The following is a 144,179-nucleotide window of genomic DNA, read 5'->3' on the forward strand; positions in this document are numbered from 1 at the left end:
CTCAAGAATAATGTCAATCAAGATTGATCACTTCCTTAGTTTATTTTAATGTATATTACCTCCAACTGATGAAAAACAAAGTCTCCATTCACTCAACAAATATTCATTGAGTTCTTCCTCTGTGCCAGGTACTGTTCTAGATGCTAGGGATACAGCAGTGAACAAAACAGACAAAAACTCTGTCTACGTAGAACTTGTATTCTAGTGGGAGAAAATAGGCAATAATACAATACATAAATATAATATATATTAGTTGGTCCTAAGCAAAATCGTTTCTAAATTAGTTGAAAAGGGCAGGGGGCGTTTAGGCAACAGTTGATATTCAACAATCATAAAGACCCAACTGAGTAGAAACCTAAAAGAGGGCATGATCTTAAGATAACAGATAGTCCAGGCAATAGAATAGGCATCACAGGTAAATAATAGCTCCCCCAAAGATGACACACCCTACACTCTGGAATCTATGAGTATGGTGAAGGTTCTGGAGCCTCCTAGCATTAAGCAATCAAGTACAACTGCAATATCTGTGAATAAGGGCTTCTCAAAACGCAAATTAGTTGAATAAATAAATCAAAAATAAAAAATAAGATTCAGCCTCCATTTATTTCACTATTATATTTAGAATAATCCAATTAGTACTGTGATCTATCAGAACTTCGCAATAAGGAAAAATCTTCTTGGATTAAGTTTAATGAAGGTTTACAAGGGACAACTAAAAAAACCCAAAAAATTAAGTTATTAAAAATAGAATAACTATATGCTTGGTTCCTCATTAAAGAGAATAAATTGAGCAGGAAGTTAAAAAATTCTAGCTTTAGGAAGTCACATTAACTTGACACAGACCTGAGATTAACTATGCATTTCACATGAGGCAGATAGGGGCCAAATAAACCCTTTCTCATGCTATCTGAGGAATGACCCTGTCGTTGATCATTTAAGCATGTTGATGTCTGAAATAACTACACACTCCATGACTCTCCTAAGACAACCAAAACACACATACACACACACACACACACACACACACACACACACACTTCAGAAATTCTTTCCAATTTTCAAACATTTATTGAAATATGTTATTTGGTATTGCCAAAGAGGAACTCCCTCATTAAGGTTTTCACAGTGGAAAAGAAACTGCTTTGATGAAAGTCTAGCATTGTCAAATAGAATTTTCTTCAGGGACACAAATGTTTTATAACTGTCACTGTCCAATATGGTAGCAGCCATCTACACCTCACTATTGAAAACTTGAAATATGGCTAGTGAAACTAATAGAACTAGTTTTTACTTTAAAAATTCTTTAAAATTCAATTTTAATGGCCATATGTGGCTAGGGGCTACTGTACTGGATGAATCACACTAGGGGGCATGATTCTAAGCAATCCTTGTGTCTGTTGCCCTTTCTATTATAGTAGGAGTATTGAGAAGGGGATTATCAAGGTGTTTTCAATCTCCTATATTCTCTAACCTTTCAATTTGAACTATTTAAATATTTTGACTACTGCGATCAGAATATTTTGTGTTTGTGTCTTCTCAGAATTCGTATGTTGAAACCTAACCTCCATTGTGGTAGTATTAACATGTGAGGGCCTTGAGGTGATCAGGAAAAGGAGGCAGAGTCTTCATGAATGAGATTAATGTTCTCATAAAAGATATCCAAGAAAACCCCTTCTACCATGTGAGGACACAGCAAGAAGGCACCATCTGTGAAGAATAGGCCTTTACCAGAAATCAAATCAGTTGACATCTTGATCTTAGATTTCCCAGTCTCTAGAATGATGAGCAATAAATTCTGTCATTTATAAATTACCCAGTCTAAGATGCTTTGTTATAACCACTTGAACAGACTAAGATAATCCCCTTTATTCTAACCATGTGAGATGAAGTGATTTTTACCAATGGCCCAGAAAAAAAGTTCTTATGATCCATTTATTTTCTTCACTATTAATATTTTGACATTCAATTTTCTGAAAAGAAGACCCCCAACAGAGATCAAAAGCACAAAATCAGGGGGAAAATTGTCTGAATTCTCCCACAACTAACTCATTTGTGTCCCTGGTAAGCAGAGCTGCCAGTACATGTATTTGAGAGCTAATGGGCATAAAGCCCTACAGTAGGCATTACAATTATAAAATGTCAAAGATAGAGTTCCTACCCTCTAGGAAGGCACAATCAGAGTGATATTTACATAGAATCCTATTATATGGTTCCACAGAACACAAAAGCATATTAAATTCTCTATACCCTGCATCTGAGTAACTTTGTGTCCCTCAAAACCATCCTTGCTAAATGATGACATTGCAATCCTATAAAGATCAGCTTATCTGGTTCTGCCTTCCTCTCACCTGTACTTCCCACAGGTGTAAACAGTACAGTTGGCACTCTGTCCATGGCTTCCACATCTGCTTCAACCACACATATAGAAAATATTCAGGGGAAAAAATTGTGACTACTGAAACATGTATAGGTTTTTTTCTTTTCATTATTCCCAAAACAAAGTATAACAACTATTTGAATAGCATTTATATTGTATAGAGTTTTGTAAGTAATCTATAGATGTTTTAAAGTATGTGGGAGGATTGTATAGATTAGATGCAAATACTATGTCACTTTATATAAGGGGCTTGCACATCCATGGATTTTGGTATACACATGGAATTCTAAAACCCATTCCCTATGGATATAGACATATGTATTATTTTAGAAGAATTGAAAGCTTGCCCTTAGCTCAAACTAGACATCTGACCTAGAACTTCATTATTTCAAGACTTTTCTGATATTCTTTTGAGTTAAATAAAAAGTTCTGAGATCTTCATACTCATAATTAGTATCTTATTTACAATTATATGTAAACCAAGGAAACTAAATAACAAAATACTTGCTCAAACCTCAAAATAGAGGCAATTCTAACAACAAAAATCAATTTGACTATTTTTTATTTTTAGCTAAAATCATCACTTTTGGATATTAATGCTTAGAATTTAATGCATAGCTTAAGTGATTTGCTAGAAATATTTTCTTAAAACTTTAATACAGATCCAAATAGGCAACATGAAAACCATTAGATTTAAGAGAAATCATAAAGTTTTTAATAGCAAAATACGCCTGTCACTTTCTTCACAGTGTTTTTATAATAAAACATTATAATAAAGGCTATAACAAAACATTAGTACTTCTTATACTAAGCATCATATAAATGCTTAATGTTAAACTCCAATTTCAAAAGAATATTATATTCTTCACAGCCCATATCCCACCTACATAGAACACCAGATTAGAGACATCTGGAAAATGATTGAGATTCCAACACAGTTCTTCAAAAAGCTCTGGCTTCTCTGCACACAAAGTGCTACATATGCATTAATAAGCCTGACAAAATGTAAATGAGAGGCTTGCCAGGAATGAAATTTCTCTTTCAGAATTTCTTCAGTCCAATAAAATTCTTCTTAATCTAAAAATGCAAACCTTCCAAGTCAAATGCTTTGTTAGAATTTCAATTAGTTTTTTTTAAATGGATCTAACATTTAAATTTTCATTTCAATGTTGGCGTGAATAACAGATGAACACAGCAATTCTAGGCAAGAATTATTATAGCTCTATATACCTCCAGGAAACTTGTCACCTTTCACAGACTGTAGCCACTTCAAAACAAGAATTCAGCAAACATTTTAAAAAAGATGTGCACAGCAATTGAAGATGATCAGCCTTCTGATAAAAATAATCATAGCTTCTTTCAGCTCCTGCCACTGCACATAGAACATGCTCAATAAATGCTGAATTGAATAGCATTTAGCATGTTAGCATGTCAAGTGTGACATGGGAAAAGATAGCTGTTTAAGTCCAAATGTAAAAGTTATCTGGGATAGATGCAATTTGTTGGGGAGTGGGTACTGGGGATTGAACTCAGGGGCACTCTACCACTGAGCCACAACCCCAGCCCTATTTTGTATTTTATGTTGAGACAGGGCCTCACTGAGTTGCTTAGCACCTTGCTTTTGCTGAGGCTGGATTTGAACTCGCAATCCTCCTGTCTCAGCCTCCTGAGCTGCTGGGATTACAGGTGTGCAATGCTATTTTATGAAGGAGAAATAAATGGAATAATCACAGTCTGCTTGTTTTAAAAACGCCTTGTGTCATCTTCTCATTGAAGAGTTTAAAAAATTCTTGTAGCCTATGAATTCGTTAGGTTTCACTATAAGAATTTAAGAAAGTTGGGATTTGTTTTCATGCTGTAATAGAAACATGATCAGAAAGGTTAAGTGATTTGCTTGAGTGCAGAGGATCTATAATTTGTCCCCCAACCCCCATTTCCTGACTCTGAGCCTAGCATTGCTGCCACGCATCACACTGGGCCCAGCTGGCTGAGAGTTCAGAGACCTATCAAGGGTTAGCAACCCTACAGCATTTTATCTGATGTATCTTGCAACCTAGACTTCCTATCTTAGTCCATTTAGACTGCTTTAACAAAATACCTTAGAATATATAAAATAAATGTATTACTCACAGTTCAAGAGGCTGGGAAGTCCAAGCTCAAACTATTGGCAGACTTTATATCTGAAGAGGGCCTTCTTCCCCATAAATGGTGCCTACTAGCTGTGTCCTCATATGGTAGAAGGGGCAATCAAGCAAGCTCCCTTGAATCTCCACTAATGCAACTCATGAGGGCTTCACACTCATGATATTAGCTAATTGCTTCCCAAAAGACCCTCTTCACACCATCACCTTGGAGTGAGAATTTCAACATATAAATTTTGGATAAACATTCAGACCAAAGCATCTCCCAAGCCAGATCAGACTAGTAGAGGCACACTCCAGTACTAAAGGGCCACAGAATGACCATAATCTATGCCCGTGACATTCTAAATGTTTTCATTGGCAAATGACAATAAACTTAGGAATATGAATGCCATCCTTCACAGACATACTTCAGATTTAAAAAAAAAACACAACACACATCACACAATAGTCACTATAACTCAACTGACTGGCAGCTGTTCACATTCACACCAACAGGGAAACACGGATCATTTCTCATCCCAAGAAGAGATACAATTTTGAGTACAAGCCTTAGTTTGAAGCTAAACCCAAGTAGAGAAAAACAAGTATGGTTTTCACCATTTCTAACCCACATGATTATGATGAATTTCCTCTGCCTACTTACTAGTTTCACAACCTTCTGGATCCCATTCTTAGTCCCCCTAGGGAGGCTGGTTTTACCTCCCTCCACACACCATGGATTTGAGAGACCTTGAGTAAGGCTCCCCATGAAAGAAGCTCCTTCACAAGTTGCCAGCAGATCTGCAGCTCCTCCACCAGTACAGAGTACTCTCAAGGTTTTCAGGAGCTCCTTGGCAGGATGCTGGCCCTGGGAAGCTGCCTCAGGGTTACCAACACCTTATAAGGGAAAGGCCTTTAACCTTATCCACCCAAGTATAACATCAAGCCATCTCTAACATCCCTCATCTGTGTCAAGCCCTCTCCAAGGCCCTCCTGCCCTCATATTAATGTTTCCAGAAATAATGTGAATGACCATGACATAAACGATCTTAGCATTTTTAGCACTTTTTACATGTCACAGACTGCACAAATCACTTTATTTACATTATTTGATTTAATTCTCAATATTTACAGAAGAGGAAAATAAGGATCATAGAGCCACAGCCGAAGGGGCTCCAGCAAACTTTCAGACTGCTAGCTGATGATTGGCTCACAGCAGCCCCAGCAACATCTAGCAACATCTAGCTGATTGGCTCCTCTGCGGTGATGCTCATTGGGCTGTTTCCCTGCCCTTTCAGACCACGGAGCTGCTCATTGGGGGACTTTTTTGGCTCCACCCATGCGACCCAGCCAATCGGCCTCAAGAGCAGGAGGATTGTGGGAAGAAGAGGTTGTTGGGTGTGTGGCTTGTGGGAAGCCGGTGGTGGCAGTTGGGCTCTGAGGGTTTTTTCCTGAGGAGCTGTTTTGTTTATCTTGTGTGGTTCTAAAAATAAAGTTAGTTTCTTTTGACAAGTGGCTCCTGAATTGTGCCCAGCCAGACTGCGGCATTTGGTGGCTCGCACGGGGAGCGACTGAGGGTAAGTAAACCGCTCGCCCCTGAGGGCAGGGTGAGAGGATGGGGAGCCATTTTAAGATTCCTCTTTTATTTTGCTTCATTTTTGTTTTAAGTTGCCTGTCCCTGGAGATGAGTGAGACGGAAGAAAAACCGCTCACTTCTGAGGAAAAACTATTTACGTCTGAGGAACAGATAGGGAGAAAGGACGGATGCACATGTAAGGAGGATAAAAAGGCTATAATGAATTTTTGTTGTTCCATTTTTATTTCATTCTGTCTCGGTTTTGTTTGGCGTCATCTTGTTGGGTTGTATTATAGTAGAAATACGGGATCAGAAACTAGTAAAAAACAAACTGAAAGAGTGTTAAGTAAATTGTTAGAGGAAGAAGGCATCTCAGTAAAATCAAGAGCAGTCAGGGCATACGTTGATACAATGCAAAAATGTAGCCCATGGCTTTTTAAGGAGGAGTTGTTAAGTATATCACAATGGAACCATCATGGTGAAGATTTAAAAAGAATAGAAAAGAACAGCCCAGGAACTCTGCCAGCTGGCACATTGGCATTGTGGGCATTGGTATCTGGTTTTCTTAGTCCAAAGCCTTCAATTCAGACAAAGGTAGAGGAAGGAGAAGACATATTGATTCAAGTAAATGAGGAGGTCTCTCAAGTTAGTCAGAAAGAGGAAAAGATTCAAGTAAAAGAGAAGGTCTTTCGAGCTAATCAGACAGAGAAAGAAAGTTTAGAGCAGAAAAAGCCATCAGGGGGAAAGTTACAAAAGGAGACTGCTACTAAAACCTTTCTATCACCAGAGGGCTTAAGTGTCCAACCAACAGCACCACCTCTACAGGAGACTGCTACTAAAACCTTTCTATCACCAGAGGGCGTAAATGTCCAACTGACAAGGCCACGTCCATATGCTGAGAGGCCCCCAACCCCCACAGTGGATAGTTCAGATCCTGAGACAGGATCTCAAGTATTAACATGCCCTGTATTTGAGGTAGGAGGGCAGCGAATTTACCATACTTTAAATTTCAAAACAGTGAAGCAGCTAAAAGAGGCTGTAACAACCTATGGTCCTCAAGCACCCTTCACTGTAAGCTTGGTCGAATCCATTACCAACTTGAACATGACGCCAGCAGATTGGGCTAATATGTGTAAAGCTGTGCTAAATGGAGGACAATACCTGTTATGGAAGGTTGCCAATGAGGAATTTTGCAAGGAGACGGCTAGGCGAAATGCAGCAGCTGGTTATCCTCAGAGAAATCTAGATATGTTGTTAGGAAAGGGACCTTATGAGGATCAGCAGCAACAAATTGCATATGATCCTGGTGTATATTTACAAATTGCTGTAGATGCAGTTAAGGCATGGAAGACTTTACAAGGACATGGAGGTTTACAAGGTCAATTATCTAAGATAATACAAGGAACTAATGAATCTTATGCTGAATTTGTAGATAGGCTTATTCAAACAGCTACCAGAGTTTTTGGGAATACAGAACAAGCAATGCCATTAATAAAACAACTGGCTTATGACCAAGCGAATCGTTGGTGCAGAGATATCATTAGACCATGGAAACATGAAGATTTAAACACATATATTAAATTATGTAGAGACATTAATGAACAAGAGCAAGTCATGGCAGCTGCAGTAAAACAGGCTTTAGATGCCAGAGACATTAATGAACAAGGGAAAATTGTGGCAGCTGCAGTAAAACAGGCTTTAGATGCCAGAGACATTAATGAACAAGGGCAAATTGTGGCAGCTGCAGTAAAACAGGCTTTAGATTCCAGGCCAAGAACATGCTACAATTGTGAACAAACAGGACATTTTAAAAGGAATTGCCCCATAGGAGGAGGGTTTAACAAAACTAGGTATCAAAGGAGTAGAATACCGGGTATTTGCCCACGATGCCGTAGAGGGAGACATTGGGCTAATGAATGCCGTTCTCAAACCACCATAGAGGGTACTCCATTATCAAAAAACGAACAAGGACCAAGTGTTTATCCACGATATCGTGGAGAAAGGTACTGGGCTCCATTGCCAAAAAATGGACAGGGGGGCCCAATGCTCCGGGGCCCAAAACCACAAATATACGGAGCACTGGAGGAACCCAGCAACCCCATCAGGGTAGTGCCCAGGACACATTGTCCATCAGATCCCTCATCAGACAAACCAGAGGGAGCGCAGGGTTGGACATCTGCGCCTCCGCCAGATCAGTACTAACTCCAGAGATGGGAGTTCAAATCATTCCCACAGGGGTGAAAGGACCTCTTCCCAAAGGAACAGTAGGCTTATTATTGGGACGCAGCTCTTCTACTCTAAAAGGGCTTATGATAAGTCCTGGGGTAATTGATCCCGATTATGAAGGTGAAATAAAAATTATAGCCAGTTCTCCAAATGGTATATCAGTAATTTCACCAGGAGATAGAATAGCACAGTTACTAATAATACCAAGCCTACATGATAAATTTTCCAGTCGTGCTACAGAAAGAGGTTCCAAGGGATTAGGCTCCACAGGTGTAGATTGGGCTATGCTGTCTTTAAATTTAGATTCTCGCCCCATGCTAAAACTAAATATTCAAGGACATGAATTTAATGGGCTACTGGATACAGGTGCAGACCTTAGCATCATCTCTCGTCAAGAATGGCCAAAACATTGGCCTTTACAACAAGCCACTCAAACGCTTCGAGGCCTAGGAGTGGCGACTAATCCCCATAGAAGTGCAATGGTATTAGATTGGAAGGATCCTGAAGGATGTGAAGGAACTATACAGCCATATGTATTGGATTATCTTCCTATAAATTTATGGGGACGAGATGTCCTAGATCAATTAGGTTTGACATTAACAAATAACATCAACCAAAATGCACCCACTATTATGACTAGACAAGGTTTTAGGAAAGGAAAAAGATTAGGAAAACAAGAACAAGGTATAGCAGCACCAATACAAATAGATCAAGGAACAGACAGACATGGGTTGGATTTTCAGAAAGGGCCACTGAGACAATAAAAATTACTTGGAAATCAGAAAGACCAGTATGGGTTCCTCAGTGGCCCCTGACTAAAGAAAAGATACTAGCAGCCCATGATCTGGTCAAACAACAATTAGCAGAAGGACATATACAACCTTCTGTATCTCCCCATAATACTCCCATTTTTGTCATCAAAAAGAAATCTGGTAAATGGAGATTATTGCAAGATTTAAGAGCCATTAATAATGAGATGGTTATTATGGGACCTGCTCAATCGGGGATTCCTCAATTGTCTGCTTTGCCAAAAACTTGGTATGTTTTAGTTATAGATATTAAAGATTGTTTTTTTTCAATTCCAATTCATCCTGAGGATAGTCCACGTTTTGCATTTACTATCCCTGCACTGAATCATGAAGGTCCTGATCAGAGATATGAATGGAAAGTACTCCCTCAAGGGATGGCTAACAGCCCAACTATGTGTCAAATTTATGTTGACAAAGCAATCCAGCCACTTAGAAATCAAAATCCTGAACTACAAATATTTCACTATATGGATGATGTATTATTAGCACACAAAGTTAAAAACACATTGCTAGACTGTTATACCACACTTACAAACTTATTAAAAAATTATAATCTAGAGATAGCAATAGATAAAGTACAATTAAATTTTCCAATTAATTATTTAGGAGTTCTATTATCCTCAACCATGGTCCGTCCACCAAAAATTCAAATACGAGTAGATCAACTCAAATCACTTAATGACTTTCAAAAGTTATTAGGAGACATAAATTGGATAAGGCCTTATCTAGGTATACCAACAGGAGAGTTGGGACCTTTATTTGATATCCTAAAAGGTCCATCAGATCCAAATTCACCCCGAATGTTAACGCCTGAAGCAAGAAAGGCATTAAAAATCATTGAAACATATATGGAAAATATGCATTTGGATAGAATTGATATAAGTTTGCCTTTATTATTTATTGTACTACCAACAAAAAATATTCCTACAGGAGTATTTTGGCAAGAAGGCCCATTATTATGGATACATTTATCTTATTCTCCTAACACTATTCTTACTAGGTATCCTGAGGCTGTAGGACAATTAATACTCAAAGGAATAAAAGCAGCAAAGGGAGTGTTTGGAATTTCTCCCAATAAAATTATTACTCCATATACTATGAATCAAATTGATGAGTTAGCTAATGAGTTAAATACTTGGGCAATAATCATGTGCAAATCTAATGTTTCATTTGATAACCACTTACCATCTAATCCTTTATTGTCTTTTTGGTCATCGCATCCTGTAATTTTTCCAAAAATGACAAGAAAAACACCTATCGGGAATGCTCCAAATATATTCACTGATGGATCAAATAATGGTACAGCAGCAATAGTTACACCTGATCAAACTTTTACATTTTTAGTACCCAAACAATCAGCTCAAAAGGTAGAGCTTAAGGCAGTATTACAGGCTTTTGTGATGTTTAAAAATTCTGTATTTAATTTATTTTCCGATAGTCAGTATATAGTTAATGCTATAGTATCCCTTGAAGATGCTGGTAGGATTTCCCCTTCCTCTACTATTTTCTTTTTGCTTTCCACTATACAAAGTCTAATCTGGGACAGAAAAGATCCATTCTTTATAGGACATATCAGGGCACATACAGGATTGCCTGGAGCCCTTAGTTTGGGCAACGATTTAGCAGATAAAACTACACATGACATACATATTTTCTCTACACTAGAAGAAGCTATAAATTTTCATAAAAAGTTCCATGTCAATGCTAATACTTTACAAAAGCGTTTTAAAATAACTAAGGAACAAGCTAGACAAATAATAAAACAATGTCAAAATTGTGTGACCTTTTTACCACAAGTTAATCTTGGAGTCAATCCTAAAGGATTGATACCTAACCATATTTGGCAGATGGACGTCACACACTTGCCAGAATTTGGAAGATTAAAATATTTGCATGTTACAGTTGATACTTCTTCTGGATTTTTGATGGGCTCCCTTCATGCCGGAGAAAAAACTAAAGATGTTATAGCTCATTGCTTACAAAATTTTGCCACTGTGGGCGTTCCAAAACAGTTAAAAACAGATAATGCCCCTGGTTATACTTCTACCTCTTTTAAACAATTTTGCTCATCATTTGGCATTACTCATATAACAGGAATCCCATACAATCCACAGGGACAAGGCATAGTTGAAAGAGCTCATCAAACTATTAAAATGTACTTATTAAAGCAAAAAGAAGGAATTGGGAAGGGGTATATATTCCCCAAAGATAAACTTAAAATAACCCTTTTTACTCTAAACTTTTTAAATTTGGATTCATCAGGGCTTAGTGCTGCGGAAAGGCATATGTGTCCAAAAAATGTATATAAGCCCAAGGTACTTTGGAAGGATATTCTAACAGGACAATGGAAAGGTCCTGACCCAGTAATTGTCTGGAGTCGGGGGTCTGTTTGTGTGTTTCCACAGGGAGAACAGCAGCCGATTTGGATTCCAGAGAGATTAACTAAGGTCCTGACCCAGTGATTGCCTGGAATCGGGGGTCTGTTTATGTGTTTCCACAGGGAGAACAGCAGCTGATTTGGATTCCAGACAGATTAACTAAAGCGATTTCTACAGACCAAAAAGAAGATGTGATATCCAGAACTCCAGTTTGGCTATTCTTACATCTGCGACAGAACCAGAATGCTTTTTTCAATATCTATTTTATTATTGCCCTTTCCCATATTTTTTTTTTTTGAGCTCATACAGACCTAGGTTAATGTTTTGCTGATCAGTTCTATTTTTTGACTATAGAGTTTTTAAACATTGCAATGGAGATTTCACCTGTAAAAAGTTATAAAGCCTTTACTATTATGTTATGTGTCGTATGTATTATGTGTGCACACTTGTGTTTTGTGTTTGAATGCACGTATGTCCATATGTCATATATGATGAGCGCTCATGAAAAAATGGATCCAAATAATTTTTTTTTATTCACGTGATTTAAATGGTTTAATTTAAATTGGGTAAACAGCTGTTGAAGATTGTTTTAAAATGTGAACAAAAAAGGAGGTTAACAGATCTGTTTGTTTACTTTCACCTTTCCTTTTCATTATATTTAATAATTCTCTTAAAGATAATGTAAATTGTTAAGAAAATTGTTTTCTTTTAATGCCTTCTGGGACGTTACATAATTTTTTCTTTAGCCATTATTGCCAGAATTCCTATCTTCAGTGAAGACAATGTAAATTGTTAAGAAAATTGTTTTCTTTTAGTGCCTTCTGGAATGTTATATAATGTTATATAATTTTTCTTTAGCCATTATTGTCAGAATTCCTATCTTCATCCCAGTGCATGAAGACAAAGATAAAACCAATCTACAGCTTCTGCTATAGCCATCACTGAACTGCTTGCAGAACTTGCCTGGACTATGTATCACTTATATGCATTGTGAACTCACTTGTATGCATTGTGAACTATCTGTTAGTGCAGCAGCTTCTGGTAGTGTTGGGGTATTTATGCTGATGGTGTCATCAGTGGTACAATTTTTCCAAAAGGAGCCGTCAGCTGGCTTGGTGTATCTTCCTCCCTTCTGTTTGTCATGATAGTTCAGCTAAAATTTGGGGGCCAACAGAGGTGAGGCAAAGAACCTCACCCCACCCCCCGCTGGTACGAAGACCTCTACACAGGTGTGGCTGTATACTGGACTGGTAGTCAATGACGGGTAAGATCCAATTACTATGGTACCAACCTAAGACAGGAGGCTGACGCCTTGAGGTCAGCTCATCCAATAACGGGTAAGGACCATATGTACTATTGGACAACCTAAGGCAGACACGGTCCCTAAGCCACATGCTTCTTGTTTAAACAGAGAGGGGGAGATGTTGAGAGCCACAGCCGAAGGGGCTCCAGCAAACTTTCAGACTGCCAGCTGATGATTGGCTCACAGCGGCCCCAGCAACACCTAGCTGATTGGCTCCTCTGTGGAGATGCTCATTGAGCTGTTTCCCTGCCCTTTCAGACTACCAGCTGATGATTGGCTCACAGCAGCCCCAGCAACATCTAGCAACATCTAGCTGATTGGCTCCTCTGCGGTGATGCTCATTGGGCTGTTTCCCTGCCCTTTCAGACCACGAAGCTGCTCATTGGGGGACTTTTTTGGCTCCGCCCATGCGACCCAGCCAATCGGCCTCAAGAGCAGGAGGATTGTGGGAGGAAGAGGTTGTTGGGGTGTGTGGCTTGTGGGAAGCCGGTGGTGGCAGTTGGGCTCTGAGGGTTTTTTCCTGAGGAGCTGTTTTGTTTATCTTGTGTGGTTCTAAAAATAAAGTTAGTTTCTTTTGACAAGTGGCTCCTGAATTGTGCCCAGCCAGACTGCGGCAATAGAGCTTGAGCAGGAGAATTTCTTAACTGACCTTTACTTCACCATCTCAGCAAATTAACAGACTCTATTTTGAAAAACTACACTGTGATAAATGACCTCTACCCAGTTAAGGCTGGTGCAATGGGCAATCTGTATATAAGTTTTCCCCTCTGCAAAGATGTGCTTACCAAAAAGCTAGTCAAGTTTGTTCCCAAGCCTGTTTTGCCAATTATATTTGTTATTGCAGTGATGAAATTTAATAAAAATACCCTGCAAACCAATGGAATGCAATTATAAAAAGAAAATTCTGTTTCAATGATTCGGTAGGATGCTTTGAATGATAAGGCAAATTACAAAAGCAATTAAATATGGGAAAGAAAACAAAAAGGTTTGGGACTGAAAATCCTAGAAGTCTAGAGAGGTCCTATATTTAACTCTTTTGTTTCTATAAGTTCTGATTTTTAAAGAGAATCAAAAAGTAAATATCCTTAAAGAAAAGGTCATAAATGGAGATTTTGCAAGAAAGGCAGTATGGTCCTACAACTGGATGCATCAAACACTAAAACAAACAAAAGAACTAAACCTGCCAAATGTGTATTACTGACTTAAATAAAATGTTCACGGCATTCAAGTTGTCCCTTCTTGGAGGGCAGGGTATTTTTTTTTTTCTGTTGTATGGAGGAATAACTGCCATAAAATATACAATTTCATGTTTCAACAGATGTTTGTATTTATAAAACCATCACCAAAATCAAGACAATGGACACATCAAGCAACCACAAAGGCTTCCTCACTAAAAATTTCCTCTGTATTCATTCTCTTTCCCCTCCCCATTAATATCCTTCCACCCTTCTCCAGGCAAGCACTCATCAGTCACTATAGATTCACTTGCATTTTCTAGAACTTTACATAAATGCAATCATATAATGTGTAATTTGTCCCCTCTGACTCCTTTCACTCCAGTCTGAGATTCATCTATGTTGTGGTTGGCTATGTGTCAAGCATTAGTTCCTTTTTATTGCTTAGTATTTTATCATATGGATATTACACTATTTTTCACCCATTTTTCTGATGTTGGGCATTTGGGTCATGTCTATTTGGGGTTATTACAAACAAAGCTACTATAAACATTCAAGAACAAGTTTTTATAGATGTTTTCTCTTCCGTAAATACTCATCAGTGGAATGGCTAGAATGTAGGATAGGAACACATTTAATATTTTAAGAAACTTAATCAATTTTTGTGTGTGTGTTTGTGTGTGCAGTGCTGGGGATTGAACCCAGGGACTTGTGTATGTGACTCAAGCACTCTACCAACTGAGCTATATTCCCAACCCCAACATTTTAAGAAACTAAAACTGTTTCCCACCAACATAAGAGTTCCGGTTACTTCATGTCATCATCAGTGCTTGGTATTCTCAGTCTTTTTAATTTTAGTCATACTGGGGTGGTATCTCATTGTAGTTTTAATTTGTATTTCCCTGATGACTAGTTGAGAACCTTGTGTTTGTCATTTTTTTTAACAAAGTATCTTTGAATATATTGCTTACCCACCCCCTTTTATGTGAGTCATTTTGTCTTATTACTAATACATTTTGGGAGTTCTTTTCATTTTCTGGACCGAGTTCTTTTCTCTAGTATGTGGCTTACCTTTTATTCTCTTAGCAATGTTTTTTGGACAAGACTTCTCTTTTGAGGAGAATTTATCAATTTTTAGATTGTACATTTATATCTATCGCCCATCTTATTATTATAGTATGAGTATGGATCCAGATTTCATTGGTTATTACATTTTTGCATATGAACATCTGCTTGTTCCAGATTCATTTGTTATATTATCCTTTATTTATGAAATTTGTTTTGTACTTTTATCAAAAATCAATTGATTATATATGTATGTGTGGCTCTATATCTGGACTTCCACTGATCAACTAGACTATCCTTTTGTAAGCTGTAGGTTCTTTTTTTTTTTTTAACTAATTTAAAAAATACTAGCTAACTCACAACTGGATTTGTCAGTGAATTTGTGTGTGCCATGGTTAAAGAACACGCAGCAGCAGGGAAGGCAGGAGAAAGGACAAAGTGGGGAAGGAAGAGATGGTAGGCAGGGAAAAAATAAGGCAAAAGGCATCACAACAACAAAAAAGTAAACAGACTAGAAAAAGTAGAGGATATATACTTTTAAATGGCGTTTTCTCAATTCCGCCATCACCAAAGACCACTCAATCTAATGTGACCACAAATTATTAGGTAATAAAATTGTGTTCTCATATCTATCAAAGGTGCACACACTGCCACTGTTTCTGAACATCTAAGACAACTAAGGTTGCTATAACTCTTGCCAAAAACATAGCCAGGCACCATGGCGCACACCTGTAATCCCAGTGGCGAAGGAGCCTGAGGCTCAGTGGTTAGGTGCTCCCTGGTTAAATCCTCAGTATCAAAAAAGAAAAAAGAAAAAGTGATATACTGTACAATCATGTGGTGAATAACTTTTGATCTCTACTAAGCTTTTCAAAACATTCATAATAGCCCCCAGGACTCTCATCATCCTACTCCCTGACCAAATCACTTTTTAAACCATGGGATTCTGAAACCTCAGAGAAACACCAGCCCCTGGGCTTCACCTACTTTACTTTCCGCCTCAATCAATCACCTGTTGTGTCATCAAAGCATCAGAAAAATGTAATGAAAAGCAAAATTATCAATTGCCAAACCATGGATTTGCATAACTTGACTATCACTAATTAGGTAAAGGGATAGCCCCTACACTATGAAAAATTTTAATTCTTCAAGACAAACATGTAATCAGCACTTTTTCCCCTTAGGACTGTGTGGAATTAAAAATGATCAAATACAGCAACCCCTGAAGTCTGGATACTCGTGTTTCAGACAAGATCATGAAAAACTGAAAATGGGATACTGTTTGAAAAATTAAAAACTCTGCCCAACTGTATAGATCAATGCTATCAAATCTGACAGCTTGACATATTTGAATCCAAAAATATCTCAGAGTTAGAACCCAAAGTGAATAGAATAATGGAATTTTTGTGTGTGTGTGTGAAGACTATTAAAATATTACCTTACACTCAGATAGTTCTCCTCAAGCAATATCATATCTTAACAAATGGGAATAGATGTCAACAAATTAATGCAAGAAAATGAGGCAAAAGTCACAATTACTGATTCCAAATACTTTCTCCCCTTTAGAAAGTATTCATTTTTTTTCTAAAAGTAGGGGATGTTTTCAAATATTATGCTATGGCCTGAATGCATGTCCCCAAAGTCACTTGTTGGAAACTTTATCCCCAGTACAAGAGTGTTGGGAAGTGGACCCTACTTGGAGGACCTAAAGGATTAAAAAAGGGCTTGCGAGAGTGAGTTCTTTCTCATAGTCTTTTGCCATGTGAGAATGCAGCACTGGAAGGCCCTCAACAGAGGTTAACACCTTCATCTTGGATTTCCCAGCCTCCAACACTGCAAGAAATTCCTCATGCCCACCATCACCTAATCTGTTATTTGGTTATAACAAAAAAAAAAAAAAAAAACAGACCAAGATACTGCTTGTTACTCCTAGCTAGGCCTCTTAGATTTTCACCAATTTTTATATTTAGCAAATATTCTGCTAAAGAAAGGCTATTATACCTTTTAAATCTACTTCCTTGTCAAAACCCAAATTACTTCTAAACTGAAAATAAAATGCTCATCCACAGACACATATAAGAAATATAATTACCAATATTAGTAGGTTCTGCCTATAGTCCTGGCTACCCAGAAAGCTGAGGCAGTAAGATCACAAGTTAAGGCCAGTCTCAGCAACTCAGCAAGAATATCTCAAAACATAATAAACTGGGGCTAGGGATGTAGTTTAGTGGCAAAGCACTTGTCTAGTGTTTGTGGGGCCCTGGGTTTGAACTCTAATATCACAAAAACAATAAAAAATAAAGAAAGAAAAGGGGCTGGGGATGTGGCTCAAGCGGTAGCGCGCTCGCCTGGCATGCGTGCAGCCCGGGTTCGATCCTCAGCACCACATACAAAGATGTTGTGTCCGCCAAATACTAAAAAAAATAAAAATAAAAAAAATTTTTTAAAAAAGAAAGAAAACAACTCTCAAAATGGATCCATCATAACCTACATGTAAAAGCTAAGAGCAAAAAAATTCAAGAAGAAACCAGAGGATATGAATTTTGCAACATTGGATTAGGTAAGACATCAATTGCACAACACACAAAGGACAAACTGATGGGTTATTCCAGGTACAGCAATTATCCAGTATGCACAAGGCCCTGGGTTCTGTCCCCAGCCTAGGGTATGGGTATGGTGGTGGTAAATAAAAGCGGGCAAAAGATTTAAACAAAGACATGCAGATGGCAAACACATGGAAAGGTGCTTAGCTCCATTATCATTAGGAAAATATAAATTATAAACCCAATACTATACCACCACAGATTAAAAACTGGTTAAAATGACTGGGCTGGTATTATGGCTCAGTGGTAGAGCACTCCCCTGGACCAGGTGAGGCACTGGGTTCAATCCCCAGCACCACATTAAAATAAATAAGTAAAAATAAAGGTATCACACCTAAAACTAAAAAAATATTTTTTAAAAAATGACTGACCATGGCAAATGTTGGCAAATATGTGGAGAAGCCGAAACACTCAGTTGTTAGGAATGTCCAATAGTGTGACCAACATGGTGGTGCACGCCCATAATCTCAACTACTTTGGGAGGCTTAGGCAGGAGAATCATGAGTTTAAAAAAATGATGCAACCACTCTATAAAACAGTTTGGCAGTTTATTAAAAATCTGCCACACCCCTGCTAGGTTGTCTACCTATTGCACTCCTAGATTTTTACCCAGGAGAAAAGAAAACATATGTCCAAATGCTTGTGCACAAATTTGCATAGCAACTTTATTCATAATAGCTCAAATTGCAAACAACCCAAATGTCCATCAGCAGGTAAACAAATAGGACCTATTCAAGCAACACAGCATAGATAAATCTAAACTATGCTGAGTTAAGGAAGTCAGACAAATAAGGATACATACTCATTATATGATTCTATGTACATAAACCTTGTGGAAGGCAAACTAATCTTAGGGACAGAGAAAGCAGCAGTTGCTTACAGATGGGAAAGCAAGGAAGAAAGTGAGAGGGAGTGATAGGTATGTTTACTATTGTGACTGTGGGGGGCTATATATCTCCACCTATATCAATTGTATACTTTTAATATGTATATTTTATTGTATAGCAATTTTTTCTCAATAAAGTTGTTTCTAAAAGTACACATGCACCCCCCATGCGCATACACACAGATTCCATGCCCACGAGGCTCCCCTCAATTACTTCTAGGGACTCACCATTCCACAGAAGGTCCAGACACTTCTCCTATGTTTTTATATTAAGCCATAGTTAATATTAAATCCCTCAAGCCCGTGTTTTATACAAGTTGAATAGATATCTTCCTACTTACATATCTGGCTAAGTGTATGTCCATATAATTGAATTTCTTCTCTTTATAGCAAATGTATCTGCCATTCATCTAGATTTCCCAGATATGTTGCTCTTAGCATCAGAAAATGAAAAAGAAATCAGTAAACACAACCAAAAGCCAAACCAAAAACCAAAATTAATTTCACTATATAAAGTTGATGTTAAAAACAAAAACAGGTTCTCCAGTAATGAGGGAAGTTTAAAAAGCTTTTTCAGGTACCAAACATCTAAACCTAATAATTAACATGCTAAAAGTAGCCTATATGGTAATAGTAATAGAAAAGAGAAAGCAAAACTGAAGAAAGTTCATGGATACTCCAGCTCTAAGCCATGGTGAGCTAACTGAGGGAATCCAGATTTAATTTCTGGTTAGCCATTAACTACTTAAACTTATTGAGATTTGAGTTTTCTGGGCCTCAGCGAATCTCTTAAATGTGTACAAGAGTCAATGTAACTTAACAAACCCTTACTCTGTGACTACAATGAAAAGCATAGCCCTTACTCTAAATTCTATTACTGTTAGGTCTATGGCATTTCCACTTTCTAGAGTTACTGGGGTTTTTAGGAATGCAATTAGGTAGTCCTAAACTTATTTTAAGATACTACCAAAATTTTTAATCAAGTGTCTCAGACCACTTGACATGAAGACCATCACCAAGAAACAGTGGCCAGTCCATTTGAACACTGAGATATGTAACCAGTATTGTTCTACTGGACTCCATGAGACAAAGTACTTTATCTTTCTGTCCCTGAAACTTAGCAATGCCAGATCAAGCTTACATAATTATCACAATGCTAAAGATTTCCACTAGGAAAAAAATTCTACTTTAAAAATAGCATTATTATTAGGGCTGGGGATATGATTTAGGGGTAGGACGTTTGCCTGCCATGTGTGGGGAGCTAGGTTCAATCCCAAACACTGTAAAACAACAATAGCAACAAAACATTATTATTTCAAATATTATACCTGTACTGCATTTTACTATCTTCAAAGACATTCACATTTATTAGACCCCTAGTATGGAAAGCCAAGAAAATAGGAAAAGAATGAAAGCTCAAGACAAGCTTTTTTTTTCCTTTCAAAATTTAACTCTTAACTAAATAGCCCACATAATTAGCAATATGCTGCTCAGTTTTTTCAAATTTCAGTTAAAATAATGCAAGCAAGATTTAAAGTGCAAACCATTAAGAACAAGTAAGAGTTTTCTTCCACTAAACTTAAGTCTTAGCAATCACTGTATAACTTTGGTCTTCCCTTCCCCTCTCTAGTAAGAACTGTAGTTTCCTGAAAATGGCAATGAAACTTTGTTGACATGTTACATTAGTAAAAGTCACAAAATCTCAAGTCTACTTAAGCCTTTAAACAAAATAAAATTTATGCTTCTGATGCCTATAATAAGAAGCAACACAGGCTTTGAATCCTGTTAGATTAGAGACTCTTTTCTCCTACACATCTAGTCCTATGTTCAAACATTTTTTTGGATTTTATCCACTGGCTGAGAATGATGATGAAATTAAGGGACCAGCAATCTAGAGAATAAATTATATTTGATAATACTACATAAAAACACAAATTTAACAATGACTCAGTTTTACTTTGCTTAGAATGAAGAAGCATACAATCTAGTCTTTTCATTATGAAAGTTTGTAAAGGCCTAGGAACCCAAGAAAATATTTGTAGAATAAGATTATCTACTATCAAAATTAAAATCAAATCAAATTTTTAAATTAAGTTTATCCTGCATTCAAAAGAACAGTTGGTAAAGAGACCTTGAACAGAAAGTGGCAGGAAAGTGATTCACAACAATTACAGCATTTAAAAGAAATTATTTTTATAAATTGAGGATAGACAGCATGTCTTTGTTTATTTTTATGTGGTGCTGAGGATTGAACCCAGTGCCTCACACGTGCAAGGCAAGCACTCTGCCACTGAGTTATATCCCCAGCCCAGTTACAGAATTCTTTATAAAGCATAAGGAATGTTTTACCCTCTTTTGCTTTTGGCTGATATATATTAATATTCTTTTCAAGGCAGAGAAGTTTAAGCTTATCTATATCATATTCACAAGGACATAAAGCTTATATTTTGGTTAATTTATGATTATAGATCATATTGGGGGTAAATTAGGATGACCTAAGTTTTCAGGATGTGGCTAACCATGGTTGGCCTTGGAGTTTATCAAAATTGTGGCCTTGGGGCTTGGGGCTGGGGCTGGGGCTGAGTGGTACAGTACCTGCCCTGTAGGTGTGAGGCCCTGGGTTTGATCCTCAGCACCACATAAAAATAAAGATACTGTGTCCATCTACAACTAAAAGGGTATTTTTTAAAAATGTGGCCTCCATTTTAAATTTCATTGACACTTTCTATTCAAAAGAATTCTCTATAACAAGAACAATAATTTTGGACTAGTCACATGGCCGGGGGAGGGGGGTTGCTATATAGAATGCTTACTTTGTTGAAAGTAAGTTTACTCGTGATACACAATTTGCAAACAACACAGTCTATAATTTTGATTAGTTGTAATAGTGACACTAAAATGGTTTTCTGAAGTATTTAAAACCTCAGAATCTCTCTACTTATCTACTATCTTTTCTGATTAGGTCATCTCATTTCTCAAAAATTCCAACAAAAAATACTAACACACTAAAGACAATGTTAATTTCTGAAATTTTATTTTAATACATACACATTTCACAAACAGAAACCCTCTAACACCACACACAATTCCATAACCAAATGTTTCAATTTTATTAACATTCTTCAACTATTTACACTGTCTTCCCTCAACAAAAGTGCAATCCAAAATATCTTGACAAGAGATCTTTACCAACAATATGTTTTGATGGTGCCCACCTGTTTTATTTTCTTCCAATTATCTGGAATAATAATAAAGTAAACAGGACATGGAGATGAAATGGCTTAGGCAGCATCTTATAGGAACCAAAACACTAAACAAGGGCACTTTCTCCTCACGTCTATCCCCAACCTCCAACTAAAACTGCTCAACAGGTGTTACCATGAAACTAAATAGAAAAAGCAAACTAGGGTTATCAACCTGGGCTGGGCTTAGAACCACTGAATATTGGTCTTGCAGGACTAAATGAAAATTTTCAGCAAGTTAATTCTTGTAGTCTAATAAGCTATGCATGGATCTGTTAGTTTTAGTGTTTAAACACCTAACAATATTTTTTCTTGATGAATTAATTTTCCCCAGATATAAAAATTCATTTTATTCAGAAAATTAACTTCTTTTACAAAAACCAGATATTAAAAGGTGCATGAGGATGTTCCTGTGTAATTAGAATGGGAAAACATACCCATATCTCAGTTTCATAGCACAACGGTGGTTATCTTTTATTAGGTAAAAGCCCAGTATAATTAACTGCTTCAGATGTAACCAGAAGAAAGTACAGAGCTAAGATGGTTTGAAGAGAAAATGATCAATGAGAAATTGTCTTCTCTCTAAACTAAAGCAGATAATTTGTTCAAGGTATGGAACTCTTAAAAATAAGTGACAAAAAATGTCAGATAAAAGATCACTTTGAAATTATTAGTCATTCTTAAGACTGCCTTTATGTTATTGAATACTACTCATCAGAAAGACAGAAACTGGATCTCCTTGTGACTGATATCCTTTAATGTCCTACCTACAACAAAAATAATCTTTCTTGACATATCCCAATTCCCATCAAGGTACTCAGGGAAAGCTTGGAGAAAACATTAAGGTCAGTAGATCCCAAAATGATATTTATCATTATGGTGTTGCACACTCAACTGTATTTTCTCCTCAAATTGGCCCAATTTTCCCTCTTAGACAAAAATGTAATGTTGAAAAGGCAAAAGATATTCAGTTTCTCTTTGTATATGACTGAATATATCCATAGAATCCTCACTTAACCACCAAAATAACATCCAAAAAATTTTTTTACTTAATTAATGTGAAACCTCATCATACTTACTTTTCAGAATATAGAAAATAATCTAAGGAGAAAACAGTGAATGTAGCATTCACTACACCCACAATGGTTTGAAATTGAAGAGTTTGCTGATGCAGTGTATAGGTCAAATTTTACAATAACGATATAATAAACAGGTTTCACTAGAAAAATGTAGGTGAGTTAAAGAATAGCATTACAAATATTTTAACATTTATTCTAAATTCAGATATCAAATCCAAATGGTTCTCTGAAGACAAGAGAAACTTACCAATTTTTATACTTGGTGCATAAGAGAACCAATAGGGAAATAGTTAATTCACAATTACAGCTTTGTGTATCAAAGAGAAACTTTCAAGGCTATGTCCTATAGACCTCTTGAAGCTGCATCAAACACTGTCTGACCAATATTGATTTTCTGCTTCTCGTAAGCATTTTGAGCATTTCCTTGCACTGTGAAAGAGTTTTCAGATCATCAGACACCAAATCAGAAGCGGAAAACCAAATAACAATCATCACAATTGAAAGCTGAAGAATATTAAGTGAATGCATTGGTTCTTCAATGCTGTATTGAATCAAACAAAACATCAAATGCTTCATGTAGTAGAACTGAAATTCACTTGCAATGCCTAAATACTTCTAAAAAGAAAAAACACACTGAGAAAAAAAATGGTATCAACCAAATGAGTAATATAAAATATTCACACCAACCCCAAATGTGGCTATTCATAAGATTATTATTTTTAGTATTCTTTTAGCATATGTATGTATATACATACACATATATATATATAACTTAAAATTATCAAATTCACTTATGAGAAATCATTTTTCAATTCCAATTCTACCAGGGCATGGCATATCAGTGTATTAAATCACCAAGATATAATGAACAAAAGGTTGTATTTTGGAATGCCCGAAGTTCTGTATGTTATTTTGGGGGGGGGGGCAGAAATAAAGTATCCTAGAGATCTTGAGATATATCATTATGTACTATAGTGATTCTCCAAAATGAAACCCACCTTAACAAGAAGTATCAAAATTATTATCTTCATCATTCTCTCAATTTTTTTCTTTCCCTCCTTAGATCAACTCTTCAATTTTGGAAACTCAGTTTTAAATGTGCTAAGTGTGGCTATGAGGTATTATGAGGAAGTAAGTTTATCATAACTGGTTCTGAAGCTTACCCATTAGGTTCTGTGACTGAGAGATTTCCTGCAAAAAGAATGTACCAAACAGCACTTTCAACAGTGCAACCTATATAAACTATTACTTTCCAAGTCACGTTATGTAAGGATTATCCTTAAGAGCTAGTTTGTCATTTGAATCTTGACTTACAAGTTGATCAAAGTTTTGCCTTTCTGCCCTCTTGATTCAGTGTACATCATTTCCAAATTCATTTCACAAGTCTCTGTTACAGGTCAGCTTACCTAAAAATATTTGCAACACCAACAGCTGTGATATCTTATAATTTGGGTATTATTTTCAGTAAGAAAACTGACTGTTAAATTACAACAGTGAAAGAAACAGCACTCATGTCCACTTTCAAATCATCTGTCAGAGTAAATTGCATGTCAATATGTGCTGCAGAATACTAAGCTGCAAAAGCCTAATACACTATTTGCTCTCCAGGCTCAGACTTACATTCACTTGTCACATGTTTCCCCAAGGTCCACTGAAGATCTAAAAGTGGGTCTTTATAGTTAACATTTTAGTAAGAGCTCCCTCCAAACTCCTATCAGGCTTTTAGTTTACAGCCACATAATCCCCTTCCTAAATCCATGCCATCCTCCCCACAACCTTAAAGCTGCATCAGACTCCTGGTGAGAGTAAACCCCTACCCAAACTCACTCGATCATCTATCTGGTCCTGACCAAAGACTAACATTTGGGAATCAAGACAGGGAAAGGGGCAGCCCCCATTTTAGTGGCACACATACAAAGTAACTCTGCTTTAAATTAGAAAAGAAATTAATGTCACCCTATAAAAGATATGTAATAAAGTAATAATATCAATAAAATAGCTATTACTAAAGCAAAGCTTTCATCAATAAGCTTCGAGAACTTTGAAGGAGGAGAATGGCTTCACGAAATGGTAGTCCAGGTTCCCACAGTGTGGACACTGCTGGACGTTGCTGTACTCAGAGAAGTACTGCATGCCAATCCGCACGTCGATCACTGGCTTCCCACAGTGCTTGCAGTTCAGGCGGGCCTGGGAGAAATAAATACTGTAAGCCACAACTTCTTCAGTTTTGCAACTCTTATCAAAGTCATCCAAACCAACATACTGGGAAACAGATCAAGAGTTCAGTAAAGCATCTCCTCTATTAGCAAAAACAGGGTATATGAAGCCTAAGATATGTATTCAAAAATATATCATCATCAATCTGAAAGATTTATAACTCACAATCTCTCTCTAGATGAGGCATTGCTAGTCCTTTCAAAAATTCTAAACTAGTACTGCCTAAACCACTTGATTAAAGTTTCCTTGACAATTGGGGCCACCTGTACCCTGAATTGTAAGAGAGGAGCTGCTGGGTGGTAAAGTGCTTGCCTTGCATGTGTGATTACCTGGGTTTGACTCCCCAGCACCACAAATACAAACAAAAACAAAAGAAGAATGGCTAAAGTGGACTTCCCCATTCAAACCTGCATAAAATTTCTTAGAAGATTCTGGGTTTATTTCAAAAATTCATAAACATTTTTCATTCTACTCCATAATACATTGTGTTTTCTTTGAAGGAAAAAAAATCCCCAAAATATTTAGGCAAAATTGGCAATACAGGCAGAAGAGTGTTTATCCTAAGGCTTCAGGAATCCACCAGCACAGTGTCTCTTCATTCATGCCTGGGCCTAAAGACTTTCAGCAATAGATCCAGGACTGAAGGAAACAAACAGAAATTATAAATAAACAGACCTAACTTCAGCTTCCTCCTAAAAATGTACTAACAATCTCAATTTGTCCTTAAAATACTACTGTGAGATAGGTATTATTATCTGAATTTAAGCTCATAAAACTGGGGCATTCAGTGATAAAGCATCATGCTCAAGACCACATAGTTAGAAAACAGAAAAGCAACAATTTAGACAAGTGTAGCTTGCCCCAGAGCCCACACTCTTTGCCAGCACATGAACTCCCTTTCTGCAACCTGAGATAATCTCCCTTTTAAATATTTCATCCTTCCCAACAACATTAAAAGTGAGATTCTGAGCAAACCTCTCTCCTTAACCTTGATTATCCTTTCTGATAAGCAACAGTTGCTTATTTTTGGATGCGATGTATTGGAAAGCTCCTGTGGATTCCTTAATAGTGTCTAGCACCTTTATCTTCACAGTGAAAATTTTAATTGATTAAAAATAATAAAAACAGCAAACATGGTGGTATGGTTTGGTTGTGAGGTGTTCCCCAAAAGCTCAAATGTGAGACAATGCAAGAAGATTCAGAGGAGAAATTATTGGGTTGTAAGAGTCTTAACCCAATGAGTGATTTAATCCCTGATAGGGATTAACTGAGTGGTAAATGTAGTGTTAGGGTGTGGCTGGAGGAGGTGGGAATTGAGGGTAGTTTGAGGTATATATATATATTTTTAACTAGCGAGTAGAGTCTCTCTCTGCCTCCAGATCACCATGTGAGCTGCTTCCCTCTGCCACAATCTTCTGCCATGATGTTCTGTCTCACCTCAAGCCCAGAGGAATGGAGCCTACTATGGACTAAGACCACGGAAACCATAAGCACTCAAATAAACTTTTCCTCCATTTAATATTATTATGGTCAGATCTTTAGTCACAGCAGTGAAATGACTGACTAAAACATATGTTTTCCATTTCAATAGAAGGCCAGAAAACATAGGTCTGGGTTTAAATCTTTTTGTGGGGACTGAACCCAGGAGTGTTTTACCACTGAAATACATTACTAGTTTTTTTTATTTTTTATTTTGAGACACAGTCTGGCTCAATTGCCCAGGCTGGCCTCAAACTTACAACCCCTGCCTCAGTCTCCAGAGTCAATGGGATTACAAGTGCATGCTACAACACCTGACTGCACTTAAATCATTTTAAAGAAGAAACACATAGTGTATGTGGCAGAAATATATATAGTGTGTGGAATGATGCCCTTTATTTTTTTTTCTCCTCAATAAAGATACAGTAATAATCCCATAGTCCTTCAATGCTGTAATAGAAAGAACACCAAAATGGGAATTACAGGTTTTAGTCATTGCTGTGACAAAATTTATGTTAACCTGGGTAAAACATTTAAATTTTTGAGGCATCCATTACAAGTGGAAAATCAGGAGGCTGGACAAGCTCTCCCAAGTTCCTTCCAATGCCAATATTCCATGAGTTAACAGTCCCAAACATTCTTTTACTTCCTTATTTTATTTAATGTAAAAGATAACCCTTGTGGTAGGTGTGCAGAGAAAGGAGCTACTTCCTTTGGTTTCTTTGATCTCAAGAACTGACACAACAACAATCACAAAATGCTATAGTGAATAACTAAAAAAATTTGACAACTCATTTCCAAGGCTAAGTTTTAAAATGGAAATATGGTCAATGTATTAGAATGGCATAGAATTTAGTCAATCCTATTTGGAACTACAAGACCAGCTATAGATTTTAGGACTCTCATAAGCATATTTCTCCTCTGACAAATACTAAAATACAAAGTAGATCTGAAATACCACCTCTGTCAACTTTTCAATTCAATAGACAAAGGTTATTTTCTGAGAAAACAAATAATAGTAAGGACATTCTCTTTATAAAAATCAAACTACAACACTAATAATAAAAACCCCTATAGTAACTAAGTATGTGTGTCATCAGTTATTTCTATTAAAAGCCAGGCTTGCAGACTGAAAAGTAAAGAAAACTTTCTCCTCTACCCATAAATAGCAGGGAATTATATAACAAGTTCTTTAATCCCCAAGTGCTTGGAAATACACCAAGATATTTCCAAAGATTTTTACCTCCTGTGTTTCTCTGATCTTTTTTAGTAATATGTTTGCATGTTAATACTACTCTTTTCCTTATGACAGCTAAATTTCAGATGCTACTTTAGCCTCATAAAGCACCTCTTCCTACCAGTGATTTAAGGATTGCAAATCTTTCATGTCAAACTCACACAACCTTATGAGGTAGGCAATTCCTAAGTAACTAGAGCTAAGTCACAGAAAGGAAACAAGAAAATTCTGTGAAAGACAGTGAAACTTTCATCTTCCTTTCAAATCATAACCTATTATTGTAAATTCAGTGTAAGCTAATTATAAAAAATTAGAGAAAACATAAGCATGCAAAAAGAAAACCACTACCCAGTTCATCTGAATCAACTAGCAGATCCCTTTTCCTGTTCATTCACAAAATGGAAGCACAGTATAGTACCATTTTGTTACCTGTTTTTTTTTTCCTTTAACAGATGGGAAATACTCTACATATAAAAATATAGCTATTCTACAATGTATCTTTTAATGACTTTGTAATATTCTATCACAATGTAATGTCTAAATCATCCATGCCAGACTCTGGGGGAGTTTCTGAATTTCTTCTTTATTTGCAGGAGCATCTTTTCCAAGGCCTACCACCTCCCTCAAAGTAACCAAAATGCAGGCAGCCTCTAACTCTATTATATTCACTGGTGGACAGAAGCTGAGCATCACCTACTACTCTCTGGGTGGAGTCCATACCAACCTGACAGCAGGGAGAAGCAGCCAGGATGTCGTAGGTGTACATGGTGCCCAGCTGGTGCCAGCTGCCATCCCACCGTGACTTACACTTGATGCAGATGATCTTGTGAACCCCTTCCAGGCAGTCCACACATACTGCGTACAGATGCATGAGTCTCCCTGTGCACAAAAGACACAAAGCTGAGAGTGGCCATCGTGAAAATCACATCTTATCGCCAAAGGGGATTTTAAAAAATGCCTTATCTACCAATTCCAAGTAAACATTTTATCATATAAATAAATATAAAAAGCACAAAAGTTATTTATCACACATCCCCAAGCTGCCCTTTAAAATTAATGATGAATTACTATTATCAATAGGACAGCTACTTTAAATTCAAGCTTATTAAAAATAAATACTTGCTTCAAATTACTTTTCCAAAAAGTTCTGCCAGGTTACATAATTGATCCTCCCAAATTCATAAAAGCAAAGCCATATATGCTCCAAACCAGCCTGTATTCACAGAACTCTGCTCAGAATCTTACGTGTGGCACATGGAGAATGAACTAACTCTGGTCTTGTAACGAGCTCTCGCCACTATGAATCTCGCCATAAAAAAAGTTAAGTCTGTCTTGGTACTGACAGCCCAGGATTATGCCACAGTCTATATTACTATGTTAATTATCCTTCTCTCCAAATTGCTCAACCATCATCACATCTAATTTAGGAATCAGAATTATATCCTACTTATAAGTAGTTTGTTAAAAGTTCAACATCTTATTATTTACTGGGCTCTTAAAAAAAATCACAACCTCATTCCTTTATTACTTATCAACATCTTAATGTTTATAAAGAAACAATGTCATCCTAATTTATATGAAAGGGTTAGGATTCAAACAAGTGGGGAAGATTCAGAATGTCTAAAGATCTGCCGAGACAATATGTATCAGTAGCACTGCTATCTATTTAGGAACACGGAGCTTCACTGTGCCCAAAACCCCTTCACCAGAACACATACCCAAAGTGGTCTCTTAAACAGAATGTGATCACTGCCCCATGTTAGACTACAGGTTTTCATCATTGGTAGGGACCAAGCCACTTCTCATACACTGGAAAGGCATGTAATGAACAGTCAGTCCTTAGAGGGAACCCTTTTGTTATTGTTGCTTACATGACTCTCTATTCTTGAGGCCAGGAACTGGGTCTTATTCATTCACATAGACTTGGTGTCTAGCACAATGTCTGGAGCATAGAAAACACTCCTCAAGTGTGGGGGTATATAGATGGGCATGCTATAATAGCCAAAGACATTATAACCTTGGGGCCCTCTGTGCCAAAAACAGGAAGGAGACCAAGAACTGCTTGCAATACATCTCTGCTCTGGTACACTGAAATTAAGAAGGTCTCATTTGCCATGGCAACTCTGATGCCTAAAGGCAATGTTAAGGAGCCAGTTCTAGTATCCAGAGACCACTAGAAACACCTCATTTCCAGTCTCCCTCCCAGACCTACTCACTGCAATTCTCAAATATCCAATCCTACACGGGCCGTTGCTAGGGAAGGTGGGAGGAGAGGGGCACAGAAGTTAGGTGTTGATCAATAGTCATGATGATAAAGACAAATACTGTGAGCTCTACATGAATCATTTCATTGAACGCTTATAGCAACACTATCAAGTAGGTCCAACTGTTACTCCCACTTCAGATAGGAGAAACTGAAGCTTAGGGACCCTGAGCAGCTTGTTCAGGTTCACAAAAAAAATAAGTGACAATATCTAGACTCAAATTCATGTCTGTCTCTTAACCTACAGGCAAACTCTTGGGAAAGCCTGGCCCAGACCGAGTTTCTGGATTTGATTTTAGTTTTATTACACACTGTCTAAAGTACAGAGAATTCTACATTTCTAAGGACGAGGTTGTTTGTGAGTTCAAGTAAAAAGCAGATTCAAAAATGACATGTGGTGCAAAGTGGTAAAGAAGGTCAAGAAGACCTTCCTAATTAGACCCATCTTAATAAATTATTAAAAACAAACAAAACATTTTCTCAGATGAAGAATCAGAGTATGAGGGCACAGGTGGAGGTGGCAGTGGGGGAAGATCAGGGGTAGGGCAAGGGAATAACAATCTACAGGGTCCACCACTGAAAACAGCAAATTTTTCAGCAGCACATAATCAACTGTATACTGTGGAATCCCATAACCTGGAATGTTGACTTCTTATTGCCGTTGAAAATACTTTAAGGAATATATGGTTGGGAACCCTGGTGGAAAAAATGAACTACACAAACCTGTTATAAGTAAGATCACCCATACATCTCTGAGATATACCACAAAAACACTGGCACATGTCCAAGGTCTCATTTGTGACTTCTCTGGTAATAATTAGACACTCTGACCTTCAGATTATAAAATTAACAGTGAATTCTCAATACTTTTATAGTATATATCTAAAACATTCATTATCTATTTGTGTATGATTACATATTTATGGGAATACAAATGACAGGGGCCTACCTAATTTTCACCTCTTTCTCCAACCACTCACTAATACTTAATCTCAAGACTTGGTCTTGGGTTCTCTCATATCCTCTTTCTTTTCTTTCTCTTTTCTCCTTGTACTCAAGATTTAACCACCACTGTTATAAAATAAGCTCCTGGTGTTAATCCCAATGCTAATGTATTTTGAACAGTGCTTGCTAGATATCTCCATGCAAAAGTCCCAACATACATTCAAATACAAATGCTTTCATCTTCTTTGCCTCCCAAATCAGGTCCTATTCCCAACTTCCTCTGCTCCTGTCTGGGTCAGCACCATTTATCTGATCTAGAACCAAAGTGGCCAACAAAAACTCTTCATCCTCTATAGTCAAGGAGTCCCAAAATTCGCCATTTTCCTTTAAAATAATCTCTTGAAGATATTTCCTCCTTTTGATTCCCACTGTCACCATGCAGTAGGCTTTCATCATTCTGCATTTAGGCTACAAAAATAAAGTTAAAACTTTAAATTAAAATTTAAGTCTCTAGGGCCCAACCCTTTCAAATAACTTTGGGGGCATATCATTGTGCTTTTTAAAAATTGTTCAAAATCGGGGCTGGAGTTGTGGCTCAGTGGTACAGTGTTTGCCTAGCACGTGTGAAGCACTGGGTTTGATCCTCAGCACCACATAAAAATAAATAAAATAAAGGTATTTTAAAAAGTTGTTCAAAATCTTTCAAATCATAAGGAATGTGGCGTTCTATCTATGCACTCTCATTCATCTTCATAAAGAATGGTTCAAATATATATGTATTTAGATGGACACATAGTTTTATTTTGTTTATTTAGTTTCTTTATGTTGTACTGGGGATCAAACCCAGTGCTTCACGCGTGCTAGGCAAGCGCTCTACCACTGAGCCACAACCCCAGCCCAAGAATGGTTCAAATTTTAAAATGGAGAAACAAATGTGTTTCTACAACACTTCCTTCTAAAATTCCAGCAAACAGGATTTTAAAAAAGGAATAAAACACAAACTCCATCTTCCATGAAACAATGAAGTACCTACAATCTTAAACCAAAATATATGAGGTTGCAAAGTGGATAAAGGAGTAGGAAATAATTTAGTTCTGATACTGGAAAATAAACAATGAGAACAGGGGATAAGCTGCTGAAATGGGAAATGGCAAGGTGGGGAGTGCTGCAAATTACAAGCAACCAGAAAATTGCCTCTTTCCTCAAGAGGCAGAATATTCTAATATCCTCAGAACCTGGGCTGGACTCAGGACTTAGGCTGATGAACAGCATATGGGAGGAGTTTTGGAACTCAGCCTTACGCTCAAGCCTCTGAAGAGTCCCTGAAGCTTCTACTTTCACCCTCTGGAAAGCTGTTCTCATAATGCCATGTGAATAAGTCTAAGCCTGAGTGGATGTAAATTAGTATAGCCACTACAGAAAACAGCACAGAGGTCTTTCAAAAAATTAAAATTTGTCACTGATTACATGGTGACAATATAATATTTGATATTCTGTGTAAAAAAAACAATTAAAACTACAACTACCCATGTGATTCAACAATAGTAGTGGTACAGGTATATATTCAAAGGAAATGAAATTGGTACGTTAAAGAGTTACTACGCTCCCATGTTCACTGCAGCATCATTCACAATAGCCAAGATATAGAACCAACCAAGTGTCTATCAATGGATGATTCAATAAAGAAAATATCGTACATATACACAATGGAACGTTATTCAACCATATAAAGATGAAATCCTATAACTTGTGGCAACATGGATGAACTTGTCATGCTAAGTGAAATAAATCAGGCACAGAAAGGCAAATATCACGATTTTAGAGTAGAATCTTTAAAAAAAAGTTGAACTCATAGAAATACAGGGAGAATAGTGGCTACTCAAGACTGGGAAGGGGAGAAAAGTGGGAGAAAGAGATTGGCTAGTTGGTACAAAGTTAATTAGGAAGGAGTAAATTCTGGTATTCTATTGCACAGTAAGGTAACTAAAGTTAACAAGGATTTTGAATGTTCTCATCAACAAAGAAAGGTAAATGTACAAGGTGACAGATATCCTAAACACCCTGATGTGATGATTATACAATGTATACATATATCAAAACATCACATTGTACCTCACAAATATGTATGAGTATGGTGTTATTATGTGTCAATTAAAAACAAAATAAAACTAGCCTAAGGGAAGATGAAGACTACATAGACCCTAAATGAGCCGTTCTAGATGAGCCTCCTGAAGCATCTAGTCTGACAGCTGCTAGATGTGTATGAAAGATTGTTCCAACCAACCCACCCATAGAATTGGGAAAAGTTCTTAAATCATAACTGCTTTTAAGCCATGAAGTTTTGGAGTGTTCTGCTTTAAAACAAAGGCTAAAAAATAATTAAGTAAAATTCTCAAAATGAATGAGACTACTCCTTTTGAATTCAGCTCCCTTTTCTTGCTCAGAAATATAACATAAGAAATCGTTAAGAAAAAGAAATTGTATCCATGAATTAAGAACAGAAAGCTATTAAAAAGAGCTCTTAGGAATTAAAATTATGAGAACAGAAAGTCAAGGAAATCTCCTTGAAAAAAGAATAAAGAGATAAATAAAAGGGCCATGAAGAATTCTCAACCAAAAAGTAGGATGAATATAAGAGATCCAACATCTAATTAACAGGAGTTCTATAGTAGTTTTTTTTTTTTTTTTAAGAGAAAATGAGGAGAAAATTTATCTGAATGGAGTGGGTAGGGGAAGAGCAAATATCATGGTGAAATTAGAACACCAGGGATATAAGAAACCTGCAGGATGGGGTGAAGATAGAAGAAGAGACAAGAAAAAGAAATCAGACTTCCTAATACCAACACTGTAATATAGAAATACCTTCAAGAAGAAAATAAAAAAAAATACTTTCAAAACTTTCAGGGGAAAATATTTTATAATTTAGATGACTATACCCAGTTAAATAGTAGTCAAGTGTGAAAACAGAATTGAAACAGACTTTTAAAGTCTCAAATCACGTATTCCCATGCTCTCTTACTTCAGAAACTTAGTCCTAATGTCTCCTAACAAACTGAAGGAATATACCAAGAAAAAAGAAAATATGGGATCTAGGAAGCAAAATTTACACAGGAAAAGAAATGAAGGCTTTCCAAGGATAGCTGAAGTACAGCAGGTCCTAAGGGTACCAGGATAAATAGGAATGGGGGGATAAAAGGCTCTGTGAGGAACATTTTCTGAAGGAAAAAAAACACAAAAATGTCTGTCAGGTACGTGGAAATGCTTTTGAAAGGTTTGTAAAGCTGCTGGAGAGAGAGAGCAACTAGCTAACTATATATATATATATATATATATATATATATATATATATATATATATATATACCTAAGCAAATAAAACTATGAATTAACTCTAATGAAAACAAAAGGCATAATAGGAAATATAGCCATATGCTTTGGCTCAACACTAAATATTTACAACTCACAGCAGCAAAAACATTAAAGATTTAACCAAGAATTGTGATATTTTCTCCTAAAAAGGGGGGATGTATACTCATCCACCATAAAAACTAACAGATAATACCTAAAACTGGAGAATGAAGATAACAGTATTTAAATTATGATGTTAAAAGCTTTTCAAAATCAGTTAAGATTTGAAATGCTTGTCTCTGGGGACTGAGACAGCAGGAGCTGGTGGGAAAAAGGCAGAGATATATTATTTTCACTACAGGCTATTTTTAGCACACTTTTAAAGGTATGAACATGGTATATGTCATGCATCTCATCTTTATGGAGATTCAATCATTTTATAAAAATTAAAGAGATTTCACACTTGTACTATCCACCCCATGTCATTCAATTTATGCTTCAAATTTGCCCAAGTTCTTGGATATCATCCACATAAACTTTCCCACTGTTCCCACCATCACCAAAATAATGTCTGAGGTTTCTGCACTTTCCTTTTGATGCTACCAAGACAGTCTCATCTTTCACAATTTCAAAATTAATTCAACTGGTCTGAAAACATATTGGCCCATCCTTATTCCGCGTCCGCCCCCCCCCCCCGCCCCTCATTATGATCCAAGAAAATGTACAGCTTTCTGGACACATTAACACAAGATTCAAAAGAAACTATTTCATAGCCAGTGAGAATTATACAATTCCTTTCCTAAATTCCCTCCCAATTATGAAAAACTATACACCAGTAATCCTCTCTTCAAATTAAAGCAGAAAAAGAACATAAAATTACCCACCAGGCCAACTATACTTGGTACAGTGACATCAGAGTACAAAAATCACCATCACCTCACTGGGCGAAGCTGAAACATTCACATGTTACCTAGCACCCGACTAGAACAAAAATACAACATCAATTAAAATTAAGTCAAAAAAATTAAGTCAAAACAGAGCAATTCCACCTTGTTAGCTTTTTTGAGTTTTAACAAACAGTAAGCAGGCAAGGTGAATCAACACCTATACCTTGAAGGTGGCAAGGAACATCATATTCGATCTCATCATGTCTTGAGGGGCTTAAGAACAGAGTTCCATCCACCAGAGGGAACTGTTCGAAGACAGGGAGTGCCCGGTGGCACAGAGCACAGTTTACAACATTTCTGTGGCTGGCACTGAGGGCTGCAAGAATGAACTTCCGTAGATCCTCGCCCTGGCCCACTTGAGCATCATCTTCCATCCTTACATGAAAAGTGTTCAGCTTATGCCTGGGGATGTGAGTGAGGAGCTCAGAGAGGTCCAGCCGCCGTAGGAACTGTACAGGGGTATCAAAGTGTCCCCCCCTGTGAACAGATAACCCAGTTGGAGCATAATCGAAGTGGGCATTTCTGAACACATGGCCCCCAGCCATGGCCTTTTTGTGAGGCTCAAGATGGATGGCATTCTTTAAGAATTCCCCAAGGTATCTGGAGGAGCGGGGACCACTGAAGTGGGCAGGGGAAAGGATAGAGTAGCCAGTAGGTGGGGACTGGCCAGGGGAGCCACAAGGGGAACGGGCACCATAGGCTGTGGCACTGACGACCTTTTCCTGGGAGTTCTGCCGGTCCATGGAATGTCGTCGGGGGAAATCATGGTTCAGGCCTTTCTGAGACTTGTTTGGGGGCCTGCATTTTTTTGCCTCCTCCCCAGCCTCCCCTGGGGGCCGCCCTGTGTTCTTCTCTGACCCAGACTTCTTCTTTTTCTCGTCCTGCATCCGCTTCACCTGGTACCAGTCTGTGTCCTTCTTTAAGTGGCCCTGACCACAGCGACAGGAGCAGAATCGGAAGGCCAGGTCATAGCCCTTCTTGGTCCACATGTTCTGACGGCACTGCTTCTCATTCCAGCTGCGAGCCCGGCCAATGCAGTTGAATTGTGCCAGGATGCTGCTCTCCCACTCATAGAAGCACTGCAGGTGCATCCAGGTGCTGTAAGGGCAGTGCTCATTGTTGCACACCACCTTCTGATAGTCATCCTTCTCCAGGTCCACTGGTCTCCCGAAGCTGCAGAGTAAGGGCGTGGCACATGGGGCTTCTGGAAGAGGAACCAAAAGAGAGACTCAGTGCACAGGACACCAGCAGACACCAATCCAGACAGCAAACCTATCATCCACTTCAGCCCATTCATGCCAGAGATATGCCACTACTGGAATAAATACTAGACAAAATTAAAAAACATTTACCATTTTCTTCTGGTATGAAGTTGTACCAAGGAAATTTATATTCTGATATTTGTTATCTGTTAAAAAACAAACCAGTGAGCTTCAAAAAGTCTGAATTCTTCACAGTGCAATTTTGTGTCAATACTTGCAACAGTACAGTATGAGGTTTTCCTAAGATGTGGGTTGGGTGTAAAGACAGGCAGTTACAAGGTTCCTTTAAAAATGAATAATCACTCCAGAGAACTAAGAAATAATATGAAGCAGTTCTGTTGGCACTTCCAAAGCCCTTTATCATGGGCTTTAAGTTGTCCTGAATATCCGAAGAGAGAAAACAGACAAGCCTCAGCTCCAATTCTCTTCTAGAGTGAGCTGACCTAATGGCAGTTATGTGTGGTCAAACTAACTTACTGGTCTACAAAGAATTCCACTGCCAGGCTATAAAGGAAAAAAATCAGAGTTCTCCCAGTTCTTTCAGACAGAAAGCAAAAACAAGGAGATGTCTCTACCCGGTCTTAAGCAAAGGTCTCACACACATTACAAACAGCCAAGCAAGTTCCCAGAACAGAAGGAAAACATGATGGCACAAAGCAGAACTCATTTCACCTCCAGAGCTGGGGCTAAAACACCCAGGACCTCACACATAGGCTAGGCAAGCACTATACCACCAAGCTATATTCCCAGCTCCCAGAACGTATTTCTTTTTTTTTTTTTATGGACCTTTTAATATATTTTTTAAAATTTTCTATGGACCTTTATTTATTTTTTATTTATATACAGTGCTGAAAATCGAATCCAGTGCCTCACACATGTGAGGCAAGCACTCTGTCACTGAGCCACAATCCCAGTCCAGAACCTATTTCTTAAATAGCAAGTGTGGTATAGAGATTAGAATTCCAATGGATTCCTGTAACTTCTCAATGATAACTCAATGAACTTAGAACTCATTTTTTTATTTGTTCTTTTTAGTTATATATGACAGCGGAATGTGTTTTGATGTATAAAACATACAGAATTTTTTTTAAATGTCAAAAAATTTGATAGAAACGCTAAAAAATTAATATTGTTTCCAGAAGAAGGGATGGACGAACAGAGCACAGATGATTTTTAGGACAGTGAAACTATTCCATATGACACTATAATGGTGGATATATTTGTCAAAATTCACAGAGTATGCAGCATCAACAATTAACCCTAAGGTAAACTATGAAATTGAATGATAATGATGTCAGTGTGGTTTAATCCACTGTAACAAATGTACCGCTCCGTGGAGAATGTTGATAGTGGGATGTTATGCATGTGTGAGGGTAGGGAGTGTGCAGGAACTCTCTGAACTCACAATTTGCTGTGAACTTAAAACTGTTCTAAAAAATGAAATATATTTTTTAAATGAAAGGAAAAAGAACTGGAAGCCCAGTTCCATGGAATATTAGCTTATAAAAGTGGACTGGTTACTTCACCTATTTAATTCTCAACTTCCTCAACTATAAATGGGCATAATTAGTTACTTCCTTATAGAGATTTTAGTGAGGATTAAGTAGAAAATGCTTAGAGCTTTTAGCATAGTACTTTGCATATAGGATTTACTAATGTTATTGTCACTCTTGTTCTTATCATTAGCTGAATCTTTATGATACAACTAGGACATTTTAATTTGTGAAATAAGCTCTGTAATGAGGTGGTGGAGACACTAAACTAGATATGGCAAAATTGGTCAAAAGTAGGGCCAAACTTGGAGACTGAGAGCCTGGTGGTGTAGAAACAGAAAGGATTCCAGGCATGCCAAGGAAAAGAGGCCAGAAGCCACAGGCCCAAAGTAGGAGCTGCCAGTTATAGGGAGCAGGGGCTGAGTTTAATTACAAGCCCAGAGATGAGAAGAGCACCATACAGAGCAACATGACCAGTAGGCTTCCCCACCTGGTCTCTGCATTTCTGCAATTTTCAATACAATTCATCACTCCCCTTAAACTCTTCTCCTCATTTATGTGCTATTTTATTACCATCTAGTTCCTCCTTTGCCTCCCATTCCTCAAAAGAAGTACTTCCCAGGCTTAGTGCTCAGCACTTCTTTCTCCACTATTTTAGAAAGAAGCTAAAAATTAAATTTGTCTTTTATCAGTGAGGGCTCTACTGGTGCCTGAACAATTCTTTGTGGAATAGGGCTGTCCGGTACATTATAAGAACACTTAGTATCTGTAGCTTCCACCCACCTTACCTTCCCATAACTCTGCTGTCCATAACATTTCAAAGGCCCCTTTGGGGGGCAGTATTAATCCCAAATGGAAACCCCTGGACTTGATGGCAAAGTTTCCATGTGCTATGTGCAGGAATGTAGACAAATCCCCTGTACTTGAGACACTAAAGGACGACTCTCAGTCTCGTGATTCTGTTTTAGAATGTGCTCCTTAGTGGCAGTGTGGGGCATGGGACTGAAAGCAGGTAGTCCAAAGACAAGGGCTCTAGTTATCTGGTGGAACGATGAGTTCCTGATCTCCTGTAGCAGTGTCAGATGACAGCACATGAGAACTCACAAGATGCTGAACAGGGACAGGTATGGACAGAAGACTTTGGGCTCCCCTAATTTGAACCTGCTGAGTTAGCTGCAAGTACCCATGCAATACAATATCAAGTTAGAAAAAGACATGAATGTAATTAGAACTCAAAAGAGTCTGAGCTGAGAGTACAGATGTGGAATGAGTTACCCAGAGACAGAGGTCCTGAGACCCATGGGATGCTCAAGAGGAATTGGAGGAATGGGCATAAACAAGAAACTGACGAAAGAATCCTGGGAAATAAGGGTTAGTACCAAGACTAGAGAAGAAAAGTCCTCAACAGAGATTGGTAAAAAAAAAAAAAAAAGGAGAATCACTGGAAAACAAGTCAGAAATTCCATCAAATCAGTTAGGGAAAAGTATTACGAATAGAGGACTGTGCAATGTCCCAGAGTACCTGGTAAGATTAGTTTCTCAGCCTTTGCACTACTGACACTTTGGGCTGGGTAATTCCTTGTGTGGAAGCCATCCTGAGAACTGTTAATATGTTCTAAGTAACATTCCTACTCATAGCTGCCAGTAACACTCCATTTGCCTGATTGTGACACCCAAAACATCTCCAGACACTTCCAGATATCCCCTAGGAAGCAACATCATCCTTGGTTGAGAACTATTGGATAAGATAAGCCTGAAATGTCCTTGCAGAAATAAGCAGTGAGTTGGGCACTGCCACCTTAGTGAGGACAATCCAGTGGCATGATGGTGGTGAGGCCAGAGGCAGACAGTGAGCCACTGATGGCGAGGTGAAAAGGTAGAAATATATGCAGATGTCTCTCCAAGAAACTCTTTCAGAAGTATAACTGTAGAGGGAAGAAAAGAGAATGGGCAGAGGACAGAGAAGAGCAAATGCTGAAACCTAAGCATGGTCAGGCACTGGGGGAATAAATGTCAACAATTCAGGGCAGCTTGACAAGACAGAAGCAGGAACAAACACTATGATTCCCCTACTCAAAAACCTTCACAACCTCACCACTGCCCACTTAATGTATCTGATTACTGTAGCTTCCCCACCTAGGTTCTAGGTGTGCACAATTCTTAATCTTCATCTGTTCAAATACTGTTTTGTCTAGGACAGCAATTCACATTATTAACCAGTACCATTTATGAGCCATGAGCCCTTGGACAAGTATTTAACTTTTACGTCAGTTTCCTCTGTATAAAATGCAAATAACAGAACATACCATAAACTGTACAAGGATGAACAAAAACTAATACACACAGTGCTTAGAACAGGGCCTGGATAACTATTAAACCTCCACTCTTCCTCCCACTCCAGGGATCAATGCAGACACCAGGACTTTCCTCCCTGTGCCACTAGACTCCTCTCAGCATGGTATGGTCTTAATCTTACTGGAGTCTATCACTGTGGTCCTGCCAGATGACAACTCAGGAGAGAACACTCATCTTTGAGTTCCTGAGACCACTGGGCCCAGGCCTTTTACAAAGTCAAGGCTGAATAAAGTTGCATTAAAGACACTATACATAAGACTCACACCTGCCAAGAGGAGCAGATCTATAATCTATAATAAGAAGGGAGAGATCTATAATCCCAGAAGAGACCTGAATATACTAAAGCACAGTGAAAAAAAGTAGAAGAGTGGTTTGAAACGCTGAGAAAATTAACTGCAGTCACCTGGGCTGTGACCTTTAGTGTCCTTTAAAATGTTAATTAGTCAATTAAATAAAGTTCAGTCACTTTTATCTTCAATCCTCCGGAGGAACAGACTTGCAGGGAATGTCTCCAAAATGAAATAGCAATAACCAAAATATATTAACCCAGGCTAATAAACTCAAATGAAAAGATGGCCTAACTATACCCTTACATTCACAATATTCAAATTGCATAATTCTGAGATTTACTTGACATTTCTTTAAAAAATATAGACTAAGGTAGACTAAGAACGAAAAATCTTATTTATATTTCAAATCAGCAGAAAATGTATCATTTAAGCAATACTAAGCACCTCCTACACACCATGCCTTTGGAGCTGGAAAGATATGGCAAATTGTGCTAGTAGCTCTAATGAAAGTACATGCAGGCAACACAGAGAAGGTACCACAGTCCTGCCCACATCTGTCTAACAACACTGTCTATAATCATCACCACCATTCTCATGTGCTTTCTACCTTCCAAAACTCTACAGAGGGCCCTATTATGGTTTGGACATGGTTGAGTGCCCAAAGACTCATATGTTGGAGGCCTGGTCCCCACTGTGGCAGTGACAGATGGTATGGAACTTTTAAGAAGTGGGCCTGATGGGAGGTCCCTGGATCACTGCCTTTAGAAGGCAGAATACTAGTCTCCTGGAGTGAAGAGTTTAAAAAGCCTGAGCTCCAACCCAAGTGGCTCTCTCTTTTGCTTTATCTTCAATCATTCAAGATATAGCCTCGAAGAGAATGTTTCTGAAATGTAATGGCAATAACCTGGCTGATGATGCGATGACTTGCTCCTGCACATGGCCCTAACATTGCCATTGTCCATACAATGTGACCCAACCAAGAGGGTCTTCCCCAAAACCAAGCCAATGTAGATTCCTTGCCTGTAAACCTTTAAGACTGTAAGCTAAATAAACACCTTTTCTTCATAAGTGGACTATCTCAGGTATTTCCGTATAGCAATGAAAAGCTTACTAATACAAGCCCCCACTCCAACTTGCCAGGCCTGTTTGTTCATGTCAGCCACTTTGATGTGGCCTTGTGGCTAGGCCTCAAAAACAAATGCAAAGCCAAGATCTTGTTTAATGTTGAGTAATGCATGCTAACAGACACCTTCCTCCATGACACACACACAGCTCAAGGGTGAGTCTGCAAGGGAGGCAGGCAATTCAGGAACAGGGTGACTAGGAATAACAGGAGGGTGAGCCATCAAACAGTCAGGGACTTCTGACAGTTCTCTCACCTCTCACACAGCCTCCCACCCCATCCACACTGGAAAGGCAGCAGGGAACAATAAGACAGATGGGTTTGCGTGTCAGTCCTGCTGCTGACTAGTTGACACTGAGCAGTTTACACATCTGTAAACTGAGGATAAAAAATGCATGCCTCACTCTGCTCAAATATATGTGAAAACACTTTATAAACTATAAGGTTCCATAAAAATGCCTACATTTCTATGCTATGTCTACCATATTTTTATGCCTTTGTAAATGGCTCTTCAACTAAATGTAAACTGTTCCAATGTATTTCCGACTTTTTCGAATGTTTTCAATGTACCATACAATAGGCACTTAGAAATTAATAGACAAATAACGTCACACCTCTTTTCCAATTTCTTGTGTCTTACAACTAACCAAAACATATAGGAAAAGATTTTGTAATTCTAACAAACAGTATCAGCAACTTTGAAAATCAGACTTATAACAAATTAGCTTTATTACAGAAGCATTTAATTGCTTCCTGAAAGGAAGAAATTTATAAGATCCTTGGCTCTTAAGAACAGCAGTCCCACAAAGGTATAAATGGAAAACAGATTGATCTGATAACTAGGCCTTTAATGGGAGGAAAAAAACAGCACCTCACATTCAGGGAGGGCAAGTATCATAAGTGTCCTTTGGGACATTAGTCTAAACTGTGATTAGAACTAAACTAACAAGAAATATGGTAAATTTTCTCTTATGCAGAGTCATAAAAATGTATATAAACCCTCCGAGGTCTGTTTTTACAGTTTCATCAGCAAGCATTCAGTGTCTATAATCTATTTTTCCTTGCATGAGTTAAAATAAACAAGTTTCATGTCACTCTGGGCAAAAATCTGAAGGAGTTTCAAGTCTAGATAACAAGGGAATTAGGCTGAGGTCACCTGGCAGTCTGCCTTGTCTCCCCAACCTACTCATCCTGTATTTCTGCCCCTACTTCAAGACTCCATACTCTATGCCAGGCAGTGGTGCACACCTGTAATCCCAGAGGCTCAGGAGGCTGAGGCAGGAGGATTGCAAGTTCAAAGATAGCCTCAGCAATTTAACAAGGCCCTAAGCAACTTCCTGTCTCAAAAGAAAAACTGAAAAAAGGCTAGGGATGTGGCTCAGTAGTTAAGTGCCCCTTGTACAATCCCTGGTACAAAAAAAAAACAAAAAAAAAAAAAAACAGAGACTATATATTCCTTTTAGTTAAATTAAAAGTAAAGGGTCTGACAAGAGTCATTTGTCATTTACACTGACCACTGGACAAATCCAAATCGCCTGACAATCCTGACAATCATTCACACAAAATGAAGGACCCATAAATCAGGAATTGCAATCTTCAGGGTTTTGACTGTGAAATGAAATATTTTCAACCATCTTAAAACAGATGCAAGCATCTCAAGCTGTTGGGAGCTGGGTGCAGTGGAGGAATCCAAAGAGTCTTGTGAAATCATGAAAGGCTTTCTAGGCAAAGTCTAAGGTAGGGACCTGGTCTTATGCATTCTTATAAACTCATAACTGTTAAAATTGTAAAAGGTATTTAATAAATGCTTTGTTGGAGGAAAGAATGACCCAACCAGATATAGTACACTGGGGTGACTAAAATACTAGAGACAGGAATCAGGGATGAATCTCTAGGGATATTTAGCCCTTCTGGGGGGACAGGCAGTCGGGGAGTACAAACTAAGTCTTTCAGAGTCAGGCCAGGCCTTCTCAGTCACCCTCACTTCCTCAAATTCATTGGCTATGGGTACCAGTTTCTAAACAACTATTGAAAATATTTTCCATACAGCAATTCCTTGTATATGAAAACACACACCCCTGATTGCACAGTCCCCCATGGGGCATGAAGTTCCTGACAAGTGTCCTCAATCTCTACCTTCAGAGTGCATGGCATAAGACTACATACAGACTCTGGAGTCAGCCTGCCTAGATTTGACTCTCAACTCTGAAATGTATTAGTTTTCAAGTCTTGGGCAAATAATTTAACATCCCTGTGCCTCTATTTTCTTACCTGTAAAATAGTGAAAATAACACCACCTACTTCAAAGGGCTGTTAAGAGGAACAAAGGAGTTATTAAGGTAGTTTGAACATAGCCTGGCACTAAAGCATTCAACTATAAGCAACTATTATCAAAAGCTATCTCACTTTACATCACTAAACATAATAATCAGGGACTTTGAATGAACTTAGAGCAAAGTTACACAGAGGAGATGACTACCCTCCTTTCTCCACATGAGCAGTTCACCTGGACTCACCAGGAGTTTAGCACTTTTGACAGGGCACATCAACCCCTTCTCAACTCCACATACCACACCACACAGGGGGACCCACTCTCCTCTCACCTTGTGCCTCTCCTTAGCCCCCCAAACCCAAATCTCTCCCACATATCCCATGCCCAGAGAAGTACCTCCCTCTCAGCTGAGAAAGCTAGCTCACTATCTCCGGGTCCTGCGCACTCAATACTCCATACTCTGAGGCCAAAGGCTGCCAGTGTCTTGCCTGTTCTTCCAACTTAACTCTTTGTCAATCCTGACTTCTCATATGTGTTGTAAGCTTATAAAGGACAAGCAATGTATTTCTTCCCCACAACAAACAAAGCAGTCTGGCATGTATCCAATATTCACTGACTAGTTGTAAAGAGAAGGAAAAGTGACCTTCAAAATGTTTCTTCTAACCCTTTAAAGATGTTTTCCTCAGTCCCAGGCAAATAAGTCCCTTGTTGGATGTCTCTTCCAACCTAAACCATTTTTACCAAGCCTGGGTAGCAGGGAATCATAAAACACAACTGCATTTTATTCATGAGACAATTTAAGACTGATTACCCCAATCTAGGGTAGACGTTGGGGAAAGCATGCTCGGAACACATATATCCTCAGTCACTATGTTGTACTTCTGCTTCTTAATTATGTCAGCTTTATCAGTACTATTTCTGTTTGATCTCATAAATTAACTGTGTGGCTTATCATAGAGTCTTTCATCATATCTAATTGCTATTCCAAGTTACTGATTTCTGGATGTTTTTCAGCACTTCTTTTTTTAAAATTTTTTTTAAGTTGTAGATGGACATACTACCTTTATTTTATTTTTGTATTTTTATGTGGTGTCCGAGATCGAACCCAGTGCCTCACATATGCTAGGCAAGCACCCTACCACTGAGCCACAACCCTGGCTCTTTCGGTACTCTTAAGTCGTTCGAATAATATTTTGAAAGCTATAACGAGGATTTAAAATTATAACAGTAACTGTCAAAATAACAACACAAATGCCATTAAAGTTCTCAAATATGTTCTGTCAACAAGAGTTCAAACACACCATCAAAGTTAGCTGGTATTTTTGTCTATAAGAAAAGGTGGGCCACTAGGTAACAAAGCATTTTTATAATGCAGCTGACCTGCCAGCTTTGAAAATATGAGCTGGCTTAATGCATAATTTGGGGGAATGTGTTCACTGAAATTTTGTATACAATATGAAGCTTTTATTAATATTATTTGTCATTTTTTGAAATTCAAATAGTTCAGTTTGCATATAATGGGATCATTGTCCTAGAAAATAAATTAGCAAGGCTACCTTTTCTCTTGCTTGGAGATTTAGAGTTTAGGGGAACCAGATCACTGAAAACTGCATAAGCACCCTAGCATCTACACATACTGTAGGAACACAAGGAGGTCTGGGTATTCTGGGAGCCAAATCACAATATGGTAAAATGGGAATGGGTCTCCAGATTAAGTATATATACAAATATATGTAAGTATGTATATCTACAAAGAACAGTTCAGATAGTTGTTAAATTATTCCATTTTAAAAGACCCTATAGAAAGACTTCTTGTCATTCTTTAGTATCATATTCCAATTTTAAGGCATTTTCCTTCTATGGAATATAAATCTTGGTTTTGGTGATCCTTATCAATATTCTCCTTTGTCAGCAAAACTCCTTGATCATAGTCTATAAATGTGATCCCCATTGACCATTTAAGTTGTAACACAGCATCCCCAAAATGTTGTACCTGCCTCTTCTCTCTTGATGAGCCCTAAAGTAGAGGCCAAAGCCAAAGCAGAATTGGCCCACTCACTTTACCACTGGAATCCTAATACTACAGCTAAAAAGACCATGGCTTTTCCTCTTCCCTAGGATATTCCCCAAGTAAAAATATAACTGCGTGATTAACTGCCAAACTGGGTCATCAGCAGACCTGTCAGGGAATACAACCCATAACTCACTGCTTTCATCATCTTCCAAAAGCTCAACTGGGAAATAATTTTTTATGAAATGTTTCATAGGTGACATGATGTCTACACTCTGCTCCAGATCAGAACTCCAGTAGAGCAGTTTAGTTTCAGTGTTATCTTAAAGGAGTCCAGGGATTTTGTTAAGGAATGTGAAAAGAATGTCTTCTAGGTGCAGCATGCACTCTCCAGGTAGCCAGGCCTCTACCTCAGCCCCTAATACTTATTCACATACTAGGCCCCAGAGTCATTTGGGCGTGGGACTTCTGTGCAAGATAAAATCGATCACTCAATTAAGCCAGATGGCCAAGAGCTGGTTACCTCAACCACATTGTTTCTTTCCCTTGACAGACTGCTTTTAATGATGACAGCAGGTTTCATACATTTGTTTTATTTATGAATGGACATTGCAAATGGTTAAGCGACTGCTTTTTGTTTTCTAATCTGATGGGTTATTATAAAGCACACCACTGCTGTTGTTTGCTTCATCTGTACTGGAAATCTGAAAACTAAATTTGTGACCTACCTTTTAGAGCAGCTCAGAACATGCATTTTTTTCCCTAACAATATTATCTTTACTATTAATATCTTCACTTATTATTCATCTTACAGTATTATATGTACTTTTGAAAGCCTGTTTAAATTAATTTTAGAATAAAGATCCAAATAATAAAAAAAACATCTATTTGTCAACTCCTAATTTTCAAATATGCATTTGACAAATGTGCATTAAAGCCGGTACTTGATGGGTGCCAAAATTACTGGTGCTTATATTCCAAAGCCAGTCAGAGAAATAGGTGCCCACTTGACCTCAATGCAAATACAGTGAGCATCCTCCTCTTTGCTGTAACACAGGATTTTGAACCTTGCCAGTCTAGTAGTTTTACTTTATCCTTTTTGTGTCAGACACTGAAACAAAAGAATATGAAACAAAATGTACCCAAACGAGAATTTGGAAATTGAAAATACTGATAATATTCTGTGCACAAATGTGATAACAGCATTTTAGTTTCCCTTCTTCTACTCCTGGGAGGAATCAAGGAACATCAATACAATATTTGACACCCCTAAATTTCTTCCATCATCACAACTGACCATAAATGTGGTAAAAGTTAGCTGCAAATATTACAGAGTTGATGCTAGATTTTTGTTTTAAATCAGCATGTGCTAACCAATTTACTAGTTATGAAACATTAAAAAAACCTCTGATAAATTATAATAAAGAATTCAGGGGATGGGGATATAGTTCAGTGTATACTCAGAATATGTACTGCCCTGGGCTCAATCCCTAGCACCAAAAATCAAGACAAAATAAAATGGTCAAATAGAGGATATTTTGGGTACTTGATTAAAAGTCATCAGAGATGGGAAATATGCAAAAAAGTATATTATGTATATTCCAGGATGCCTTAAAGTTCAAACTGTAAACTTCACGTAGGAAACATTTCAAAGTATCCTGAAGAAATCAGTTCTCTTAGTGGGTTTTTATGAACAATTGCCTAGAAAGAGTCTTCAAACTTTCTAGGACACTAATACACTTTATATGGGCAATTTTTTTTAATAGCTATTCTTTAAGAAGGACCCTGTTCTAAGAGATAAAAGTAAACTACCAGACTCATCTTAGGGTTAAATATTTGTTTCATAACATAGTTTGGATCTGGAATAAACCCCAAGGCTATATCCTCAACTTGGTGCTACTGGGAAGTGGCAGAAACTGTAAGAGGTAGGACCTAGTGGGGAGATCTTAGGTCACTGGGGGCACAGGTCCTTAGGGAACTGAGACCCTGGGTTCTTCCTCTCTTTTTCACTTTGCAGCCATTAGAGCAGTTTCACTCCACCACATGTTACTGCTAGCAAGTGGCCCCACAGGGCTTTTCACCATTAAGTAAGCTCTAGCCTAGGAATAGGGCTTTTTACCAGTAAGTGAATAAACAGGGCTTTTCACCAGTAAGAGATCTCTGTGAGTTAGGTCAACCGGACTTGCCTTACAAACATGGAGGTAGGGAGAGGGGGTAGAAACAAGTCAAGTTAAAACACAACAGTGCTCACCATTCTTGCTATGATTCAGCCATTTCTTGTGAACAAACACTCTTAGAGTTACTGTAAAACTTTAATTAACTTCCAGATTTTTGAAAAGTGGTTTTTATAATTTTTGCCAGTGTTCTTGTTGCTTTTATGGACAAGTAGATTTCTTGAGGTCCTCACTCTTCCATTCTAGAAGTTTTTCTTCAGTTTACACATACATAAAGGACAAAGTTTACAATAAACCAGAAACAGTATCCTTTGCATCTATTTAATAAACTTTTGGAAACAAGATGGTAACTATTTAAAATATACAAGAGTGGAAATAAATTTTAAAAGTTTGATTACCACCAGATCAGTATTCTGAAGACTAGACTATGATCATGTTATATACACATTCAGAAACCTCAGAAACAGAGTAAAGTCCCACATCTCTAGGTTTTGTACAAGGAGTTCCAAAACTAGGCCCAGGCTGGTGTTTCCACCTGATCACCCACCAGGCCATATGCAAAGTCTCTACTTTAACCTTGACCCCTCTATGTCACATCAATGGAGAAATCAGATGAGAATGGGAAGAACTGGGCATAGAAGCTAACTGTGCCCCACACCACACCTCAAATTCATAGGGTATTTAAGAATCATTTCTTGACTAACTGGTAAGAACATTTTTGGCAAAAACTAAAAAGGACTTTTGTGTTTGTGTGATACTCAGGATTGGACCCAGGGCCTCACACATGCTACACAAATGCTCTACCACTGAGCTACCTCCCCAGCCCCTAAAAAGAATTTACTAGGTTTTCTCAGATATTTTTGAGACATTTTCTTTACTGATAATAAAAAGCAGAGGCACCATGGCATGTACCTATAATCCCAGCTATTAAGGCAACTAAAGCAGGATATTACAAGTTTGGGGCTGGACTGAACAACTCCATCTCAAAATAAAAATATTTTTAAAGGGCTCATGATAGAGTGCCCCTGGGTTCAATCCCCAGTATCCAAAAGTAAATAAATAAATAAAACTAAGTTCTATACATAAAGTTAGTACTTATAAAAATGTTTTTTTCAGCTTGTTTTAATTAGTATAGGAGCTACAATAAGATCACTTAAGCATATCTGCCTTAGTCTCTGATTCACTTTAACCTCCCTTATATTATTTTAGTGTGAGAAACTACTATAAAGTGGGCAGCAAATTGAACACACTGTGATTATGTCCAGTTAAACATGTTTTTACGCTTAAAGTAGGGTTTAAACACATGGTTTTTACTCGGGCAAACTACTCTATCCAAATAAATATGGAAGCTTCACATTTAAAAAACAAAAGGCCACAAAACCCCAACCAAATTTAACAACTTGAACTTTTAATGTTCTCTCAATAGATTCAGTCTATTCTCCTAGATCCACTCTTTTTTTTTTAACTTTCAATTAAAACCCACAAACCTATCCAGTCACAAATTCAAACTAAATAGAACACTTCTATTTTACCTATTTTTTATTTCTACTCTGGATTCAACACTTTGACAATAAGAAATCCACTTCAATAATGTCCATAAAGCAGAAAATTCATATTTTCTAGTCTAACAGAAGCTATATCAAGACCCAAAAGGACAGGGACCCAAGGTATGCCTGCTTTAGGCTGAGTGTCAGTATAAAGACAATAGTTTCATAGTTTTTCCTGAATGTTTCTTTAAAATACCAAAGTTCCATAAATAGAATACAGCAACCCCTAAACTCAGATTCTACAAACACTTTCTGAGCACACACTCCTTTAGTTATATGCCCAAGGTCATTCAGCTGTAAGTGGCTTCCATCCACATAGCACATAAATGGGATAAATAGCATTGAATAGAACTAGAGATCTAGCTCAGTGGTAGAGTACTTGCCTGGCAGACTCAAGACCCTGGGTTCCATCCCCAGCACCACAAAAAAAATAAATTAAAAAAAGAATCAGAGACAAAGACCAATAACTTGTGTAAACACATCACTGTACAAAGTTCTATAATTGAGAACAGGGCCTTACTCAAAATGTTCAATGCTCATGTTAATACTCAAACTTACTTAAAAACTAGGTATAAGATAAATTAATTTAATTAAAGAAGTATTTAAGCCCAATTAAAGCATAAAGGTTTCCTGATCCTAAACTTTGCACTACATAAAAATAGACAATGAGGCAAACCTACTCTAAAAAACTGCTAAACTCAAAAAGAGCAGGGGAAAGTTATGAGCAAAGGCTCACTATCATTCAATGAGAAAATAAAGCAACTTTTTATCAAGAAACACCATTCTCTTGGAATTGAGAATTTGAAATTAGCAGAGACCGAGTATCAGAAGGTGAGCCTGCTTTGCCTGCACCGGGTCAATGGATTAGGTTAACACACCAACTCCCAATATGATTTTAAGACTACTATATTTAAATCAACATAGCCTCAGCACATGTAGCTAAATTCATTTCCATACCCTACCTATCCCTAAAAGAAACTACATCTTTATACCCACTTGTTTTCCACATGCATATTCTGCCCTGCTGAACTCTCTGAAATGATACACTTTTTGCTCCCTTGCTTCGCCTCGAAAATAATCTAGTAAAAGCTTTTTAGTGATCACCCTAACATCATTTTGCTGGGATCTAGGGAAAAAAAGACAAGCCTTTGCCTGGGGCCACTCTTCACAGACTATTTCTGAAATGCTACTTCAGCAACCAACAAGCAAGTTAAAGAATCTGTTGCAACAAGGAAAGACTTGTCAAAGAAGAAGGCATGTCTACGTCTCATTACACACTTCAATAAAAATGAAAACGACCCAAGATTCAGTCATGATTATGTCTTAGCCTAGCAGTTCACCACATATACACTCTCAAAGCAGCTTGCTATAATACAACTTGTTTTTAAGAAAAGAGTTCACAAAATTTTCTAAGGAAACTCCAAATTCTAGACTCCTTTGATATTTTAAGCTAGTGATATTATTATAAGTAGATATTCATTCCTTATCCAATTACCAGCTCATGTGGAACCCAGATGTAATTTTGTACTATAGATGTTGGATTTTCTTTTTGCTTTCTTTTTTTTGGGGGGGCAGTATTAGAGATTGAACCCAGCTCCTCACACATGCTAGATGTGTTTGCCAATGTTTTTGTTGCTTTTATGGACAAGTAGATTTCTGGAAGTCCTTACTCTTCCATTCTAGAAGTCCTTCTTCAGTTTACACATACATAAATGTGAGACAACCACCCTGGCACTGAGCTACATTCCCAGCCCACTATGGCCATTGTCAAAGACTCAAAACCATTCATTTCAAACTAGAGGAAAAAATAATCTCCCATTTGCAAAAGAGTTACCAAAAAATCTAGAAATTTCTTTTTGGCATAAGAGAATTTGTCATATTATATATTAAAAGTTTATACAATTATATTCTAAATGAATTCTAACTAGTATTTCCAAATTCAAGAGAATAAAACATTTCAAATTAATTCTTTTAAAATGTTTCCAAATCATCTTCAGATCACATATCTCATAGAAGAGTAAAAAATGTTAGGAGAAAAAGTGATTTGCTCCCAAGTCAAAAATTTCAAATCTGAATCTCAAGCATGAAGCATAGAAAATTTTTTGTCAACCCAATCCTAAGAAATAAAGTGATTCCACATATATATATGAATACATATATGTATCAAGTATCTCATGCCCATAGAAACTGATTTGATAAAATCCACAATATAGTTTGGTAAATGCACAATTCTATAACCTAATTTAAAATGCAACATTATTAAATGGGATGTAAGGAAACAAAATGAAAGTCCTGTGACCATTTCAAAATGTTTTATATCAACACTTAAACTCCCATTGCATATGACCCCAGAGGCAGGTAAAGAGCAGAAAGCAAAAAGGCCTGAAGTGAATCAAGATATAAACTATGCAATGCATAACTACAAATCCAGTCGCAATGGTAAATCATGCAGTACAACAGGCAATAGTTACAATCAAAGTGAACTATGCTGTTAAAATGAAACCAAGGAAAGCCTGGGGATGGGATGATTCACAGGCCACAAGGAAACAATTCCCAAATCAGCTATACTCACCTATATCTCTATTCATAAGTGAACGAACTCTCCTTACAGCCCAGTGCCACAGTTCTTCCCTACTGTGGGGTTGGGAAGGTCCCTTGAAGTAACTCTGGAAGGGCTCATTTAAGGAACTGGGCTTTGACTGAAAATAGCAGTCAAACGAACACTGAAGATTTTCCAATAAAAACCACACAGCAAGGGCTCCCAGATCCAGCCTTGCCAAGGGGGAAAAAAAAAAAAAAAAAAAAGGCTTCCCACAAGAAGCAGAATATGATTTTGGAAGATCAACATTTACTGTAAACCAAGGGAGTAAGCCAAGGTCTACCTGGTTCTTCCAATTAAAAAGAATCCCTAATTGGGAAGCAGCCACACTACATCACAAACTGAGATCCCCAAAACCTGTATAAAAAACCCCAAATCACTGCACAAGTATTTGCTTTTTCAAACTGCACTATGATTTGCAGACTTTGTCACAAACAATACCATGTTATCCTCACTTTCTCCAGATAAACTTGGACTGGGAAAGGTTCAGTGGACTTGCAAGATGGCATAGCCAGTTCTACAGCTCTGGCCTATGCCTTCCAAATCTCACACTCTTTTGAACAAGCAGTAAGCGTGGGAAACTTTTCCAAATCACAGATATTTGAGAAGGTACAAGGGCTGCCTGGATCAGCGTGATGCACGGTATGTGAATAAACTCTTACTTCGATTGAGTGCTATGTTCTCATTTTATTAGCATACACACGTAATTTCAGTTCAAGTGCCAAAATGAGAAAAATGAGAACTTTCTTCTGACTTGGCATTTAAGTTTGTTATCACAAGCAAGATAGGGGCAATTTAGCCTTAAGAGATCTCAGTTTGCAGTTTGGTTCTTAAGAACTGGCGATAACAAGTACATAATGGGCCTTTATCTACAAGTTTCAAAGTCCTACTGAGCTGGTATAAAAACTACAGGGATTTTAGAAATGTGAAAGAGACAGGTGTTGAACACTGGAGCTCAGCTGTCTACTAGACAGTAGTGGCCGGAGAGGTCAGGGAGAGCAGCAAGAATTGCAACCAATTGCAAACAGAACCTCCCAAACTGGAAAAAAGAAAAATAGAACTTTACAAATGTAACAGCATTACTGTGACTGATATTCAAATGAAATATACACTAACCCTATGCCATGCTCAAAACATTCTGCCCACAAGTAACTTCACAAATTTTTCCACTCTCCCCTACCTTAACTAAAGTTCTAGTTCTGTGTAGATGTTATATAATAATAAAAACATTTCTAGTCAGCAAGGACCACCTTAAATAAAGCTGAAAGACAATAATCTAGGGAAAACATATGCCAAAGATTATCCTGATGTACAAACACTTCATGCAAATCAAAAAGAAAACAAATATCTTACTAGTAAAATGTACAAAGATCACAAATAATAAAATGTACAAATATACAAAAATATACAAATAATCAGTATACACAGAAAAAGATATTTACACACTGAGAATTCTAAAACTCAAATAAAATTATCAAAGCGAGATCATTTTTTTCTATCTGGCCAAGATAAAAATGGCAATGAAAATTTACATCAGGGAATGTGAATAAATGAGCACTCCATAAGCTCGGAGTGTGGCTCAGTGGCAGGATGCTTAACTAACATGTGCAAGGCCCTGGGTTAGGTCTCCAGTACTAAGGAAGGAAAAGATCACTCCTTACATTGCCAGTGTTAGTATAAACAGGCAAACCCTTTCTGAAGACAGGTTTGGCAATACATATCTAACCAGTGATCCCACTTTTAGGAATTTACATTCAAGAAGAGACTCATGTCCTACTGATGAACTCTAGTCCATTAAGAACAGAAGTGCCAGCTCAAACATTCACAATCTCCAAATTTTCAAGACCAGGAATTCCTTCTATAGTACAGAGAAGGAATAAGATAAATGGGTACAATGCATGAGTAAAGTACTTCCTTAGACAAAGTACTTACTGCCTTATAAATTTAATTTCGGTCTAACTATCAGAATAAGCATGAATTCTTTTAAAAGCAATATAAACATACCTACTGCTTCCTTAAATGTTTTTATACTGAACTTAAGTCCTTTACCTGAAAAGCCTGCATATAGTTTTGCATTATTTATGCATTATAAAGGTGGTCAAGATGAACCCAATTTTGGCATTAGGATCAGATACGTTTCTCTTCACTCAAATATACCTTTTCTGTAAGAAGGAAAGAAGGCCAACCCCTGATACTTGGCATCCTCAAATGCAGGAGCTGGGCATGGTGGCACATACCTAAAATTATACCTGTAATCCCAGTAACTTGTGAAGCTGAGCCAGGAGGTCCATAAGTTTGAGGCCAGCAATTTAGAGAGGTCCTAAGCAACTTAGCAAGACCTGTCTCAAAAACTAAAAAAGATTGGGGAGCGAGGTGTGCTGCTGGGGATGTATCTCAGTGGTAAAGAGACACTGGGTTCAATCCCCACAAAAACAAACAAGCAAACATAGATTGTAGGGTACTGCACCTGGCTTCTAGTAAGCACTCAGAAAACAGAGTTGTGGTACCTTCATTGTTCCTGACACTGTAAATGACTGCTTCTCCTTTATGCAGCTTCCCTGAGTTCTACAGTCCTAATATACTTATCATTAAGAATCTTACATAGATTGAGGTTGTGGCTCAGTGGTAGAACACTTGCCTAGCATGTGTGAGGCTCTAGGTTTGATCCTCAGCACTTCATAAAAAGATAAATAAATTTAAAAAGGTATTGTGTCCATCTACAATTAAATATATAAAATCTTACCTAATTTGCTCCTGTACTGCAACACACCATCTTTACTCTAAAACTAACAGCCTAATATAATGGAATCTTATCATTATAGAGCTAAAGTTACTTTAGTATGTAAGCCCTGCAAGATAAGAACCGATAGGAGGAATTGGAAACTGAAAGAAGTCACTAAGTTACCCTGTGTTGGATATTCACATTTCTGCCTCTACCACTGAAGGGCACTTCTATTTCTCAATGCCAGGCTCTCTCCATGATTTCTGGCATCACTTCTTGGTGCTGTCTATATCTGTTCATTAACACCCATCACAAACTATCCCACACTCAAGCTTCTCTGATTACAGGCCATATCTGCTACCAATCAAAAATAGCCAGAACTTGATTCTGTACATTCCCTGGGTTCCATTTCTGCCCAGACACTGAGTTGTGTTAGGCATAGCAAGTTGTATTACGATAGAGTTCTATTAAATATCCTATCATCATATTCAGGAGTGCTCATTTAGAAACATAAAACAAAGTTTGTGATTCAATTTCTACATTAGTATAGAAAGACTCTCCTGAAATGTTTCTATAACTTAAAGGGACAAGATCTAAAGCATAATCAAACTTATGCTTACCCCTAAGGAAAAATACATCTCTTTAACTTACAAGAGAAATCCAATATACAGCTAACTTTTGCCTAAATGTGTGCTCTTGATCAGTTTTGTTATAGGCATATGCCTCAAGGCATTCTATTTCTAATGAATTTCCAATAAAATGAAATAACAGAATTATAACATACGGGCCACCTTTTGCTATCTGACTCTGTAATTGCTCTTTTGGGGGTGTGGCAATATTTATTGAAGGGACTCACAGTATGCCATTATGGTACAGAAATTATTTTGAGCTGAAGACTTTGAGTTGCTGAAATTTCTTGTCTAAAAGCGGAACCTTCCCAAAGAATTCAATTATCATAAATCCCCTCCCTGAGAGCAGCCAGGAAGGACTGATATTCATTCTCTCTCTCTCTCTCTCTCTCTCTTCATATATATATACATATATATATATATATATACACACACACACACACACACACACACACAACAGCGAAATGCATTACAATTCTTATTACATATATAGAGCTCAATTTTTCATATCTCTGGTTGTATACATAGTATACTCACACCAATTTGTGTCTTCATACATGTACTTTGGATAATAATGATTATCACATTCAACATCATTAATTACCCCATGCCCCCTCCCTTCTCCTCCCACCTCTCTGTCCTATTCCTCCCATGCTCCCTTCTCCCTATCCTACTCTCAATTAGCTTCCTTATATCAAAGAAAACATTCACTATTTGTTTTTTTGGAATTGGCTAACTACACTTAGCATTATCTTCTCTTACTCCATCCATTTACCTGCAAATGCCATGATTTTATTCTCTTTTATTGATGAGGAATATTCCATTGTATATATATGACACATTTTATTTATCCATTCTTCTATTGAAGGGCATCTAGGTTGGTTCCACAATTTAGCTATTGTGAATTGTGCCTGTGTCCCTGTAGCATGCTGTTTTTAAGTCCTTTGGGTATAGACCAAGGAGAGGGATAGCTGGGTCAAATGGTGGTTCCATTCCCAATTTTCTAAGAAATCACCATACTGCTTTCCATATTGGCTGCACCAATTTGCAGTCCCATCAGCAGTGTATGAGTGTACCTTTTTCCCCACATCCTCACCAACATTTATTGTTGTTTGTATGCATAACAGCTGCCATTCTGAATGAATCAATAAATAGGATGGACTCAAACTAAAAAAGTTTCTTCTCAGAAAAAAAAAAATCTGTGAGGTGAATAGAGAGCCTACATACTTGGGAGCAAATCTTTACCCTTCACACATCAGATACAGCACTATTCACTAGGGTATATAAAGAACTCAAAAAGCTAGACCCCCCCCCCAAAAAAAAAAAAAACCAAATAACCCAATCAATAAATGGGCCAAGGACCTGAAGAGACACTTCTCAGAAGATGATGTACAATCAATCAACAAACATGAAAAAATGTTCACCATCACTAGCAATTAGAGAAATTTAAGATTTCTCTAAGATTTCATCTCACTCCAGAACTGACTCTTATTACCAGAAATGAGTAGTCTCCACATCAAACAGACATTATCACAAAACTATTATATATCCACCTATTCTCCTAAAAGCTCATTCAAAAAAAAAAATCATTTGTTTTCCTGTAAATACTTGTTCCCCCATTTTTCCCATTAAACTGGTATAGAAGCCCCAAATTCTAAGCACCTATGAGCCAAGTTTTTTCTCTGATGAAATGTCCTTTCTCTTGCTAATCTATTTTTTACCAATTTGCAGGCCCTCAAATACAGAGCCTAAGAGGGCAGAGCAAAAGTTTTTCCTTTCCAGCAATATAAATCTATGAAATGCACTGTATTATGCCCCTACATCAGAATCATGTTTTCTTATTAAATGCAGCTTAATCAATTATATGATTAACATTTAACACTTCCTCTTTTAAGTCTTTGTTTTTCTCACTTTTCTTTAAATAACTTTTCTCCTTGTTTCTAACTCAGACTATTTGCAAGTATTATCCTAAGTACTTTCCCTTTCTACTCCTGACAGACAACATATAAATTTTAAGTGTTAGAAACACTAGTCTTTGCCAGTTTAAAAACGTTCAAGGACAATCAAGCTAAACTATCTTGTCGATTAAATAGACCAAAATGCTATTTTGCCAACCACAGAAAAATTCAAAACTTTTGAAATAAACAGAACTAAAATACACAGTCACTTTGTGCAAAATAATGGCACTGCCTGTCACAATAGTTTGCTTTAAAATTAAAAGATGATAAAAATAAAAAAAAAATTAGTCCAACCAGGTACAGAGATATATGCTTGCTACCAAGATGAAAAAAATAAACCTTAGGGACAATTCCCTCCCTCTAGAGTAAACCCATCTGCTTAGATGGTCCCAACTCCCCCTCCTGGCATTTAGTTTTTTGAAGTTAACCTCAATTAGCTAACCTCCCATGGCTCAGAAAGCACAGCACTGCTAGTTCCCACAATTAAGACTGGGTGCTATGACACTGTCATCCTCCTGGGCAGAAAAACAGTGTGTGTGCCATGTGTCCACTGCTTCCACTGGAAAAATCACAATCAAGGGCCTATGGCAAGTTCAACCTCCAATTTCTGACTAGCTATATCAAAATATAACCATCCTGTTAAAATGTACAACAGTGTAAACAAGCTTATCAACTTCCTATGAGTATCCCATTTTGCAGATTCAGCTGATCATGTCCCCAACAAAGTTTGGTGGATAGTGTCTGGTTCTTCACTGACTACAAAACAACTTGTTTGAATGTCCAGCCCCACCCCTGTTGGAGTAGCTACCAATGCACCTTAGAACAGCCATATCAAACTCCTGACAGCAACTAGAGCAAGGAAGGCCCTTTCCCACTCCTGCCTGAAATATTCTTCTTCAGCCTTCAGAATTTACCACCTCTCTTTCTGCAGTACTCAACTCTTTTCCTCTAGAAAATCGTTTTTCTGCTAAGCACCCATAGCACATTTTCATGGCCCCTGGTATTTACAGGTCTCTCTGCTAGCTTCACTATGAGCGTTGAAGGGTGTGGATTCTGATGCCTCGAAGTATAATTCTATATTATATACTTTCAGTCATGGTAGACAATAAGCACATAATAAATGTTCAGTAAATGAATGAGTGCAGAGAAAACAAAACAATGAGCAAAGGAATGAGGAAATAATGAATGAATTCTCCACTTGTTGCCTGGAGAGGAAAAAGGGGTTTTTCAGGTAATTCTCAAGCCCTGGCTGATCTGATCCTAAAGGATACCCTGGGCTCTTCGCTTCCTTTCAATTATTCATCAACTCCACATACTCAACTTTACTCCTCCATCTTCAAATTCAATCTCTAAATTTAATCCAACATTCTACTATCTCACATGTTCCTGCTTCTTACTTCACAGCTGCGCATGTGTAGTACACGTAATAACCTACTTGTATTTATTTTGATAGAAGGAAAATATAACCATTTTTGCATGTTGTTTTTCCCCTTTTTCTTTTTCATTCAACATTTGATTTTTTCCAGCTAAACCATGATCAGAGAGAGATGAAAGGGGAAGAAAAGCAGATTACTTACCTTCAAAGCACTTCCTGAATAAAAATCTGTATGATGCCAGAGTAGTCTTTACATTTATACTAAGGAAATCCTCAAGCACCTTCTTAATGCCTCAGTATCTGTTCTTAGAGCATGACAACTTGGAAGTTTTATACTTGGATAAGGCTGAACAAACCACAAACTTATAAAGCTATTGTTGATAGTGCCACTATGTTCCAGGCCCTTGCCAAGATCTTTCACATAGACTGTTTTCCTTCAAAAACACCCACAAAGGTTTGCACTTAGAAAATGGAGGTTAAGAAAGGTTTTTGCCCAAAGTCACTTTTTACTAAAACTGTGGCACTTAGCTTTATACCCAGCTCTGTTTAAAAATCCATGTTTACTACAACTTTAAAAAACTCTAGGCCTTACTTCATAAGATTAAAATGATATAAGACAAAATTTCAAAGGCCTATGCCTGTGCTATGGCAAATTCAAGCATAGTAAGTAATACTAATTCTTCACTAACTCTTTTACTAGTTACCAAAATATCATTCATCATTATTAGATAATTTGTTGAATCCCTGTAGACTACCAAATCCCTGAATACCATATAAGTCCCCAGCTGAAATAAAACTATGACAGCATCTGCTGCAGAATCTAGATCCAAACAGGACCCTCCTGTTGCTGAACTTTTTGGGGGTGCCAACAATCCTCCAGCATGCCTTTAAAATAACAAGAACCAGAGCCCAGTGAGGCCATGGGGAAAAGTCACTCTACAGAGTACTTTTAAACCAGTACAACCTTTCTAGTGCAATATGTCAATATGTATTAAAAGGCATAAAAAATGTGTATCTTTTGCACAAATCCTGATAAGAATTTGCTCTAAGGAAGGCCTATGGTCCAAAAGTTTGTGCCCATCCAAAACTCATGTTGAACTTAATACCCAATGCATATTAAAGGGATGGCCTTCAAGAGGTTATTTATTAGACTGTATGGGCTCTGCCCTCATCAATGGGATTAATGCCCTTATTTTTAAAAAAGACATTAATGAGGAAGAAAATACGCCCCTTCTACCTATTCTTCCCTGTGAGGATACTATGAGAAAATGTCATCCATAAAACAGGCCTTTATCAGGCACTGAATACAAAAAATTTTAGAAGGCTACAAGAATACATATCAAGGGGCTGGGGATGTGGCTCAAGCGGTAGCGCGCTCGCCTGGCATGCGTGTGGCCTGGGTTCGATCCTCAGCACCACATACAAACAAAGATGTTGTGTCTGCCGAAAACTGAAAAATAAATATTAAAATTCTCTTTTAAAAAAAAAGAATACATATCAAAATGTTAATAATGGGGATCTCAAAGTGATGAGATTGTATGTTTAACTAGAAATTTTTTTAAAAAACTTGGCTTTTTTTAAGAGTTTCTGCAAATGCTCATTTTATCCTTGGAAAAATAATAAAAAACACAATATTTTCAATTATATAAGTCTCTTATGAATGCCAAAGATTTGGTGATCAGAATCAGTTAGGACAGATCTTTTTCCCCTTAAAATGTTCCTTCTGGGCTAGGGATATAGCTCAGGGATACAGCACTTGCCTATTATGTGCAAGGCCCAGAGTTCAATTCTCAGCACTGCCAAAAAAGAAAAAACAAATCTCCTTCTGTTACCTTCAGGTTCCTTAATTATATTGTCCATAGCTAAAATCTGAAGTAAATTCAGGAGGGTTAAATGGCAAGAGATTTCTCAGTTTTATCTACTGTTTTCAACTTTCTGAAGAATAATATATATTCTCAGACTTACAGGAAAGTTTACATTTTAAGGTTTAGTTACTACTAGAACTGAAGCACAGGTCCTATAACAAGTAAAGAAATAAAGAACAGACTGTGCATAAAGCACCATTAGTGAAACACTGAGCAATTCTTCACTATAACATACATAAGTCCACAGGAAGAATCTATGATGGATGAGGCAGTATTTTCTAAGGCCTTACCTTTTTTTTTTTTTTTTTTTTTTGCCTGCACAGTCCCTTTGCAGCTCCACTGCAAAGGTGAATTTCAAAAGACAATGTCCAAAAGCAGAACATATTTTTAAAGTCCTAGCAACACCAATTTCTAGATGAAGCAAGAAAATGCTTGCAAGATAATAATACTGCCCTACATCTTTCTTAGATCCTCGATAGATATTCTTTAATATAAAAATAAACAGTAAGCAAACACTCCTTTTTTTCCTTCTAATGGATACTGCTAATTTATACATGTAGTAAGAACTAATGTAAACACCTAAAATGAGACTCTTTATGTATTTTATGTATGGAGTTATAAAAAGTATACTTAGTGGTCTCAATACCCAACAAAATTGAAATCGTCATAGGGAACAGGTGGTATTCCAAAAGAAATCTACTTGCAAACAGAATGTATGGGATTCAGTACACAGTTTCCCAAGGAAACAATGATATAATGGTGGTTAACTCCTAGTCCGGCCCACAACGCCTATTCAGATGTTAGTGAGAAATATTTATACCACATCTGCATTTTACATGAGTGGTAACTGGCAGTCTAAGTAAAGAAACCAGTAATACTAGGGGAGTTAAGAGTCCCTCTGCACAAAGGATCTCCAATTGAAAAAAATGCCACCCCCAAGGTCACATCCCCCCCTTCTAGAGGGCAGCCCAAGGCCAAATAACCAGTCAATGTCTTGAGGTGATATACTCTGATGGGCTATCCAAGACCAGAGCTTTCCCTCCTCTACCAATGTATCACAGTTCAACTCTTCTCTCTGCTGAAATCTACTTCTTCCCCTCTCCTACTAGTCAGGAGCACTCTCTGACAAACTTCCTGCACATACTTATCTGTCTCAGAAATTATTTCTAGGATCTGAAACAAACAGCTAATACTTTATAAGCTCATATTTTAAGTATTACATTGTCCTAGTGTATCTATTACATATAATAGATACAGATAGGTTGCTATGTATGGGTATGTACTATCTCACATGCAGAAAAGTACAGCTCTGAGAAGTTACATTATTTGACCAAAGTCACTTTTAGGTCTACCAAATGCAAGTCCAATCACTAATTCCATTTACTAGAAAGAGTTGTTGAATAACTTGAGGCAGAACCAGCCATGGATTCCAGTGGCAGTCAGGAATGAGTGCCATAGTGAACCATGCTCAGCTACAAAACAGGAATTCATAAAAATACTTGGGATCCAGGCCCAATGAAAACTAGATACACAATGATCAAGGTTTCATACAGTTTTGGGCCTAAAGCAGAAAAGAAAGGCCTAAAGGAACTAGAATTTCAGAATGAAAGTACACCATTATAATCTATTGCATGATTACTAGATCCTAAAAATAATAGTTGGCAAACCTTGTCCACCTACAATAGAAATGCTACAATATGGGCAGACACATGTTTACTATGTAGGAGGAGGTTTCCTTAATTTGTATTCCCCCCTGAAAAGGTTTCATAAACTAGTATCTCAAACTTATATCCAACAAATTTGTTATTAGAGGTATGATATCTTTACATTTAATATTCTATTACTTGTTCAAATGCACAACAGCAACCAGTTCAACTTGAATTCCAACCATGCCAGAGCCTCTGCAAGCTTTCCCTGGTTAGCAACTTCTTTTGTAAAGAAGGAACAACTAAAGGCTAATGTTACAATGTTCTGATAGCCACACTGTTCAAAAGCTACAAGACATTAAACCATCCTATAAATTCTAAACAACTACAAATAAAAACTATTATCTTTAAGTGAAGTCATTAAATTTGCACGTTTGCAGATGTAGATAAAACTAGTCATCAATGAGAATAAACCATTTAGAAGTTTTAACAATATAAATTTACTACTTCCTTGAAATAAACTGATTCATAATTTTCATAATCACAAAATCTAGTGTTATAGTTACATTAGTTGTTATTTAGAAATACTAAAAATAGCTCAATTCAAGTAATTTTAAATTTCAAAAACTAATTGGACCTTGGTTGATTCTGAGAGTTTACAAATCTGATGCCCCCTTCTGTAAAAATTCAACCAATGCCTCCTTTCCATAACCCTACATCATACACATTTTTAAAAAGCATTTACAATTTCCTTATTCATTGATTTTGTACATAGGAGGCCTCAGCATCCATGGTCAGATAACACTGAATGCAGAAAATATTGTCAGGTTCTTCAAACTAAGGTGAATCATTCACTGACATGTCACATATATACCAACCAACAACTGGGCATCATAAAATTCAGCTTACTGCTACAAGTTTGTATCTTCTATGATCCTGATAATGGCAATATTTGGCCTATTTCTTCTTTTCCCCATTTATTTAATAAAACAAGTTTCTACACAAAATGATAGCTTCACACATATATAATACTGCTAAATTTGACTTTACTACTTCAAAGAAGAGTAATATCGGGCAAAATAACCAATTTAATGTTATTGAACTAGGAGTAACAACTACTTAAGAAGAAAACTTCCTCAAACCACTTTAAAGAGATCACATCTTTTGTAACAAGAAAAGAGGAAGAGCCAACCTGAAGCTTTCGCAGGAATGGGTGGGGGTAGGGGGTAAACTAGAACAGGACCAAGATACCCAGTGTTGATCGCCACTGTATCCCCTACATTTTTAACACAGTACTCTAACACTGTAAGTGATTAACATTTTTTGAATGAATAAATAATAGCTATTATTCACAGTATTTGTGAGGGACTTTACTAAATTCATTACACATAACAAGCCTTTAAAATAACAAGAACTGAGGACTTAATAGAGGAACACTGAGCCTCACAATAACCCTATGAGGGGTCAATTAAATTTTTTTCAATGTTATGGATGAAGAAATTGAGTCTCAGAAAAACTGATCTTCCCAAAATGACAAAGCTCCAAAAGCCTGGGCCAAGAGTCTGTCTTACTCAGCCAGTCTAAGCACCTTCCTTTCTGCCACATTAATATCAAAATGAAGTTTAGAGTTAGAAAAACAACAGAACATGGAGAATACAGACTGGCCAAAAGTTGTATTATCAAACATTCACAAACGAGCTAAGTTGTCTCCAAAAATAAAGAAATAAACCTTCCTATTTCAAAATTGCACAGACACAGCGCAGGGGGCCTACATACAGTTCTCCTCATAACAGGTTACATTAAACCTCCTGTGTTCTCAGCGCTGTGGGCCTCTTTTAAGTGCAGGTGCCCTTTTTAAAAAGTGATCTACATAAAGTATGGCTTCTAAAGCTGAAAGCAGTGTGCTCAAAGGTAGATAAAAGGATCCTAACCTGCATTCACCAAAACATACATACCTACATGCTCTTCTCTGAAACACTGCCTGACCAGAGGAATTACAAGAACTGTCCAAGTAAGTGTTTGCCCAGAACCCTATAACGAAAACCATGTGTTTGATGTGACAACAGAAATCCTGTCACATCTTGGCTATTCCCTGCTTGTACTCTCAAACGGGAGCATGCAAGCACACACGTAAGATTATCAGGCTTCTTTCTAAAAATGTGAAGCTGAACTATAGAGGATGATTTTTTTTTTCTTAACTCCAGGCTGGGAACGGAAGTCAAGTTCAGATTCTCTTCCTTCCTCAAGCGAGCCAGAGAATTAAAGAGAGAGAACGCGCGCGCGCGCGCGCGCGCACACACACACACACACACACACACACACATACACACGCACACACACACACGCACACACACCCTAATGTAAAAAAATGTCTCAGTGCCTCTTCACCTGCAGCAGTCGACGCAGCAAGCCTGGGTTTGCTGGCAACTAAGGGTCCCCTGCACTGGGCGGAAAGACGGGGTGCGGGGAGCGCAGGACTGAATGAACTGGTGCCTAACTTTTCAATTCGATCATTCTTCTCAACTTGGGCAGCTCTTTCCTTCCTCCGGCCCGGGACCCACAGGGCTTCGCCAGAGCGGGCACTACGGGCAAGATTGGAAGGGAGCCTGCGACAGCCCGACACCCGGGCACCCTCGCAGTCGGGAGCACAGGCAGTCTCTAGCACGACAACGAGCAGGGCCCGCAGGTCGGTCCCCGCCACTAGGCGTGGGGAACGCGAAGGGCAGCCGCCGCGGGGCGGAGGGGCGGGGTGAGCACTTCCTGACTCGCATTGTCCACGCACCGCCCGCGCCACCCAAGGCCCCGCCACCGCGCCGTCCCCGTCGAGGAGGAAGTTGGAGATTGCCCCGTCTTACCGTTCTTGGCGTCTCCCGCGGCCGCAGTCCCAGTGGCGGCCGCGGCGTTCGCGGCTCCGGTCCCCGCACCTCCGTTGCCCGCCGCGCCCCCGGTGCCCGCCGTGCCCGCCGCCGCCGCCCCGCAGCCAGCCACCGCCGCCAGGGCCCCCCCGGCCGCCGCGCCCGCCGCTCCCGCCGCAGCCAGGGCCCCGGCTCCATTTTCCTGCTCGTCCCCGCTGCTGTTGGCACGCTTGTTTTTGCGGCCGCCTTTGCTGTTTTTGGGGTTGGGCATCTCGCTCACGAAGGTCCAGGTGTCCGGCGTCAGCGAATGAGGCGCCCCGCGGCGCGGTCGCTGCCGGCCCCGCGCAGAGTCGGCAGAGCTGAGGGCGCGGGCCAGCGGCTCCTCTGGCGCCGTCTAGCCGCGCGGCCCGCGCCGCGCCATCCCGGCCGCCGCGCCCTCTCCGGCTTCCTGGAGCCGGCGCGCGGCCACCCGAGGCTTGCAGCCGCGCGGGCGCCGCGGGCCCGGGGCGCGAGCGAAACGCTCCCGAGCCGGAGGGAAAAGGCGGGTCTCAGGCTTGTTTTGATTTGGCTGCGCTGACACGCTCTGGGCCCGCCCCCTCCCGTGACGACACTGGGGATTCGGCTTAGCCGCGCCCGCCAGGTGACCTCACGGCTGGCCGGCCCGCCCGCGTGACGTCACGTCCCGCGCGGACCCCGCCGCCTCCGAGTGACGTCATCAGGGATCCTGCGTTGTGGACCCGCAGAGCTTTGGGTCTGCGGACCGCCATTTCTGAGGCGGCCCAGACTACGTTACAATGACTCAGAAGTTGTTTGGTGGCTTTCTGACCTTTAAGTAATCGAGGCTTAAAATAATACTGTCTGGAAAAATAAGCAGGTGACTAGAAGAGGAAAGGAAAAGAAAGGATTTCATGTTAACAAACCATGGGGTGGCTTGGCCATTCAGTAACAGTAAAGAAATAGGATTGAGTTCTGGATAATTGGGATGAGGAGCAGGGTCCCTGATATGAACCCATCACAGTCTGTGGTAGAAACAGTTCCCTCAAACAGAACCCATCATTTGGGTACCTGACTGAATGCTATCTGTGACTATGCAGCAGGCCCAGTTTGGGAGAACCCAATTCTGTAGGTAGCACTGAGTTGTCTTGAAAGATGTGTGTCCACCTTGTGAGGAAGAGGAAGTTAGAAAGTGACACCTGAGAAGACATGAGGACAGGGGATCACCAGGAAGAAGCTCATGTGATCTCCTTTCTGCAGCTGTGTTCTGCCTTTTCACAGGCCAGGTCCTTCCCATCCCTGAGATCTCAGCCCAAATACATATATCACTTCCTTCAAAGTGATCCCAAAGACATCTTCCCAGAAAAGCAGCCAGAAGTATTGTCCTTTATTTATCTACCTCTAATTACGTTGGCATTCAACATGTTTACTTATTTCTTGTCTGTCTTTCTCTTGCTCCAATAAAATATCCATAGATACATTTCATCTTTCTTGGGGACTTCAAGGAAAAGCTAGCATAACATCGTTAAATTTATAAATTAGGTCCCTTTCCTATGAACTACAGAAGAAAGACTATTTCAGCTGACAGTTTTACAGTGTATCTGTCCTGTAGTGTAATCTTTAATTAATCCAGCTGTTCAGTCAAGGTTTTGTAGCTGTGTTGTGAAGCCTAGAGACAAGGAAGTGCTGGAAAGTGTGCCCTCCTCTGTGTACTGGCTAGGTTGGATTCTGGAGAGCAGAGCCTGGAGAAGCAGGGAGAACCCTGGATACTCCAGAACAATTGATGGTTGGATTTGTTAATAGGAAAATCGATACACATTTTAATTCTCCAATACAGTATACTTTAAAGGAAATGGACCCTTTGGAGAAGGGTTATACCAGGTAGATAGGAAGAAAGAAGGTATTTTGTGCCTATATTTTTGTGTCTGTCTTCCCCCACCAACCCCAACATCCTCTATTTACCAGGAAAGCTGGGATTGCCCCTTTTTAACTCTGCAGTCCAACATAAAATCTTAACCACAGTCGGTGTTCAATAAAAATTTGTTCAATGGAGCATGACTAAAGCATTCATTTGGCTACACTTTTCTAAACCTTAATGTCTCGGCTAAAGCATCAGTTCTCTAGGAGTCCTCTCTGACAACCCAAAGCTAGATTTGTCCCCATGGGATCCCTGTACCTTTCTCAACACAACAGCTTAAACACAAGGTAAAGATATTGCCTATTTAATTGTTTCTTGTCTGGGACCTACTATGATAGCAGAAATTCTGTCATTCATCATTATATTCTCAGTGCCTAACACAGAATGTGGAATATAGTAGGTATTTATTAAATGCATGACAAATGGGTAGATGTTGCAGGAGTTGATGGCCACTTGGACATGAGGGATGAAGAATTGAAGTCGAGAAATCCTGAAAACTAGAGAAAATGATGATGGCAGTTAATTAAATAGAGATTTCAGGGAAGGACAGTGGAATTGTGGAGGAAGATAATAAATCCAAGTGTCTCATTCAGACTTAGCTTAATTTCATTAGTGATACACCTTACTAGAGGTGGTTGAGAGAACTAAAAATATTTTGATGACATTAGATTTGCCCTTTCTTTTTTCTTCTTTTGTTTTTTTTTCAATGTGGTAAAGATGATGAAGTTTTAGACTAAATTACAAAAAAAATTTTTTGAGATAATTATTTTCTTGAATATGCACATTGCTGTCATGCCATATTGATCAGTTAGTATGCACATACCCTGCAGACAGACATTCACACCAGCTGTCTCCCACCTCTAAATAACTGAGACTTAAGAATTGGACACTTTCCCACAAAAATATCGTAATTGGCTCAAAACACACAGACATCCAGCCAGTTGCTGTTCTGGATAATTGTGTGAGCCACCTTCTTATTCAAACTGAAACAAAATGCAAAGGAGGAAGGAGAAGCTGGGCTACTTCTTCCATGCTCAACTTCACTTATCTATTTTTAGACTTAGTCAAATTTCAAAGAGGCTATAGTTCTGGTTTTGTTGCTGCAAAGACAATATACTAAAATCAAGATGTTAGAAACAAAACTTATATGAAGTTAAGGGATATAATCTCTCACATTCGATATAATGTGTGAAATTTCATGGTAATCCTCTCCTAGCCCTTTTTTCCACTATTTCCTTTTTCCCACCATTGTGAAGGTGAGAGAGAGTAACACCAAAAAAGCAAAAGATGGCAAATGATGAGGCAGATCCCTCTCCCCTTGGATGCTTCCAGAAGGAAACAAAAGGGGTCTAGAAAACTGTGGAGGCACTGTGCTCGGTACATGTGCACTTGCCTTCTCATTACTTAATTTTCCTTGATCAGCTCATGGGCTCTGAAATATGCTTCAGAAATCCCTCTATCCAGGTTTCTTTCCTTTAAATTTCACCCACCCTTCCCCCCAAAATAAGCACAGCAACAAATCAAGTCCTTCAAAAGTAAACCATTTACACCCTTGAGAAAAGGGATGAGTTAATCTTCTGGGTGGGATTGGAATAAGGGGCCATTGTTTGAATGCTCTAGTATTGTTGCTTTGACATTTTGTGCCTTGCCTGAGTTTGAGCTAAGGTTAGAGTATATAATTATGTGTTAATATACTTACAAACAGAACAAGAGGTGAGAAACTGAGAATCAAAATACATCTTGATCTAAAAATCCTATAGGGACACAGAAGGAATTCTGGCAATAACACACTAATGCATACGAAAGCTGTTCCCACCTAAAACATAAGCTAAAAGGTGCCAAAGCCTGATCAACTGAATAGCTCTATCAAGTAAATATACCTTGAACAATGTATATTCTATGTATCATTATATTCTTCTGGAAATAATCTATCTTATGCCCACAGGTTTTCTTTGAGGAATACTGACTATTATACTTATTAAGACTTTTAAAAAAGGGGTTATAATACAGATAATAATATCAATTATTAAATGCCATAAGGTCTGCTTTACCATTAGACTGTTCCTAATTATCAATGTTAACGTTTTCTCAAATATTTGCCCTCAAAATCTCTTTTCAGTCCTTTCATAAAATGTTTTATTTGTTCTTTTTAGGTATTCATGACAGTAGCATGTATTTTGACATATTACACATACATAGAGTATAACTTATTTTAATTAGGATCCCATTCTTTTAGTTGTACATGATGTGGAATTTCACTGGTGGTGTAGTCATAAATGAGCATAGGAAATTTACGTTCGATTCATTCTGTCCTTCCTATTCACATCCCCCCTCCCTTCCCTTCATCCCCTTTGTCTAACCCAGTGAACTTCTATTCTTGCCCCCCCCCCACACACACACACACTTGTTGTATGTTAGTATCCCATATCAGAGAGAACATATGGGCTTTGGTTTTGGGGGGATTGGCTTATTTCATTTGGTGTGATAGTCTCCACTTCCATCCATTTACTGGAAAATGCCATAATTTCATTCTTCTTTCTTTTCAGTCCTTGAATTATGATTTTTTTACACTATATCCATGATTTTATTTTAAAAAGTGTCAGAGTTATGTCCTCAGAGACCCCTAAACTTGCTGCTTACTCTAATTTCTATGCCTTCTTTGCTCATACTGTTGTCCCAACTCAGCATCAACACTGTTATAGATCCCATTATTTCCAACAGGATACTCCCTTCAAAAGATAGATCAGTATGATCTTTTCCAAGACAGATTCTACCACTTCACATTCTCGTTCACTGCCCATTTGCCCAGAGCTCACCACCTGGCTACATCAATATTTTCCAAACTTTGGGCCATGCACTGTTAACAGGATGTGCAGTCACTTCAGAAGGGTTCTATGAGCATTTTTTGAAAACTGCAACAGAACCGAAAATATTAGAATGCATTGCAAACAGAAGTTTAGTATTGTGTTGTGATATATAAGTATTATTTTGTAAAATGTAGGTTATATATTCACATGTATATATATATATATATATATATATATATATATATATATATATGTGTGTGAATTTGTACACTGGATCATGATTTAAGATCCTTTTCTCATTGGGAGTACAAGTCAAAAGAGATTCTAAATGACATTTTTTATAGCATGGCATCAAGTATTTGATTTATGGGCTGTCTTTCCATTATATTTTCACTTCAGAGAGAACATTTATCTCCCCAAGTATTTTTTAAGTTCTCCAAAGACTGGAATCCTATCTTTCAGATTTTATATTTCTTCCCATCAACCTATCATCAAGAATGTGTTGTTTGCAAATTCCATAAATATGCAAAAACAAATAAGCCAAACTCAAAGACATTAAATTCTAATGGGAGATGGGGTGACAACAAGCACATACAAAACAAAGAAAAATTAATCAACTATTAACTTGAAAATAAAGAAAACAAAAAAATATATGGCTGTCCCTTGGTCAAGCCAGTCCAAGCAGAACTGTTACAGGATTTTCTAGTGGATAGATACCAAAAACCAAGCCTGCTCAAATCCTTTATAAAAAATGGTTTAGTATTTGCATATAACCTACACACAATCTTTCATATACTTTAAATCATCTCTAGATTACTTATAATACTTAATACAATGTAAATGCTATATTAATAGTTATTATACTGTAGTGTTTAAGGAATACAAGCTAATTGTATTCTGTTTCCTTTTGTTTTGGCTCCCTCAGATTCCGAGAAGATAGAAGGAACAGTGGAGGATAGAATTGTCAAAAAGAAGGAAAAAAAGACCTTTTAGAAAGGAAAACACGAAAGCAAAAATCAATATGGAGCATAGAGAGGAAAGAGGAAGCCACGAGACCCTGATGTTGTTTGGTCAGTGTTGGAAAATGGGCTGATCATGGAGGGTCATTGCTCTTGTGGACACACAGCTGGTTTTAGCCCAGACCTGGACTAGGAAGCTAGAACTTACTGCACCCTCTCTATTCTCTTTTTCTACTTTCCCATAGTCCTTCATTCCTCTATTTTTAAAGTTTTTTATTACTGTGAAATGTATTTAGTTTTTATGCTTCTTTACTTTGCTAATGTCCGTCCTTCCCCAGGTAGAATTTGACTTTTAAGAGGGTGACTCTTCAGTGCCTAAAAAAGTACTTGACATACACTAAGTGTTTGATCCATATTTGTGGAATAAAAGAGCATATGAAGGGGGCTCAGGCTGGGACTTGGTGGCAGAGCATCTGCCTAGCATGTGTGAGGCACTGGCTTAAATCCTTAGCATCAAACAAAAAAATAAACAAATAAAATAGAGGCATGCTGTCCATCCGCAACTACAAAACAAATTTTTTTTAAAGCATATGAAGGAGCACTTAAATGGAATAATACAAACCAGACCTCAAGAAAAAGGAAAAAGTAGCCTTCTAAATCAATGTTCCTATGTTTTTGGTATTTATAACACCCTACCCTCATAGCTGGCATGATACTTAAACCAACAGAGGATGACTTTATTTTCAGGGCTAAGTTTGTATCACAAGAAACCATATGACAGCAATATCTTGTTCAACAATTGCACTGGCCATGGAATTACCAATTTCTACACTAGGTATTTCTGATACAACTTTGGAAGTGTCACCAAAAATGCAATCATTTTTATCACCTATATTTATCTTCAATATCCCCTATATTTCTTCCCAATTAAGTTAATATTTTCTATGCTGCCATTCCAAACCATCTTCACTTTTAAGTCTGTCTTTTGGTTGCCTTCAAGGTTCAACTTAGCTAATATAGCATCGTCCCTCTCTAAGTGTTTCTTGAATAGTGCACTAGTTGTCTTTTGCTTTCTAACAAATGATCCTGCAATTAAGTGGCTTATAACAGCAAACATGCTATCTCACTATTTCTTGGAGTCAATAATCTAGGCATGGCTTAGCTGAGTCCTCTTGCTCAGAGTCTCTCCAAAGGCTGCAGTCATGTGAACCAAGGAAAGAGCTACTTCCAAACTCACCTCTACGCTTAATGGGCAAGATTAAACTCATCATAGGTGGTTGGACCTAGACCTCCCCAAGTTTCTTGCTACATGTGCCTCTGCATAGAAGAGCTCACTTCAAGTGGGCAAGTGAGAGAGCAGGGTGGGGGGTATACAAGGCAGAAGTCAGTCTTTTTGTAACTTAATCTTGGAAGAAAAATCCATCTTTTTTGTCTTACTGTATTCCTTAGAAGCAAGTTACTAGGTTTGGTCCAAGCTCAGGGAGAGAAGATTTTACAAGGGTTTGAATACCACGGGATAGGTATGATGGAAACCCATCTTGGAAGCTGCCTATCATAAATATGTTAATATACTGCTTGCAACCTAAATTATAATTCCTAGGACTTTAAGTTTAGCTTACAAGAGCAGATGGGCAGAAAATGGTAATAACTCATTCTGGTTCTTCCTTTCTAAATTACCATTTCAACCAATCAATTTGATGATTTTGGATGATTAAATTTCATGAATTTGCAAAAACTTTGCAGAGGATCTTTGCTTAAAGTGTTTCAAACCTTTGTATTTAAAATACTGTTGATTTGTAGAACAAGCACAATTAGTGTAGTATATTGTTGGGTCTGCTTCAAGGATATCTGCTAAGAGCCATAGCTAAGTAGTAATGATGCATGGCATTTTTGGTTGAAAGGTGACTGCCAGCAAGCCATTGAGATGATATGATTATGTTAAGATCTGCATTCAAATGGATATTAGACCCCTGCTGTCCACCTCGGCCTGCTACGGGACTCCTGGAGAGTTCCCATTGGTTGGGAAAGTGCGGTAGGAGGGAATTCCAGAGGAGGGATTTCCTGTGTGTGTGTGCGTGTCTGGGAGAACGCCATGTGTGTGGGTCGGCATATTTCCCGGGAGCATACAGGGCATTGGCGGGAGTTTCAAAAATAAAGTTTGTTCCTGTTTGAGTGGCTCGTGATTTTGTGCCCAGACAGATTGCGGCAATTGGTGGCCCATGCAGGGAACACCTGAAGCTTGGAGGTAAGCAAAATTGCTCGCCCCTGAGGGAAGGCGAGAGAATGGGTGACTATTTCAAAAAACAATGTGTTCTTGTTTTGATTTATTTTGTTTTTGTTTCAAGCTGCCTATCCCTAGAACTTTCTCAGGCAAACTGGGAAAAATGGTTGGCTCAAGGTTTGAAGTTGTTCGGCCCTGAGAAAGAGAAAATTGATGCAACGATTTTTTGTTCCTTTTTTGTTTCTTTCTGTTTCAGTTTTGTTTTATGTTATCTTATTGGGTTGCGTTACCTTTATAGTAGATTAGAAATTAGTAAAAAAACCAAAAGACTGTTAAGTAAGTTGTTAGAGGTCCAGACTATGGTAGAAAACATGTTAGGTCAAGCAAAAGAGAAGGTCTCTTGACCTAGTCAGATAGAGGAAGAAAATTTAAAGGAAGAAAGCTTAAAGGACAAACAGCTATCAGGCGGGAAACTACAACAGGAGGCTGCTACTAACTCCGTTCTATCACCAGAGGGCATAATTCAACCAACAGCTCCATCTATAGAGACAGCTGAGTGGCCCTCAACCCGCGTAGTTGATAGACGGAATCCTGAGGCAGGACCTCAAAGATTAGCATGCCCTGTACTTGAGCAGGCAGGAGGGCAATGAATTCACCGTGCTTTAGATTTCAAAACAGTGAAGCAGTTAAAGGAGGCTGTAACAATCTATGGTCCACAAGCACCCTTCACTGTAAGCATGGTCGAATCCATTACCAACTTGGACATGATGCCAGCAGATTGGGCTAATATGTGTCGATCTGTGCTAAATGGAGGACAATATTTGTTATGGAAGGTTGCCAATGAGAAATTTTGCAAGGAGACAGCTAGGTGAAATGCAGCAGCCGGTTACCCTCAAAGAAATCTAGATATGTTGTTAGGAAAGGGACCTTATGAGGGTCAATGGCAACAAATTGAATATGATCCTGGTGTATATGCACAAATTGCTGTAGATGTGGTTAGGGCATGGAAAACTTTACAGGGGCATGGAGATTTACAAGGACAATTATCTAAAGTAATACAAGGAACTAATGAACCTTATGCTGAATTTTTAGATAGGCTTATTCAAACATCTGCCAGAATTTTGGGGGCTACAGAACAAGCAATGCCATTAATAAACAACTGGCTTATGACCAAGCAAATCATTACTGCAGAGAGGTCATTAGACCATGGAGACATGAAGATTTAAACCCATATATTAAATTATGTAGAGACATTAATGAACAAGGGCAAGTCTTGGCAGCTGCACTACAACAGGCTTTAGATGCCAGGCCAAAAACATGCTACAATTGTGAACAAACAGGACATTTTTAAAAGGAGTTGCCCCATAGGAGGAGGGTTTAACAAAGCTAGGTATCAAAGGAATAGAATACCGGGTATTTGCCCACGATGCCGTAGAGGGAGACATTGGGCTAATGAATGCCGTTCTCAAACCACCATAGAGGATATTCCATTATCAAAAAACGGACAAGGACCAAGTGTTTACCCACGATATCGTGGAGAAAGGCATCAGGCTCCATTGCCAAAAAACGGACTGGGGGGCCCAATGCTCAGGGGCCCACAACCACAAATATACGGGGCAATGGAGGAACCCAGCAACACCATCAGGGTAGTGCTCAGGACACATTATCCATTAAATCCCTCATCAGACAAACCAGAGGGAGCGCAGGGTTGGAAATCTGTGCCTCCGCCAGAGCAGTACTAACTCCAGAGATGGGAGTTCAAATCATTCCCACAGGAGTAAAAGGACCTCTTCCCCAAGGAACAGTAGGCTTATTATTGGGATGCAGTTCTTCTACACTAAAAGGACTTATGATAAGTCCTGGGGTAATTGATCCCAATTATGAAGGTGAAATAAAAATTATAGCTAGTTCTCCAAGAGGTATATCAGTAATTTCACCAGGAGATAGAATAGCACAGTTATTAATAATACCCAGCCTGCATGATAAATTTTCCAGTCGTACTGTAGAAAGAGGTTCCAGGGGATTAGGCTCCACAGGTGTGGTTGGGCTATGCTGTCTTTAAATTTAGATTCTCGCCCAATGCTAAAACTAAATATTCAAGGACATGAATTTAATGGGCTACTGGACACAGGAGCTGACCTTAGCATCATATCTCGTCAAGAATGGCCAAAACATTGGCTATTACAACAAGCCACTCAAACGCTTCGAGGCCTAGGAGTGGCAACTAATCCCCATGGAAGTGCAATGGTAGATTGGAAGGATCCTGAAGGATGTGAAGGAACCATGCAGCCATATGTATTGGATCATCTTCCTATAAATTTATGGGGACTAGATGTCCTAGATCAATTAGGTTTGACATTAACAAATAACATCAATCCTAACGTGCCCACTACTAGGGCTAGACAAGGCTTTAAGAAAGAAAAAAGATTAAGAGAACAAGAACAAGGTATAACAGCACCAATTCAAATAGATCAAGAAATAAATAGACATGGATTGGGTTTTCAGAAAGGGCCACTGAGACAATCAAATTACTTGGAAATCAGAAGGACCAGTATGGGTTCCTCAGTGGCCCCTGACTAAAGAAAAGATACAAGTAGCCCATGACCTGGTCAAACAACAATTAGCGGAGGGACATATACAACCTTCCATATCTCTCCATAATACTCCCATTTTTGTCATTAAAAAGAAATCTGGTAAATGGAGATTACTGCAAGATTTAAGAGCCATTAATAATGAGATGGTTATTATGGAACCTGCTCAATCAGGGATTCCCCAATTGTCTGCTTTGCCAAAAACCTGGTATGTTTTAGCTATAGATATTAAAGATTGTTTTTTTTTTTTCAATTCCAATTCATCCTGAGGATAGTCCACATTTTGCATTTACTATCCCTGCACTAAATCATGAAGGTCCTGATCAGAGATATGAATGGAAAGTACTCCCTCAAGGGATGGCTAATAGTCCAACTATGTGTCAAATTTATGTTAACAAAGCAATCCAGCCACTTAGAAATCAAAATCCTGTACTACAAATATTTCACTATATGGATGATGTATTATTGACACATAAAGATAAAAACACATTGCTAGAATGTTATGCCACACTTACAAATTTATTAAAAGATTATAATCTAGAGATAGCAATAGATAAAGTACAATTAAATCTTCCAATTAATTATTTAGGAGTTCTATTATCCTCAACCATGTTTCATCCACCAAAAATTCAAATACAAGTAGATCAACTCAAATCACTTAACGACTTTCAAAAGTTATTGGGAGACATAAATTGGATAAGGCCTTATCTAGGCATACCAACAGGAGAGTTGGGACCTTTATTTGATATCCTAAAGGGTCCACCAGATCCAAATTCACCCCACATGTTAACGCCTAAAGCAAGAAAGGCATTAAAAATCATTGAAACATATATGGAAAATATGCATTTGGATAGAATTGATATATTGCCTTTATTATTTATTGTACTACCAACAAAAAATATTCCTACAGGGGTATTTTGGCAAGAAGGTCCATTATTGTGGATACATTTATCTTATTCTCCTAATACTATTCTTACTAGATATCCTGAGGCTGTAGGACAATTAATATTCAAAGGAATAAGAGCAGCAAAGGGAGTGTTTGAGATTTCTCCCAATAAAATTATTACTCCATATACTATGATCAAATTGATGAGTTAGTTAATGAGTTAAATACTTGGGCAATAATCATGTGTAAATCTAATGGTTCATTTGATAATCACTTACCATCTAATCCTTTGTTGTCTTTTTGGTCTTCACATCCTGTAGTTTTTCCAAAAATGACACAAAAAAAACAACCCTATCATGAATGCTCCAAATATATTCACTGATGGGTCAAATAATGGTACAGCAGCAGTAGTTACCCCTGATCAAACTTTTACATTTTTAGTACCCAAACAATCAGCTCAAAAGGTAGAGCTTAATGCAGAATTACAAGCTTTTGTGATGTTTAAAGATTCTGTATTTAATTTATTTTCTGATAGTCCGTATGTAGCTAATGCTATAGTATCCCTTGAAGATGCTGGTAGGAGTTCCTCTTCCTCTACTGTTTTCTCTTTGTTTTCCACTATACAAAGTCTAATCTGGGACAGAAAAGATCCATTCTTCTTTTTTTAATATTTATTTTTTAGTTTTCGGCAGACACAACATCTTTGTTTGTATGTGGTGCTGAGGATCGAACCCAGGCCGCACGCATGCCAGGCAAGCGCGTTACCGCTTGAGCCACATCCCCAGCCAAAAGATCCATTCTTTATAGGACATATCAGGGCACATACAGGATTGCCTGGAGCCCTTAGTTTGGGCAATGAAATAGCAGATAAATCTACACATGACATACATATTTTCTCCACAATAGAAGAAGCTATAAATTTTCATAAAAGGTTCCATGTCAATGCTAATACTTTACAAAAGCTTTTAAAATAACTAAGGAACAAGCCAGACATATAATAAAACAATGTCAAAATTGTGTGACATTTTTACCACAAGTTAATCTTGGAGTCAATCCTAGAGGATTGAGACCTAACCATATTTGGCAGATGGACGTCACACACTTGCCAGAATTTGGAAAATTAAAATATTTGCATGTTACAGTTGATACTTCTTCCGGATTTTTGATGGGCTCCCTTCATGCCGGAGAAAAAACTAAAGATATTATAGCTCATTGCTTACAAAATTTTGCCACTGTGGGTGTTCCAAAACAGTTAAAAACAGATAATGGTCCTGGTTATACCTCTAACTCTTTTAAACAATTTTGCTCATCATTTGGCATTACTCACATAACAGGAATTCCATACAATCCACAGGGACAAGGCATAGTTGAAAGAGCTCATCAAACTATTAAAATGTACTTATTAAAGCAAAAAGAGGGAATTGGAAAGGGGTATATATCCCCCAAAGATAAACTTAAAATAACCCTTTTTACTCTAAACTTTTTAAATTTGGATTCATCAGGACTCAGTGCTGTGGAAAGACATATGTATCCAAAAAATGTCTATAAGCCCAAGGTACTTTGGAAAGATATTCTAACAGGACAATGGATTGTCTGGAGTCGGGGTTCTGTTTGTGTGTTTCCACAGGGAGAACAGCAGCTGATTTGGATTCCAGAGAGACAAACTAAAGTGATTTCTACAGACCAAAAAGAAGATGATTTGACTCAAATCCATAACAGCTGATATCCAGAGCTCCAGCTTGGCTATTCTTACATCTGCGACAGCGATTAACCAGGATACTTTTTTCAATATCTATTTTATATTGCCTTTTCCCACATCATAAAGTTCTATTTTATTTTTTGAGCTCATACAGACCTAGGTTAATGTTTTTCTGATCAGTTCTATTTTTTGACTGTGGAGTTTTTAAACATTGCAATGGAGATTTCACCTATGTAAAGCTACAAGGCCTTTACTATTGTTTTATATGTTGTATGTTTGTGTGCACACTTCTGTTTTGTGTTGTATGTCTGTATGTGCGTATGTCCATATATCATATATGATGAGCGCTCATGAATAAATGGACCCAAATTTTTTTATTATTCATGTGATTTTAATGGTTTAATTTAAATTGGGTAAACAGCTGTTGAGGATTGTTTTAATATGTGAACAAATAAGGAAGTTAACAGTTCTGTTTGTTTACTTTCACCTTTCCTTTTCATTGTATTTAATAATTGTGTTCAGGATAATGTAAATTGTTCAGAAAATTGTTTTCTTAGTACCTGTTGGAATGTTACATAATTTTTTTTTTTTAGCATCATTGTCAGAATTCCTATCTTCATCCCAGTGCCAATGAAGACAAAGATGAAACCAAACTACAGCTTCTTCGATAGTTATCACAACAAACTGTATAAACTGATGCATCAATGAATAATAACTCAACAAGTAATGCTCAATCAAGGAGTCAATTTACTTTGGGAGGAAATGAACATATTGATAGATTCCTCCGCTTTGAACTACTTGCAGAACTTGCCTGGACTATGTATCACTTGTATGCATTGTGAACTATCTGTTGGTGCAGCAAATTGTGGTAGTGCTGGCGTATCTTTGCTGATGGTGTCACCGGTGATAAAATTTTTCCAAAGGAGCCGTCAATTGGCTTGGTGTCGTGGCATTTCTGAATCCTCCTCCCTTCAGCTAGTGATGGTCTAAAATTCGGGGGCCAACAGAGGTGAGGCAAAGAACCTTACCCCCCCACACTGGCACCAAGGATTTGGGGGCCAACAGAGGTGAGGCAAAGAACCTCACCCCCCCACTGGTGCATAGGCCTATCCACAAGTATGGCTGTATGCTGGACCGGTAGTCAGTGACAAGTATGATCCAATTGCAGTGGTACCAACCTAAGATAGGAGGCTGATGCCTAGAGGTCAGGTCATCCAATGACGGGTAAGGACCATATGTTGAATTGGACAACCTAACAGGCACGGTCCCTAAGCCACATTGTTTGTGGCTAAATTAAACAGAAGCGGGGAGATGCTAAGAGCCATATCCAAGTAGTAATGATGCATGGCATTTTTGGTTGAAAGGTGATGCCAGCAAGCCATTGAGATGATATGATTATGTTAAGATCTGCATTCAAATGGATATTAGACCCCTGCTGTCCACCTCGGCCTGCTACGGGACTCCTGGAGAGTTCCCATTGGTTGGGGAAGTGTGGTAGGAGGGAATTCCAGAGGAGGGATTTCCTGTGTGTGTGTGTGTCCGGGAGAAGGCCGCGTGTGTGGGTTGGCATATTTCCCGGGAGCATACAGGGCATTGGTGGGAGTTTCAAAAATAAAGTTTGTTCCTGTTTGAGTGGCTCGTGATTTTGTGCCCAGCCAGACTGGGGCAGATATCCATTTTTTTAAGTGCTAAGACTACTACTATGCCTGTTTCTGGAATTAATTTTCATTGATTATGAGTAGAATTATCTCTTGATTCATCTTTCTTATTTCCACTTGGAACAATTTCTACTAAGAGTATCCCAAGTAACATGAGTAAAATAATGTGTGTCTCTGTTTCCATAGTTAAATAAGTCTAGAAAGCATTGTATATGTGCCACAATATACAGTTGCAGAGTAAAGACCCAAGACCCCAAGAAGTCCAGCAGGAAAGAAACCTGGTTATTATCAGCCTACAACTCCCCAAACTTATACACCCTTTAAATTCCTTTATATTAACATCTGGTGGAACTAAGGTTCTGATCAATATTTTTTTTGGAAAATAATGCCTTACTTACCTTCTTCTAATACTAGCACACAATGGTAAAAACTCAAGCAAAAAGATATGCATCTTGTAAATAACCAGTTCTTTTGGAAAATATCTTTCCAATTCTATAAACTCCAATTGTTACAGAATATGAATGCACTAAGTGTTAATTCTGAATGATATTACAGTAAGTGTTCATAATATTGCTTCTATTTTCAGAAACTTCAATTTTGCTATCATTGCTATTGAAGAAAAATTCAGCATTACATAAATAACCAGTTTCACCTTTAGTCCAGTAATAAGGATTTTTATGTGTGTTTCTGGAGTTCATTATGATTGATTATGAATAGAATTCCCTCTCCGGATTTTCTTTCCTCCTGCAGAATGGCTTTTTTGGGACCTTGAGTGTAAATAGGACACCCCATTTTTAAAAGGTGAACACAAATTTTCACTTCTGTCTTTCACAGGTGGAGAATATTTCCACTCTTTTTGAATCTGACCTTATGACTTGCTTTAACCAATTAGAAAGGCAGCAAAAATGCTTTTGCTTCAATTCAGGCTCCAGTTTTTGTCATTGCCCATTTAAAAAACAGCAACCAGGCTATAAGGAAGCTTAAGCCAGTCTCAGGGCTGATGAGCGGCACATAGAGGTGGCAAAGACTCTCTTCTTGGCAAACTTCAGTCAAGCTCCTGAGTCCTCTTTTTGACTAGGCTCAGACCTTGGACTCTGTTCCTGGCCGGTTTAGCAGGGTTTTTTTTGTTGTTGTTTGTTTGTTTGTTTTTTTAAAGAGAGAGAGAGAGAATTTTTAATATTTATTTTTTAGTTTTCGGCGGACCCAACATCTTTGTTTGTATGTGGTGCTGAGGATTGAACCCGGGCCACACGCACGCCAGGCAAGCGCGCTACTGCTTGAGCCACATCCCCAGCCCATTTAGCAGGTTTTTATAAGAATTCTGCTGAGTCAATTCTACAAAACTTCACCTTTGGTATCTGATTACCCTGGACTACCAGCAAGAATTCCATCTGAGTTTAACCAGAATACCACTAGCCTTGATGCTTCCACTTAGTAATTTTCTATCCACTCACCCCTACCCTGCTCCTTGATGATAAAGTCCCACTTTTCCTTGTTGAATTTGAAGTTGAGCCCAATTTCTCTTCCCTATTATATAAAACCCAGTTCAATACCCAGTTTCTGAAAAAAAAGAAAAGTCTACTTTACCATCTTTAATAAATGTCATGAATAAAATTTTTCTTTAACATAGGATCCTAAACACCTGAAAGATAAAAAATCTATCTTTGATGTTCTATCCTAGGCCAAGCTCCTAAGTCAGTGGTTCTTAACCCAGGCAATTTTATCCCTAGTAGACATTTAGCAATGTCTGGAGGCAGTTTAGGGCATCACTATAGAAGCCGAAGCCATGGATGATGCTAAATATTTTGTTAGAGTCTGTAAACAAGTCTGGATGGCGCCTGGCAAAATGCCAGAGGGAGTGGTTTGTGAAGTAATAAAAGCGAGCCATTAAGTGTGGAGATTCCGTATTGGTTGACTGCTGTATCTAGTTTATGTTAATTAGATAAGCTGTGTGGAATGTATAAATACCGCTCCTGTCCTGCAATAAACGGCTCCTACTCCTGCTGTATCAACGTACACAAGTTGCTCGTCACCCCCCCCCCCCCCCCCCCCCCCGGTTATTTTGCTGCAGCCAGCCTGACTGTGGCAATTCTATAAGGCAGAGGATAGCCTCCACAATAAAGAATTATCCAGTTTCAAATCTAGTACCAAGATTGAGAAGTTCTAGCCTAGCTTATACAACTGTATGAGTCACGATAAGGAGCAGATTGCCCAGATGAACCCATTCAACTAACAGAATTGTGAGAAACAATAAATAGTTGCTTTTCTAAACAACTATCGGGGTAGTTTTCGTGGTGCTATTGCTAAACCAGCTGGGGAGAAAGGAAGTAGGGGACCCGGATTTGTAATATTTCTAGTTGTCCATGGTATAAATATTCTTATCATCACCAGTGTTAGCCTACTGTCAGAAGCCATTGAACTCCAGGTTGGAAAGAGGTGTGCACAGTCCTTTCCTGTGAGCCTGCAGGAGTCACTTACACTAAACCAGACAACAGAAGCAACAACCCATGTACAATGTCTTTTTACATCTGAAATTCTATGTGTGCGCTTTTCTTACACTCTGTTGACTACCTGTTCAGAGTTCTCTACTTACATATCATGGTAACATTTTCATCAGACATGTCTCCTTCACATGCTGAGATGTTGTTTCTGCAGTTTTTCTGGTCTTTTTTTTTTTTTCTTTTGGTCATTTTCTACACCATTAAAATCATCAAGTTGGGTATGGTTAAGAGGCTCCCACAAAGGATCGCAGCATGGACTCAACTCCAAAGTAATTCTACTGTGCTCTTAAATTTCCAGTATTGAGGAGAATGACCTGATTTGACACAAAACATTACCCTCGCTAACCTGTGAGTTTTCTCTGAAATGGAATAGTCAAACAATAACAAGAAACTGTTCAAAAGTAAAGCAAAGGTTGAATAAGGGTGTTGCCTTTGCCATATTTGGACCCAAGTTATAGCATGCTTTTGTTCAAAAAAGAATATATTTTTCCTTAAAGATAAAGAGAATACTTTCTAGCGCATAAGCCCAGATCATTCTTTGTTATTTCTTAGAATAGCCACTTCAGCGTTTTAGGATAGTCACTGGCTTTCATTTTCATCCAGAATGATTAGTTTTGTCTCTCTCTGTTTCCTGGCTTCCATGAACTCTCAAGTTTCCTCGGCCATGCCTTTTGACAATGCTGTTCTGCCTCCTTGGGCCCAGAACAATGGAGCCAGACGACCATAAACTGTATGCTGAAACCAATGCAAGATATCAGAACCTAACCCAAAGCCATTTTTTTTTGTGGAAAACCAGGAAATCCATCCTTTATAGCCGAAACAAGGGATCTGGTCTCCAAAGATTATGTTAAGGCACTTGAATGGACACCAGGCATTCTCCAAATGTCAAAACAAGAGTAAATCAGCCTGAAAGGCTATAGGTTATAAGTAATTTTTCAGAAACACTAGAATTATTCAGAGATGACCTCTGCTTTTAGAAAAGATCTTTGCAATACATTATTGTGATCCAGTTTAAGTCAGTATTTTTAATTGTGTTTAATATTTAATTTCATTTTTATCAATATAAATCAATAGTTCTTTCTGGAGTAAAGTGGTTCTATTCTACTATCTTTTGCGGTTTTTTCACCTTATGACAGACACCCACAAAGGTAAGGTTATTTAAACAAATATATACACCAAAATGTGCACAAAGTTAGTCTGAAATTGAAGTACTAAAATAGATTTTCAAGAGATTTTGAACTTCGGTCTGGCCTCAATCTGTTTTTTAACCTATTACAAACAGAAAAAAAGAAGAATTATTCATTTTGTGCTTAAGAGACTTTGATGCATGCAGCTAGACTTCCTGGGTTTCAGTCTTGGCTTACTAGCTGTGTGAGTTTGGGCAAGATATTTGTGAAATGAGAATAACAATGGTATCTACTTTAGAATTCAGATAGATAGTGTTTGTATAGGGTCTAGCACATGGTAAACTTTCGATAAATAGTAGCTATTATTATCCCAGGAGCATTTAAAGTTTATATTCACTGTCCATTGCTATTTACTTCTCTTTCTTTTAGCTGAAAATGCTATTTAACTTTCTCCTTTTCAAAAACCCTGAAAACAGAAGGTTTTGTTTTTCTCACACTCTTTATTTTCTTTCTTTTTTTTTCCCTCCCTCTTTTCTAAAAGCAGTGCCATTTCTAGGTCAAAGATAAATTGTTTTCATCACACAATTTGAGTCTCATCCCAAAACAAACCACACCCTATTTCCTGTTGCATGCAAATATGAGTACCTTAAAGGGACAGTTAAAACCAGAGAACCAGTCAGCATGCTGAGATTGCAACAGAGCACACTCTGGTGTACAAAACCAGGAGTCAGAATGGAAGTGATTGTGACAGCAAAGGCTTTGCCTGAGTTTGAAGTTGATTTGTTCAGCAATAAGAAGTTATTATAATTCACCAAATAAGAAATAATATGATAAAAAAAGTATTTTGGAAGAACAGTCTGATAGTAACATACAGGATCTGTTTGATAGAGAAAGTGATAGTAACAAAGATAACTGAAAATCTATTGTACCATTACTAGACGAGATCATGAGAATTTGGAATTGGGGAAGGTTTAAAGGAAAACCAAAAGGAAAGGATGAATATGAGAAACATTTTGAAGGAAGTAATCATAGTTAAGATTAAAGACAAAAACTAATCTTATAGAAAGGTCACCCAGCATCTCATTCTGTTTAGATCAGTACCATAAATTTCAGTGCCCACAGATTAGTAACTAGTATTTTATGTTTTAGTAAAGTCCATGAGGATAAACAAAACAAAATAATATTTCCTATGTTGGCTTATTTGCTTTAAAGAACAAATAGTACCTTATTATAGTATTACTTCATTAATTACTATAAGTCAAAATTTGAAGGTTTTTGGTGAAATAGGGAATTTTTTTAAATATATTTTTTAGTTGTAAATGAACATAATACCTTCATTTTATTTATTTATTATTATGTGGTGCTGAGGATAGAACCCACTGCCTCACATATGCTAGGGGAGCGCTGTACAACTGAGCCACAATCCCAGCCCCAAAATAGGGGATTTTGACATTAAAAGAGATTGCCCAGTAAGCAGATACTTTTTGTGTGACCCTAGGTTAAGCCAACAATCCATCGTCCAGTGGCTTCCTGAGATGTTTTTAAGTTTCAGACTGAAATGAAAAAAATTCCAGACCTGTCCTGACAAGCATTCCATGTGATTATTTCCCAACCTACTATCTAGAAAGGTAGACTTATTCACATATATTTATCTAGTACCAATTATATGCAAAGCTCGGTAATAGATAACAAGCAACAGCATCTTTCATTTTCATTGGTTTATAAACCATGGAAGTGTCATGGTCATAGCACTGGTTGATTAAGAAAGAACTTAGCATTTAGTTCACCTATTTATCCTTGGCACATAAAGAATCACTCAGTCTTCTTGTTTTAGGTGACAGTTGGACTCATTGTCTTTTACTTTTGTCTTACTATGGAAGAGGAAACTAGCTTTGGTCAAACTACCAGATGATTTCTTCCTATTACGTAACCATAAATTGATTTAGTTTACTTTCAGAAATATTTATTGAGCATATCATGAAGTTTGTGACAGATCTGAGTGCAAACTGATAGAGAAACAACCCCATTCCACTCTCTAGGAGCTCACAATCTGCTGAGAGAAAGTTGCAGATGCCTCTATTCTGGGCCTTCTTCAAAAGGACTTACAGGGAACGAAGAGAAGTACAGCATCAGAGAGTGAAATCCATTAGAAACAAGTGAGAAAAATGAGGCACAGAGAAAGTAATAACAGCATCATACAATAGAAGCAGACTAACATGCAAAATAAATACGATGAAGACCTGCGTGTATTTGCTGAGGATCCATCAGGAATTTGTCTGTACTTTTTAGCCATTTCTATAAGGGGAAGAACAGGTTCTACCAGATAAAAGCAGACTAATTGCTCAGAAAAATACATACCTATTCCTGACATGAAATCAAACGAAAGAACTCCTCAAAAGTTCTCCAAAGACAACACTATATGAGCTACTAAAGAGTAACCTCAATAATTCCCTTAGGCAAAGGCAGTGGGGCTATCCTTGCCAAAACCTAGCTTAGTAAAGTCGAGATTACAGAGATTTACTTACACTGATAATTTCATTACTATATGATAAGGAAAGTGACAGAAATAAGTTTGTAGTGCTCTGGGACAATAGAGGGGGCGCCTGGAAGTTTTATTACTTAACTTTGGAACCTAACTCAAAACATCGAGGAGCGATTCGGGAACTTCTGTTCAATTTCCAAAAGAAATATGCAGGTTTCATTGTAAACACATAATTTGCTTAGAATGCAAATATTTATTATGGATCCAATGTTGTTTTAAAGGCTCTCTCATCATAGCAAACTTCACATTAAAAATCAGAACAGGGGGCTGGGGATGTGGCTCAAGCGATAGCGCACTGGCCTGGCATGTGTGCGGTCCGGGTTCGATCCTCAGCGCCACAAACAAACAAAAGATGTTGTGTCTGCCGAGAACTAAAAAAAAATAAATAAATATGAAAAAGATTCTCTCTTTTTTCTCTCTCTCTCTCTCTCTAAAAAAAAAAAATCAGAACAGGACTTTAATTGAAATATCCTTATTTTCCTTGAATTTTACATATTTCATTTCATCCTTAATATTAAATATAATGAATAATAAATTAAGAAAATCAGTGCACCTTCCTGAGGGTGTTTGCCCAAACAATCAATGAGGATTTAGAGTTCTATGAAGTTTAAAGTAGGTTTTCATGGAAATCCAAAAACCACAGAACAATAAGTATTCTTTGGAGATTAGTTCTGGTTTCATGTTGAACTATATTTTAAAAAATGATATGGTCAGGAGTTGTATATCCACCTAATAATAGGAAGAACAAAACAGAAAAGGACATTCTAACTATAAAATAATTCACATATCTTTGATTTCTAATGTACTCAATAAAAAGGTGTAACAAGATTAGCTTTAAAGAGAAAGAAAAGTTGAATATAATATGTTCCTGTAGTTGGTTTTGTGAAAGTAGCATTTTTCTTCAGAATTCAACCAGGTATGTGAAGGAAGGAATGCTTTCCAGCTTCTTCAAGACACAGAGCAGCCTCTGGGAAACCAGCAGGTGTATGCTAGAAGTGACCTCCTTATAGCAACGTGGTAACTAAACTAAAGATAATGCTAACTAAAGATAATGCTAACCTTCCACTGAAGATGATACACAAAATGAGAATGATGGGCACAGATGAGAAATCCCAGATCTTACTTCCCGACCACCAGGCACAGAGCCTTTGGAAACATTTGCATGGACTGCTCTATATCTGAGTTGTTGGGATTATTTGCTGAGATTACAAAACCACATTTAACATTTTTTACCCAGCAGTGCATTAGACTTGAAGGTTGACAACATTTTGGTGTGTCACAGTAATAAAGCAAAGAATTTTAAATTCATCTGCCATTGGGGCTGGGGTTGTGGCTCAGAGGTAGAGCACTCGCCTTGCACGCACGAGACCCTGGGTTCGATCCTCAGCACCACATAAAATAAATAAGTGAAATAAAGGTATTGTGTCCAACTACAACTAAAAAAAATAAATATTAAAAAAATTAATCTGCCAATGGATGGAGAAAGTGGGTCTTTTAACTAAAGATCTTTAATTTGCTGAAAGCAAATGAGGTCATGCACAGTACTGCAGACCTTTGAAGACAGGGTGAAGTGATGGGTGAGGAGGAGATGAGGTGAGAGTGGAAAGGTGGGTGGGAGGGAAGCAAGAAGGAAAGGAAGCTGGAAATTGCATAAGGGGGGGTGGGAATTGGGGAAAGAAAGAGCTTAGGAGGAAGAGACCTGTCTCACAATGTGAAATATCTCACTCCAAGTCATTGTGTGTGTCTGGAATGTCCCATAAACATTCATTTTAAACATTTGGTCTTCAGCTAATGACACTATTAGGAAGAAATGGTGAAAACTTAGGAGGTGGGGCCTAATTGGAGGAAGTAGGTCATTGGAGCCATGGCTTGGAAGGATATGGAGGATTCCATTCCCTTTTCTTTCTGCTTCCCAGCTGCCATGAGGTGAGCAGCTTCCCTCTGCTGCCTGCTCCTCACCATGATACACTGCCTCCTCAAAGGCCCCAAAGCAACAGAACTGAGCAACCATGGACGGAAACTTCTAAAACTGTAAACCAGAAGAAACATTTCCTCCTTTGAAGTTGTTCAGGTATTTGGTTACAGCAACAGAAAGGTGAAAAACACAACCTGTAACCACCTTCCACCCACCCAGCCTTCACATACTCACACATGCACATAGAGAATCACAATTCTGGCTTATGGGTGAATTTTCTTTGGGGAATCAATAGTGTTTCATTTCACAACTTGAGTGGTTCAAGAGGAGAGTCTTCCCTGAGATGGTGGTACTTCATCCACAGTATTTTCCTGCCTCTGACCAACCAGTAGAAATAACCGAAGGTTGTAGGCCTCTTTGCCCCAACCTCACTCTTGCCCACTTTATCCCTCTCAGTTTTGGATTCTGTGGATCTCTGTCTCTGCCCTTCCTGACAAGGAGACTTCCCCCAATTCTACTTCCACATCTGTTTCACCTATGCAACCTTCTCTGACTTCTGGACACATGAAATCTCTTTTATCCCAATACCTATGACACTTCCTTGTACTTCATTTACCCTGGAGGGTCCTTTGAGTTTACTTTAAAATGATTAATGAGGATGTGTCTCATCCCTTCCGAGTGTTGCAACAGCTAAGTGAAAGCTCTTTTTTCTCAACTTTGCAAATTTTGACAAAGTTATATACATCTTTGTGAATCTTTGTGAAAGCAAAGGAGAGGAAAGGGAGAAAAGGAAATAGAAGGGAATAGAAAAGAATGGAAGGAAAAGGAAGTAACAGGAGCAAAAATTTCTGTAGTATATAACATGGGGGGTATATAACATGCCTTTCACACAAGTCTATTTCCTTTCAAAATATGTTTTTCTAACTGTTTAACAACATTTTTCAAATTTTTTTTTTAGTTGTAGTTGGACACAATACGTTTATTTTATTTATTTACTTTTATGTGGTGCTGAGGATCAAACCCAGTACCTTGAACATTCTAGGCCAGAGTTCTACTGCTGAGCCACAACCCCAACCCAACAATATTATCATTTTATTTGAAATTATATCTTAATTTTACATTTTTGTGAACTTATCATACCACATTTATACATATTCAACTACCAATGTAGCTCTGTAATTTTCTTATTCAAAAATCTCTTTTATTTTGTTTTTATTAAAAATCAATATTTTCATTGCTAAGATAATACAAATTAGGGTTAGTCTGGAGAATGTTCAAAATAATTTTATTTTCCTGTATATATCATGTAACTTCCTGAACATCTAAGATATGAGAAAACTGATATGCCATATGTCTAAAACAATTGCTTTCTCATTTCCATGGCTCAGAAGACTCTGAAAAGTACCTCTTCAGCTGCACTGGTTGTAGCTTCAGACTGTGATCCCTAGCCAGGTGCAATGACAATGGCTGGCTATTAATATCCCCAGGCCAGCTGTTACCCACACGTGCATTACCAGGGCACTGTGGAGAAAGACTTAATTTATCTGTAGCCTCCCCTGTTTGGGTAAGGCATAAACTTTGCTATCAGTTTTTTTTTTTTAAATAATTCTTAGTTGTACATGGACACAGTTATCTTTGTTTATTTACTTTTATGTGGTGCTGAGAATTAAACCCAGGGCCTCATACATGGGAGGCAAGCGCTTTACCGCTGAGCCACACCCCAGCCACCAGTTTTGTTTATTAATTTTTTTATTTATATATGACAGCAGAATGCATTACAATTCTTATTACACATATAGAGCACAATTTTTCATATCTCTGGTTGTATATAGAGCATATTCACATCAATTCGTGTCTTAAACATGTACTTTGGGATAATAATGTCCATCACATTCCACCATCATTTCTAACTCCATGCCCGATATCAGTTTTTTAATGGCTCCAAATTAATAAAAAGAAATTAAATGCTTTTTATGCAATAAACTTTTAATCAAAGACACCAATGACAGACCTTTTTTTGGCCATCCTAATGTTTGAAGTATACACAGAGCACAGGACTTCCAGCTGTTGGGTTGTTGGTGAAATTATGTATGTGATTTTACTTATGTCTGAAATGGAAATCAATCTGCCATGAAAGTACCCTGTAATCAGGTATAATTGACATAATAGGTAAAACATGAAACAGAAGAACATATTGGCTGACAAGAGTTAAGAGAGATCACAGGAACATATGTAAAAGAAATTCAAGACCATAAACAGGTGATACTTTGGTTTTTTAAAGCATTAACAGAGTCACTTAAGGAACCCTCAATCTAGTGTGATGGGGCTCTAGTTTACAGTTGCCATATTCTTTATTCTCTCACTTTTATTACCACCTAAAATTTAAAAGGTGGCAGCAAACAGAGTATTCAGTGTCAGATTTATTTTATTTAAAGTCATAAAATTGTATACTGGGAAGCAAATTTTGCAATCCAGTTTTCCAACAGCACTGGTATTCCTTCCACAACATCCCCAGCATATGATTACTTGGTCTTATCTTGACCCTAGACAGCCTGATCATTTAGACTTAGTGAAGTTTTCCCATGACAGCAAACTAACCCCTCTGTGAAGCAGTCATCTACATTATAGGGCACTTTTGGTTTGTAGAAAGTTCCCTTTTATGTCAAGGTGAATCTTGTATGCTTATAATTTATATCCACTGATCTTGATTTTGCTATCTAGAATATATTAAAATTTATGGAGAAGGCCAATCTCACTGGTGCATACCTGTAATTCCAGGGACCCAGTGAAGCCAGAATTTTAAAAAGGCTGTCAGTATAGATAGGTAAATCAAGTCAGGTCGATCAAGAAGGCCAATTTGAGGGAGTCCAGGAAGTTGGAGACTGCCACATGAGGGACTGAAACGTTAATTTCTTCAGAACCCTTTATCCACCCTTATAACCTGTCCCAGGAATTGCCCCTCCCTACAGGGAGCTAGAAAGTTGTTAATTAATATGTCTGGGGCTGCTCCATCCTACCCTTCCCCCTATGCCCCAATGTTTCCCACCTTTTGGCCACCCCACCAAGCATTTCCTGAGCCTAGTCAGGAATTCAAGAAGGAGAGAGATAAGGGGAAGAGAGCAGGAAAACAAAGAAAGTCTAGGACATATAAAAAGGCAAAATATCCTTGCTTCTTGGGATACCAGGATACCAGCTATGGCCCCCTTCTCCTTCCTGGGAGAAGTCTATATTACCGCTGTTTAAATAAACCAGGCTTTCTATGCTTGCCTGGGCATGCTTCTCTAATGTTATACTTCATCATGTGAGAAAGCAGATTCCCATCCCTGATAACCGGTGTATCACTGGGAGCCTGAGGCAGGAGTATCTCAAGTTTGAGGCCAGCTTTAGCAACTTAGTGAGATCCTGTCTCAAAATTAAAAAAAAAATAAAATAAGTTTTTAAGGGCTTAGAACATAGCTCAGTACCAAAAAAAAAAAAAAAAAAAAAAAAAAAAAAAAAAAGGAGAAGACTTTAAGTGGATAGGGTGATGATTTAAGATAGCCTAGGTCCAAAAAAAAACATATGTAGAGGTGAAATAAGATATTGCTATGTTTTGGATCTGGAATGTCCCCAAAGGTCATTATGTTAAAGGTGTGATCCCCAGCTTGGCACTATGGGGAAGTGGTGGGGCCTAGTAGGATCTTCAGGTCAGATCAGATCAGTAGGATCTTCAGATCCCTGTGGTATGTTGTGCCTCTTCTATCTTCCACCTCCTTGAGAAGCTTTGCTCTACCAGTGCTGATTTGTAAGGGTCTGGCGAAACGTCGGAGGAAGAGACCACCAAGAGACTGACTCATGCAATTGCAGAAGGGGGTTTATTGGGGATCCATTCCAACGCGCTGGGGCTCCTGGCCCACTCAAGAAGGGCGAACAGCCAAGAGCCCCAAGCAGGGGTTGAGCAGAGCTTAAGTACACTTCTTGGGGAGGGCGGGGGCTTTGCATACATCAGAACAAATCAGCATGAGGCACGGGAAAATTGAACAACAAATCTGAGACATGATTAGTACATTCATTAGTGGGAACAGATTGGGCAGGGGTGATTGGTTATTCCTAAGCGGGGTACACATTCAAACTGATTGGTTCGGGCCCTGTATGCTCTAGGCTATGAATCAGCAAAATAGCCTAGTAGGGCGTTGTCTTAACTGCCTCAGGGTGTAGCAGAGGAATTTAACAATACCTGGTCCTTCACTTTTTAACTTCAATTTCTTTTACTCTTACAGATGTAATGCCTGCCGGATTTGTGGGACCCCAATAGACCTCCAGGAGCCGAATCTGATGTAATCACACAAGAATCTTTATTGCAAGCTCGAGCCTGGACTCACAACTGTTTCTGACGCAGCAGTCCCTAGGAGTGAGTCTCGACCCTTAGTTCAGTGAGGATTTATCGTTTTTTTTGCGGGGGATACTCTATGCGTCACAACATCACACAGCAAATCATTTCATACTTCGGGAAAGTCAAACAATAACTCTTAACATTGATTAGCACATTCACTGGCGTTAACAAGTTGGGTAAGGGTGATTGGTGAGTTCAAGTGGTGGATACATTTTAACAGATTGGTTTAGGCCGCGGGAGGGATTGCAAGAGTGTGTATGCTAAACTGCAGGGTTGCTTAATCATATTATCAATCACCAAAACTATTGGGAGGGTCACCTGGCATTTCAGATGTGTTCCCTGTCTCACTCTGATTGGTTGTTGCTATGGTTCGACATTAGGTCTCAAGCATTCTTTGGTCTTGCATTGCTGAGTCAAGGCTATCTGGTCACTGCAGTTAGGGGTATCTGGCTCCTCAGGCCTGACTGACTCAGCAGGGTGGCTATGTGCCTAGAACGCTGGGTCATCCCCCTCCCACTTTGTCAGGCCTTGCTTTGAGGTAGAGACTGGTTTTTTCAAAAATGGAGTCACATCAGTTTCTCACTTTCACCATAATGTGCTGCCTTGCCACAAGCCCAAAGCAACAAGACCAATCAATCATGGACTAGAAGCTCCAAAACTGGGAGCCAAAATAAGCTTTTTTCTTTATAAGTTGATACTCTCAGTTGTTGACAATAGTGACAGAAAGTTGACTGACATACTTTTATAACCAGAAATTTATTTTGGATCTGTCAATAGCATAGCTCATTATTTTAACTTATAACTATGGTATATTCTAAGTTAATATACATAGTTAAGATTAAAAGATATGTTATACCTAAGTAAAATATGATACTTTCTCTAACCAGACTCAACTGTCACCATTTAATGTTTTACCTTGAACTAATTCCTATAATCTCCCCAAACAAACATCAAGCAGGTTAAAAGCTTTGGGAGTGCAAGACATAAAATATTTTTTTTTCCTAAGAGCTTTCCTCCAGAAAAATATTAGAGGGTAGAATTTATTTTTCAGTACAATAAATTTGTGTTGACATTGTTGTTTATAATCAGAGGCCTTGGAAGATCTCTGCTCCTGCCTTGAGCAGAATTTCAGATTTTGCAAGCAGCACTCTGAAACTGTACCACTTCCCCTGCTTCTGGTTAAAAGCAAGTGTCTGCCCTCATGACCATAGTGAAGATCTTATCTTTTCTTGTTTTTTTTTTTTTTTTTTTTTAAAAAAAACCTCTGATAGGCTGTCCTGTTGTTCTTCTGATAGAATAAAAAAAAAGAGGTTGGTATTTGTTTTCCTTGTGCTCAGACTGAAAGAAAACCCTCAGAGACATGCAGTCACACCCCACACACATGCTCCCACGCCCCCTCCCCTCAATACATATGACATTTGCTTCCCTGAGACCTTAAGACCTACACAGCTACTGATTTCTAACTCTCCTTCCTCATCTGTAATAGATAAATCACCCCATCCTCTACCTGATTTGGGGTTCTGTAACCATAAATTCATAAGAAAGATTCGCTCACTTTAGGCAATTAGTTCTTTATTTCCTTCCTCTAAACAAAATTTAAAAGTATTTTTAAACATAGATTTACTATTTCATAAACTATTAATAGTCTAAATTCCCTTTGGACAACAATGGATTTATATTTCTTTCAATTGTTTCAGAACATGTGGTGGAATGAATGCTAGAAAGCTCTCCAGGAACACATTTTAGTCCAAATGGTCAGGTTAAGACAGATTATGCTGGGAAACAGATATATAAATATCATTAGAACTGACAAAATAAATAAATACATATTCAAATGCAAATTAATTTTTTTTATATTGACCTTTTAAAGTCAGTGAAAGAAGGTTCTCACAATATAGCAATTTTTCAAAAAATTAAACTATACATCACCTGCGTTCATAGATATTTATCCAATTTAAGCCTAAAAAAAAAAAAAAAAAAAAAAAAAAAAAACTTGGAGGCATTACTCTCTACTTTTGCAAATGGGGATATAGCTCAGCACTTGCCTAACATACATGAGGCCCTGGATTCAATTCCCCAGTATTGAAAAAATAAATAAATAAAAGAGGAAGAGTATAAATGCCCAACACTCTAAGAGCTGATCTTGAAGGAGTCTCATGACTTCAGAGCCCAGGCACATTCACATATCATGGTCCTTCTAGTAATCTGTGGGTTCACTATGGTCTGCTTTCTCAAAAGTAAAGAAAGACACTTGCATTTGCTTTCTGAGTAATTATCTTTCAAATACCTTTGGCCTATTAAGTCTTGAAATTTTCCAAATGATTCTCAATCTGTGGACTAGGTAAGTCAGGCTGTTGCAATAAATTTCCACACACACACAAAAAAAAAAAAAAAAAAGTGAGAAAGATTGACCTCTTAGATGTTTCCTTGTCAGGAAGGGCAGAGACAGAGATCCACAGAATCCAAAACTGAGAGGGATAAAATTGGCCATTGGCCAATTTTATGTCATCTTGGCTGAGCTAAGGGATGTTCAGACAGATGGTGAATCACGGTTCTGGTGTGTCTGAAAGGGTATGTCTGAAAGAGATTAGTATTTGAACATGTAGGCTGAGTGAAGATGATCACCCTCACCAAGGTGGGTGGCATCATCCAAACTGCTGAGTGCAAACAGAATGAAAAAAAACAGAGGAATGGCATATCTACTCTCTACTTCACCTGGGACATCCATCTTATCCTGCTCTTGGACATCAGCACTTCTGGATTTGGGGCTTTCGAGTTCTTACAGACTTACATCATGATCCTGATTCTCAGGCCTTCAGATTCAGATAAAATCACTCCACCAATTTTCCTGGTTCTCCAAATTGCAGAGGGCCAACTGTGGAACTTCTTGGCATCCTTGTAGGACTTGTTGGCCTCCATAACCACATGAGCCAATATAAGTGTGTGTGTGTGTATGAACACACACACACATATGTATGTACGTATATGTATATGTACACTATTGGTTTTGTTTCTTTGGAGAATGTCTGATGCAACTCTAAAATTCATGATTCTAAGAGATCACAACATGAGAGAGAGAGAGAGAGAGAGAGAGAGAGAAGAGTAACATACAGTATCTCACAATATCCATGGGAAAGATATCTTAAGACTCCAGTGAATGCATGAAAATACAAATAGTACCTTAAGCTTAATTCATAAGTTAGGTGCAGTAAGACTAACAACAACTAATAATAAAATAGTAAATAATAATAACACACTGCAATAAAAGTTATATAATTCTCTCACACCGCCCCCCCCCCATTATCTTCCTTCTTATTATTCTGTATTTTCAGACCCAGGTTGACCATACATGACTATTGAAAATGAAACCACAGATGGAAGAGACCACTATATACTTAAACATAGACATATTAAGATATGTAGAGTCTTGCTTTGTGTAAGACAGAGTCTTACCCTTGGATAATTATTTAAGATATCTGGAAATTTTTTTTTTTAAATACATCTGTGAAACTCTCATTTTCAGAGATTATAATTTTATTCACCTGATAAAGAGGTTCCAAATTAAAATATCTTCAACTTTTTAAAAAGAACTTCTTAGGATCAGGAGTGTAGCTCAGTTGTAGAGCATTTGCCCAGCATGTGTGAACCTTAGATTCAATCCCCAGCACCGTGGGGAAAAAAAAAAAGTTCTTAAAAGTATTCTGATGTGTGGCCTGGTTGAGAGCCACTGCTTTGAGGTTTATTAGGGAGCAACCATGAAGGTTTTGAGAACAGGATGAAGCAGAGTTGGAGAGGCTCCTCTTGAGAGTTTACATTTGTATGTGTGTTAAAGAGATTATAGGAATACACAACAGGCACCCAATAGCCTTAGTCTGGGAAAGCTTATTAAAGGAGATGGACCTTAAGCAAAGGTTTTCAAAAGACAAAGAATACTTTTATTATAAGAATAGAGTAGACAAGATTAGGTTAAGAATGTACTAGTGTAAGAGCAAATCATGTTCAGAACTGGAACAGAGATTCTAAACAAGAACAATTAAATATCAAGAAACACATGATCCAAACTTTGTTTTCTATAGGCACTCAAGAAGTAGTAATTAAATTTCATTGTAATTGAATTGAAATAATCTTAATGCAAAACCATTAAATGGTTCAGATTAAGTTTTGTACTTAGCACAGTATTCATTTAATCCTGGGTCTGCTTTCAAAAATTTAGAAATATTAAGACCCAGGAATAATGCTGTCCATTCTCCCTTTCCACCATATATCAGTTTTCCAGCAGCTCAATAAACATTTTCAGCAAATTTGAGATCTGATAAAATTTTCCAATATCTACAAATGTAGTGAATCACTTTTAAGGGTCCTGTGGTGCCATATGGTTCCATGACCATAGAGGGGGATAAGGATTATATTTTAATAAAACATTGTCACTGAACTTCAGAATCTAAGAGTACCTTTAAAATTATGACTACTATGTTTTTCAAAATTGTGAGGCATTTTATCCTCTTAAATATCCTCTTAGAATTAGTTTTTCCCCATGCAGAGCTAAATCAAATAGTGTCAATTTATGGGATGTATAAAAAAAAACTATTCAGTGGCTAATGAGTTTAGAGCAAAATTTTAATGAGACTTCCTTGAAAATTTTACCTACCTGCAAAATGTTTCCATTAAGACTGTCTAATCAACACAGTATTCCTAACATCAGAGCAAATCATCAAGCTTTTACCAGCAGTCACCATCCACAAGTAGCCAGACAAGGCAGAACAAACAGTACCCTTTTATCATCTGTAGGTGGGATCACATCATGACATATGCTCTACTCATTGATAGAATCTGTGGAGATAGTGTAATAGCTGAGAATATCTGAGAAATTTTGAGACAGGTACAGTTTGGCCACCTCCACCCCTCAATCTTAAATCTATTCATTCATCTACTTATTCATTCAATAAACACTTAACCAAGATTGTATTATTTGCCAGACACTGAATAGGACAAGCTGTTCTCTGTTCTCATAGAGTTTAAAAGAGGAGGATGAGCAATGAACAAGTAAATAAATTAAAAATCATTAAAAAAATCATTTTAAAAATTCAAAAATAAATGTAATTAAGGCAAAAAAAAAAAAAGTAGTTTATGGAGAGACAAATGAGAAGGTACCATCCCTGCATAAGTGAAGGAAAAGCACTTCACAGAAAGCCCTAATGAGATTGGAGAGAAGGAGGTCACAAATAGGTTGTACAGGACCTCTTTTCTATTTATTCTGGATCTTGTCAGCTGCCAGGTGCCAGGATTTGAACACCTTCTCTAAAACCCTAACTGAGCCTGTGTCTGACCTGTCTCCTTTTTGAAAAGTTTTATGCAGTAGATTCAGCTTTGCATTTCATATAGGCATGTAGCCATGCATGCTCCCATCAGGGGTGTAGGAATTATGAGTATATATCTGTGTATGCTAGTCAATTTTTCTTCTCTGTGACCAAAATATCTGACAAGAACAACTTAGAGGGGGGCTAGGGTTTGGCTCTGTGGTAGAACATTTGCCTAGCATGTGTGAGGCACTGGGTTCAATCCTCAGCAACGCATAAAAATAAAAAAATAAATAAAGGTATTGTGTCCATCTGTAACTAAAAAATAATTTTTTAAAAAAAGAGCAACTTAGGAGAGGAAAAGCTTAATTGTGGGGTCACTGCCGCAGTCTCTGGCTGGGCACAAATCACCAGTCTCCACACAGCTTGTAGATTCAAACAGCAATTCTTTATTCCCGAACTCACACCGGCCGTCTACAAACACGTTCTAGGGGAATCCACGTTCTCTGCTCAAATCCACTCTCTCCCAAATCCACTCTCTGCCCAAATCCAATCCGCATGGGCTTCTGTCTCCCAAAATATACTGTCTGACCCTAAGCACTCAAGAGGAACTCAGCAGCAGGATACGCCCTATTCTAAAGGGGGAACACCCTAATCTCCTATTATGCTAAACTGCCCTATTCTAAAGGGGGAACACCCTAATCTCCTATTATGCTAAACCGCCCTATTCTAAAGGGGGAACACCCTAAACACGGATCCTGCCCTGGTCCTTGAGCAAGGTCACCTTTCAGAAGTCCTTCCACTAGACAGCATGGGAGTAAGCTGGCAAGGAATTTGTCATACCTACTTGGCTGATGGCTCCCAGCAGGTCACAGTTTCAGAAGTTCTGTTCATGGTCAACTGACTCCATTGCTCTGGGCCCAAGGTGAGGCAGAATATCATGGCAGAAGGGTGTGGTCCAGGAAAGCCTCTCAACTCATGGCAGCCAGGAATCAGAGAGAGAACCAGAAGAGCCAGGGACAAAATGTAATTCCCAAGGGCATGCCCCCAGTGACCTTTTAAAATATTAAGCCATCAAATGGATTAATCCACTGATTATGTTAAAGTTCCCATAATCTGATCATTTCACTTTGCTACATTACCTGACATGAGATTTTGGGGGACACACCATATCCAAACCTTAGTACTGTGCGGCATGCTAGTAGGCCATATTGTTACCATAATTCAGGTTTTCCATAAAGTCAATTATTTTTTATATGAACTTAGCTTTTTTTTTTTTTTTTTTTTTTTTTTTAAATATTTATTTATTTATTTATTTTTAGTTCTCGGCAGACACAACATCTTTGTTGGTATGTGGTGCTGAGGATCGAACCCGGGCCGCACGCATGCCAGGCGAGCGCACTACCGCTTGAGCCACATCCCCAGCCCCTGAACTTAGCTTTTAAAGAAAATTACATGGGAGATTTGTAAAGGACAGTAGAAAAAGCTCCGTAACCTCAAGAAACCGAAACAATCGTTTACCTGTCCGAGATTTTATTAGCAGAAGAGTAGCGGCCAGTTGCAGAAGAGAAGGGGGGAGAGAGAGAGAGAGAGAGAGAGAGAGAGAGAGAGAGAGAGAGAGAGAGAGAGAGAGAGAGAGAAGAGGGAGAGAGAGAGAGGAAGAGAGGGGGAGAGTAAGAGAGATAAAGTAAGAGAGAGAGAGGGAGAGTAAGAGGGGTAGAGTAAGAGAGCAAGCAAGAACAGGGTGTTAATATTTATGGGCTTAACACAGGATGAGGAGGAGCAAGGTGAGTGGGCTGTTACTTCTTCATTGGCGGGGAGTTCGGGCCACTTCAGGGATTGGAGGTGCGCCATTCAAAGTTCGCGCCATTCACAGGGATTGGAGGTGACGTTTTGCGCGCCATTCAGTGTGTCATGGACCTGAGCTCCCAGAAGAGAAGCGCTCCAGGCGCCATCTTTACCAACAAGATTATTCTTGAGTGTTGTTTGTCCAGGATGCCCAAACTTACCCACAGTAAGGAATGCCACAAACTTCCAGAAAACCACAAGAAGCTAAGCAGGAGATATGGAACAAATTCCCCCTTTGAAAGAACAAACCTTACTGAGACTTTGATCTAGAACTGCTAGCCTCTGAAGTTGCAAGACAATACATTTCTGTTGTTTTAGCTACCTAGTTTGTGCTATTTTGTTATGGAAACCTGAAAGAACTGATACCGCCGTTATCAGTGACAAGTCCTGCTTCCCCACATGTTGAAGTTAGAACATTAGAGAAGCACGCCGAGGCAGGCATATAAAACAGGGTTTATTTAAAAAGGGGTAACATAGACTTCTCCCTAGAGGGAGAAGGGGACCATAGCTGGTATCCTGGTATCCCAAGAGGTGAGGTGTTGTGCCCTTTTTATATGTCCTAGGCTTCCTTTGTTCTCCTGCCATTTCTCCCTTATCCTTCTTCTTAGTGCATATGTGACTAGGCCCAGGAATGCTCGGTAGGATGGCCAAAAGGTGGGAAACAGGTTGGCTAAAGGGGGAAGGGCATGATGGAGTAGCCCAGGACACATTAACAACCTTATAGCTCCCTGTAGGGAGGGGAAATTCCTGGGTCAGGTTACCTTGGAAGCATGGTGGAGCAGGGACAGGTTTTTGATCAGGGTGGAGGAAGGGCTCTGAAGGAATTAACATTTTAATCCCTCAGGGGACAGTCTCCAACTTCCCAGACCACTCAAAATTGGCCTGATTCAATCTGACCTGACTCGATTTACCTATCTACACTGACTGCCTGTCTAATGCTGGCTTCAGAACTAATCCACACTCCAACTATTCTATCTGAAATTTCAAAATAAATGGAAAAGGAACTTCCTACGAATCTGTAGTTTTTAAAATAAAAAGTCTCAAAATGAAAAAAAAAACATGAATAAAGTAATTAAAATAGTAAATATACCTTAAAATATGTATATTGTCATAATCCATTTTAGGAGATTCTGGCATTCATGGAGGGAGAAATCCCTTCTTCACACTCCAGATGAGAATCACTGCTCTAAGCTCTCTGATTTATATAGGAATAGGGAGGACAAGCTTGGGAAAGGAACAATATAATAAGAAGTGCACTTCAGAGGCATTGGATACAGAGTTCAAGACTAGGCATGTAGTTGGATCTCTGCAGTAGAATAAAATTATGTCTGACCCCATAGCTTTTGGTGTGGGTACCTGGGAAACTACTCAACTTCACAGAGAAGTAGAACTAGAAAGACCTTACCTTTAAGCAGCTTGGCTCCAGTCCTGGCATGTTTTGGAGTGAGTGGTTTTCATCTTGCTTTTGGAACAAAGTAATGGGTACCATGTTAGTTTTCTTTTTATTTTTTTTTTCCAGTTACTTTTCGTTTTTTTTAATTAATTTTTTAAAATTTTTATATAACAGCAGAATGCATTACAATTCATATTACACATATAGAGTACAATTTTCATATCTCTGGTTGTATACAAAGTATATTCAGACCATTTTGTGTCTTCATACATGTACTTTGGATAATGATGTCCATAACATTCCACCATAATTTCTAACCCCATGCCCCCTCTTTCCCCCTCCAACTCCTCTGCCCTATCTAGAGTTCATCTATTCTTCCCATGTCCCCCCTTCCTACCCCACTATGAATCAGCCTCCTTATATCAAAAAAAAAAAAAAATTTGGCATTTGGTTTTTTGGGGATTGGCTTACTTCACTTAGCATTACCTTCTCCAACTCCATCCATTTACCTGCAAATGCCATGATTTTATTCTCTTTTATTGCTGAGTAATGTTCCATTGTGTATATATGCCACATTTTTTTTTTATCCATTCATCTACTGAAGGGCATCTAGGTAGGTTCCACAGTTTCATTTTTACTGCTCACACATCAAATAGAGCACTAATCTCTAGGGTATATAAAGAGTTCAAAAAGCTTAACACCAAAAAAATAGATAACCCAATCAATAAATGGGCCAAGGACCTGAAGAGACACTTCTCAGAAGGTGATATACAATCAATCAACAAATGTATGAAAAAATGTTCATCATCTCTAGCAATTAGAGAAATGGAAATCAAAACTACTCTAAGACTTCATCTCACTCCAGTCAGAATGGTAGCTATTATGAATACAAACAGCAATAAGTGTTGGCAAGGATGTGGGGAAAAGGTACACTCAAACATTGCTGATGGGACTGCAAATTGGTGCAGCCAATATGGAAAGCAGTATGGAGATTCCTTGGAAAACTGGGAATGGAACCACCATTTGACCCAGCTATCCCTCTCCTCAGTCTATACCCAAAGGACTTAAAAACAGCATACTACAGGGACACAGCCACATCAATGTTTATGCAGCACAATTCACAATAGCTAAACCATGTTAGTTTTCTAAGGCTATCATAACAAAATACCACAAACTTAGGTCTAGCTAAAACAACATTCACAGATACTAGAGGTTAGGACTTCACTATATCTTGGTGGGGGCGGGGATGACAACCCAAACCATAACAAATGCCAAGCTAATCATCAATACTATGAGAGACTAAAGAGCACCTGTATTCTTGGACTAGAATCTGATCCAGCAGGCCCAAATACTCATTCCAAAACATCTGCTAGAAAGATGGATGCTGTTCATGTGCTCCCTCTGCTGGAAAAAATCAGTGATATATTTCAACCGCTCAACTAGCTGTCTTTGTACCTGTGTTCACAGGTAAAATTAGCCAATAATTTTCCTTTTATGTTCAGTCCTTGGAATCAAGGTTACATTATTCTCATGCCCTGAACTGGGGGACTGTCCCAACTTAATGTCTTATTTAGACACGTGTTTCTTTTTTGAACTACTTTTGTTATGTTATGTTTTTCCAGAAAATTGACATTTCATCTATGTTTTCATAATTTTAGCATATACTCTTGCATGTTCTGTTATGATTTTTAAAATACCTCCCATATGTGGATTACGCTCTTTTTTTATTTTTTGTGACATCATTCTTCTATCATGCCGTTATCTATTTTGTTACCTTTTTCAAAGAATTAGTATCTAATTAGTGTTTATCCTATTACATAGTTTTATTTCTTAATTTCTGTTTGCATTTTCATTATTTGTTTTCTTCTTTCTTTGGTTTACTATATTGTTCCTTTCAAACTTTTTGAGATTGATACTCACTTGTTGGGTCAAACACTCCAGAGAGAGGCAAAGTCGAAAGGAACAGAAGTGCGTTTCAAAGGCATTTGATACAGAGTTCAGGATGTAGTTGGAACTCTGCAGCAGAATAAAATCAGTCACTGGGACCCAGGAAGGGCCCAACTGCCCTCGTTTTCCAGTTCTCTTTTTGCTTCTGTCTTCAAGTCAGTTTTATCCTTTATGGCTGCAGATGGATATTTTCCAGAAATGAGGAGTGATTAAAAATAAATAAGATAATAGCCTTGAACAAACCAAAGATGGTGAGAGATATATTGAACTCCACTCTCTAGACATGTTTCAGAACTGGAAAAAAAAAAACACATAGACAAACAACAGGGAGGGACACATCATAACAATAGATGTGAAGCCCAAAAATTATCAAGAAGTCAATATTTTTGAACTAATTTATAGCTTTATTGTAATCCTCATCATCATCATTGAAATGGAATTTGGAGGTGGGATCTTAAAAAGATTCTAATATTTAGTTGGAGTAAGAAATGAGTGAGATTAACTTTTAAAAATGAAAATCAATGGTAATATGAAGCAATTAGGGTGTTCTAGCTGTTAAAAATATATCCAATTATTCTTAGGTTGGCTCAAAAATAAACAGACCAGGGGGGAATCAATTACCAAAATATCAAAAATAACCAAGATAGCTATTCTCCACTCTTTTTGAAGAATGTCTCTGGTCTTAATGAAGACATTAAAATTCAAGTTGTTAAGCCAATACTGAATCTGACAATACCTCCATCCGGGGCTGACATAGTTTTAACTTGTGTGCTTCTCCCTCTTCATTTTTAGAATTCAGGAACTTCCCATTCTTGTAGTGAATTTATGGTGGCATTTTTGTGGCCATTGGGCCATGATAAGACAGAAAGAGTGGCTACCCTTCCCACTGCTTCTTCCCAGTGGTGTTGTCTTGTCAGACCAAAAAAAAAAAAATTGTATGTGCATAAATGAGAATTGTTGTCCAAGTATAGATGTACAGTTTAGATGAATTTGGTACCACTATAGCCTGGTGACCTTTCTTAATAGGGGTTTTATGAGAAAAATTAAGCCCTACAGGAAATGTTTGGAATGATTATTTTCTCAATTATCCCTCAGATAGTACATTGTTAATGCCATTACAGACACACAGGAAAGAAGTTAATCCACTGCATACATCAAGTGATACAAAGCTTAATCCTTTCATGAAATCCCAGTTGAGAAGGGCTACAGAGAACAACAAAATAGATTTTGTACTCTCATACTGGACAAAATGGGCCACTTTTCTTGAGCAATTTGATGTTTCAATCAAACAAAATTACAAGACAAATAACCTATTTTAGCATCTGGGTTATGACCTTCAGGAAATCTTTAGCCTAAAACTTTTAACCTCAGGTGTTTTATTAATTTGCAAAGGTTGCTATAAAAAGTACCACAATTTGGGTGGCTTAAATAACAGAAATGTATTATCTCACAGTTCTGCAAGCACAAAGTCTGAAGTCAGAGTAAAGTTTGTTCCACCTGAAGTTCTGAAGAGGTGAGCTGTTCCTCGTCTCTCTCCTGGCTCATATGGCCATCTTCATGCACATATGTCCTTTTCCCTGGATGGCTGATGTGTCCAGCCTTCACCTTTGAATAGAACATCAGTCAGGTTGGAGTACAGCTCACCCCAAAGACCTCATGTTAATTCAATCATGTCTATAAAGACCTTATCTCCAAATAAAGTTACATTTAGAGGGAATAGAGGCTAGGACTTCAGCAGATAAATATGAGGGCTAAGATTCAATTCAACCTATAACATAACAAGGTTATGGAGTCAATTGTTAGTTTTGTCTGGTCAGCTTCACTGAATTTTCTTCTTGAACTGAAATCCTACTTTCAGTAAATTTTGTTTGCTTGTTTGAGGTGGGGGGGGTCTCACTGTGTTGCCCAGCTGGTCTTGAACTTGTGGGTTTCAGCAATCCTTCCACCTCAGCCTCTCTAGTAGCTGAGACTACACATGTTCACCACTGTGCCCAACATCAATAATCTTTTTCACTAATCATCTCTATTTCCAAGGGGTAGGCATATCCAGAATTGAATAATCAGAGAAGCACATAATCCTGGTATTATGATGTGTTTAGGGATGGGCACGTGACTCAAAGTAAGCCAATAAAAACTCTCACTTGAACAATTTGATGTTTCAATCTTGTCACAACTTTTCTGTGTAACTACCATAAAAAGTTGACTGCCTGAGAATAGAATCTACCGTAATGGATGCATAGCACCCTACATCCTTCAGGCCTATAGTACTCATTTTTCCAACTTCTTGGACTATTGGCAGCTCATGGCTCTAAGCTGAGTTATTCTTTCTGAATTGCCCACAACCAAACACAGCTGCCTGGATCAACAACTGATTGATATGAGGATGAGAGCTTCTAAAGGCTCAGTCTTCTTCCCTTCAAACTAAGCAACCCTCAGGGTTACCCACCTCCAGAGCTCCTAAGAAAATCAGCCACTGCCCTTGGCCTAGTCCTGGTCCTTTTACTCCCTTCATCCTTGTTGATACCCAGCATGCTCCCTGATACATTTTCTGCATACAAATTTTCATCTTGAGCCTATAACTTCAACATAGAGGAAAATAGTGTTAAAGGATCCTGATTATACCTTGTTTGAGGCTACAGGTCCAATCTTGGATCTCTTGGTTACATAGGCAGTGAGTTTCCTTTTTCACTTAGACTACTTAGTTTTGAGTTCCTGCCCCTTTTGCCAAAAGAGACTTAACCCATTACATCTTGGAAAATAAGTACTGGAAATAGCCTAGCGTGAGCAGCAGATGAATACCTATATATTCATTCAGCAAATATTATGGAACATCCTTCCACCCATCTAATTTGTTCTAGGTTCCTTTGTAGGCACTGGGGACACAGAAGTACAAAATTTAAAGTCTCTATTCTCAGAGACTAACAGTTTGATGGGGGAAGGAAAAAAATAAGCAAGTAAGTAAATAAACAGAGTATAATCTTAAGTAAAGGCTGTCTACCCAAAGTTGGCCCTGGGAGATTTGCATGCCATCAAGCCTGGTGCTCCAGGTTAGATGACATTATATTCAAGCAGAAGTTCCTAAATTCTGTACCAATGAGTCTCCTGGGAAGTTTGCTATGACATTTAAAGTCACTTACAAGGGCTTGGAGAGACCTGGTAATTAACATGTTACCCTCCTGTGTGATTTTTGATGAAGACCTAACTAGGCGATTTCAGAGACAATACCTCAGAACTTGACTTCCCTAGAATATTGTCTTCATGGACTTCAGTTCTGCTCTTTTCAGATCAACCTAAGTACCTTTTGTGGATTACTTGATTAAGCACTCAAATAATCCTAATAGGTGGGTATTTCCATCTTCTTTGACAGGTAAAAAATCCAGGTCAAAGAGAGGATAAGTAACTCCCCCAAGGTCATATAATTCCTGCATGGTTCTGAGCCATGCAGTTTGACTCCAAAGACCTCTGATTCCAAAGACCTTCCGTTGGAAGTCTGAACAACTTTGTAGTACTTGAGCCATGGGTCGTGCCTGCCAAACATGTACCTGGGTCTGTTTCTGACAATGATGTTGAAATCATGAGACCTACTTACTACTACCAAATGCTTTTTATTTGTAAGTTTGTTCAATCTTTAAAACAACAATAAAAACAAACCTGCAAAGTTGGCATCATTGTTCCTACTGTTCACATAAGTCACTTCAGGTTAAGAAATGATCTCATAGACTTCTAACTAGGGCTGAAGATGGGTCTCAGACCTGCGTCTGATTCCAAAGCATACACTCTTAAAAACTGCAACTAATTAGCTGGGTGCAGTGGCACATGCCTGTCATCCCAGTGTCTTGGGAGGCTGAAGCAAGGGGATTTCAAATTTGAGGATAGTCTAGGCAATTTTGCAAGACTTTGTCTCAAAATTTAAAAAATAAATAAAAAGGGCTGATGATATAGTTCAGTTGTAGAGCACCCTTTGGTTCAATCTCCAGCACTGGAAAAAAAAGAAAAGAAAAGAAAAGAAAAGAAAGAAAGGAAGGAAGAAAGGAAGGAAGGAAGAAGAAAGAGAGAGAGAGAAATGCATTTTTCCAAGAAAATGATCATCTGGATCCATTTTGTTTATTTTCATTCAGTTTCCTCTTTAATAACGTCCAGATAGAATTTTTTATCTTGGAAATTGAGAATACAAGAGATTAATTGAGAGGAGTCTAGGCTGTACTACAGATTTGCCATGCTTTTAATTTGGGCAAACATTTATATCCTACTATTAATAAAGAGTAATATACGGGGTGGTTTCCATGCAGTCACCACAAGGTTTCTCATTAAAGGGCTGGTAAATTGTTCCAGCCACAGGTGAGCAAGTGCAGAAACTCACTCTTATCATGGTCCCAGTCTTGTATCTCCCCAGTCCTAGGCCTGACATTGCCAGATTACTGGAGAGAGAGAAATATACTGAGGATTGAACTGAGGGGTTCTCTGCAGTACTTTCCCAGCCATTTTTCTTTTATTTTGAGACAAGTTCTCACTAAGTTGCATAGGCTAGCCTTGAACTTGGAATCCTCCTGCCTCAATCTCCTGAGTCTTGGGATTATAGACATGTACCACTAAGCCTGACCAGAAGACTCTTTTAATGTAGCTGTGACTTTGAAAAATTCTTCCTAAATTTCCTTAGGCTTTTTGCCTTTACTCGGGTGAACCAAGTAACTTTGATTCTTTCATCTTTTTTCCCCCCCTACAGCTCTGGGCCTTTGTGTTCATCCACACACAGTACTAAACCCATCACTGAGTACAGAACCCTTCTCTGTCAGGTCCTAAAGGTATGACTTTGGTTTGGTCTATGATTATCTGTTCTTTGCTCTGCCTTCTCAAAGCTGTGATTTCTCTCTACTCACCAGTCCAAGAAGACAATCTTGCAAAGAAACACACGTTGGCTTCAGGACCACAAGGTCAGTGACCTCCTTGTGGCCCTCATTCACCTCCTCATCAGGTCTCTTGCTAGGTATCCCTGTGGTTCACTGAATGTCTTCGTTCTCAAGGCTCCTGTGTTATCTTCCTGAATCTTGAGTCTATTTTCACTCCATCCTGAGAAGAGCCATTTCCAACATCCCTGTGATTTGGGGTGAGGAGGATTAAGTTCCTTAGGAATAGATGACTCCTTTTTCTAAGTTGCTTCCTGGATCCCTTTTGAAAGGATCTCCTTCTTCCACAGCTTCAGGGCAAAGGACAAAAAGATCTGTACTTAATATGCAGACCTTGCAACCAGCCTTCCAACTGCTGTTCCTGCAGAAAACCCTTTCAATACCTAAAAATTCTTCTGCTTTTTCATATTCTACCCTTTACATGTAGACTATCCATTTTTATTGCCATAACATTATAAACTATTTAATGTACCTTTTAATAGATTTAATATACTTAGAATGTACTAAAAGAGCTGATACTGCTTTTTAAGCATCCAAGTCAAATTGCAAAATATAGTCATGAACTTTGGAGCTAATAGTAAACACCATTTCCCTGTTATTTTATCATGAAATATTTATGAGTGCTCTGAAAATAATATATTGGTATATGCTTACTATTAATGCCAATTTCCCTCAAAATGAACTCTTAAAACTTAAACACAAGTCCAGAACATTAGAATTTCACAATGTGGCTAAGAATAAAAGACATAGTTTTGTATTTAATGAACATTTACTATGTGCCATGTTCTGTACTAAGTGCTTTACAGACATTATTTCATTTAGTCCCTCAATGGCCCTAAGAGGCTAGTATATAACAGTAATTGCAGATGAGTTAGCTGAAGCACAGAGGGGTTAAATGACTTTGGAGTTCCAAGTCACAGTGGGGCTTGATTCCAATATACAAACCTTAGCTGTCAAGTGATATTGACTCCTCAAAATAGAAAGGTTGAAAATGTGTGTGTGTGTGTGTGTGTAAAAGAGAGACAGAGAGAATATCAGACATCCAGAATATAACAAACTACAATTTTTTATAGTTTTATAAGGAAGAAATCCTCATTCTGGATTCAACATACATATAGTAAATACATGTAGTAAGCTTAAAAATATGCTGGTACTTTTTGTTATGCATGACTTATCATTTATATAATTTTTCAGGATTACAAGAAAATTTCTTAAGACATAGTATTAACAATCAGACTTATTTTGATTATTTAAATGTGGTCCTTGAGCAACCAACAGGAAATGACCTGGATGACTCTTAAACCTAAATCCTGTGTTAATGGCAAGGTGCTCAGAAGTTGAATTTTCTTCCATCTTTCAGCCTGCAAAATTGCATTTCTTGCATTTCCACTTCAGAGTGACAAACAGATACCATTTTACCCAGATCTCATTGTAAAGGGAATTGTAATGCTAATAATAGCATTAATAGTGAGTCATTGTGGCAGCAGCAGCAGCAATTTAAATACTATATTTATTTCATGAAGATGCTGTTATTAAGGTGACAAAATCAGATTATAGCACATCTATCATTTCATTTTGCCATTTATCTGGAAAGAAGCAAATGACTTCTGCTCAGCCCCAGAATGCATTCAGGAAGTCCTAGTTTGTTCCTAGACTGATGATAAAGTGATAGGGTCACTTGAATTCCTTTTCCATTTTGTCACTTCAGGCCCTTGAGAATTGTCAATACTGGCCCTTGAGAATTGTGTTGGCACAGTCTACGGGGCCCGTCCTTGTAGGAGGTCAGAGACTTCAATTTCTGCACGGCAACATTTATAAAAATTACCATTGAGAACACATGGGGGCCCTGGAATTGTCCCAAAACACACAATTATCATGTGATAGGACCCAAGTTCTTCCTTTTTTATTTGTCCTTTTTAGATATACATGGCAGTAGAGTGTATTTTGACATATTATACACACATGAAGTATAATGTATTCTAATTTGGATCCCAATCTTATGTCTGTACATGATTCAGAGTTTTCATTAGTAGTGTATTCATACATGAATATAGGAAAGTTATGTTCGATTCATTCTATCAAGGCTTTCTTAATGTACACCAAGATCTCCTAAATTAGCATCACAGAGACTCAGAGTGGACTCCATAATCAAAGTAAATATACTCTTTTGTAAACCTTGTGAGGGATGCTTGGTTAGCTAGCTCAACATACAACCAAGCCTCCTTGTGGTTGGAAAGATTGGAGTTCTAAAATGATCTTTCCAAGACCCTTTAGAGCTGGTATTCTCTATGTGAGTCATATTCTGCCAAGCACATTCAATTTAGTGAGAAGTAGAAGGCAGAAATGAGGCAGAGGCTATATTCCTGGTAATGTTTTGCTCAACTTTTCCCACAGCAATGTTCCAGGGCCTGTTCTCAGCTTCCTGGGTGTTGAGGAAGAAGCAGAGGCCATGTTTTGATTGCAGCTTCCTGAGCACAAGAACACAGTTGCAAAACTGCACCCTTGAACTCATGGCTCTAGTAGCAGTTTCAGGAAGAATAATTGCCCAGGGTGTCAGATCCATACTGTTCTTGGATCCTTAGAGCAGCCCAGGCCTTTAATACTGCACCAACAAGGGCAGAGGTAAAAGTGACCTGCCTCAGGGAGTAACTCTCCAGTGTCCCCTCAGTTGCAACCAGTGAGGCAAATGGACCAGGAAACAAAAGTCAAGCCATGGAGGGCAGTGCATGGGAAGCGCCAGGCTTTAACCAGGGACGTTGATTCAGAGCCAGGACCCAAGTTTTCACTGCTCCCACCTAGCAGCAATTCATCATTCTCATTAAAAGATGACCACCACATGCTTCCCAGTCTTCTCTTTTATACATCAGAATATGTATTCAAGTTACCCTGTTTTATTTCTCCATTGTATTTTGGGCATGGGGAGGCACGAGCACTTTTCTATTCATGTATGAGCCAGCAAACTAAATGACCCACTTCTAGCCCTGCTGGTAGGACTGCATATCACAAGGAGACCTTCCACTTTGAACTGTAGTAACTGGAACAATGTTGGAATTGCCACCTTTGGGGAAGGAGAAAACATGTCCCATGTGAAGGAAAAAGGGTGTGCACATTTAGAAGCCAAAAGGAGAGACTGTGGAAGAGATGAATTTCCCTGTAAAATCTATTTTTTCCCCTTAATGATAGAACTCCCAAGTTCTATGGGCCATATGACAATTACAAGGCAAAATTATATTGTTGTCTTACTTGTATCTTTAGGTTGCTTGGCTATAAAAACTTGTACTTCTTGACATATTATACATACTTGTACTTCTGTTTCACTATACTAATTCATCAGCAAAGAAGACAATTAATGACTAGCTGAACCTAGGGCAAACTGTGGCCAAACTAGAAATAGAAATTAGAAGCATGTGTGATAATTCCCAGTTGTTACTATTACAATCCCTGGAATCTTGCATTTCCATGACATCTGCAGTGATCCCTAAGGCATCTTTATTTCCATCTCCTTATCTCTCTTTTCAGATTCTGGTGTCCCAATGATCTTCACATTGTCCCCTTCTCTAAATCCATCAATATAAATGGGAAGATGTCAGGGACTAGAAGGAAATTCTCCTTCAAAGAATAGCCTGACTGCCCCCTAGGAGACATCCTGCCTGGGAGACATCCTGCAGCTACCTATCTCCCTGGAACATCCTGCGGTTATCAGGATCATCAGACATCTTGCAGTTGGCAGTTTTACCACCCATATCCAAAATTGCTGATTAGAGAGCTTCCCCATCCCCAGCATATAAATACCCCTGTGTGAACAATAAAAGTTTGCAGCTTGATCAGAACTCCTGTCTTTCTGTCATCTCTCCTGTCTCTTGTCCCTTCATTCCTCTCCACCTAGGTTCACTGCCCACGTTGATGTGTCCTGCCAGATGGGACAGGAAGACAACTCATGTGTCTGAATATTTTCCCCATGCCTGACACTTTTCCAAGCACTTTATATTATGTGAGATATATAGGATCAAAAATCCCTAATTTTCAGATGAGAAAAGTGAAGTTCAGAGATATTTATTAACTCTACCTGCATGCACTTATCTAGTAACTAGTGGAATCTAACTGAAAACCAGTTCTTCAGCGTTTAAAACTAAGAGGTGTACACTTATACTCAGCCCTGTGAGTGTAATTCCAGGTGTCACTGGGTTGGCTAGAAAAGTGAGTTTCCTATTTGTGTTCTGTGTGGATCCCCTGAGTCGTGCCCCATAAATATTCACATGCCTCAGGGAGCATATTAACTTTCCCTTTCCTAGAGAAAGTGTCCAGCCTGGGCACTGACCCCAGCCCTGGAGGGGCCAGGTACAGAAGAGCCATATGTGTGTTCAGTGTGGCCAACTGACTCAGGGCCTGGGGAGGAGGATGGAAAGAGTTACCTTCATGAATGACAATGAGGTATGGTAGTTATCTTCAAACTACATTTTGCTCCACAACCTAAGAAGATTTTATAAATGTATGTATCCTTTACACATTTTAAATCTGATTCCACAAGTACTTGTCATTATGCTTTAAATACTTGCAATGATGTAGTTTCCAATGTGCATTAAATATAGATGCATCCATTATAAGTCACATTGCTCTTTGAAAGTAGTCAATGGAATCTAAATATCCTAACAGTTCAATCCCCTTAAATGTCTATTTTTAAAAGATGTGAACAAGAAGCTCCTTTTAGCATTCAGAAATGTTACTTTGTCTCTTGCTAACTGTTTCCCTGCCTCTACATAAATTTAGTCAAATGTAATAGTGTTCAATACTTGAAAATCTTTTGTAGATCATATAAATATTTTTTATCTGCAAACCAATTGTGTATATACATTGAAGATTTTTTACTTTTATGTTCCCAGAATATTATAATCATTCACATGTGCTGTCATTTCCAATACACAGCTGTTCAAACCAACATCAGTAGGCTGACACTTTTGAATATTATTCAACATAAAAGAAATTTGTTGTTGGAAGTGCATCTCTTTATGATTGATGCTTTGTTTTTAAGATGATTTCATTCATACATTCATGAATATTATTTATTAAAAATAAGAGAAAGATTTGGCATCATTTCCCCCATTTTTTTCATTATATAATGTAAAGACTAAGAAATCTTATTTATATAATAAGTATAGGGGATAGAAAAGGTTTTGCTGAAACATAATCACTCAATTCTTTGAACTCCTTCTAAATTTTATGTCAAAAATTACATAGGTGATTTGTCATAACATTATTTTTCATGTTTTATCAAATGACAACTTGATTAGGCCTGTCTTCAGTTTTGTTGGAAGAAAAGAACTGGAAACCACCTGGCTTACAAAAACATTTTTTTGGTTGTTGTTCAGTTATTAGGACTTTCACCAAAAAAGCTATGTCAAGATTTATCAAATAACTATTAATTATACATGTTACTTTTGACCAAGAAATACTTTCTAAAGATATAGTCAGAGGTGTTGGGAAAACAAGAATCTTTATTTTAATGCACCTTAGCTAATTTATAATTCTGAATACAATTATTTTTACAGTATCACTTGCTTTTAATACACTTTTTGTTAAAACTTTGATCAGCTAAGACAACAGATTTGGCTTGCTGAATCTGTGAAAAATGTTTGCTGTCTAACCCAATTGGCAAAAGCTGTCTTATCAGATTTAATTCTTCAGAAAAACTCTTGACTTCAGCTTCCAGCTCAAGGAAATAACATGGATTTAAAGGAACATCATAAAAACCATTAAAAAAATAGGTTGTGAAGAACATCTTATACAATAAATGGCCAAAAGTAGCCAAGTTAAGATTAAAATTACATAGAGGTAATAGAATTATTTTTCCCATTTTTATAATAAATTATAGAAAACAATGCTGCTTCTTATACCCAATCAGTAATTACATGATAAAGTGTGATATTTTAGCTGGGTGGAGGGCTGTCTCTCACTTTAAAGTGGGAGAAGGAATTTGGGAAAGTGAACGTCACAATCAACAACCTTCACCAACATGCTCACCAGTTGTCCGGCAGATCAATTTCAAGTAAGAGTGTGTATGGGGTTTGAGAACCTAGAAATAGATTTCCTTGAAACCATCTGTGCTCATATGATCCTTGGCAAGTCTTTAGGTACCCTCAGAGGACTCCAATATGAAGACCACTGCTCTTAAAAACCAAATGCCTGACACCTGAAGGAATAAGACATGTGATCAATAACAATTATGTTGAGAATTGCCAACTGCCATTTGTATGTCAAGGATTTCCAAAATTCTCATCAGTAATGCTTCTTTGACTAAACATCTCAACTAGATAACTCACAGTCACCTCAAACATAAAACATCTATAAATGAATTTACTGTCTGTCCACTTAGGCCTCTACTCATCCTGTATTTCTTTTATTAGAGAATGAAACTAATATCCACCTTATCAGCTATAGAAAAAACCTTCACCAACCAAACCACTATTTAGTTCAGAGAGGCAGTCTACTCAGGTTAATAGCTTCCTTGTAAATATATGTAAATTATATATTTTGAAATATATTTTTACATATTTTAATATATTATTAATATATTATTTGTTAATTATATATTTTCGATATTCATTATTTTTAAAAAATAATAAAACAAGAAAATAAATGACAAAGACACACGTATAAAAAATTAGCCAACAACTAGGAGTAACTAGACAATTTTGTTGAATGCATGAATGACATGGATGGAACATTTGGGAAAGCCCTTTTGAAAAGAGCAGCCTCAACCTTTTGTCCTTCACCATTCTCCTTCATCCGGCCTGGACCACAGATGCGATGCTGGAAGGAGCACCAGCTTCCTGCAGTAACGAGAGAGCAGGCATAGGGATGGAAGGCTGTGCTGCACAGGTCTGGGCAGAACACAGGAAGGAGCTTCCTGAATCTGCAGAAGAGCAGTAGACTGTGTCGTCAACTTTTCTAGCCAGGCACAATCCTGATGTCAAACCAACCAGGAAACCTGGATGATTCTGCATGGCTTCTTCTCCCTTACGGCCCACATCCGCCTGATTCCTAAGCCCTGATCATTTTATCTCCCTAACGTCTTTCCAATCACTCTACTCTCTTGGACCCTCCAGTCACTGTCTTAGTTGGGACTCCTTTTTGTTTGTTTGTTTTTCTATTTCTCTGATGGCAAGGTTTCCTTATTAGTCTCAACTTGCCCCAAAGCTTGAAATGACTTCTAGAAAAACCTACAGAATGAAGCACCAGCTTAGCACAGTATCTGACTCGTGTTTGCCTTTGGCTTGCTAGACTAATTCTGGGCATGCTTCTCCTACTTGGCCCTCCAACTGAGCTACTCTATGTTGTAGGTCCTTTGTTTGGGGAACTTTTCTTACTCTCCTCTGTCCCCTGAAATTGCTTTTATCTCTTGGTCATGGCAAACACTACTCTTCCTGCAATCCTCAAGTTTTATCATTCTGGTTGATGTTCCTAATTCTACGTCTCCCCTGCTTAAACACATAAAGAAAGAAAACTGGGGGATTAATAAAATGATTTGATTATTATTTTTTTACTTTCTGAGAAATGGGGATTTAAAATAGATTGTTACATATGTGGCTATAAATGGCAGTTGGTCCCTCTCAGTATAACAAAACTTGTTACTGATTACATACCTGACTCCTGAGGGTATCCAAGCAGGTCAGGTACTTGGTTTTTAAGAGCAGTGGTCTTCACACTGGAGTCCTCTGAGGATACCTGAGAACTTGCCAAGGACCATATGAGCACAGATGGTTTCAAGGAAATCTATTTCTAGGTTCTCAAACCCCATACACACTCTCACTTGAAATTGATCTGCCCGACAACTGGTGAGTATGTTGATGAAGGTTGTTGATTGTGATGTTCACTTTCCCAAATTCCTTCTCCCACTTTAAGGAGAGAAACAGACCTCCACCCAGCCAGAATATCTTAATCTGGTTTATTACTATGTAATTACAGATATAATCACTTAATATGTAAAAATTTTTAAACTTATTAATTTTATGAGTTTATATCACTTTACATGTATTAATTTTAAGCTGAATTATATATTAAATTAATCCCATTACAGTTGACACAGTAGCTTGTGGATTCCATAGCCTTGTTTGTGAAAAATAAAATCACATCAAAAATTTAAATTATAGAAGTTAATAGTACATACAACAGAACAGTTTGGATCACATTGAGATTTTATCTCATATCAGTTGGAATGGCATTTATCAAGAATACAAATATGCCTGGGCATGGTAGCACACGCCTGAATCCCAGTGACTTGGGAGGCTGAGGCAGGAAGATCCAGAGTTCAAAGCCAGCCTCAGCAACAACAAGGTGCTGAGTAACTCAGTGACAGCCTATCTCTAAATAAAATATAAAATAGGGCTGGGGATGTGGCTCAATGGTTGAGTGCCCCTGAGTTCAATCCCCAGTACCAAAAAATTAAATTAAATTAAAAAGAATACAAATAATAATAAGTGCTGGAGAAGATGTGGAGAAAAAGGAATAACTTTATACTTGTTGGTAGGATTGTAAATTAGTACCACTACTATGGAAATCACTATGGATGTTCCTCAAAAGACTATATCACTATTTATCCTGAATGATTAGAGTCTCATACTACAATGATACAACCATATCCTTGTTTATAGCACAACAATTCCCAATAGCCAAACTATGGAACCAGCCTAGGTGTCCATCAACCAATGAATAGATAAATTGTGGTATATATACACAATGGATTATTACTCAGTCATAAAGAAGAATGAAATTATGGCATCCATAGGAAAATGAAAAGAACTAGAGACCATTATGTCTAGTTAAATAAGCCAGCTTCAGAAGGTCAAGGGTTGTATATTTTCTCTCATATGTGGAAGCTAGAGAGGAAAAAGGGATGTAAGGTTGAGTGGGGGGAATCTCATGAAAATCTAAGGGAAATCAGTAAAGGAAAGAGACTAGGGGACGGAAGAGAAGAGGGAGAAGACAGGGAAGGGGAAATGCTAGGGAGTGATATTAGCCACATTATCCTGTTCCATTGTGTGCTTGAATGAATATGTAACAGCAGATCCCATTATTATGTACACCCTAATGCATCAATAAAAAATGTGGAAAGAAAAAAAAAAGAGTAAAGTTTGAAAACCTTAAACCAAAAATGATAATAATCTTGCTCACAGCGGTTACACACCATTTATAAAGCATAAAGGAGGAAGTATTTTGACCTTTTCGTGTTTGGTGTTAGATATTAACATTCTTTTGGGGGCAAGCAGAACTGGATAAGCTGATTTCTCTAATAGCTTATTGGTTTAGTTTTATTGTGTTGTGCCACCAAAGGCATGAAGCTTGTGTTTTGTGTTTCATTTATGATTAAATATAGCATTGGGGGGAAATTGGGGTGACTTAATTTTTGGCTGTGTGGCTGTAGGCAGATGGCCTTGGGCTATATTGCAACTGCAGCCTCCGTTTTTATGACTCTTAACAGCTGAAATTAACATTCTCATAGAAGCTAGTGGAAAATGGAATCAGCTCAGTGATTTCTAAAAATTGCCGGTTAAACTAGCATTATTATTTTGTATCTTGTATTTTGTATGTCTGTTCGTTCTCCATTGTGAATGGTGTTTGGGTGGTTACCTGTCTGACTAATTGGCTTTATGTAGGGGCTAATCACACATCTTCAGTATGTCAGCATTTAGTAAACACTTGGGGATAATTGCATACTAACAATGTCAATTATTCATTTAATCATCATAATACAGACACCATCATGCTTTATGTGTTGATTATGTCCTCAGTGCTGAGAAGAGATAATGGTGCCCAGATATTTGTTTGACTATATTAAAATAAACACTGGGTTTGAAACATCTGTCCAGTCTTTTTTCCCCCTATAGCACACAGTGATTAGCAACTATTTTTAAAGGCCCTTTCTAAAATTCCTAAAAACTCAGGTTTGACATATCAGTCAAAAGAAGGCTGGACTTGAGAACCTACTTCCTTAACTTTTTTGGACATTTATTTGTAATTATTTTATAATTTACTTATTTAAACATATCTGCAAAGAGTGACCGTGCACAATACTCTAGGGACGCTATATAGAATATCTAGAGAAAATGAAGGCCTTGGCCCCTCAGCACAGGTACTATGAATCGGTGTCCAGTTGAGTTGCTAAGAAAGGGCTGTCCCCTCCTAGGCTAGACAGAACTTTCCTTTTCTCATTCTTTGCAAAGATGGCCGTGACTCAGTGTCCTCTTTGCCTCCCTCCTCACTGTTTGCAATAAGACAAGAAGAGTTGAGAAGGAGAAAAGGAAGGAAGGAGAGAGGAAGACAGGCAGTCAGATGAAGAGGAAAGAATGATAGTGACTTCCAGGGACTTCTTCCAGCTACTGTGGAAAGAGGCAGCCTGGATCTCTTGGGGCAGGGAGACCACGTTGGCTGCATCTTCTTGGCTGGCAGGTAGAGAGAAATAAAGGCCTTAAAGTCCAAGTGGCAGATACTGGATCTGTCAAGTGACTCCTGTAAGTTCTCTGGGACAAAGGTTATAATCCAAATGCTTATAGGGCCATGCTGGTCACCAAGGAGGCCAGCCAGGTAGTGGCTCTGGTGACCTGGAAAGCCCACACCAAGTATGTGTAGTGCATGTATGTAAATGAATGAATTATAGTCATGGGTTCCTTAACAAGGGTACCGTTACTTTTCTCCCACCAATATCTACCATGTCATAACCTTGACCTAATATTACTAGATCTCCTGTTTTGTTCTACTTTGTCCAGAAATTTGTGTTTTTATTTTGAGAAATCTTCTGATTTTGAGATGTCAAGACTAATTCTTATTGTTGTTAAACCTATGGATCAAAGTGCGATAGTTTGATGGGCCTGATGTAATCCATAGGTCAGTTACAGTTTTTCTTCTCTTCATTGGTCATTGTCATGTAACTGTGGTAATTCAATTCTATCATTCAGTTTTGATATTTTCAGGAAATCTGAGAAAGAGAAATAGGGAATCAGGAAATTAATAACCTAAAGAAATTGTTTAAAATGCACAAATGGAGATAGTAGATTTGGGGGGCACCAGGGAACATAGTAACTGCCATTTATGACATTATTTGGAAAGGAAAATGAAAACAGGTTTTAAGTTGTAATAACAACACTGGAAAGAAACAAGCTTTTGGAACTCAAGTCTTTCATTGATTGAAGAATCCCATTATATTTTGATAAGAGAGTGTTTTCTATTAGATATGGTCTAATGAGATTTTGAAGAATTCCTGAGGACTTAACTAGCTATCTGATGTTCCCGAAAACATAAATATCTAATCTTCTTTGTAACTAAGATACTTCAGCCAAGATTAGTCTCATTGTTTGTGGCCCATGAAACACCAAATTATAAGATCATATGTCACAGGATATAAGTATCTTCCAAAACATTGATGTGTTCTGGCTAGTATATTGTCAAGATCATTTTAGCTGAGTACAATGTTATCTTAATTCTAAGTAGGATTTATAGATACTGTTATGGCTAATTTCATGCATTAACTTAACTGGGCCATGGTACCCAAACAGTAGTTTTTATGTGACTATAAAGGTGTTTTCTGATATGATTAACATTTATAATCATTAGGTTTTAAGTATAGATTACCCTACAGAATGTGCGTGGTCCCCATCCAGTTGAAGGCCACAGGAGCAAAAAGTGAGGTTTCCCAGAGAAGAAAGAATTTTGCCTCGAGATGATTTGCCTGAGTTTCCAGCCTGTGTAGTTGTTTTATAAATTATATCTCTGTGTGTTTATATTTATATAAATACATGTATGTGTGCGCACACCACATATTCTATTGGTTCTGTTTCTCTGGAGTACCCTAAGATGCCCATCTATTAGTTTAGAATACATCCTTCTTCTGATCAGTCTCTCCCACCCATTCATCAGTTCTACTCTAAAGCATTATTTCTTTAGTGTAAGGCTTTCATCTCTGATAAAATAAGAACAGAATAAAGCTAATAATACAGCAACTTCTTTCATATTGCATTACAAATTCTCATTCTACCATTGGCTTTGTCTCAGTCCTCAGAGAAATAAATATAAAGGAGTAAATATTTATTCAGCAGTTTTTAGAATCCATTCAATGAACTTTTGAAGTCGGCATTATTTTTTATTACCTGTTTTTAGAAAAAAAAATCTCTAGTGTATAGATCATATATACACAGCTTGATAAATTTCACAATCCAAACACACTGTAATCAGCACCTAGATGAAGAAACAGAACAGGACTATTACCCCAAAAGCGTCCACAAGTATTGTATTGAGTATATGTGTACTTAAACATGTATGTTCATATGTATATGAATGTATGTACAGTCACAAATTGCTGAACAACAAGGATACTTTCTATTAAATTCATCATTAGGTGATTTTGTCATCATGTAAACATCAGAGAGTACATTTGCACAAACAGATATGATGTCACTAGGCAATATACATAATTTATGCAGTGCCTCTTGATTGAAAATTCATTATATGGGACATGACAGGATGCATACACATATACACATATGTTCATGTATAACCACTACTCAGATAAAGAGATTGTAAAATATTTCCAGCACCCAATACGGCTCCCCTTGACTCTTGTCCAGTCATTACCTCATCTCAAAGTTAATTATGATTCTGATTTTTTTTCTTTTGTTCTTGGTGCTAGAGATTGAACCCAGAGCCTTGTGCATGCTAGGCAAGCACTCAACCACAGAGTTGCACCCCTAGGCTGTGATTCCTACTTTTTACATTCTCTATAAATAGAATCATACAATGTATGCCCTGGGAGACAGCTTCATTCCTTCAGCTTTGTCTTTTTTGTAAGATTCATCCCCATTGTTAACACAAACTTCAGCTCATTAATCTGAGGCTCAGCGATATTTTTTTAAATTCTTTTTAGTTATACATGACAGTAGATTGTATTTTGACACATCATATATACCATGGAGTATAACTTCCTGTATTTGTGGTTGTACATGATGTGGAGTTACACTGGTAGTATATTCATATATGAATACAGGAAAGTGATGTCCCATTTATTCTACTGTCTTTCCTATTCCCACCCCCTTCCACCCCTCCCCACATCACCCTATCCAATCTGGTGAACCTCCCCTTCTACCTCCTGTTCCTGTCTATTGTGAGTCAGCATCACATATCAGAGAGAACATTTGATATGGGGGAATTTTGGCTTATTTCACTTAGCATGATAGTCTCGAGTTCCATCCATTTATCAGCAAATGCCTTAATTTCATTCTTGTTTATGGCTGAGAAATATTACATTGTGTATATGTACCACATTTTCTTTATTCATTCGTCTAGTGAAGGACACCTTAAGTTGGTTCCATAGCTTAGCTATTGTGAATTGGAGGTTCAGACATTTTAAACTATCACCTAAATCATAAAAATATTTGACCAAGATTACACAGCTATAGTAAACAGTAGAGCTATAAATCAAAACATGGAGAGTCTCATTCCAAAGCTCAAGCTTTTTTTCTCCTGTATCAATTTTTCCCAGAGCAGTATATATAAACTAATTTTAGGTGGTGTGTGGGTGAGGATTAACAGTCATGCTTTCATTTAATGTGTATTATAAAAAAATAGCTATCACCTTAAAAGTCCATATAGAAGCTCCTTTAAAAAAATACAATTCAAAAGCTAAGCATATGCCTGCTCTGTGACTCAGTAATTAATTCCTATATACTCACTAAAAAAATGCTTAAGTATAAGTTTTATTCATAATGGTCAAACTACAAACTACCTAAATATACATCAACAATAGGCTTGATAAATACATGCAGAACAGTCATATAATGGAACTCTATAAACTAATAAAAAGAACAAACTATTTATTATTGTTTTGATGTGAGGTGTCCCCCAAAAGCTCATGTGTGAGACAATGCAAGAAGGTTTAGAGGAAATGATTGGTTATGAGAGCTTTCCAATCAGCAAATTAATTCCCTGATTGGATTAAATATGTGGTAACTGAAGGTGGGTAAGCTGTGGCTGGAGGAGGTGGGTCATAGGGGGCATGGCTTTGGGGCATATATTTTGTCTCTGGTGAGTGGAGTTTCTCTCTCTGCCTTCTGATTCTCATGTCAATCGCTTCCCCCTTCCACAATCCTCCACCATGATGCTCTGCCTCACTTTGAGTCCTGAGGAATGGAGCTGGCTGTCTATGGATTGAGACCTCTGAAATCATGAGCCTCCAAATAAACTTTTCCTCCTTTACAATTGTTCTTGTAAAGTGTTTTAGTCACAGCAGAGAAAAAGCTGACTAAAACACTATTGCTATGTACAATAGCATGAATGAATCTCTGAGATTGTGATGGGCAAATACAGCATACCCAAAAGATTATGTGACTGTATGATTCTACTTTTATAAAGTTCAAGAAAGGTAAAATTAATACATGGTGATAGATGCCAGAATGGTGGTTGCTGGAGGAATGAGCGATCACTGAAAAGAAACAGGAAGGAACATTCTGGAGTCAAGATGTTTTATATATAGATAAGGGTGGTAGGAACATGAGTATGCGGGTTGTAAAAAATTCATGGAGCTGTATACATAAGACTTGTGCACTCTATCATATATTCTAGAAAAATCATTACAAATTGAGATAAGTTCATCTTCATTAAAAATGAATTTATTTAGTTAAATTCCTATATTAAGAATGCCATTCTATGAGGCTAGGATCACCCTGATACCAAAACTATACAAAGACACATCAAGGAAAGAAAACTTCAGACCAATATCTCTGATTGACATAGACACAAAAATTCTCAATAAAGTTCTGAAAAATCACATGCAAACATATTAAAAAGATAGCGTACTATGATCAAGTAGGGGTTCATCCCAGAGATGCAAGGTTGGTTCAACATATGGAAATCAATAAAAGTAGTATATCATATCAATAGACTTAAAGACAAGAATCATATGATAATCTCAATTGATGCAAAAAAAGCATTTGACAAAATACAGCTCCTCTTCATGTTCAAAACACCAGAAAAACTAGGGATAGTAGTGCTGCGGTCTGGCTGGGCACAAATCACGAGACACTCAAGCAGGAACAAACTTTATTTCCGAACTCACGCAAACGCTACCCATGCGGCCCTTCCAGGAACAGGACACACCAACCGGAACTCCCTCCACCGGAACTTCACCAACCAACTCGAACTCTCCAGGAATCCCCTCGAGAGCTCAACCGGAACTCAATGGGAACTCAAAAGTAGCAGGCGCCAGCAGGAGTCTAATATACAACTGAATACACAGCCAGTTTCAATCCAGCATCATCCAGTCACAGCAATTATACACAGCTTAACTTAATTATCATCATCTTAATGGCTCGCTGGTGTCACCTCTCAACCATTACTTCTGGCAAAATGCCAGGGGCCATTCGGACTTGGCTGTGGCTCTCAAAATAGTAGGAACATACTTCAACATTATAAAAGCTATCTATGATAAGTCCAAGGCCATCATCATTCTAAATGGAGAAAAATTGAAAGCATTCCCTCTAAAAACTGAAGCAAGACAGGGATGCCCTTTCCCCACTTATATTCAATACAGTCCTTGAAATTATAACCAGAGCAAGCAGACAGATGAAAGAAAGTAAAGGGATACTGAAAGAAGAAATCAAACTATCACTATTTGCTGATGACATGATTCTATATTTAAAAGATGAAAAAAATTCCACCAGAAAACTTCTAGAACTAATAAGTGAATTCAGCAAAGTAGCAGGATATAAAATCAATATCCATAAACCAAATGCATTTCTATACATAAATGATGAATCCACTACAAGAGAAATTAGAAAACTACCCCATTCACAATAGCCTCAAAAACAATCAAAGACTTTGGAATCAATCTAACAAAGGAGGTGAAAGTCCTCTACAATGAAAACTATAGAACACTAAAAAAAGAAATTGAAGAAGACCTTAGAAGATGGAAAGCTCTCCCATGGTCTTGGATAGGCAGAATTTATATTGTCAAAATGGCCATTTTACCAAAAGTTTTATACAGATTTAAAGTAATTCTTATTAAAATCCCAATAACATTCTTCATAGAACTAGAAAAGGCAACCATGAAATTCATTTGGCAAAATAAGAGACCCAGAATAGCTAAAACAATCCTTAGCAAGAAAAGTAAAGCAAGAAGCATCACAATACCAGACCTTAAACTATACTGCAGAGCAACAGTAACAAAAATAGCAGGGTATTGGCACCAAAATAGACATGTAGACCAATGGTAAAAAATAGAAGACACAGAGACAAACTTACATAAATACAATTATCTCCTACTAGACAAAGGTGCCAAAAATATACATTGGAGAAAAGATGGCCTATTCAATAAATGGTACTGAGAAAACTGGAAATCCATATATAGAAAAATGAAATTAAACCCCTATCTCTTACCCACACAAAAATCAATTCAAAGTAGATCAAAGATCCACTAAAATAGAGACCCTATGCCTAATAGAAGAAAAAGTAGTCCCAAATTTTCATCATGTCAATTTAGGACCAGACTTCTTAATAAGACTCCTAAAGTGCAATAAGTAAAACCAAAAATCAGTAAATGGGATGGATTCAAACTAAAAAGTTTCTTTTCAGCAAAGGAAATAATCAATAATGTAAAGAGAGAGCCTACAGAATGGGAAAAAAATCTTTACCATATGCACCTCAGATAGAGGACTAATCTCTAGGATACATAAAGAACTCAAAAAACTTAACACTAAAAAAACAAATAAATGGGCTAAGAAACTGAACAGACACTTCACAGAAGAAGAAATACAACCAATCAACAAACATACAAAAAAATGTTCATCATCTAGCAAATGTAAATCAAATCTAGAAATGGAAATCAAAACTAGTCTAAGATTTCATCTCACTCCAGTCAGAATGGCAACTATCAAGAACACAAGCAACAATAAATGTTGGCGAGGATGTTGGGAAAAGGGTACACTCATACATTTCTGATGGGATTGCAAATTGGAAAGCAGTATGGAGATTCCTCAGAAAACTTGGAATGGAATCACCAATTGACCCAGCTATCTCACTCCTTGGTTTATACTTAAAATCATCATACTACAGTGATGCAGCCACATCAATGTTTATAGCAGCCCAATTCACAAGAGCTAACTATGGAACCAACCTAGATGCCCTTCCACAGATGAATGGATAAAGAAAATGTGGTACAAATACACAGTGGAATATTACTCAGCCTTAGAGAAGAATGAAATTATGGTATTTGCAGGTGAATGGATGAAACTAGAGAATATCATGCTAAGTGAAATAAGCCAATCCTAAAAAACCAAAGGCCTAATGTTTTCTCTGATAAGTGAATGCTGATCCATAGTGGGGGTGGGAGGGGCGAGTAGCGAAGGATGAAGGAATTTTGAATTGTGCAGAGGGAAGTGAGGGGAGGGGTGGGGCTGTAGGGATGGGAAGGATGGTAAATGAGACAGACATTATTATCCTGTATACATGTATGATTGCACCACTGGTGGGACTCTGCAACATGTACAGCCACAGGAATGAGAAGTTGTGCTCCATTTGTGTACAATCTGTTAAAATTCATTCTACTGTCATGTATAGCTAATTAGAACAAATTAAAAATTTAAAAAAAAAAAAGAATATCAGTGTTCTTTGGGTATTGTAAGAGCCAAGCAGGTGAGTGCCATCTCAAAAGAGACACGTGGCCATATGCCACAGCAGCCTCTTAGGACAGCAGTGCCCAAGGAGAAGAGGAGATAAGCTCTTCTTTCTCAAAGCAGTGCCTGGGATCCAGCAGAACTGGTGTCACCTGAGTGTTTAGTAGGCCTGCCCTGTCTTGTGCCTCACTCCAGACCTAATAAAATAGAATCTGCATTTTAACAAGATCCCAGGTGATTCACATATGCTAAGTCGAAAATGAAAGCTCTCATAGAGACAACAGTATGGTTTATTGTCTCAAATGCATCTATTTATCTTCCTAAGTAGATGGTAAACCTCTTGAGGACAGTCTGGTACAGTGATGAAGAGCTCACACCCCCCAGTTATGCTACTTCCTATCAAAGTAACTCTGGGAGGTTACTAGATTCCCTTAGTTTCAGAATATAAAGTGAGAATAATAATATTATCATTACTATTATTATCTATTTCATTGGATGTTGTAAAGATTAAATGAAATAATATATTAGGGGCCAAGGGTATTGTTCAATGGTAGGGCACACACTAAGTATGCACAATGACCAGGGTTCAAAACCCCAACACCAACAGCATAATAATAATGTGAAGCATGTATCGTACATTGCCAAGTACATAGTAAAAGATCTTAGTCATTATCACCTTCGTCCATGGTAAATGAAATGAAGGGCACTTGTTTATACATTCAAGAAATTTTACTGATCTCCTACTATGTGCTAGGCATTAAAAAAAAAAAAAAAAGAGGACACAACTCTGAACAAAACTGACCCCCAAAGCCCTGCATCATTAGGGGTCCTGTTCTAGTGTGAAGGGTGGTAATTACGTAGCAGATGGAACCCTCAGGAAAGGAGTACGGGGACACTTGGGAAAAATCTCCTAATTGAGTCCTGAGGTATCCGGCAGCACTGCATACTGCTTCTTCCTCCCAGATGGGCTGTGACCACTGTTAGTAAAAGAAGTGTGCCAAGATTTTTTTTTTCGCACCTTCCCTGGAGACAGGCTGTGCTGATGAAATAGAAAATGTAGCACCTGCACATCTTCTTGCTTAAAAAATCTTTTAAAAGAAATCCTTGTTCTTTTGATATTTCAGTCTCTATAAATAAATGGGGGGAATGACTCCATTTTTATCTCAAATAAGAAAAATTAGCAATGGAACATCATATGGGCCACTGATTTCTGCTCCAGGGAACTCAGTGACAGGGGTTGGTTGGACTCCTCCCTCACGGCTGGAACAGTTGCCAGGTGGGAAAACAACTCTGTGCCCACCCCTCTCTGAGTGAGCCACACCTGTCCTGGGGTGCAGACCCATTAAAACTGTCTGCTTTGGAAAGCAATGCAGATGACACTTGCATATTTGCTGTTTGATTTGATGGGAGACACAAGAAGAAGAAACCTCTCTCAATTCTCTCCCTCGGTGTTCTTCAATGTGTATTTTACTGTTCTTGAAGGAAACCCATAGTCCAGCCCAAAATGGAGAGTCATCTTGGATTTGGACTGATCCTAAAATGAGAGGCGTATGTTTCTTTGAAAGGTGTTTTTCTAATCTTTCCCATCCTCCTTCCTCTTTTGTTACATGAGCCACTTGGACACAAAAAGCCACCGAGTTCACCTAAACCCATTCTGAAAAGCATTCCTCGCTCCAGTCCTCTGTGTCCAGACTTCTTGTCCCTCCTTTCTCATGTTGTCTCATTTAGATTCATGTTGGGCTGAACCTGTGAACTCGCTAACACAGGAGGAAGTCATTTGGCGTGGAGTATCTATGGTCATCTATGCTTTTGCCTATTTAAAGACCTAGGGTTCTGGACTAGAATTCTGGACTCAAGTAACCCCAGAGTCAGCCTCTCTGAATTGTAGGATTGGTACCGTCAACCTAATTAGGTCATTTTGGAATTTCTTTCTAAGTTAGATGCCATGAGCACTTCTTAGAAACCCAGAGGTTACTAGAGAGTTTGTTCCTTTGGCCTCAGACTGATTCTGCACTATCAGCATGCTTTGCTACCAAGCCTTACTCAGTTGTGACACTTCTAGTATTTGAGACTAGAAGTGAAGTTAATACTTAAAAAAAAAAAAAAAAAAAAAAAAAAAAATATATATATATATATATATATATATATATATAAAATATATTTACATATATTTTAGTTGTAGATGGACACAATGCCTTTATTTACTTATTTTTGTGTGGTGCTGATGATAGAACCCAATACCTCACATGTGCCAGGCAAGTACTCTACCACTGAGCCACAACCCTAAACCCTAGAAATGAAGTTAATACTTTTACTATAACCTAAGAATTTCCCAGTAAATTTTGGCACTTTAGGACATTGTTCTTAATGTCACCAACATACAGGAGGTAACTGGTGTTAAATGATTTATCTATTCACTTGAAAATATTTGGACCATAATATAAACTGACCATTGTCCATTCATTTATTATTATTATTATTATCATTGACACTATGGATTGCACACAGGAGTGCTTAACCACTGAGCTATAGTCAATGGTACTTATTACCAAGATAATTAAGTGGAATGCAGTTTATGGCCAAGAAAGATCATATTCCCTGTGAATCTGGCTCAAAAGAAACCAAATCCATGATTTTGAATTTTAAGGTCATGATCCAAACAAGACAGAGCTATCCACATGTGAAATTGTTGCAAAAGAAATTATCATCTTGAATTTAAAGGAAAATTCATAAAACTCTGTCATGGATGTCAACAGTAGATAGGAGCTGTGTCAATAAACTTGAAGTAACTAACAATTAACATGGAAATACCTTTTCTGGAAGATATTTATTAAATGTTAAATCATCCAATATTTAAAACTTTGAAACTCCATTTGATACTGAATGAGAGGCTATTAAACAAATACAAATGACAAATAGAGTAACCATTTCACATCCCCACTCCTTTTTATTTTTTATTTTGAAACAGGGTCTTGCTAAGTTTCTTAGGGCCTCCCTAAATTGCTGAGGCTAGTTTTGAACTTGCAATTCTTCCTTAGTCTTCCAAGAGGCTGGGATTACAGATGTGTGGCCACTGTGCCTGGTCCATAGTCCATTTAAATATAGAAAATTACCCCAAGCACCAACAAGTTTCATTTTTCAACATGAGAAAAAATAGAATATCAGTCTATAAGTAAACATTATAGATTTTATTATACTTCTATTCTAGTAATAGAGTATGAATTATTCAAATCTCAAAGTCTTATTTAGGAGAGATTATAGGCCCAAAATACCATTGCTATAAATATGTATCACTATTTGCAAATGTTCTAATCACACAACCAACCAATTTTAAATAATGAAGCTAAATGTACTGTCATTAAATAACCAGAATGGTAGCCACTGAAAACCATGACCAGTTCCAGAAGGCTGTTAATAAACTATTAACTGATGATAAACTGTTAGCGAGTATCCTTTCAAAAAAAAAAAAAAGTGCGGATTTCAATCATCATCACACAGTAAAAGCTCTACAATATATAAGTGGTACTGAGTCCCAACCAGATTTGTTAGCAGGGCACTGAATCAGGTTCTTCGTCAACTCCAATAGAACATCAATTTTATTTTATAAATAACTAACTTTAGCACCCCTTAGCTTTCTAACTAGGTTACTAGCAAGCATCTCTTTGTCCAATGTGAAATTTGACAAAGAAATGCCAAAAAGTTTGATCAGTTTTGTGCCCCCTGCATTATAAATAATACAAAACAAGAGGTCACTTTAAAATGGAATATATTTTGAAAAGCATAATACTTACCTAGAATATGCAAACAAACTGTTTCTTTAGGCCATTTGCTGTCCATCCCTCCTTTGGTAGCCTCTGTACCCCATACCCACTGCATATAAGATCCCCTTTCTTAATTCCACTGTCAAGTCTTCTCTTTGTCATTCCCTCTCTCACAATACCCTCTCCAAACTTCTACCTTTATCCAAATCTGTCATCCTCACTCTATTCTCTAATTATGTTTGAAATGTTCTACTCAACAGCAGCTTTATCAGCCAGTCCCATCCAGGGTGAAACCCTCTTTCTGACCCAGCTCTCCAGGAAGACAAATGCCATTCTCTCTCCCTCTGAAGCACAAATTCCTCTGGTTCTTTGCTAGGCACATTCAGACTAGATGGATATAGATTTATCCTCAAACTTTTCACTTTGGGCAAAAACTTGCAAAGACTCATTTTTAGTTCTCTAAATATAAAATGTAAGCTGGGCATGGTGGTGCACGTCTGTAATCCCAGAGGCTCAGGAGGAGGCTCACAGTTCAAAGCTAGCCTCAACAACTTAGCAAGACCAAGTCTCAAAATAAATAAATGGGTTAGGGATGTGGCTCAAGGGTTCAGTGCCCCTGGGTTCAATCCCTGGTGCTGAATAAGTAGATAAATATATAAATAATACAAAACATATTCTAAAATTCAGCAACAAAATGAACAGCTTGTTATCTCATGAAATACAGGAGCCAACTGTTCCCTTTCTGTAAGAAAGTATTCATTTATCATCCAAACACTGCACAACAAAAGCTACAAAACACTGGCCAAAAAACAACAACAACAAAAACAAACAAGCAAAAAACTATAGCACATCCCCCAATCAAACAAATGCAATTGTCAATCCTTAGTCTCTCATATTACTTAGGGTTGTAAGTAACAATGACGCTCAGAACAGCAACCAAGTTCTTCTGCTAAGTTCATTCATCAGTCCATCCATTCGTCCATCCATTCAACACCTATTTATTAAGTACCTGCTGTATGCTGGCACTACTATAGTCATTGAAGAGTTGTTAGTGAACAAAACACAAAGTTGGGATAGGATGAACAAAGTTTGGTAAAATTATAGGAGGTAGAGATTTGGTTTTCAGGTGAAAATCCACCAAAGGAGAAATTATTGATTGTAAATTTACCTCTGGATTTAGTCCTATGACTTTCAGTAACCTTTGTTTCTTCCCCTTCCATGCAGTTAGACCTTGACTAGTGATCAGTTCCTGTTTATCATAAATTGTTCTCAAAGCTCAAGTTACTTTCAGAACCTTATGACACAAGTAGTAGCGATTGAAATTCCAAAAACAATATCTCTGCCAAGACAAATAAATATAGCAGCAGCAAACATTTATTGATCAATTACTGTATTTCAAATATTTAATCCCCACAATAATCCAAAGAGTAATTTTGCCCACTTGAAAGGTAATGAGAGGCCAAGACCCAGAAGTTATTAGATCTGCCTACCATTCAAGCCAAGGATCTATTTCCTTTATTTGCTGATTGCCTCCTGGCTATTAAGGGTCAAATCCTGAACTCTGTGGTTGATTCCAACTCCAAAAGCACCTCACCTTTATCATGGGCCCTTTGTGCTAATTCCCCTGACTTCTCTCTGTAGCCAGCTATAGTAAGCTCCTTCCCCACTGATTACAACATCAATAGATGATAAATATTGAATATATGTGCAGTATGTTTACTATTCTAATCAAATAGTGCATTCCTCAAAGTTAATTTGGTACCTATTTAACAAGACACATAATTGTTATTGAATTACATGGCAATTAGAGAAAGCTGTACCAATAAATTCTGTAATCAGTCCCCAAATGATTAATTGTCTAATGTTCTTTCTTTCTTTCTTTCTTTCTTTCTTTCTTTCTTTCTTTCTTTCTTTCTTTCTTTCCTGTTATTTCCTGCTATGTGCTATTTCTTCTCCTTTTCTTCCTATACTTCCTCTTCTGTTTCTTCAGAACACACAGGTTAAATAAAATAGGATGAGTTTTGATTGTATTCTCCATTAGCCTAACTCCTATATTCCCCGGGGATAAGATCTTTCTGGACTTCTCCTGACCTAACACAACTTGTTCCCAATCCTCATCTCTGCCTGGATTCCCTGGAGGCTGAAGGATGGAGAGACAGCAGAAGTCAAGTAAATATCTCCTTGAGAGGGGTATAGATTTATCATATGTGGAAAGTCAATCTTCCAGTGACCTCCACCACAGGTGATAATAAAGTAGAGAGGAAAATGAACTCTGGATACTCTACACTTGCAATTTGCTAGTCTAAAAGCAACAAGAGAAGAGAAACTAATAGAGGGATAAGGAAAAGAAGAGATTTTCTAGTAAATTTGGAAAATAGATCACCTTTTTAGTATTCTCTTCCTTCTGAATCTGTTCAGAACTGAAACAAATTCACAAGGTCACAAATTCACTAGGATGAAGAGAGTGTGAGAAGAGTCAATGGCTGATGAACAACATCACTCACCTTTTGGAGGCTGGAAAGTAGATGGCAGAGTAGTGATTGATCTGAGAAAGCTGCCACCTGTGGAAAAGGATATCCACAGGGATTAAGCCAACCCACCCTCATAGAGGCCCCAAGAGCTCAGAACATGGTATATCCAGGGAACCCTTAAATTAGGAATAAGATGTGCAATGGAAATTAGGAGAATTTGTTGCTCATCTGTACACTGAACTGGTGATGAATCCAAACAACTCGCCCTCCTTCCCATGAGACAGTGAGACCAATGTCTCTGAAAACAATGAAGGGGTCATGTTTCCATCCCAGAGAACTCCAGGTATATTAGACAGTAAGTGTAACAAGCAAAGCTGAAAACTGAGAAGTTTGCTGATTGGACCCACGTCTTTTCCCATATCTGCTTCCAGAATATCAGTATCTGTGAGATGCTCCCAAGCAAAAACTAAAAAATTAAAAGAAACTGAATGAGGTCAGTGGTAGGGGAAAAAACACCTAAAATTTTGATGTTTAGGATTTGTGCAATGAAAAGCTTGTCTACCATCTGATTACCAAGTAGCAAAATCGTTAGTATATGTTGGCAAAAACTGCCCACCAATATAAAAACCTTAGTTTTTTGGTGACTCACTCTTAAATTGTCAAATATCTGTATATACTTGAAGAAATACTCCAGAAAAAATATATAAAATAGATACAAATTATTAAAAGGACTTCAGTTAAGAGATAATAAGAAGAAAATATAATGAAACCATAATTAATATCCTCAGAGAAATGAGATAAAATTCTGTGTCCATGAAATAGAAACAAAATGCTATCCTTTAATTAAAATATGAGAAATCAAAATATAAAAATAGAACTTTTTTTTTTTGCATTGCTGGGGATCAACTTAGGGCCTCATATATACTAAGCTAGCAATACCACAATTCCAGTCCCATAAAAGTAGAATTTTTAAATACTAACAAAGCAAATTAAATCACATAGAAAAGAGAAATAAAGGAGACAAAAGGGAAAAAAATAAACTAGAATATTTAGACATGCCACTATCCAACTAATAGGAATGCCAGAAAAAAAATCAAATAAAACAGAACAAATAAAATAAAATAAAAATAGATATAGAAATTATCAAAGAAACAATAAAAGAAAACATCCCTAAGTGAAGAAATGTAAGTTTCCAAACTGAGTCAATGCAATACTCAAAATAACAGATAAAAAATTATCCATAACAAGGTATATACAATGTGGCAAAACTTTAGATCACTAGTGATAGAGAGATCATGAGAGTTTATACAATTTTAGAAAAAAGTCACATAAACATGGCAAGGAATTAAAGGTTATCTGACTTCTCAATGGCAGCACTGGAAGCTCTCTGACAATGGATAAATCTCACAATGCTACTTTTTCCTTGAACTCTATCCTTCTATCTCTCTTTTTCTATGTCTGTCTATCTCTATCTTCATCTTTCTCTCCCTCTGTCTCTGCCTCTTTGTCCAACGAGTCATGAAAACCCAGGAGTTGATGGCAGCTATTTTTTGACCAGGAAGAAAACCAGACTTAAAAAGAAATAAATGAAACTGACACTGCAGAAGGCAGAATGAAGAAACAGAAAAAAGCCAGGATAGTGGTGACATCATTGAGTTACTTAAACCATCCCCGAATCCCTCCCTCCCTCTCAGCATTCCACTACGTGTGCCAGATAGTTGCTTCATGGCCATTTATGACCTAGTCTCAGCAATCACTGGGATTATCCTGTTCTGCTTACTGAATCAGCCCGCAGCCTGTCCAGATTCAAGGGGAGGAAATGTAGAGTAACTCTGAGAAATAAAGCTACTGAATATACTGTGAGGCTTAAATGCAGGCTTTCCTGATCTAGGAAATGAGCTTAGTGTGCCACAAAATCATTCCTAACCTGTGGGCAGAGCACTCCTAAGGAGCCACAGAGTTATTTCAATGGATCCATGTGTCACCAAGCCTTTTCATAGATTGAAGAAATATGTGCCTTGAAAACATAAATAACTGTACTATTGTCTTCAAAGTATGCGTTCTGTCTTATAATTAATAAGATACAAACTCATGCAAAATCTTTGCTGAAGTTAAAGTAGCATTTAGTGTTATTTTTATTACGTATTGGATTGTGTGTTTTCTTAATTATGGATACAGAAAGTACAAATAACACATGGGGGCAATATTTATTATGTTTTAAAAGGATAGTCATGCCAGGAGTAATGGGGCATGCTTGTAAATCCAGTACCTCAGGAGGCTGACGCAGGAGGGTTGCAAGTTTAAGGCCTGCTTCAACAACTTAATGAAACCCTCAGCAATTTAGCACGACCAAGTCAAAATTTTTAAAAATAAAAAGGGAATGGGTATGTAGCTCAGTGGTACACCATCCCTGGGTTCAATGCCCAGTACCAAAAATTAAACCAAAAAGAAAAAGCATTGCCATGTCTTTCAAATTAAAAGTTGCCATTTTCACACTGTGCCATAAATCACAGAGAATTCTGAGGTAAGGCTTATTCAAGTACAATCACACTGCCTGCCTCATCCACAGGCAGCTCAACTCACAGACCCCATGGCAATGGCTCTAGATGGCCACACTCTGTGCCATACACTCCCGCGTCCCATCCACAGCAGTAACTGATTGGACCAGGGGTAGGCAGTTGAGCCAATCAATCCTTGCCTGGCCAGTGACCTCCGATGTGGCTTCACACAAAACATTATCAGTTAGAGACAAATTAAGCTACTAAGAACTTCTTCTGCAGGGCATTTGCTTTGTTTTTAATTGGCACATAAGAAAAACACATATTTTGGGGGGTTCAGTGTGATATTGTAATATATGTACTCATTGGGTAATGATCAAAACAGGGTATTCAGCATCATCTCATACATTTACCATTTCCTTGTGGTAAGAACATTCAAAATCCTCTCGTTATTTTGAAGTACTTAACACGGTACTGTTAACCACAGTCACCCCACTGTGCAATAGAAACAGAACCTATCTGCCTATCTATGTGTAACTTCCTACCTGTTAACCAATACCTTTTTCAGGCATTTGAACTCAGACATAGAGACATACAGCATCGGAGACAGGAAGCAGCACAAACTGACACCAGTGAATCAAAGTAATGTGAGAGCAAACAAACTTCAAAGGAGAGGTTATGAACTAGAGAGAAGAGAGCGGGTAAGGATGCTGACTAGAAGCACAAGAAGCAAATTGAAACAACATGTATGAAAACAGCAGAATGGTGTTAACTTGGAAGTTCCTGTGTCATAAAGTTCTTCTCCAGAGCTGCCCATCAGAATCAGCCTGGGAGATGTTTCAGAATGCCATCAGAATCTCCAGTGTTTTTAGAGGTTGAAAAAGCTATCAAAGCCATTCTGACACTTGCCAATTAGGAGTCCCTCGTCTCCAGAGGCCCCACAGTGGCACGTTTCCCTCTCTTGGATTTCATGGAATTCTCTATCTTCCTTTTGACTTGAATGTGCTTCCTTTTGACTTGTATGTGCCCTGACAGTTAACCCACTTTACCTAGCCACATGAGTTTTCCACTCCTTCTAGGCAAAAGTATCTATCTAAACAATCACTAAAAGGAGAGCTGCAGGAAAAGGGAAAAAAATTTTGTTGTTGTTGTGAGGAACTTTTTGTTGAGGCGGCAAAAAAAAAAAACCCAAAACCTATGGGAGATGGTTTTTTTCTCCCCTTTATACATATACTTTTTTTTTTTTTTTGCATTACAATTCTTATTACACATATATACCACAATTTTTCATATCTTTTTGCATAAAGTAGGTTGATAGCCAATTCGTGTCTTTATACATGTACTTTAAATAATGATGTCCATCACATTCCACCATCATTGCTAACCCACTGTCCCTTCCCTTTCCCTCCCTTCCCTCTTCCGCATCTAGAATTCATCTATTCTTCCCATGTTTCCCCTCCCTACCCTACTATGAGTCAGCCTCCTTATATCAGAGAAAACATTTGGCATTTGTTTGGGGGGATTGGCTAATTTCACTTAGTATTATCTTCTCCAACGACATCCACTTACCTGCAAATGCCATGATTTTATTCTCTTTTATTGCTGAGTAATATTCCATTGTGTATATATGCACACTTTATTTTTTATCCATTCATCCACTGAAGGGCATCTTGGTTAGCTTCACAGTTTAGCTATTGTGAATTGTGCTGCTATAAACATTGATGTGGCTGTGTCCCTGGAGATGGGTTTTAAATGGAGTTATCTTCCAGAAAAGTAGGATTTTAAGGAGCTGGTGTTTTTGAAAGGTTGCTTATAACTTGAGAGGGAACCCTGAGACAATTTGGATATAAACAAAGTTACATATATTTCTCTTCATATTTTATCAATATGTCATGCCACATAGAGAAACTGGCTCTTGTTCTGTCACCTCACATGTTTAGATTTTGTCTGTCAGTTTGTGGACCTTATCTACCTCATGTCTGGAATCACGGACAATAGCTCAGACACCATGGGAGTCTGGGATGTCAGTGTACAATTAAAACAAATCACCAAATCAACATTTCTGTAACTTATTTTGTGACGTCAGGACACTAAGGGGTGCTTGGATCTTCTTTGATGGCCGCTGAAGGAAATTTGAGTATACAAAAGCGGTAGTGTTAATCAATATTCAATTAACATTCACAATGAAGATAAGTTCTAATTATAGATTGTCATGATTTCAATATGTAAAAAAGCACTGTATATTAGAAAATTGGAACTAGAAAATTAAAGTTATTGCAGAATTAATGGTACTCATCAAATTATACGTTTTTTACAGTTCTTTGTAATTCACCATTATTAAGACATACATTTAGAATTTTTTCTTCTATTTTAAGAGTTGAAAACAATGTCCCAACCTTCCTTTCTACTGAAGTTCTTGATATTCCTTTCTTCCTTGCCTCAAGTTACCTGCTTTCTCTGCCTTTGTATGCAGTAAGGTCTCTCCCACTGAATTCCTTCCCTGTTATTCTACTGCTTTACAGCTCCAACAAACTTTATCTGTGAAAATCCCCGGGTCCACCCAGGAATAATTCATCATTTTTAAACCTGTGTCCCCTCCATCATTTACCCAAAACTTCTTCTACAATGGTCAATATATTTTGTAGAAATGATTTCTTTTTGAGGACTGGGATCAAATTTATTTATTCATATTTTCGCTTTGCTGTAGTATTTTCTAATACTTAACACAGTGACTGGAACAAAACAGGTGCTAGACACTTTTGTTGCAAAAATGAAAAATGATTGTATATGGTTGTATACAATTTCTAATTCCCACATGGCTATAGTCAATGGTACTTATTACCAAGATAATTAAGTGAAATGCAGTTTATGGCCAAGAAAGATCATACTCCCTATGAATCTGGCTCAAAAGAAACCAAATCCATGATTTTGAATTTTAAAGCCATGATCCAAACAAGACAGAGCTATCCACATGTGAAATTGTTGCAAAAGAAATGACCATCTTGAATCTAAAGGAAAATGCATAAAACTATATCATGGATGTCAGTAGTAGATAGGAACACTGCTGTGTCAATAAACTTGAAGTAACTAACAATTACAAGGAAATACCTTTTCTGGAAGATATTTATTAAATGTTAAATTATCCAATATTTAAAACTTTGAAACTCCATTTGATGCTCAACAAGGGGCTATTAAACAAATACAAATGACAAATTGAGTAACCATTTCAACTTCTTTTGTGTGTGTGTGTCGGGGAGGGGTACGGGTTACCTGAGATTGAACTCAAGGAAGTCTCTTCAGTTACATGAAGTCATCTATCTCATAAAAAAAAAAAAAAAAAAAAATGTCTTATCTGACATATCTGCACTATCCAGACTGCTTTCATCTAAGAGTCGCTTCATTTCGGAGTCTGGGTTTTTTAGAAAGCCTACAGAAAATACATCATTTTGCATTTTCTAATTGCTGGAAAATTAAAATGTCAACTTAATAGTGATAAGAGGGGGAAAATTAGAATTATCTATACAAATCAAAATGAAAATCAATCTTAAACTATTAATTCTTACAACTGCTTGAACTCTGCCTACATCCTGAAACTTCATCTGGGTCCCAGACCCCAATTCATCTGCTTTCTATACATTTTCTCTAACCACATCAAGTTTATCGTGCCCAAATGAAACTCCCTAAAATTAGCCCTCCTGTCCTTTAAAAACACATCATTCTCCAAGTCACTAAGATCACTTACAGTGGTGACTTTTGACCATTCCTTTGCATTTTATTTTTTGCCCTTTAATTCTATGGATCTGCAAAGTAAACCTATGTTGTTCCCAATATTCAGCATCCCTTCCTTGGAGAACTAGCTCTCTTGCATTTGAAGCAATACTGTTAATCATTCCTTCCATCTGCATCAAGATGCATGTGACCAGGGCAGGTCATTCAAGGTATCTTATTCCCCTAGCAACTAGTATTGGTCAAAGAGATAGGTTTATGCAGCAAGTGGGGCAATCAGAATCCCTATCTTGGAATTCATAATTAAATATTGTAATAAATTCTCTCTCTACTAGCATTGCTAATATAGGAATAAGTGGATCCAGAGTAGAAAGAGAATGACATTAAACCCTAGCCTTCAGAACCAATATAAAAAGACAGTTTTAATGACATTGCTTGCATCCCTGACACATCCATGCTTGAAGTCTGTCCCATCCCTGGACTTCCAATTAGGTGAATTTCAAAATCCCGACTCTATCACCTTTTACCTAGATAATCTTGGATAAACTATTCAACTTTTCTGAGCCTCACTTATCTCTTCTGCAGAATAATATTATTACCTATCTCACAGGACAATATGAGGATTAGCACTGTAAAGGCTCAATAAATGTCAGCAATAACCATTGAATGCCAGTAAATTCCTGTCTTTTGATCTAATTCGAATTGGGGTCCTGTCACAACAGAAAGAGTGATGATGATAGGATTTCAATTTCCTTAAAAAAAAATGCTTGGAGTTCATCTATCCTTTAACCTTTCCATTTTTACCACACCCACAGGAGTCTTAGCTATGTTCTACCTGACTGCCCTTTAATCCCTGCAGTCCACCCGTGCCAGAGCGGCTGCAGTAAGCATCACTTTCTCCTTTGCTCCAACTCCCCCTGACTGCTGAGGCTCCACCTTTTCCATTCAATCTGAACTGCCTCTAACATTCTGGTCAGCCTCATATCCTACCTTCCACAAGATCCACCTTGCTAACACCCTCATTCGTTCTACCTTTTTCCCCTCTCAAAAATCAATGTCAACCATCCCCTGATGCAAGTTTTGCCTCTTCTAGGATGCCTTCTCTGGACCTCATGGCTTTCACTGAGTTACCCTCTGATTTTGCACCTCACTTTCAATTCTGGACTAACAGGCTACAACCTGCAATCATAAACAGCTCCACCTCACTTCGGGTGGACCTAATTAATCCAACTAGAAAGTGAAGTTCTTAAGTTATGTTTCCTGGCATGTCCCTCAACTCAGGGGCAAGTACATACTGGCATCAAAACAAATATTTTTATAGGCTCCACTGATAACACTAACCATTTCTATTTTTCGATCCTGTTGTCTTTAGAGAATTTTTTTTTAAATTAAGATGATTTTTACTGCAATTACCTAATCTTCATGCAAACACTCAATTTTGAGAGCACATAATTACTTTAAATGACAAGATAAAGCAACAAGGCAATTTTAAGAGTTACATGTTTTTATTACACAAACATAACATTTCTTGTGGGAGTGGATCTTCAGTTTGCTTCCTGCTTTGACAGAATGTTAAATATCTGTAGAAACTGTCTAAGAGTGATTTATGAAACAAACATTACACTACCCCCTTCAAGGAAAAAAAAAAAAGTCTCATTGCCTATATTTCCCAGTCAAATTTCTGAGAAAAATAATAGGTTTTCTTTACTTTTACAGTGTGGTACAATTTCTTTAAAGATATAAAAAAGGACAGACTTATAAAATATGAGCCCCCATTTGTTTACAAAGTTCTATAAAAATACATTAAGTAAGCACATGTTGGTCCTTTGATTTAATATTCCAATTTACCAGAAATGAAAAAAATCAATTACACAAAGATATGCAAACTACATTAATCTTGCAGTAATATAATGTCAACATCATCATGAACACCTTGCAAGAGTAGCTCTCCTGGATATGTGACAATCTTCCTTCGTTTTGCAGCTTTGAGAGTTCCTACCAATGCTTCAAAGAGATTGGCACATTTGTCATCTTGGAAGAGGACCCCAAATTTCACACTTAACTTTCCATCAGCATCTAATTTGAGAAAATACAATGTTAGTAAATGCAAAATTTGTTGTTTGCCTCATGCTTAGTGAACTTTCAAAACCTTTAATAAACATCTAACACTGGGCTAACCAAGATTACAATATAAAGCTTAGCCATAATTCAAGCAGCCTCTTCCTAGAGCCGAGTGATAGAATAAATACAATGTGTTATGACTCTCCAGCTTTAACAGTATCTACACAAGGACCGAAAGAGAACCAAGAAATATTTTTAAAAAGTGAATGTTCTATGGTACAAATACTGTAGATGAATTCCTTTTGCAGTTCTAACTTTTCCTCTTCAATGACAATTCCTGAGTCCAGACTGTAATTGCAAGTTGGTAAATGATAATCCTTTCCCCGTTTTTGTCCACCAACAAATACACCATCCACACTGGTGCAGAATTAAAAAAAAAAAGTAAAAGTTTTTTTCATGTATTTTTAGTTGTAGATGGACACAATACCATTATTTTATTTATGTATTTTGATGCGGTGCTGAGGATTGAACCCAGTGCCTCACGCATGCTAGGTAAGCGCTCTACCACTGAGCTACAATCCCAGCCCAAAGTAAAAGAAATTTTATCAGAAGCAAATCTGCTTGATACCCTTCCACTTTAATTGCTCAATGGCTCCCTATCACCTTCCAAATAAAGTGAAGCCCATGCCCTCATAGATAAGAACCTTCCTCCTTCAACTACACATCCATTTCTTGCCTGATCTTCTGCCTCATCACAAGATATACCTTTTGATCCAGTCATGATGAACGCTTGCCATTGTCCACAGTGACATTAAAGAAACTGATTTTGTAATTGTGCCCATGTTGAGGCATCTGCCCAGCATCACAGACCCCTTTCCCTAATAAATTCTTTTCTTCAAGAATGATTCAAATGTCACCAAGAAGGTCCTCCATGATTCTCTCAGAGAGTTGATATCTCTTCTTATAAAACTGACTGTATGTCTATCAAAGCACCACCATCAACTATAGTAAAAATAAGTAACACTTACTAAATACTTGCTATAGTCCTAGAACTAGTCAATGCATTTTAGTCATTAAAATTCACATAATCCTTATTTCATAGAGGAGAACACACGATTGATTGCAAGAAGCACCATTATTTTATGTTCCAATTAAACTGCCCAGTTAACTCTAGCACACCATGTATTAGATAAATCCTCATTTCAGAAATTTTTAAATGTAAAAATGTGTACTTGAATCACTGAGTTACAGTATTAGTATACACATAAGGTAACCAAGAAACAGAAAAGTTTAGTCGTGTGCCCAAGATCATAAGTAAGTATGTAAGGAAGTTGGGATTCATTCCCAGAGAGTGTTGGGATTCATTCCCACTCCAGTGTCCATGTTCTTAATCACTTCCCAAAACATACTCCCAGTCTGTCCTCCAACTACCCAAAGAAGTCTTCAAGGACTGTGACTGAATTTTGTTTATTTCTACATTTCCTGCACTTGAGCACAAAGGAACCACTCAAGAAATAGTTGTTGTTGGATGAAAGCGTTTAAAACTCCAAAAAGCAGTCTCTACTTAGTCTTTTCTGGATGAAAAATGAGATTTTGAAGAATTTGACTTTAGGGGCTGGGGTCGTGGCTCAATGGTAGAGTACTTGCCTGGCACATGTGAGGCACTGGGTTCAATCCTTAGCACCACATAAAAACAAATAAATAAAATAAAGGTATTATGTCCATCTACAACTAAAAAAAAAAAAAAAAAACAGAATTTGAGTTTAAAAGAAACAGAACTTTGTTCATCCATTTCCAGCTAGAGTTAAAACATTATATGTTTATTAGTCAAAATTACTCCAGACACAACTTAGATAATTAACCATAAGATGTCAGAAGTTGACATACCTCCATATATGCTTTGCAACTCAGCAAGTCATTTTTTACCAAGAACAAGAAAGTCAATCCATACAATACTGCTACCCCCAAGAGACATGACATCCTTGGGCTAGAAGAAACTAGGAACTGGGGAGGAATAAAAGCAGGGGTAGCACTGGGGAAAACAAGACTTAATAAATTTCCATCAAGTGGTAATGGTGAAGGGGTTGGAGGAAAGTGGAATTAGAAAGATTGTTCATTTGCCTGACCAGGGAAGTAAAAAAATGACATTCTCCAATGTCTGCTTGGTGTTCTCCTCAAACCTCAGGTTCATTCCCATTCCAAAGTGAACTCATGCTTCTCCTCCTTTTTGTCCACCAACTTCAAAGTCCTATCTGAGATCCTAGGTTTAAGTAAGTGCCCCCAACTACTATATCAAGAATCAATTTCTACAGTCCCATGCTGAACTGAGTGTCAGCACTTCATAGTTTAGCATCCCATGTTTTTTTCCCCCTGATAATTGCTTCATAAGTGCTCCTCTAGTTTCATCAACTAAGTAGTAAGATCCTAGAGGAAGGGAGCACCTATGATACTTGTCCCTGCGACATATGCAGATGCTCAATAACTATTAACTGACCATAAGATTAAACTTGCTTGCTTGTTAAATCCACATCACTTTTATATGCCTCCTTCATCTTTTCTTAGTACATGATGACTCAGATTTAATGTAGTAACCAAGTGATTAGAGAAGACCAAAAAGAGAAATGGGTGCTAGGGGTATACTTCAGTGGTAGAGAACTTGCTTAGCATGTATAAGGCCCCAGGTCTGATCCCCTAAAGAAAAAGAAAAAGAAAGAAAGGGAGAAACTCAAAGATACCCATGTCCTAACCTCTAACCTCTAGGACCTGTGTTACCCTACGTGGCAAAAGGGGCTTTTCAGATGTGACAATGGAGAACCCTGAATCGGGGCAATTATATTGTATCATCTAGATCAGCCCAAGTAACTACAGGTCCTTAAAAATGGAAGACAGAGGCAGGAGAGGAGGTCAGTGTGATACAACATAAGGACTTCACCAGATAATGCTGGCTTTGAAGATAGAGAAAGAGGCCATGAACCAAGTAATATGGGCTGGGAAAAGGTAAGGACTTAGATTTTTCCCCTAGAACCTCCAGAAAGGAAGATAGCCTGCCAACCCCTAGATCTTAAGCCCAGTAAGACCCTTATCAGACTCCTGATCTGCAGAAGATATGAAATATGTTAAGATGTTAAATGTATTATTTCATATCACTAAGTTTGTGGTCATCTGTTACACAAGAATAGAAAACTAATACAGGAGACACTGGAGATAAATGGTTCAATGGAATTTTCAAAGTGTGTCCTATTATTTCAAAGGATTGGGATTCATAAGCAAATACAGCTTTGAGAATCAAGCTATAAATGATGAAATTCATTTGGAAAAATAAGAGACCCAGAATAGCCAAAGCAATCCTTAGCAAGAAAAGTGAAGCAGGAGGCAACACAATACCAGACCTTAAATTATACTACAGAGCTATAGTAACAAAAACAGAACGGTACTGGGACCAAAACAGATACATAGACTAATGGTACAGAATTGAAGACACAGAGACAAAGCCACATAAATATAGTTATCTCATACTAGACAAAGGTGACAAAAACATACATTGGAGAAAAGATAGCCTCTTTAACAAATGGGGCTGAGAAAACTGGAAATCCATATGTAGAAAAATGAAATTAAACCCCTATCTCTCACCCTGCACAAAAATCAACTCAAAGTGGATCAAGGACTTAGATTCTAGAACAGAGACCCTGTACCTATAGAATAAAAAGTAGGCTCAAATCTCTACCATGTCAGCTTAGGAAATGACTTCCTTGATAAGACTCATAAAGCATAAGAAGTAAACTCAAGAATCAATAAATGGGATGGAATCAAACTAAAAAGTTTATTCACAGCAAAGGAAACAATAACATGAAGAGAAAGCCTACAGAATGGGAGAAGATATTTACCACATGCACCTCAGATAGAGCATTAATTTCTAGGATACACAAAGAACTCAAAAAACTTAACACCAAAAAAATAAATAACCCAATCAATAAATGGG

At 37.9% G+C, this 144,179-nt stretch overlaps 2 protein-coding genes across 2 annotated transcripts in view; both read right to left on the bottom strand.

Annotated features, from left to right (window-relative positions):
• Window positions 1-21,538: 21,538 nt before the first annotated feature.
• Window positions 21,539-65,813, bottom strand: Heca (hdc homolog, cell cycle regulator). Its single transcript, XM_076858197.2, has 4 exons — window positions 65,454-65,813; window positions 35,441-36,481; window positions 28,500-28,654; window positions 21,539-25,029 (listed from the first exon to the last, which is right to left on the bottom strand). The coding sequence occupies exons 1-4, from the start codon at window positions 65,722-65,724 to the stop codon at window positions 24,865-24,867; spliced, it is 1,632 nt and encodes a 543-aa protein (XP_076714312.2). The 5' UTR covers window positions 65,725-65,813; the 3' UTR covers window positions 21,539-24,864.
• A 73,851-nt stretch (window positions 65,814-139,664) lies between these two features.
• Window positions 139,665-144,179, bottom strand: part of Abracl (ABRA C-terminal like) — an 11,606-nt gene continuing 7,091 nt past the window's right edge. The window contains exon 3 of the mRNA XM_076859684.2: window positions 139,665-140,215. Within this exon, the coding sequence (XP_076715799.1) occupies window positions 140,031-140,215 (185 nt within the window). The 3' untranslated portion in view covers window positions 139,665-140,030. The remainder of the gene's footprint in view (window positions 140,216-144,179) is intronic.

This window comes from Callospermophilus lateralis, chromosome 6 (assembly GCF_048772815.1).
Source record: "Callospermophilus lateralis isolate mCalLat2 chromosome 6, mCalLat2.hap1, whole genome shotgun sequence".
Lineage (NCBI taxonomy): Eukaryota > Metazoa > Chordata > Mammalia > Rodentia > Sciuridae > Callospermophilus > Callospermophilus lateralis.

Excerpts from the sequence above, each read along its gene's own strand:
- Heca (XM_076858197.2), bottom strand. The coding sequence starts at position 65,724 with ATGCCCAACCCCAAAAACAGCAAAGGCGGCCGCAAAAACAAGCGTGCC. Across the intron at positions 36,482-65,453 it reads CGCGGGAGACGCCAAGAACG|AAGCCCCATGTGCCACGCCC; the intron begins GTAAGACGGGGC and ends TTCCTCTTCCAG. Across the intron at positions 25,030-28,499 it reads CTGCTTCTCCCTGCTGTCAG|GCCCGCCTGAACTGCAAGCA; the intron begins GTTGGTATGGAC and ends TATTTCTCCCAG.